At 37.0% G+C, this 125,595-nt stretch overlaps 1 protein-coding gene and 1 non-coding gene across 7 annotated transcripts; both read right to left on the minus strand.

The window, feature by feature from the left end:
• Positions 1-37,535: 37,535 nt before the first annotated feature.
• IQUB (IQ motif and ubiquitin domain containing) lies at positions 37,536-118,934 on the minus strand. 6 transcript variants are annotated; one of them, XM_015134825.3, is made up of 13 exons: positions 118,088-118,119; positions 99,722-100,119; positions 97,652-97,786; positions 90,914-91,075; positions 90,656-90,828; positions 90,309-90,464; positions 84,443-84,653; positions 68,395-68,570; positions 56,352-56,522; positions 51,783-51,959; positions 48,297-48,545; positions 44,297-44,482; positions 37,536-39,863 (listed from the first exon to the last, which is right to left on the minus strand). In XM_015134825.3, exons 2-13 carry the CDS (start codon positions 100,113-100,115, stop codon positions 39,681-39,683), a joined length of 2,373 nt encoding a protein of 790 aa, XP_014990311.2. In that variant the 5' UTR covers positions 100,116-100,119; positions 118,088-118,119; the 3' UTR covers positions 37,536-39,680. The 6 variants fall into 6 exon arrangements, with proteins under 6 accessions (XP_014990311.2, XP_077854221.1, XP_001085476.2 ...); XM_001085476.4 differs by lacking the exon at positions 118,088-118,119 and adding an exon at positions 118,848-118,934 and having other exon boundaries at positions 39,020-39,863; XM_077998095.1 differs by lacking the exons at positions 51,783-51,959; positions 118,088-118,119 and adding an exon at positions 118,848-118,934.
• Positions 44,899-45,005, minus strand: LOC144340211 (U6 spliceosomal RNA). Its single transcript, XR_013415958.1, has one exon. It is a non-coding gene; the product is annotated as a U6 spliceosomal RNA (small nuclear RNA).
• Positions 118,935-125,595: the final 6,661 nt, after the last annotated feature.

Raw genomic sequence — 125,595 nt, forward strand, 5'->3', positions numbered from 1 at the left:
CCACAAAAGTAGATCTGAGTGAACACAAATACACATCAGGTTCTTACCTTAGAATCTTCAACATCACAAATATGTTAATTCTCACTGGGGAAATTTATAAACCTAAAATAATCCTCATAAAATACCATATTTATCTTAAGCGACAAGTTGATTAGTTAGCTAATTCATAAAAATAGATAAAAGGTAAAGCTTTATGAAAGAAAAGCAGTGAGAGGAAGGATGACAAGACCAAATTTTAAAATATGCTATAAAGTCTCTATAAATAAAATAGTGTGGGATTAGTGCATAAACAGACAGACCAATGACCCAATATAGTATATCTGATTATAGATCAAAATATAAATGAAATCTCAGTATACGATAAAGGCATCATCTGAAATGGGTGGGGAAGGCACTTTAATAAAGTATGAGACAACTGAATAACTAAATGGAAAAGATGAAATTGAATCCATTCTTCACACTACACACAAGGATAAATTGCAAAAGGATCAGATATCTAAATCTCAATAACGGTTCTAATGCATGTATATAATATATGTGTATATATTTCCAGATTTCACTGATGACTGCTTTGGTAAGTGAATTGGTCACGCAGATGTACCACTAGAGCAATGAAATTCACCACCTTTCTGTGATGTTTGATTATGTTATAGAGTACATAAAGTGTTACTAATTAACAGTTTTAAACAATGAGCACTCAAGAAATGAGTGGTGAGGTAAGAAGGATGAAACTTGTCATTGTCCTTACTTAACAATGACTAGATATGTGGGATGTGTTCCAAAAGCTGGTCATAGGACACTGTAAATTCATACTTCAATGATGTAATAAATTAGCACTTTACCTAAGAGAACACTTTCAAGCATATTAGATACTATTACTTACATATAAACATAGTTCTGGTACTCTGTACAAATGACAGTCTACACAAACAACTGTAATAAATCGAAGTTGCAAAAAATTGCCAACTATTGATGAAAATTTGAAAGGAGCTCTCTTTTAAATATTTAGAGGCAAATATCATGACATATTGAAAACATATTCTACAATTAAGATTCTACTATTTCAGAATGAACTTCTCCTTTTCTTTTGCTTTTTCGTCTCAGAAAATCAATTCCTGTAACTGGTATTTTATAAATTCTACTAGTGCTGAAAACAAATCACAGGTTTTAATAATCACTTTCCTATAACTTAAACCCTCAAATTAATCCAAAAGTATGTTAGAAGCAGTGATTGGCCACAGTGCTCCAAAGGAGATTTTAGGAGCTTAAAAACATACAAATAGAATCCTGCTATGATCTCAACCAAATAAGACCCATTGAAGTCACTGCACCCAAAGAGGCGAAAAAGGACAAGGCCATTTTTTCCCACAAGTTGTCCAGTAATTCGATCTAGATAAAATGCAGAATGCATTCTTCTGTGTCAACAGAAACACATGGCAAGCAACCATTAGTTTGTTCATTGAGTTTTTTTAATGCACTTCACATAGTTTTATTTATTATTATTTTTTAATTTTTTTATTTCCATAGGTTATTGGGGAACAGGTGGTGTTTGGTTACATGAGTAAGTTCTTCAGTGGTGATTTGTGAAATTCTGGTGCACCCACCACCCAAGCAGTATACACTGCACTCAATTTGCAGTCTTTTCTTTCTCACCCTCTTTCCGTCCTTTCCCCCTGAGTCCTCAAAGTCCATTGTGTTCTTCTTAGGCCTTTGTATCCTCAAAGCTTAGCTCCCACTTATGAATGAGAACATACAATGTTTTTTTCCATTCTTTAGTTGCTTTACTTAGAATAATAGTCTCCAATCTCACCCAGGTTGCTGCAAATGCCATTAATTCATTCCTTTTTATGACTGAGTAGAATTCCATTGTATATTGTTTCTTTATCCACTTGTTGATTGATGGGCATTTGGGTTGGTTCCACATTTTTGCAATTGTGAATTGTGGTGCTATAAACATGTGTGTGCAAGCATCCTTTTTGTATAATGGCTTCTTTTCCTCTGGATAGATACCCAGTAGTGGGACTGCTGGATCAAATGGGAGTTCTACTTTTAGCTCTTTAAGGAATTTCACACTATTTTCCACAGTGGTTGTATTAATTTACATTTCTACCAGCAGTGTAGAAGTGTTCCTTGTTCACCACATCCATGCCAACATCTATTATTTTTTGATTTTTTGATTATGGCTACCCTTGTAGGAATAAGATGGTATCACATGGTGGTTTTGATTTGCATTTCCCTAATCCTTAGTGATGTTGAGCATTTTTTCATATGTTTGTTGGCCATTTGTATATCTTCTTTTGATAATTGTCTATTTACATCTTTAGCCCACTTTTTGATGGGACTCTTTTTTTTTTTTTTTTTCCTTGGTAATTTGAGTTTGTTGTAGATTCTGGATACTAGTCCTTTATCAGATGTATAGATTGTGAAGACTTTCTCCCACTCTGTGGGTTGTCTGTTTACTCTATTGGCTCTTCTTTTTGCTGTGCAAAAGCTCTTTAGTTTAAGTCCCAGCTCTTTCCACACTCATATCAAAAGATTCATGTTTAAATATTTCAATGCTCATCTTGCCATTACTAGTCATGCCTTCATTTTAAAATCAAATTTTTCACTCTCATATAAGCTTGCTTTTGTCACCCTACTTGTAACTGTAATTAACATTAGAATTGCTGGATATTAGAGATTATAGATGATTCACACACTAGAGGAAAATTCTTCAGCATTTCGGCAGACTTTTCTACTTTTTTAAAGTAAATACTCTTCGTTATATCTTTCTGAATTTTATAAAATCTATTGTACTTGCTTTCAGCTTCCTTTTTTCAGGTGGAAAACCTCCTTAAAACTGTGTGCAGTACACTCTTAAGAGTAGATGAAGAAGGGTGAGCTTGAATAAAGCATAGAAAATCATGACTAACCAATCCAATAGCAGATGATTCTATTATTAAATAGAGAATATTTAAAAATGTATTAGAAACTTGTGAAATAGAAGGGCATTTAAGGAACTTAGTCTCAATCTTCCTTCTACATCCTTACAACTCTATAAATTCCAACTTCTTTAACAAACCCAGGCTCTTAGGTTTGAAGGTCGCTAAGCAGTCACTCACCTGCTGAAGCTGAACATTTATATAAATAAAACAGGGAAAATCTGCAAATCATTTTGTTTCCTTCCATAGACAACAGATAAGGCTAAAGTAAGGATAGTCAAAGTTACCTCCATTCTTTCTTAGACCCTCAACTTTCTGTATTGATCAGGAGGACACATTTCAGATTATTCATTCTTATTTTTATTAGCTTTGTGGCTTTTAGTTTCATTTGTATTTTAATCCACTTTCAATTCAACAAGTACATTTTTGGATATGTAACTCTGACTCAGCACCATGCTAGGCTCTGGGGGTAACAGAAGTAAAGATAAGATTTTATATTCTTTTAAGTAAAAAAAAAAAAAAAAAAAAAAAAAAAAAAAAATCTGGACACAGGAGGAATGTTGCTCAGTTTGAAAATGCATCATTTTGAATGACATAGGACAGAAGTATTATACTTAGAAACAAAAGGTAGACAAAGAATGTGACTGCAAGGCTAGGTTTTGGTGAATACTTGTGAATGCAGAAATACAGTCTACTCCTTTTCTTATCAGTCAGTATGCAATGAGGAAAACATAAACCATTCTAGGTATTTCTAACAAAGGGATTTAACATAGGGAATTGGTAAGAAATGTGTTACAAAGGTTGACTGAGCAAAAGAGAGGATATTACCCCAAGATCAGGAAGCCACTACCACTGTTGGGACAGAGCTACGAGACTAGATTCATCACTGACTCTGCTGGGAATTCAGCCATTGCAGCTAAGAAGAAACTGCCCTTGATCCCTTTACTGGAGACCCCTGTGCTAACTCTCTGATATCCTCAGCTCTCACTGAAGATGCTGGAGCCAAGGCTACCACTGAGAAACCTGAAGTTGCCTGCCACTACCAGAGCCAGAAGCAGAAGTGTCTCCCTTCCTCCTGCCTTCTAATTTTGCTTCAGTACCTCCCACGGGTGGCACCTATCTAAAAGCCAACAGTCAAGACATTCTAGGAAAGTGGTTTCAATCTTTCTGGAAACAAAGACAGCATGGAACATGCTGTGTTTGAGTGCTAGCGGACAGTACCTGGCATATGTACAGATTTTAAGGAGAAAACAATGAGGTAAAAGTAATGTCATTAAAACAGGCTTGTATCGTAATAGTTCTGGGTTAATGCAAGTAAAAATACTCATTAGAAGAACTCTACATCATTTCAAGAAAAAAAATTTCTTAAAGAATGATACATAATAAAATAGGCAGTTAACTCCAACTAGCTTTTAAACTCGGTTTACCAGAAAAATTCATGTGGTTTGCAATTGAGCTAATCTTCAGAGTCAAAGGAATTTTCTAATGTGGAACTTTACTTCTTAGTGAAACAAGAAGATGAAATAAATCATTTATTCATCCATTCAGCAGTTTGATGTTTGATAAGGGATAGGCTACATGCATTGTTCTAACTTCTGTGGATAATGCCTAAGGACATCATGGCCTCATCGGCAACTTCAGGCCATATTATAATGTGATCTAACAGATATACTGTATATGCCAAATACCACTGGACATAAAGATGAAGTGAGGGAGAACACTGGAGGGCAGAAGACACAGTATGTGCAAAGCCACAGATGCACAAAAAAAAATATGACAAGTTTGCGAAATACTATTTTCTTTCAGTGTGAAGGGCTCTAGAGTAACTGGTATTTCTCTCTTTCTCTTTTTTTTTTTTACACAATGATCTTTATTTTTTAATGCAAATAGTAGGAAAAGATAATTATTTTCGATCTCATTTCTGTATTTTAATTATATATATTTATGTATTTACGGTATACAATGTGATGTTTTGATATGTGTATACTGTGAAATAATTAAATCAAGCTCTTTAATATATCTATCACCTCACATACTTATCTTTTTTGTGTGTATTGAGAACATGTAAGATCTCTCAGCAATTTTCATATATACATTATTATTAATTATAGTCACCATGCTGTGCAATAGATTCATAGCTCTCCAGAACTTATTGATTCTAACTGAAACTTTGTATCCTATGATAAACATCTCCCCATTTTCTGTCACACACTTTTCCTGCCCCCAGCCTCTGGCAACTATCATTCTACTCTCTGTGGGAAATATTATTGAAAGGTTTTTCACAATATCCATTTCACCTTGTTACTTTCTTGCATCCAAAACCCCTCAATGACTTCCCTTCACACCAAAGGAATCCCAAAGTCCCTACAAGGCCCCTACGTGATCTGGCTCCTGGCTACCACTTGGACCTCATCTCCTCCCATACTGGCTTTCTTGCTGTTCCAACTTTAAGGTTGTGACTCTTGCTGTTTCCTCTGCCCAGAACTCTCCACCCCCAGGTATCTGGCTTGCTTCTCTGCTTCAGCTGGGTTGCTGCTCAAATCTCACCCCGTCAAAAAGATCTTTTCTGATGACTGTAACTAACTGAGCTTCTCTCTTCTTACCTTGATTGCCTTTTCTTAATGGTATTTATCTATTTTTATATACTAATACATTTATATTTTTATATTTTATACTTATATATTACATACCCATCCATTGATACTACACACCTATACATTGTCTCCTATCTTACACATACACATGAAGGGGCAAGCCTGTTGCTTTATTTGCTGCTGTAACTCAGCACCTAGAACAACCTGGTACATGGTATATACTCAATAATTACTTGCAAAATGAACCAATAAATAATTGAATGAACAGATGAATCAATGGGTAGGAGAAAAAGGTAAAGACTCAGGGTTCCGTGGTGGGAAAACAGAATGCAGTATTAGGATATCAGGCTCTGGTATTTAAGGTCAGAGAAGTGCTAGGAGAGTGGGGGAGGAAAGGATACAAAGAGAAGGTAAAGAGGAGCCTTGATCACTTTTCCAGGTTCTGATTTGCCTGGAATTGGCCCTTTGGCAAACCATTTTGGGTTTTAGATCAAATAGGAAATGCTTTTGGTATACTTATGAGATTTTCAAGGAGGAAACTCTACATAGACTCACATCAAACTTGAGCCTAAAATTTTAAAAAAGAAGACATTTGCTTCCAAATACTGTAGCAAGAATAAAATATGCTAAAGATAAAAATATCACAGAACTGTGGTTGAATGACTAACTGTGAAATCCCCTGCCTATCCTCCCTTCCCAATCACTGTCACCCATTATAACTGCAGGGAAGTCTCCTGGAGATACATATAGTGAACAAGTGATCAGTTCCAAAGGAAAAAAGGTGGCGGAGAGGATAAAAATTAGAACGATGACATGGCAAGTAGCATTAACATCAGAAAAAGGAAAGAGCTGGGAATCCAAGTCAGCCTGGCCAGCACAAGCAACAGCATGGCTCAAACAGCTGCTCCCTGGCATGTACTGAGGCTTTTCTTCTGAAATAACTTCTTCTAGATGACCTCACTTCTCATTTCATACTCTCTCTCATTCCCTCCTTCTCCCTCCCTAACCTTGGAGGCTGAGCTTGTTTTCCTTGGTTCCTTGCCAAGAACAAGATATAAATTCCACACAAATGCGAAACACATCCCTGAAGTCCTCCTTGACAATGAACCTTCCTTTAAGAGTTTGGTTTCCTGGCTGCTTAGATAACAGGACTTGCATATGTTTTATAAATTTATTCAAAGTGTAAGACACTTAACAGAGGACATTAGAGAAATAAAATTAAAACACCATTAATGAATTTTACCATGTTCTGTATGGTTTTGTTCTACTACACTTTAAAGCTTTGAGAGTGAAAAGGGAGAGTAAGAAAGTTTATTAAAATATATGCATAATAGGCCAGGCATGGTGGTTTATGCCTATAATCCCAGGTCTTTGGGAGACCAACATGAGAGGATCGCTTGAGGCCAGGAGTTTGAGACCAGCCTGAGCAGCATAGCAAGACCTTGTCTCAAAATCAAGCAAACAAAAAATATGTGCATAATATAAAAAAATTTTCTGGTTCCAATCTAGTGAAAGTTCTCTTCAATTCCCTACCTTTTGCCAAATGAATTGGGACAAAAAAGCCAAAGCATGAGCCTTATGGTAGAGTTGTCAGGTTTGGTAAATAAAAATACAGCAAACAAATATTCAAATTTAACTGGGCATTCTGGTTTGTTTTGTTTGTTTGTTGGCAACTCTGTCTCTTGCTTATAGGACATCCTTAAGAACATGGCTCTAGACACAGCTCTGTAACCTTAGAAAATAATTTAATCTCATTAAGCCTCAGTTTCCTCATCTACAGATGAGTTAATAAAGCCTCATAGGATTGTTTTGAGAATTAAATGATTTAATTTATATAATACTATACAAAGTGGTGTTTCACACATAGAAAGTATTCAATTAGTTATTATTGCTAAAGAGATGGTGAATTTTTTAAATCAATGCATTTGATTATTAGAAGATTATTTGCCAGTAAAATTTAACCAAATGTCCATGGTTTGGGTTTGTTTAGTATTTTTAACTTTAGGAATTGCTCTTGAAAGTGAAAACAGGAGCATATACAATATTACATGAATATTTAAAATATCCACACTTCAGTTCTACGTTGGCTACAGAGGGATGTATGGAAAAGGAAAAGGAATAAGAGAGAAGAATACAAACTTGATGAAAGAAAGAAGAAAAAGACAAGCAAATGTGTTTCATTTGACCCGTACAATTTTTATAAATGTTTTATTTTCCAACACTTAAAACTGGGGGAATTCACATACTTATATAGAATTCTGGCTTCTCTTGAGAAATCAGATCTTTGTTCCCCACCGCAAGCCCCACCCCAAGCCTTGGGTAGCAGTTGCCCTCTTTAGATCTAGTATGTGCGCATTCCAGTTTAGCTCATACTGTCCCCCAGAGACAGAGGCCTAGTGCCACTCGCCATCAACGAATACACTTGCATTGTTGTTATTTTTATATTTGCTCTCAACTTCACTCATTCATTTACCTGCCTAGTACAACAGTTGGGGCCCAGGTGTGGTTTAAGATTGCATTGACCCTTCAAATAATCTCTAACAGCAACCCTAAACCACTCAAATAAACATATAGTCTAACTAAAGACATAATTAGCGCTTTTAGTGAGCTAAAGGCAGTTAAGATAACTCACCTAGGCCAAGACTTCAAATGTTTATACTTAAATACCTCCTAAAAAATTTTGAAAACTTTGTACTTCTTGCACAGTTTTATGTTGAAATCTAAAATTTTGTATCATGTTTAAACAGTTGAAATGATACTATTTTCGGCAAAATGTCACACTCTACCTTCCATCTTGAATTTCCTCCATATCCTGATTAAATTCTCTTTTATTTACATACTGTAAAATTCTCTCTCTGTGGTGTGCAGCTCTGTAGCTTTTTCTATAGTCATGTATCCAGTACAAATTCCCTCATCCTTATAGCAGAACAGTTCCATCATCCCTCGTCTCCCTCAAGATACCCTTTTGTACTAATGCTTTCTAATATTCAATATTCCTTCACAGAGTAGAGATACTTGAAGAGCAGTGTAGTACATAAATTAGACTATAGAATAAAAGAAATTATAGCTTTATGGCAGGCAGTACCAACTGTCTTCCAATAACCATTTGCCCCTTCTTTCATAGTTTAGGACCCCCAATTTTTAGTGGGTCACTTGATCACTGAGATTAAAGGTTATACTTTTCAGGCTCCTTTGCATCTAGCTTTGGCCATTGTGGCTAAGCTCTGGCTAACAAAGCAAAAGTGAAAAATATTTAGCAATATGCACAGACCTTATTTACAAGGTAGCTGCTGACTACCCTTTGCCCCTTTCTTCTTTGTCCCTATCTCCATTGCCCTAGCTGAAACTGGGACATGACGGTTAGCTCTCTAGCTACCATCTTGGGCCATTGAGACAAGAGCCACAGTACAGAGTCCATATTCAAAAGGGTTTTCTGGAGCTGAACCACCGTTTCAATCCTAGACTGCCTATCTGAATTGTTAGATGAAGGAAAAATAAGTATCTATCTCATTTAAGCCACTATGTTTTATTTTGTTATTTATTTGTGTATTAATCGTAACAATCTAATGATAATTATTGTACCAGTTGATGTTTTAAATAGTATTCCTTTGAATCATATGCCATTGTCATCTGATAGGTCCAAAATGGGAAGTTATTGAAAATTCCTTGGAATTCAATTAATACATACTCATGGAAGGTGGATGGGGGAGAATCCAGAATATATAAGGAAATAAATAAAAATTAATTTTTGGTCACATTACTAAAGATAAATGACCTTAACATTTTGCTATATTTATTAACATTTTTCTTTATGCCTAAATGTGTCAAAATTAACTTTTTAGTATTATTGTCATCCTATCTGGAAGATAGTATACAATTAGAGGAAAACCATTAGTTTTGCAGATCATGACCACTGCTTAGAATTTATCTATTTAATATAGTATTCCCAGAGGGTCAATTGAGATTGTCCTGTAACTTCAAGTTTGGCAGCAGATAATTGGCTTCAAGCTTTTGGATTATCATACATGTCTTTCTCCCATGAAAATATAACTTTGGCTCTTTTGAATATTAAGATGTATAAACTTATCTTTAAAAATAAACTGAAATAAAAATAAGCTATCTTTCATTATCCAAGCTTATTATAGGAGTTTGGTGATCCATATGTTGATTCTAAAGATACTTTTCAAAAGCCATATCCATACATAAATTTACACTGGCAACATTTCTTTCTTCCTGTGTAGTGCTTTAAAATTCAAATGCAAAGAGACCATCCCTAAATTATCTTGCCTTGTGAGTGACATCCTCCATTAAGGCCTAAATTTACCTCCAGCCCACATAGATCCAGTGTTCATGGAGTTTGCTGCTATGAATTTTAATAGCTGGAATAAAGAATAGTGAAAAAGAGGTTTAAGAAATTACTTGTGCTGAAAAAAACTCAGCCTCACATTAGTTTAGGTATCCTTTATGAACATCTAGCTTCAAAGAGGGAGATTTACAGAGGAACTGATTTTGACTTGGGCTCGAGGAATACAAGGCATGAGTCGTATACCAATAGCAAGTGGCCTGTGTTTTGTCACCTGAGATCAGGCATGGCATTGGGGAAAACTTTCCTATGGCACCTCCCATATAATAAAGCTGGAGTTAAAGGGACTAAGGTGAAACAAGATTTCTGTGGCATGTTCCTATATAAGGAAATTTCAAAATGTTTTATAATAACATCTGTGGAAATAAGAAATATATGTCTGGTAAAAAAAATTAACTGAAATTTCTACATGTTAAATGAGAGAATATTGTACAAAAAAAATGATAAAGATGGGTCTCCATCTTCATTGAAAACATAACAGAAGGACACAGGCCTGGTCTGTAACATGAGAGAGGTGAGTTATATTTCAGAAATTTCCTACCAGGGAGGAGGCAGTGGACAGGGTTAACAAGTGAAGGTATTGGGGTTCTATTAGTGAAAGCATTTTGGAATCTATATTCACCCATAGCATAGTAGCTTTTGTTTTTGCTATATTTTGTTTTTTAGAGTGAAAAGTAGGAAAATACGCTTGGTTACTAGCCCAGTGGCTATTTGCAATGTTCCTTCCAGGAACCACCTTATTTCCCAATTAAGAGGCAGGTGAGAAGATTCACCTCCAACAACTGTGAGAAAATCAAGCCTCACTGTAGAAGTAGAAAGCTGTGCAGACACAGTGGGTGAATGCTATTAGACAGAAACCTGAAAGGAAAAGGGAAAGGTTGTGAGGTGATAGGCAGTGGACAGAAGACAGAAAGACACTAGAAGTAAGAGCTTGGAGGGAAATGGGAGGGCTGGGCCTGGGTGACCCAGTTCTCCGGGATGAGACTTGGAAGAGTGGAGAGGCAGAATTTGCAGGACTGTCTAGGTCTGGGCATGTTTAGACAAAGTTTTCTGGTAGCTCAGCTCACCTCCAAGTTCCCTCTCTCATTCTGATTGCTACGATTTCAGGCTGCTGTGCACGGCTCCCTGGTCAGCCAGGCCCCAACTCCCCAGCACCCTTGCACACCTATTTAAGTCTGTCTCATCTAAATCCCTCAAAATTCACAAATTATGGGAGGTCTACTTTCATATTGGTCTTTTTTTGGTTGTCTTTCTCAGATATGCTCAAGAAAGTAAGTTCTATCATTGTTTGTTCATTTTTAAACTCCTGACAATTTTTGTATTTCTTCCTTTCTCTGTCATCCTCTTCCGTTGTCACTACATTGTATTCCCATTTCCTGGACCTTGAAGGTATCTAATAAGGGTGCAACAAGGCACACAAAAAACAGGTTGTTCAAGTAACTCTAGATACTCCAGGATTTTACACCCAGAGATTTTAATTCAGTAGACATAAAAAAAATGGCTTGACTCTACATTTTTTAAAGTTCTTTTAGTGATTCTAATGGACTCTTACTTGGGAACAACTAGTTCAACTGATAATTTCAAAGGGAAATTATAACTCATCCTAACATATATATCAAAAATGAAAAACAGGAAGTCTACCCACAGCAATCAGGAAGGAGAAAAAAATAAAGGGAATCCAAATTGAAAAAGAGGAAGTCAAACTATCTCTGTTTGCTGATAATATGATCTTATACTTTTCTTTTTCTTTTTTTCCCTGTCTTTATCTCGTTTCTCCTTTCTTTCTCTCCTGCTTCTCTGAATATATTATGGATTTACAAACTAAAGTGTCTATAAAAGTTAGGCCAATGTTGACTCCAGAACTTTTATACAAGAGGAGCTAAAGGCCAGAAACAGTACAAGGAAAAACAGCAAAGTCAGCAATCTTCAACCTGAAGAATGCATGGCCCTGGGGTACAGTGGGCATGGGAGTACTTTCAAGAAATGCAAGGATACTAATAGTTTTAAAAGAATCAATTTTCCATACTCTCAGCATTCTTTTCTAGCATCAAGTAGATTCTACAATCCATCTCCCTTTTCACAATATCGTTCTCCTAATAAAAGTCATACCTTTAGCCATTAGGAATTTCACTATAGTACATTTCTCCAGGGAGTAACAACTTTCAAGGTAAATAGCTAAGGATAAATTACAAATACTGCTATCGGGAAACCTTTTTTACTGAGTAATAACAGCAATTTAACCCCATTTAATTTGCCTGCCTTCAGTTTTGTATCAATTTTAGGCAAGAATGAAGAATTTGGTTTATTTTGGAGCTTCTTAGGATGGCCAAAAGTCAGATGTATTGTAGACCCATGACCAAAAGAAGTGGTGATTTTACCTTTATAATTTTGAACCCTCAATCCTTAAACTATTAGCAAAGAAGTAATTGCTCAGGAAGGGGTAAGCAAAGCAAGTAGTAATGCAAAAAATATATAAAGACTTAAATGGATTTTTTTTTTACTTAAATGTGAGCATTTTATTTTCCATTATTCTCAGCATTCATCATCAGGAGTAATTATCTAGACTGAAAAGCACCTCCAAACAACCAAAGAACAAGAAGTACCACAACATTCTAACTAGAACAAATAAAACCTGCAGATGCAAATGTAATGTGAAATCATTTACATTTTCTATTATTAAAGTATATAAAAGATAATACAATTAATGTGTTATCCAAAATGTATAATGAAATATATATTTTATATGATGTATATGTAATGAAGGCTTATTCCAACTATATTCATTCTTATTTCATCTTTTTTTTTCTTTGAGATGGAGTTTTACTCTTGTCGCCCAGGTTGGAGTGCAATGGCATGCGATCTCTGCTCACTGCAACCTCTGCCTCCTGGGTTCAAGCGATTCTTCTGTCTCAGCCTCCTGAGTAGCTGGAATTGTGGGCATGAGCCACCACACCCAGCTAATATTTTCTTTTGAGATATAGTCTTGCTCTGTTGCTCAGGCTGGAGTACAGTGGCACGATCTTGGCTCACTGTAAGCTCCGCCTCTTGGGTTTATGCCATTCTCCTGTCTCAGCCTCCCGAGTAGCTGGGACTACAGGCACCTGCCACCATGCCCAGCTAATTTTTTTCATATTTTTAGTAGAGACAGGGTTTCACCATGATGGCCAGGCTGGTCTAGGACTCCTGATCTCAGGTTGTCTGACCACCTCAACCTCCCAAAGCGCTCTTTGTTTTGAACAATTTCTCCCATTTGGAATGAGTATATTTACCCAATACCTGCACCCCATTGTAAGTCTGAAATGATCTCCTTTGACTCTGTGTCTCACGTCCAGGTCACACTGATGCAAGAGGTGGGCTCCCAAGGCCATGAAAAATTCTGTCTCTGCAGCTTTGCAGGGTACAGCCCCACTCCAGCTGTTTCACAGCTGACACTGAGTGCCAGCAACTTTTCCAGGAACATGGTACAAGCTGTCAGTGGATCTATCATTCTGGGGTCTGGAGGATGATTACCCTCTTCTCACAGCTCCATTAGGCAGTGCCTCAGTAGGGACTCTGTGTGAATGCTCTGACCCCACATTTCCTTTCAGCACAGCCTTAGCAGTGGGCCTCCATGAGGGCTCCATCCCTGCAGTAAAATTCTGCCTGGACATCTAAACATTTCCATACATCCTTTTATATCCAAGTGGAGGTTCCCAAACCTCAATTTTTATCTTCTATGCACCAACAGAACCTAAATCACGTGGACGCTGCCAGAGCTTGGGGCTTGTACTCTCTAAAGCAATGACCTAAGCTATATCTTGGCCCCTTTTAGCCATGGCTAGAGCACTGGGATACAGGGCACACAGCAGGGGAGCCCTGGACCCTGCCCTGGCAACCATTTTTCCCTCCCAGGCTTTCAGGCCTGTGATGGGAGGGCCTGCTGCTGAAGGTCTCTGAGATGCCCTGGAGGCATTTTCCCCATTGCCTTGGTGATTAGCATTTGCTAATTAGCTCCATGTTATTTATGCAAATTTCTGCACCCGGTTTGAATTTCTCCCCAGGAAATGGGGTTTTCTTTTCTATTGCATCATCAGCCTGCAAATTTTCCTAATTTTTATGTTCTGTCAACTCTTGAATGCTTTGCTGCTCAGACATTTCTTCTGTCAGATATCCTAAATCAGCTCTCTCAAGTTTAAAGTTTCACAGATCTCTAGGGCAGGGGCAAAATGCCAAGAGTCTCTTTGATAAAGCATAACAAAGTGAACTTTATGCCAGTTTCCAACAAGTTCCTCATCTCCATCTGAGAACACCTCAGCCTGAATTTCATTGTCCATATCACTATCAGCATTTTGGTCGAAGCCATTCAACAAGTCTCTAGGAAGTTGCAAACTTTCCCACATCTTCCTGTCTTCTGAGCCCTCCAAGTCTCTGGGAAGTTCCAAACTTTCTCATGTCTTCCTATCTTCTTCTAAGCCCTCCAAACTGTTCCAACCTCCTCTGCCTGTTACCCAGTTCCAAATTTTTGGGTATACTTATAGCAGCACCCAACTCTACCAGTACCAATTTACCTTATTAGTTTGTTCTTATGCTGCTAATAAAGAAATACCTGAGACTGGGTAATTTATAAAGGAAAGAGGTTTAATTGACTGACAGTTCCACATTACTGGGGAGTCCTCACGAAACTTACAGCCATGGCAGAAGGAACTTTTTTATAGGGCAGCAGGACAGAGAATGAGTCCCGAGCAAAGGGGGGAAGCCCCTTACAAAACCATCAGCTCTCCTGAGAACTTACTATCACAAGAATAGCACAGTGGAAAGGTCCCTGCCATGATTCAATTATCTACACCTGGTCCTGCTCTTAACACGTGGAGATTATTATAATACAATTCAAGGTGAGATTTGGGTCACAGCACAGAGTCAAACCATATCATGGAGTTAGTTCTGACTTTTCTTTTTTTTTTTTTTTTTTTTTTTTTTTTTGAGACGGAGTCTCGCGCTGTCACCCAGGCTGGAGTGCAGTGGCCGGATCTCAGCTCACTGCAAGCTCCGCCTCCCAGGTTCACGCCATTCTCCTGCCTCAGCCTCCCGAGTAGCTGGGACTACAGGCGTCCACCACCTCGCCCGGCTAGTTTTTTTTGTATTTTTTTTTTTTTAGTAGAGACGGGGTTTCACCATGTTAACCAGGATGGTCTCGATCTCCTGACCTCGTGATCCGCCCGTCTCGGCCTCCCAAAGGCTGGGATTACAGGCTTGAGCCACCGCGCCCGGCTAGTTCTGACTTTTCATACACAATTATTTTTTAATCATTCCCAAAATCAGAGCATCACAGTCTAATATAAGCATGGATACTTATTTACTCAAGGAATACAATGACTTTTAGCATGCTCTCTGCCTCATAAATAAATTATAATTTCAGCTGCTCATACATTACTAAAAATTAAGTAATGAATAAGAACATAAATTTATTGTTCTTATAACCTTCCAAAGACACAAATCACAGTTACATCAGTATTAATTCTGTTAGTTCCTACATCATTTTAATCTTGAATTGACTATTTGCAGTAAACTTTTATGAGATATAATAATTTATCTTAGGCATTTTATTACATTTTAAAAAGTTACATTAACAGGTTTATGAAAATTGGAAGAGGAAGTCAGATGTTTCTGATAGAAATGAAGTCTAGTTTGGTGGAGTGTGTTGACTGAGAGAACTGGCTTTGATAATTACATTATATGGTAGAAATTTTGCATAAATTTGTATTAGTTCAGGTCTTCCATGAAGCATGTGCCAAGACATGGTTAGATGCACAAGTGACTAATTTGGGGGGAAAATCCTACAGAGAATAAAAGGGAAGGAGCAAGATATGTCAGCACAGCCTGCAGACCACAATGTAGGTCTGACACGTGAAAAATGAGTGGTAAAGAACTATAGGATAGAAAGAGTCTCAGGCAGCAGTGTAATTCTGTGAAAGTCTTGGCTAGGTCAAAGGAAACCCCTGAGCTAATGTTTCCTCTTAGAGGAATCCCATACCCTCAGGAATGAGCCAGCATTATTATACCCATCACTGGTTGGGAGCAACTCAAGGGAAGTAAAGCCTCCGTGCAAACCCAGTGGTGGATCCAAAGAGTACTAGCTGGGACTATCAGTCTAGTCTGCTTCCGACACCAAGAGATCTGAGAGGCATGTTCCATAGCTGTGGAAAACTGAATGAGTTAAATCTGTAATCTTATAGTTTTATTTTTTTAGAAAACAATGTATTTAAAATATGTGGTAAGATAAAAGCATTCTTAACCAAAATATTGTATTGGCAAAGCCCTTCGTAAATGAATAATATTTTATTTTTACAGACTTTTCTGGGTACATTGGATTAAAAAGGTGTCTCCAAGTGAAAAACTAATAGTTGCAATTAACAGTCATTTGACAAGTCTTATTAATTATCAGGATTAGGAAAATAAATTATTATAATGACTGAATAATGAATCCTGTTGTGAGTTTTCCATTCTTTGCCTTAAAAAAAAAATGAAAGAAGAACCTAATTGAGTCATCAGCTGATGTTTAAATTAAAATAATTTTTGGAAACTAGAACACTATATGATTCTGGGATACGATTCAAGCATTTAAGGAATTAAGTGACATAGCCAAAAACTTGAAATTCCCGTTTATATGAATGTTTTGTTGCAAAGAAATTTGATATGTGATAAATAAAAGACTTTCAAGCATAAATGTATACTATAGTAGTATAAAATTCTGTGAATAAAGTAGAATTGAGAAAGTACATCATGTACACATCATACTACTGAAAAGGTATTTGGTTAAGCTGATGATGAAGAATATTAAATCACTAGTATATCAGTTTTGACTTGGAGATTTAGAGAACTGGAAGGAGCATTTATCTCACTCTTGCAAAAAGAAAAATCTAAAACAAAAATGTGAAATTAACAAATTTCCTTTAACCAGTCAGACAACCAAGGGCACAAGGCAAAGAACTAACCTAAAATCTTGGAATGAGACAGGTGCCTGAAGGGAGAACCGTTTGCTTATCTACAACAGGTGCTATAAGATACCACAGGGGCCGGGCATGGTGGCTCATGCCTGTAATCTCAACACTTTGGGAGGCCGAGGCGGGTGGATCACAGGTCAGGAGATCGAGATCATCCTGGCTAACATGGTGAAACCCCATCTCTACTAAAAATACAAAAAAAATTAGCCAGGCGTGGTGGTGGGCACCTCTAGTCCCCGCTACTCGGGAGGCTGAGGCAGGAAAATGGCGTGAACCCGGAAGGTGGAACTTGCAGTGAGCTTAGATTGTGCCGCTGCACTCCAGCCTGGGTGACAGAGCTAGACTCCATCTAAAAAAAAAAAAAAGAAAAAAAAAATGCCACAGGGCCAGTAAAAGGGTCAGCTAAAAATTTTTAATGAATTACAAAAGGATGAGTGTAGCGTAGTCTAACAACGTGAAGTTCCTGAGGGCCACGGATATATGAGGCTTCCTAATCTCTTGCAGCCTTTTCTCCATGAACCCAAGAGATACAGAAATGATTGACACAAATCCAGAAAAATCTCCCTAGGGGTGCTGTTTGGGTTGCTGTTTGGCCACTGCTGAAATGCCACCCAGACCTATCTCTCTGGTGTCCCCATCATCTATAGGGAAAAGAAAAACAACAATAAAAACAAAAATTTCGCCTTAGAACATGTAGGAAAACCCATTGTAGCTGGAGGAATGGAACATGGAGCAGATAGTTCCACCTTTTTGGTACACACAGGAATACCTGATAGACCCAGCCAGACTGCTGGAGGAGGTGCAGGAATACTTTGGAAAGCCACATTCCTGAAAACAAAAGCCACAGTCATTATCAGAAATTGTTGCTTAATCAGAACACAGCCTTCTCATTTCCCACCACCAGGTTAACAAGTGTTAACCTGCCCTCAGTTTTCTGATTGCTTAAAGGAAACTTGCTCATTTGACCTTATTTATTTATTTTTTTAAAGATTTTTCTTGTTACAGTTGCATACAGCTAGGATAGCTGTAAGAGATATACTGTATCACAGGTGCAAAGAAAAGGGAAAATCCAAAGCCTAGGAGGAGCAGATATTGAGAAAATGGCCTCGAAGCTATTAACCACTAGAGGAACTTGAAGCATATGGTACACTAAAGGTAGCCATAGCAACAGACCCCAAACACAGCCCAATTCCTGATTACATTAACGAAACTCACCAAACAAACGTCTAGCAGAACGAAAGACACCCTTATTTCTGGGTTATTATTATTATTATTATTTTGAGATAGAGTCTCTCTCTGTCACCCAGGCTGGAGTGCAGTGGCACGATCTCGGCTCACTGCAAGCTCCGCCTCCTGGGTTCACGCGATTCTCCTGCCTCAGCCTCCCGAGTAGCTGGGACTACAGGCACTTGCCACCACGCCCAGCTAATTTTTTTGTATTTTTAGTAGAGACGGGGTTTCACTGTGTCAGCCAGGATGGTCTCGATCTCCTGACCTTGTGATCCTCCCACCTCAGCCTCCCAAAGTGCTGGGATTACAGGTGTGAGCGACCACGCCCAGCCAAGACACCCTTATTTCTAAGTGTGATAATATTTACCTCAGTATTTATCCTAAACAAGATGTCCCGCTTCAAACAAAATATTATGAGGCGAATGAAAAGCCAAACAAAACACACCCTCAAAAGAAGGGGTAAGAATTGTAATCAGAATAAGACACAGATGTTGGAACTATCAGACAAGGAATTTAAAATAGCTATGATTCATATACTAAAGGCACTAATTAAAAGGTAGACAATATGCAAGATCAGATATATAATTTCAGAAGGGAAATCAAAACTTTAAGAAATAATCAAATGGAAATGCTAGAAATCAAAAACACAGTAACAGAGATAAAGAATGCCTTCAACCAGGCATGGTGGCTCACACCTATAATCCCAACACTTTGAGAGGCTGAGGCAGATGGATTGCTTGAGCTCAAGAGTGTGAGACCAGCCTAGGCAACATGGCTAATTCTGAGCTCAGACAGCCTATCCCTCCCCTAACCTGGTATTCTTTCTCTACCCATCCTAGTAGTCGAAGACAAAGGACATAATCTCCTGGGAGCTCTCTGGCCCTTCCCACTGCCTGAGAAACCTGAATACTTATCCAAAAGCAACCCTAGGGCAAGCTTGTATCCTTCCTATACAACCATGGCTGATGTGCTCTTGAAGGTGACACCTCCTGGCTGGAGGCCAACCAACACAAAACCAGCACACTAAACAAAAATACAACCAAGGACCCTCACAGATTCCATTTCACTCCCCTGTTACTCTCACCAGATCAGGTACTGGTATCAACAGTTGAGAGACCTGAAGATGGTTCACATCACAGGACTCTTTGCAGACACTCCCCAGTACCAGCTCAGAGACCAGTAGCTCAGCTGGGTGGCTAGATCCAGAAGAGAAATAACAATCACTGCAGTTTGGCTTTTAGGAACCCCCATCCCTAGGGAAAGGTGGAGGATACCACATCAAGGGAGCACCCTATGGAACAAAAGAATCAGAACAGCAGCCCTCAAATCCCAGATCTTCCTTCTGCCATAGTCTACCCAAATGAGAAGGAAGCAGAAAAACAATTCTGATAATATGACAAAACAAGGTTCTTTAACACCTCCAAAAGATCACACTAACTCACCAGCAATGGATCCAAACCAAGACAAAATCTCTGAATTGCCAGAAAAACAATTCAGAAGATTGATTATTAAGCTAATCAAGGAGACACCTGAGAAAGGTGAAATCCAACTCAAATAATTTTTTAAAAAATGATACAGGATATAAATGGAAAAGTCTCTGGTGAACTAGACAGCATAAATAAAAGGCATTCAACAACTCCTGGAAATGAAGGACACAGAGCAATGCAAAAATGCACTGGAAAGTCTCAGCAATAAAATCGAACAAGTAGAAGAAAGAACTTCAGGGCTCTAATACAAGGCTTTCAAATTAAACCAATCCAACAAAGACCAAGAAGAATAAAAAATGAACAAAAGTAATGGCAAGAATTTTCCAAAATGAATGACAGATATCAAACCACAAATCCAAGAATCTCAGAAAATACAGAATTTTAAAACAAAATAAAAAATACTTAAGTGTGTGTGTATATACACACACACTCTCAGTTAAGTATTTGATATATATGTAATATAATGTTATAGTATATTATGCATACATATATGAGCATTCATATGTGTATGTATGTATACACATATATACAGACATACACACACACACATATATACACACACATATATAGTGATAGGGCTACTGTAAAAATATATCTTAGATTAGGTGGCTCAAATAACAGAAATTAATTTTCACACAGCTCACAGTTCTAGAGACTAAGAAGTTTAAGATCAAGATGCCAGCTAATTCAATTCCTGGTGAGGGTTACCTTCCCAGTTTTCAGACAGCCACTTTCTCCCTGTGTTTTTACATGGTGAAGAGAAAAAGCTCTTGTCTCTCTTCCTCCTCTTATAAGGGCATCAGCACTATTATATTAGGGCTCCAGGCTTATGACCTCATTTAATCTTAACTACTTCCTTATAGGCCTTACCTTCAAATATAGTCACTTTAGGGGTTAGGGATTCACATAACAAATTAGTAGGTATGGGTACAAATCAGTCTGCAGCATTCCACCCCTGGTCCCTCAAAATTCGTATCTTTATTACATGCAAAGGACATTCATTCCATTACAACACTCCCAAAGGTCTTAACTCATCCCAGCATCAACTCTAAAGTCTAAGTCTTATCTAAATTAGATATAGGTGAGAAATAACACCCTACTCCTGGTACCAGAAATTGTATTAGTCTGTGTGTGTGTGTGTGTGTGTGTGTGTGTGTGTGTGTTTATAGATAGGTACCTAGAGATATAGATGATAGATGCTGATGATTGATTGATAGATAGATAGATAGATAGATAGATAGATAGATAGATTGCCAGATGAGATGTGGAAGTGGAAGACTGATACTGAAATTCTCAACCCTGTGTAGGCCTAGGCTAATGTGTGTGTGTGTTTCTCAGTTTTTAACTAAAAAAAATTTTTAGTAAAAAATAAAAATATTTAAAATAGAAAAAAACTTATAAAACAAAGACATAAAGAAAATATTTTTGTACAATGTGTTTGTGTTTTAAGCTAAAGGTTATTATGAGTCCAAAGGTTTTAAAAAATAAGTTTATAGGCCGGGCACGGTGGCTCAAGCCTGTAATCTCAGCACTTTGGGAGGCCGAGACGGGTGGATCACGAGGTCAGGAGATCGAGACCATCCTGGCTAACACAGTGAAACCCCGTCTCTACTAAAAAAAAATACAAAAAAACTAGCTGGACGAGGTGGCAGGCGCCTGTAGTCCCAGTTACTCGGGAGGCTGAGGCAGGAGAATGGCATAAGCCCGGGAGGCGGAGCTTGCAGTGAGCCGAGATCCGGCCACTGCACTCCAGCCTGGGCGACACAGCGAGACTCCGTCTCAAAAAAAATAAATAAATAAAAAAATAAGTTTATAAAATAAAAAAGTTACATAAGCTAAGGTTAATTCATTACTGAAGAAATAAATTTTACACAAATTTAGTTTAGCCTAAGTGTACAGTGTCTATAAAGTCTACGGCAGTGTATATATAGTGATACCTTACACCTTCTCATTCACTCACCACTCACTCATCGACTAACCCAGAGCAACTTCCAGTCCTGCAAGCTCCATTCATGGGAAGTGCCCTATACTGGTGTGCCTTTTTAAAATCTTTTATACCACAGTTTTACTGTACCTTTCATATTTTTAGGTATGTTTAGATACACAAATACTTACCATTGTGTTATAATTGCCTACAGTACTCAGTACAGTAACATATTGTACAGGTTTGTAGTCTAGGAACAATACACTATATTGTATAGCCCAGGTATGTAGTAGGCTGAGCCATCTACATTTGTGGAAGTATACTCTATGATGCTTGTACAATGATGAAATCCCCATGGTTAAGCAATGTATCACTGTAAATATGTTACAGATAATGAGAGACAGACATGCATCAGAAAAAGAAGTTACAAATAAGCAAATAAAGAATGGTAAAAGGAACACTGTGATACTGGACTGAAATCTAAAATATCAGTGTAAAGTCAGCTTTACTTTAATATATAGGATGATATATTTAGAAATTTAGAAGTGTGTACGTGGATTCATACATACATATATTTTCTAGCTCTGTTGTATGTGAGGGCCTAGAGGCAGTGACGAACATCAACAAGCATTCCTAGCACTCAGATCTTGGTTTATAAATACCCTTATTCGCAAAAGGAATCAGAGTTTCTTAGAGAATTGGCTGATTCTGAAGCTGAGGTACAGAAAATATGAGTCTGGAGCATTTTAAAGTGTCAAAAAGTAAGAATGTAATGACAGGTAGAGAGAGAAGAGATCATATGCATGTCAAAAGGGGCTCCCACTAGGTAAGCTAGAATAATCTGAGCCAAAAATAATCTGAGCCAACAAATAACAATAAAATGTATTTATGAGTTCATACTTATAAAAATAAATGACCGAATAAACAAGCAAATGGGGGAGAAGAACAAAACTCTCTCCTCCAGAAGAATTTTAATCAAAAAATGTAGAAGGAAAGAAGAAATAGAAAATCATCATTAGAACATCAATAGTAATTGCTACAGGCAAGATCCACCAATGAATGCTAACATTAGTGGGTCAAAGTTTAAGAAGAAACAGAGTATTTGCATAGTTTCCAAGTATCTCCTCTCCACTCAAACTTATTAATTATTGTGGTAGTTTTAACATATTCCATAAATTATCTGATACTTCCCCAGAAGGTGGAGCTTAATTCTCCTCTCCATGTGTGGTGTGGACTTTGTATCTTGCTTCTAATAAATAGTGTATGAGCAATACTCTGCAAAAGTGTAAACAGTCATGAAAGACAAGGAAAGTCTGAGAAATTATTTAAGATTGGAGGAGGCTATGGAAACATGACCACTAAAAGTAATGCGGAAGTCTGGACTGGCTCTTGGAACAGAAAAAAAGACATTAATGGAAAAAGTAACAAAATTGAAATGAAGTCTGTAGTTTAGTTAATAGTATTATATGTAACCATGTTAATTTCTTAGTTTGGATGAGTGTATCATGGTTATTTAAGATGTTAATACTGGACAAGCTGCAGGAAGGGCACATGCAAACTTGGTGTAGATCTTTACAACTCTTTTGCAAGTCTGAAATTAACTTGAAAAAAAAAGTTAAAAATAAACTCCAGGAATCCAGATTAGCTGAGAGGCAGTATAGAATTTGCCTTCCTAGATTCTAATCTCAGCATTGCCATTTTTCTGGCTGCATTATCACTTCCCCTAGAATGCAATCTCCAGGGAAGCAGAGAACTTGTTTTACTAATTATTGTATTGCCCAGTGTGTATCAATGTTTATCAATGCCTAGCATATAAGTTCTCAATAAACATTTGCCTATGAAAACAAAAATAACAAGCACTGGAGTAGGAGACAGAAAATCTGAATTACAGGTCACAACAAATACCTCACGTCACCAAGATGCCATTTAACCTTTTGTTTTCAATCTCCATAAATTGATGGTGCTGGGTAAACTAGCTATACTATAATATTCATTTTATTTTCAGAATTCTTATGATTTTAGAAATATATAGAACAAAATCCATCAGGAGGATCCAATTCAAGCGCTCACTATTTGTAAATCAGGGGACACAAATTATTTTTGTTGTGGGTGTGTAGCTTCCAGTGTATAGCAAACCAATGGCTATGCATAGCTCTCTCAGGAAAGACTCAAGAACTTTAATTTTTTCCAGGATAAAGAGAAATATGTACTATAAGATACATACCTGAATTCATTTATAGATGGCTTTGTTATTTCATTATTACCTAGGTCTATGATTATACTCAGAATTAAATATACAAAATAATTTTAATCTGAAACACTTCTTAAAATTAGAAGAGAAAACCGATCTGTTGAATAATTATTATTACTTTTAACCTGGTATCTAAATACAGATTTTTAACTGACAAATTTTACTATGTAAAGCCCCAGAACAGGGTCATGGCCACCAATGATGGAGGAACAGGGATTACAGTTGCCAAAGGCTGAGAGACCAAAGTCAATTTCTTACAGCTTTTAAAAAGGTAAATGATAGCTGAGAGACTGGCAATCATAGAAACTGTCATGTCCAAGGTAAAGTTTAGTAAAAGAAAGACTTTCCTTTGTTCAAGAAGAAAAAATCATGCACTGACAGCCTATGACATTTTACTTTTGGTATGAATACCAACAAAAATATTAAAACGCAATTCATTGACACTATAAAATTAATGGTATTTATATAATTCTGGAAAACTTGAGAGCAGAAGGTGAAAAGAAACCAATAAAAAATTAAGTTACTCAATATCATTTTAAAGATATATGTAAATCAAAAATATTCTGCTCCCAGAGCCCAGCTGGTACAAGCAGTACTAGGCACATGATCTGTGATCAACTGTGGTTTACTAAATTGAATCAAACTGAAGAGCACTGACAAAATGTTTCTGATGTTATCCTCCTGAACCTATTGAAATTCCTATGTGGTTCATGGTTATTGTAGACCTAAAGTTCTAGTGATGCAAAGCACCATGGAGATTATCTGGGCCGAATGGTTCATTGTACGCATGAAGACATTAGGTTACTTATCCAAAATCACAACGTGAGGATTAAAACTCAAGCCTCCTCAAATGTACCTCAGTATTTTTCAGTAACACCTTCTGATTTTTAGCTTATGATGTGCACATATATTCCTGCCTAAACATGTACGAGAACACTATAAAACCTTGTTTGATTTCCTGTGCCACCTGTGAGGTTAGCCACATTACTCTAGACAATGTATTTGTATATGAGATGAACATATAGTGGGTAATGTATGCTAAAGTCAGAAATGCTAATTGGCATTCCTTCTAGGGCATTCCTTCTAGTTAAATTGTGACTGCATTTGCCTTTCTGAGTAATGCTGGAAAGTGAAAATACGGATCATTGCACAGAGGGTGTTATTTTGTTTCCTGGTTGGAACTACCTTCCCAGGCAGAGTTGATCTTTTCCAACAGGTATAGATTTTTCTGAGACATATTTAGCCTCTCCCACAATGCAGCATCAGAACAATTCAGAGAATGGTGAGGGTAGTGGGGAGAAGACACCAATCTTAGAGTGTTTTAATATTAAAATTTAAAAACATTTATCATCTGGATTTTATAGATGAGCAAACTATTATTAATAAAATAAATTTGCCTTGAGTAAACACTCTCATTTCTTAGATTGAATAGTTTTTAAAATCTAATACATTCATCTGATGTGATGCCTTTATAAATTATTTTAGAGAAAGTCATTTTTATGCCCAAAGTTAAATTTGCATTACATATATAATTACATATAAATAAAAACCTGCCTCAAACTTTCATTCTCAAAAAATGTGCCTTTAGTTTATATGTGAATCTGGGAACATAATATACAGCATCAAATAAATAAAAAATATGAGACTAAGTATTTTTCTTGGAAAATATTGCTTTCACTAAAATAATAGCACTTGACTACTTTGCATTTTTTACAAAATAAAATATATTGAATATACAATATATAGGTTTGTTGAATATAGCTAAATCACTGCTTATAAGAAAATTTATAGCATGAAATGTTTCTATGAGAAAAGAAAAAGATTTCAAATCAATTATGTAAGTTTTGACTTGAAGAAACTAGAAAAAGATAAGCAAATTAACCAAAGAAAGTAGAATCAAGGAATTATTAAAAATAAGAGAATAAATCTATGAGATAGACAACAAATGACAGAAAAAACTCAAATCAGAAGCTTGTTTTTTGTGAAGTAAAATAATAATAATAATAATAGATAAACCCCCAGCAAGATACACTCCTTGCTCAACAAAAGAGGAAAAAACACAAATTACCAATATCAGAAATAAAGGAGGTTGTATCAGTAGCAATTCTGTATATACACAATATCTGCTTAACCCTGGAGAAGGCAAAATTTTCCTAAAGAGGATATAAGATGCATTGACTATGAAAGAAATAATTTATCAACTGGGGTTTAACAAATTGAAAACTGCGACTCCTGAAAAACATGACTAATAAAGTTAAACAGAAAGCCACAGATTGCAAGAGACAGTATCTATAATACATGTACCTGATGAAATACTTGTAACCAGCATATATAAAGGTCGTTTATACCTCAATAAAAAGACAAATGACCCAAATAAAGAATGGGCAAAAGACTTGAAAATAAAACATTCTAACAGAGAATTTGGGATCCTCTTTATGAGTGTCTTGTCATAGGTTGTCAAATTTATGTCTTCAATAAAACAATAACACTTTGCTATTTTATTTTTGCATAGCATTTATGTTAGTGCATTAATGTTGTTAAAACAAAGTATTGCTATGACTTATCAAATACACAAGCCTGCTTTCCCTCACACTCCACACTTCATGGAGAAAGCCTAACCAATATGTGACATTTTTGTTTACAGAATGAAGTCTACTTCTAAGAATTATTCCAAAGGAGTGTGGAAAAGATGGTTTAAAAGGCAGCTCAAGATGTGGTAGGTCAAATAATAATGTAATTTAAAAGCAGAGGAAAAACAGCAGACATCAAATTTGTTCTAAAAAATAATCTCTGGAATTTTTTCCAAAAAAAAACAATTATAAAAATGTACTTTGTAATATAAATACAAAACAACTGGAGTTTCGTTTGGCAGGTGATAATTTCTTATTCTTTATTCTAAAGCAACTTTTTAAAATGTACTTGTTCAACTCAAGAGTCCCATTCCTGGCTACTTGCTGTGCATAATAGAAATTAAATACTAGTTTCTTACTTACAATGGGAAATCAACTCCAGTTGATTCTATTCATATCAGGTTAAAAACAGGTAAAGACAATAGACCTATCACAATATGTAATGTTTATTTATTATAATAACTGATTTTTTTAACTTTCACATTGTTATAGAGTATTTGTAAAACAATTAAGCCTGAAAAGTTTAAGATCACATTACGGTTCTTTGTTTCCAAGCCAATCAGTCTCCTGAAGTTTGAGAGAATTACTGGCTTTACAAATTAGAAAAGAGAGAATTACTGAATTGTTGTCTCCCTAAAATTGCCCAGCTGCCTCTAATTTGGGAAAGATAAATGCAGGTTAGAAAGATCACTGGAAGCTGCCAAACAGAAGCCAAGCTGAGGGGGAGGAGAGAAACTGCACAATCCATTTACAGATAAAGCTCTTGTGAAGGTGGGGAGGTTTTTCTGAGGAAGTGCCACAGAAAGTTTGTAATAAACTCTTGCAATTCATAGCTGCAGAGTATCAGCAGTAGCTGTTCCCACTTTATACACTGGAACCTTCACCTTTATAAAGCAGAGGTCTGTCTCTTTTCAACAATTTTCATATATATCAAAAGGAAACAGTAAGGATAAGGGATGACACTAAGCTGGAATTAGGCTACAAGGGCTGTTGGGCAAATTTCCACAGTGTCATGTCACTGTTCTAGGGTTTATAACTACATATGCCACTAAGAGAAATGACCAATAATTAGAAGGCAAACCTAATTCTGCCTGTTTTCATCCCACATATATATACTGCATATAAAATAAAAGAAACAAAAAAAAAAAGTTGTCTTACAAGACAATGTAAATGAGCAAATGTTATTCATTTAAGAGACATTACACATTCCCTGTGTCCCGTATGTTTTCAGAAATACACTCTAATTCTTAACAATCCTGCTGCTGAAGTATTGCCAACCTCACTTTATAGACAGAGGAACAGAAACTGTCAGCCTGTCTACATGGGTTCCTTAAGGGTATGGATAATATCTTACTTGACATTGTAGCTCCAAGGCATAACAACCAGCCCATATTAAACTCAATAAATATGTTTTGGAAGAAATAAGGAAATGAATGAATGAGGTACAATTGGGCTGATCTTGAAAAATGCATAAGATTGGAAAAAGCAGAAGCAGGGAAATGAAAGTAGAAAAAAATACCAGGGGAGTGGGGTGGGAGGGGAACCCAGCACGTGGAAATGCATATTACCAAAGAGAGAAGCTTATAAGTATAGATGATAACAATCATTTGAAAAGCTATTAGGAAGAAATAATCCAATCTCCTTCTTTCATTACTTGTGCCTGCACCTAACTCGATTCACAAATCCAATACTGACATGAAAACCCCAACTCCAGTAAATTACTTTGTCAGAGTCAGAAAAATATAAACTTCTGACGGATGCAAAAACTTTTATACTCTGTTCAAGATCTATTTGTTTCTGCATCCCTCATAATCATCTTCACACTAAGTGACTTGAGTCAGCAATAATTAGACATTTCTGAATTCAGTTTTGATATGTTCTTAATTTGTTTTGACATGATATAAAAATGTCAGCTCTCTAGAATCTGAGAACAATCACTTACAGCATGCATATGTTGGAATTTATTCTGCATTGTATGTCCAAGTGAAGAAATTAAAATTCCGTTTATGTTTCACAAGCATAACCACTGTTGACAAGTTGCTATGAAAAGCAGACATTGATTCTGTCATTATTACAAATTATTCATATTTGAAAGGTTCATAGTTTAGTATGTATTTTCCTTTCCTGATTATACAAATGCATAATATTAATAGGAATATTTCCTTCTGAATTATCAAGAGCAAAAATTTAGTATAGGTATGTTTTAAAATTTAAATTCATTAATAATTTTTTGATCTGTCTTGTATGTGTATTAGAGGTATGTAATATAAGAATTGGGGTTTTTTTATCTACCATGCATTAAATTTAATTTGGTAAAAGGATTATCAGAACTCTCTCCCAGCCAAGAGCCTCTAACATACTATTTTCTTGATTCAATTATTTTTTACGTCTCCCTCTGAAACAGTCTCACTTTGAAATATATATTACTTTTCTACAAAATATAGTGTGTGTTAGTTTTTGGAATCCAAAATGATGTTTTATGATGCTCATTATGTAATGATATATTATTATCCCCATAGGCAGCTCTTGGATCCAGTAAAGCAATATGGTGTATCACATCTAATAGGGCACCATGGTACATTCCTGGAATATCACTTGGAGTTGCCAGGGACTATAACTTAGAAAATTGATGAGCATAGAATAATCTTATAACAAAAAAATATGAAAATGCTGTTTTCAACCAGCTGTTGGTTGACATTGTAGCTTTCAACCTATGGAAAGTAGAAATTCTAGCCTGTTCATTTAGGAAGACACACTATTTGGAATCTCTGAAGAATTGCTCCGTGAGTCTCAAATTCTGATTTGGTGGAAATATTACTGTGTTCCCAGGAGAAATTCCTCCCTTGGACATTAAGACCTCCAAGTTTATTGAGTCCAAGACTGAGGGATAGGAAATGATAATTCTTTATGTAGGTTATATAGTACAATAGTGAAAGAGGTCACTCTCTGCTTTATGCTTTTGTCCCCAGTTCCATGCGTTCTGAAAATAGGAGAGACAGCAGTATTTATTAGCCAGCTCTACCCATGATCTCCCAACCTGTGAATTCTGGCTGTGAAGGAGACAGCACCGCATATAGCCAATTATTTTAGGCATACACTGCATCCTGTCAGAAAGCACTCTAACCTCGTAGGGTGTTGTCACCCAGACAGTGCCATAACTCACCATTTAGTAGGCTATTTCATTTCATTTCATCAAGGCATATATACGTACATGACAGAGACATGGTAAAACCAGTGAATTCTGTGAGCATGAATCCATTGTCTCACTTCCTTTCTGTAAAATGAGTTCCTTCATTAAAGGCAATGTAATATGTGATACGATAGTGATGAGTAAGGCTTTCTGTACATACGTAAAGGATTGTGTGGACAGAAATATTGTAAACATAGAAAAAAATCCATATGTTGGCCGGACACAGGGGCTCACACCTGTAATCCCAGCACTTTGGGAGGCCGAGGCAGGCGGATCACGAGGTCAGGAGATCAAAACCATTCTGGCTAGCACAGTGAAACCCTGCCTCTACTAAAAATACAAAAAATTAGCCGGGTGTGGTGGCAGGCGCCTGTAGTCCCAGCTACTTGGGAGGCTGAGGCGGGAGAATGGCGTGAACCCGGGAGGCGGAGCTTGCAGTGAGCTGAGATGGCGCCACTGCACTCCAGCCTGGGCCACAGAGGGAGACTCCGTCTCAAAAAAAAAGAAAAGAAAATCCATATGCCTATTAAATATCTATATTCATGAGAAAAAAACAAGTCTGCCCACTCCGTAACAGAAAGGATCCAGCATAATCAACCAGTCACCAGATGGCCAGATAGATTTCCTGGGGAATAACATTGTTTTGTGGCTTTTTATTGGCCTGTGCTGTTGGTAGGTTGGACACCCAGCAGTGGTGGTAGCCAAAGCAGCCTTTGTGGAAAAAAAAAAAAAAAAAATCTCTGTGGTTAAGCCCATGAATAAGCTCCATCTATACTGTCACAGTCACTTTGTAAATGGACCCATTGAGTAAGCACCAGAAAGGATAACAAAAGCAGCTGACTGACATCCACAGGAGGACTCATCTTGCCCATTTGGATACTGACAGCTTCCTCTGCAGTGAATGCCACCTGGAACACACTTACCTAGGCCATGCCTATCCACATGCAGTTTCCCCAGAATTCCTTATCACCAATTTTCTAGTTATTCTTCTTCCCAAGTCTCTTTTATGTTCTTCCCAAGTCTCTTTTTGGTTGCTTCCTATGGATCTTTGTAGATCTATACTAGCATCCATTTCTCATCCCACAAACATGTACCACCTGAAATTTTTCCTTCTGATCGAATTATCTGTATCACTGTCTCCCATGACCATCTCAAGTGGAGTTGTAATACAGTGTCCAGCATGAGGGCACGCCTATCTCTCAACCAGATCATATTCTGACACCATAGTGTATGGATCCTTCTATAAACTGGTTCATTTTTTCTTTCATTTAAGTGGTAATAGGGAACTCTTCGTGAATCCATAGTTGTTTGTTGTTGTTGTTATTGTTTTGAGACAGAGTCTGTCTCTGTCGCCCAGGCTGGAGTGCAGTGGTGTGATCTCCATTCACTGCAACCTCTGCCTCCGGGGTTCAAGTGATTCTCCTGCCTCAGCCACTCAAGTAGCTGGCACAGGCACCCGCCACCACGCCCTGCTAATTTTTGTATTTTTAGTAGAGACAAGGTTTCACTATGTTGGCCAGGCTGGTCTCGAACTCCTGACCTCAAGTGATGCACCCGCCTCGGCCTCCCAAAGTGCTGGGATTACAGGCATGAGCCACCACACCCAGCTAGAATCCACAGTTGTTAGTTGAGGGGTTAATAGAAAAGCAGAAGGAGAACATATCATGGGAGTTTGAACTATCTACCTCATGAAGTTTACTTGTAACTTCCAGACCTTAAAATATATTCTCATATAATCTCTACTTTATAGGAATGATGTATTGTGTGGATCTGATAACTCACAGTTTATTATGGGCATTTTGAGTAATACAGTCATTTAGTGAATCATGACTGGGTAATTCAGTTTCCACTATGACCCAAAAGAAGATCAGAACACTTGGCAGAAAAGGGCATATTTCTTATACTATAGGTATAGGGTTTGCTAAGTCACATGGCCCAAGCAGAGGTGCCTTTATTTCACTTAAAACTGCTGTTTTAAGGTTTATTCAATAAATAGTTAAAAGTCCCATATCCAAATGTGGCTTATGTTGCCCCCAGAATCTAAGAAGCCTACTAAGTATTATGCCTCTTTTTAACAGTGGGTAATACAAAGTACAGCAAATGGTTTCTTACATTAGAGAGGAAATCTGAACATTCTCTCCTGTATCTGTCAAGGTCCAGTCAAGAGATTAAAAGCAACACTGTAATTTGAAGTGGGAAATTTTAATATAAAGAATTATTGGCTAGTAACAAGTGATTAACTACTACTCAGAGACCTCTTAAGAATATAGGAACAGCAGATGCAGGGATCTGTCCACCTTTAAGGTAGAGGCAGATCACCTAAGGAAGAAGCAAGTTTGCAAGCACGCCCTAACCAAAGCTGAGAACCAGACCTTGATGGAGAAGGTGTAGATGTGGCAGAGAAGTGTGTTGTAATGCCACAAGCCAGGGTTGATAAGCAGGAAACGGCTCATCAGATTGCTGGCAAGATTCACTGGGGAACTAATCACTGGGGTGTTGACAAAACTCATGGGAGAGTGAACACCACCACTGGGTATTTCAGCCACATGCAGAAGTGCTGGCACAATTCACTGGAGGGTGGGTGCACTGGGTGTTCTGCCCACTGCTTCCCACCACATGGAATAAGGATTCAAAAAAGCACATGGGAACCAAGAAAATAAGCCCCTCACTAAATTATCCTTACATTTCCCTCCAGTAGCAATACTTAACATGGTCCAACTGGCAAAGGAGAAACATTTACAGGATTCAGCTTCAGTATTGCAAGCAGGGCAAAGAAGTACATCACTGGAGCTGACAGGCAATACAAATAAGAACTGGCACAGCTGACTCTTCTAGCTTCTTGGCTCCTATATACAACCTTCTACCCCCATTTGAACTTCCTATGCCTCCACCTAGCAAGATAAGCTATCCTTCAAAGAAAAGATGACTTTCTTACCCTTTCTTCCAAATTAGGAGACTCAGTCCCAACTGTTATTCTATCACGAGTTTTATTATTTCTTTCTAAAATTCAGTTACAATCTGACTGAATCCTGTCATCTAAAGGATAAATTTTAAATGTAACCTGAAATAACTTATATATAAAATTGTAATGGGAAAAAGGAAACTAACTGGCATATGCAGATAAAAACCTACATATAATAAATAAAGAAACAATACACAAAGCTACTACAGCCCTCATTTCTATAACTGGTCAAAAGGCCTTAGTGGCTATCTATGATTTCCTTTTTCCACTGCCTATTCTATATTACCTGTGCCCTCAGACAACACCAGCTGGTCAGGATTCTTTATGGGGATGAAACCAAAATCTTTATCACTGAAGTGTCTGAGTTCACAGTCATGTATTATTTGGTTGCTGTAGTTCTCCATTGACTTTTTCTATTAAGAAAACAAGTATTAAAAGACCCCCAGAGAATCCTCTGGATTCCAAACATAGTTCTCCTTGGCCCCCATTGTATAGCATCACCATGATTTCTCCTTAGTAATTGGGATTAATCACACCAGCTAGTAGTGGCAGATTCCTAAACTTTCACAGGGTTCGTCTCCCACCCTCTGGCATGCAGAGGTGTTATTAAGGCACAAAGGATGCTTGCTACTTCAGGCTTGCCAGGTCCAATTTGGAAATATCAACCATGTAATGGAGAAGCATGATATTCTGTGGGATATCAAGATAGTCAAGACCCTGCTGCATTATGAGGGAGACTAGAAATGTTGACAGAGACTTGAGGTAAGACAGTGAAGACTTACTGCTGTCCCTGACTCATTAAGACTAAATACATATTATATATTTTCCTAGTGGGAGTTGAAAACATTGAATAGGTCAATAGGTATATGCAAAGAGGTGGAGATACACGGACTTTCTCCAAAAAGACAAGACATCTGTAACCACAGCTACAATTGCTATCATCCTCTGATTAACTTTATGATAATCCACAGCAGCTTTACAACTTGAATAAAATTTGCACCAGCCTAAAGGGTAATTAAATGGAAACATGGTAAGAATCATTATCTTTCCAGTATTTGATGACATCAGTTCTCTTATGGATACAGTATTGTTGTTATTCTTTCTGGGGAAGGAAAGGATTGGAGTACAGTTTCAGGGGCTTTCATTCGACTTTTCCTACTATAATAATCCTCACTGCATAGATCAGAAAACCTATGTAGGAATACTGCCAGTTACTAAGTATATAGATATCCCTCTTTATATACTGGGATTGGACAAATGAACATAATGAGTCTATTGCAATGCACTCATTACTGGATAAATTTAGGTCAGGAATCAAATACCTAGTCATCAAAGACTCCCACTTTGATCAGTGGGCTCCAGTGATGTTTTGAATCTCTGGACCTGAGTCATTAGAGAGTCAGTATCTAAGAACCCTTGGAAGGTCTGGGTGTTTGCTTCTCCCCAGGTTACTGTCCCCTGATAAATGGCCCAGGTCCCACTATAGATGGCTTAGAGAAATATTCATGGTAACCATTTGTAAGCGTGTAGAGGGAGGTCATTCCTTAAGGCAGCCAGCCGCTTCTTCCATCAAGAGGCTCTAGGTCTGTGAAATGGCTCAAGTCTGAGAACTCTATAAAACACACACACACACACACACACACACACACACACACACACACACACTCTATAAAATATTCCCCATTACAGCACCTTGAGTAAAATTTTTTCTGTCCTCCAGAGTTGAAATTTCTCTGCTCACATACGTCACACAGAACCATAGTAGGCTGCTGTAGTAGGTTGAATGGTGGCCTCTTTTTAGATACGTCCATGTCCCAATACCTGGCACCTGTGAATGTAACCTTACTTTGGACAAAGGGTATTTGCAGTTATAAAGAAATTGAGGGTCTTAAATCATCCTGTATTATTAGCCAGTGGCCCTAAGTCCAATGCCAAGTGTTCTTATGAGAGACAGAAGACACAGACACATGACAAGAAGGCAATGTGACCACAGAAGCAGATATTAGAGTGATATGGTCAAGGAAGCCAATAAATGCTGGAAGCCACCAGAAGCTGAAAGAGACAAAGAAGTATTTTCCCATAAAGATTCCAGAGAAAGTGCAGCTCTGCTGACACCTTGATTTCAGACTTCTTGCCTCCAATACTGTAAGACAATACATTTCTGGGATTTTTTTGTTTGTTTGTTTGTTTTGAGACAGTCTTGCTCTTTCACTCAGGCTAGAGTGCAGTGGTGCCATCTCAGTCTCCAACCTCTGCATCTCACTGCAGCCTCTGCCTCCCGAGTTCAAGCAATTCTCATGCCTCAGTCTCCCAAGTAGCTGGGGTGACAGGCACCTGCCACCACGCCTGGCCAATTTTTGTATTTTTAGTAGAGATGGGTTTTCACCATGTTGGCCAGGCTGGTCTCGAACTCCTGAGCTCAAGTGGCACACCTGCCTCGGGCTCCCAGAGTGCTGGGATTACAGGCATAAGCCACTGTGCCTGGCCACATTTCTGTTGTTTTAAGACACCCAGTTCGTGGCAATTTTATGACGGTTCTACTAAGCTACTACAACTGCCCATTTCATTCCTGTGGATATGATGATCAATTAATAGCTGCTACAAATCCCTGCAGGGTCAAACCACTCTATCCATAGTGACTTGTTTCTTTTAAAATATTATTGTGGTAAGAGCATTTAGCTTGAGATCTACGCTTTTAACATATTTTTAAGTGTAAAATACAACATTGTTATCTATAAGCACAATATTGCACAGTAGAGCTCTAGAATGTATTCATCATGCATAACTGAAATATTACATCCATTGATAACAGCAACTCCTATTTCGCCCTACCCTGCTCCCAGCCCTGGACAATCACAATTTCATTCTTTGCTTCCATGAGTTTAACTATTTTAGATACTTTATATGAACGGAATCACACAGTGTTTGTTCTTTCTGACAGGCTGCTATCACTTAGTATAACATCTTTCAGGTTCATGTATACTGTCAAATATTACAGGATTTCCTTTTTGCTTAAGGCTGAATAATATTCCACTGCAAGTACTCCATTGCATGTATATTGCATATATCATTTGTTTTATCCATCCACTGGTGAACATTCAGGTTTTTCCCCCACATTTTGGCAATTGTGAATAGTGCTGCAATAAGCATGGCAGTGCTGGTACCTCTTTGTGATCTTTATTTCAATTCTTTTGGATAAATACCCAGAAACAGAATTGCTGGATCATATGGTAATTCTACCTTGTAATTTTTGAGGAACCTCCATACAATTTTTTTTCTTTTTTTTTTGAGATGGAGTCTCGCTCTGTCACCAGGCTGGAGTGCAGTGGTGCGATCTCGGCTCACTGCAACCTCCACCTCCCAGAGTCAAGCGATCCTCCTGCCTCAGCCTCCCGAGTTGCTGGGACTACAGGTGTGTGCCAGCACACCCAGGATTTTTTTTTTTTTTTTTTTAGTAGAGACGGGGTTTCATCATGTTGGCCAGGATGGTCTCGATCTCTTGACCTCGTGATCCGCCCGCCTTGGCCTCCCAAAGTTCTGGGATCACAGGCATGAGCCACCACACCCGGCCATACAACTGTTTTCTACAGTAGCTGCACCATTTTGCATTTTCACCAACAGTGTTCAAGTGTTCCAATTTCTCCACAATCCCACCATCGTTTGTTGTGATTTGTTATTTTGTCCCTAGGGCTTCTAGGGATTTTTCTCTCCTATGGGGAGTAGGTATTTGTAGGAGGTGTCTGAGAAGGTGGCATATAATAAGTAGATCTATTCCAACAACCCATCACCCTGAGTAATGTTTTCCAGGGAAGTGCTGGCATTTCAAACTGATTGGTATAGGCCACTTTTGAGTCCAGGCATCAGTTAACACATCTAGCAATTCTCAACACTTTAAAGCAACACATTAAATCCTGAATTTTAGGCAGAAACACAAATTTGCGTTGATATAATCTTTATCCTTTTAAATCACCTAATACCCTTACACGATGCTCTTACGCATGCTCCCCTGGCTCTTTATAAAATAATGCAAGATCCTGCAGGTCTTCCAGTGTTCAAGCTAACTCATACCAGAACACACTTTTTTCTTCCTCACTAGTATCCTTAACTTAGCAAAAGATCTAATAAGAGTTGACATTTAATTGACAGTACAGCTCTACAAAGTTTAATTAGGCTCCAGACTTAATCCTCACTCACATGTGCCCTTTAAACATATTTTTAAGTATAAAATACAGCATTGTTAACTATAGGCACAATATTGTACAGTATATACAGGAGATAAGTAATTTTGTCACAAAGACTTTCTGAATATCTATCTGGGCCTTGAGTTGGACATTCGAGACTTTCAATTTATCCCTTTCTCTATGGACCCTCTCTAGTGTAAAATACAACTATCTTATCCCACAATTTTTGTCATCAAAGGGATAAATTGCCTCAGCCACTGGATCTCCATATGCTTTACCCCCCATCTGCACCCCATTCTATTCTATGCCACCATTGGTGATAATGTGAGTAATCATGATGCTACCACTTGCTGCAGATTGCCATTATTCCATTCACCTGGCAAGGTTATCCATATGCTGTTCAAATGTGGGAGTAACCCAACCCTAGAATTCCTTTTTTTTTTTCTCTTTAGACGGAGTCTCGCTCTGTCGCCCAGGCTGGAGAGCAGTGGCGCGATCTCGGCTCACTGCAAGCTCCACCTCACGGTTCACGCCATTCTCCTGCCTCAGCCTCCCGAGTAGCTGGGACTGCAGGCGCCCGCCACCAAGCCCGGCTAATTTTTTGTATTTTTAGTAGAGACGGGGTTTCACCATGTTAGCCAGGATGGTCTCGATCTCCTGACCTCGTGATCCGCTCCTCTTGGCCTCCCAAAGTGCTGGGATTACAGGCGTGAGCCACCGTGACCGGCTAGGATTCCATTTTAAGCTCAGTTTCCTGAGATCATTTCTGGTACCAATTACTGCTTGGGCCAAGGTCCAGCAGAAATCTGTTGGCTCACTCGAACTGTTTAAGAAGTATTTAATAAAAGAATTTTTTACAATGGAGAGGACCCTAACAAAATCAATACAAAAAATAAAGCATCTTAACCTAGCTACACAAAAGGAAGCCATTTTCATGCTTAAGCTAAAAGAGGAAAAGGAAAGATGACTCTCAAAATTCAGAAAGAGTCATGGTGCAAGAGGGATTACCACCCAACCAGAGCTGTGGTTTGATGTAGAGAATTGCAGCCACTGACAACAGACCAAAAAAGCAGATAGGAGAAACCAAGGGAATACATACCCTCACCTCTTTCTTTCAGACTTCAAATTTCCTATCCTCTCTCCATTTTTCTCCGTAAGTCTTCCATTCCAGTTGTTTCACCCCTGGGTCAACAGGGGAATTCTAAAGTCCTTTATTTCTTCCTCTCTGGCTATTTTCTTCTCACTGCCTGCCTCCCCAACCCTTTCTTCTCTGAGCTACGGGATTCTCCTAAAGTGTCTTACAAAACATCTAACCATTTACATTCCAGTGTAAACCTGCATTTGTCTGTATTAAATTGCTGCCAGTTTATCAGTAATCAGAATGGTCCCCAATCTAGTCCCATCTGTAATTTATTGTTTAGAGAGTTCCCTGAATTGTCTATGAGACCTTGAAAATGACTACATTATGGCAATTTCCTCCTTGATATACTTTCTTAACAACTGCCATGTGCTGTAAAAAATTTTAGATATCCTACAAAATGTGTGGCTGAAATGTTGTCAAATATTTACATAGAACAAATATTTAACTTCTTGATCATTAAACTTGAGAGAAAAGTCTCATTAATTGCTGACTGAAATTAGGAGAAAAATCATGTCTTATGTATATATAACTATGTTGTGTGTGATAGTGAGTAAAATACTGCTATTTGATTATAGATTTTCACTTTTAATTCTTTCTCCATTTGGATACTTTCTATTTAGCCCTTCAGATCTACTCTTCCCCTTACATACTCTGCTCTTTGCCTTGAAGCCCTAAAAATTATAAACTGACTCCTACCCCTTCTGCTTTCCTTTTGGGTTTGGCCAGTGGGAAACCCAAGCAGGAGACTGGAGGAAGGAAGAAGTATGAAATTGTATATTTCTCTAGTTCATGAGATTCCCTTATGCCTGGCTGTTCCCTTCACAACTGGTCATGTTATCATGATCAAGATAACTTGATCCTCTCAGTTATCTTCTTTACACTCTTCCTGGGTTCTCAGACTTTCTCCCCAAATTCATTTGAGACTAGAGGGAGAGACAGCCTGTCTGATACTGGCCCTGTGTTCCTTTACTATTCTTTTAGTTTCCCTACCCACTACCCACACCTTACAATAAGGCCTTTTGTAAATAAACTCTCCTTGGCTTAAGCTATTTCGAGTGTGCCATCCATTTCCTGTTAAGACTGACTGGCAAACCATTACTCATCACCGCAGGTCCCTAATGTATATGTGGTCAAGGTCACTTCTTTGGTTTATTGGAGAAGGGGGTTATGGTTTATTTAACCAAGTTTATTCTTCTTACAATTTCACCATGGTCCACGGGGAGTTTTTCTTGCGTATGCTAATAGCTCCATTGTTTACCCAGAATTAAGGTTTTTTATTTATTTATAGTGTCAATTGTTTTATTGGGATTATGAGAAGGATGGAAGGTGAAAGCAGACAATAAACTGCAAAGATTCAAATGCCTATACTAAAATATGAATTTTTTTATCCTGCTTACAGAAATTTTCAAGAAAGAGCATTTTATAATGTTTCCTCCCCTCCACATACTGATTAGCTTCCTATAACTACATTTTATCTAAAACAAATAACTTGAAAGTTGTCTAGTTTTTATTTGGTTGTTAGATTTTAACTCTAATATACTTGAAATTTTTTTAAAAATTTAATGTGAAAACACATTTTAAAATGTTTTCTTTACTCCAAAATATTAATTTCAGTAACAAAACTGCATTTCAATTTAGCACTAACTTCCTAACAACAATATACTTATATAGAAATGTTTTCTCTTGATATAACTCAAAATACTTATGAAAAACAAAAAATAAAATCAATAAACAGATTAAATTGCATTTCCATACTCTGTGACCTCTGTATTACCCTATAAGCAGTGAACAAAATGCCGATCATCAAACAAATATTCCTGGATCACCTAAGGAGGAGGTCTCTGGGATTCTATAATCTTAGGTGTTGTGTCTGAGTGATGTTTCCATCTGATCTCATCAATTTCAGGATCATCAAGTATAAATGAAGCCAGCACTGGAATCTGAGAAAAATAGTTCTTAGCCAGGATATGCTTGTGTTTGATCTTGTGAATAAACGAGCGTTCATATCCCTGCAAAGAAAAAAATCAAATCCTAGTAAATATTGCAGATATATTTTGCCAGATAAAAATACTGTCATGCCTCGGTGCCTTTGCTTGTCAATTCTTTCATCCCAGATTACATTTATTTTTCTCACATTGTCTATCATCATTCACGACTCAGTTCCTATGATACTTTAACCTGGAAGTCTTCCCCAACTCTCCCTCTGACTTCTCTAAGTTTAAATCGCTGCTAGTTACCAACTCAGTATTCATTCTCTCTTCCATTTGAGCCAGAGGCCTGATTTTGTACAGGGTGTGATATGTCTAGCTTTCTTAGTCTTTATTCTAACTGGGGGTGTCTAGTTAGAATATATATATATATATATATATATATATAAAATTATATTATTAATGTTATAGATATTGAGGTCAGAAAAAACAAAAATAAAAAAAACAAAACAAGGAAAGTCTGAGAAACTGTCACCACCAAGAAGCATCTAAGGAGACATGACAACTAAATGTCTTCCAAGATTATTTAATTATACACTATATATAATCTTATATAATTATTTATATATATAACTGAATAAAGACTTTTAAAGGGACTTTTAAGAGTGGGAAGACTCGCCTATTAAGCACCTCTAGCCTTTTGCCATTACTGAGAGGTACATGTAATGAAGTAGATGAACTAGCTCTCCTATCACTAAGAGTCCATCAAGCGTGAGAGAGAAAGCTGAAGATTAAATATGGCTGAGGAAAAAGTGAGATAGCCTGAATTTCTGAGAACGAGGTGAGCCACCATAATAGCCCCAAACCGCCAACATTTGAACTTTCTTGTTACATAAGAAAAGTAAACTCACATTTGATTAAATCATTATAAATTGATTTTTTCTTCTTGTAGCTGAACCCAAATGCAGCTGAGACAACAAAAAGTTATATTCATTAAATTTTCTTGTTTCTCTGTAATTACTTAGTACAGTATTTGGCACATTCAAAAGTAAATTCTGGTTAAATTAATAAATATAATCTATTACCTATTAATCTTAATTGGCTCTCTTTTCAGTCAAATCACAAATACTACCTACACTTCTTCCTAAAATTTATTTTCTGAAAATAAGACATTCCCTTTATTAAAAAGGTCAAATCAAAGATAAAAGAAAGTCCTGGGTGAAAGGACCAAAGGAGAAGAAAGCATTATATAGGAGTATCCTGGGCTTATTAAAATTTCTTCTTAACAGAAAAATTTACTAGGTTAGAATATTCATCTTTTGAGCTAATCTAACTCTGTTTCTACTACTTCATAGCCCATATTTCATTCAAGAAAAACACACTTTATTATGCTATATTAACTTACACATGTACAGAACTTTACAGGTTTTTAAAGTGCCTTTACAGAACTATAAATTAGTAAAGATGAGATAAATTATGATATATGTGTTCAAGGCACTAATAAGTAACTCTTAAATAATTGAATATATTTCCATATTATATTATTTATATTGTTAAGCAAAGACACTCTGAGTCATTTAATATGAAATTCCTGCTACAGTAAAAGTGTATATACTTACATACACATAGAAAATTTCCAGAAGGATTTCAATACATTATTATATATATAAGAAATAGTAGTTATCATTGTAACATGGAGATAGGGATGCGTGGACATCAAGAGACCTTTTTTTCCCATTGAAATAAGGTCCATTCTCTTGAAATAGCCATGTGATGGTTTTAAACTATGTCCACAAATTCTTTGGGTGTACAAATAGTTCTAAGAATATTACAGAAAAGTCCCATATACCCCACACCCACATTTTCCTGAATGTTTCTCAATCTGGGTTTGTCCTATGTTTTCTTCATTATTAGACTGAAGGGATGGGTTTGGGGAGGAAGGCCACAGGGGTGAAGTGCCCTTCTCCTCACATCATATCAAGGGTACATACCGTCAACATGACACCACTCCTGCTGTTAATCTTGATTACCTGGCTGAGGTAGTGCTTGTCAGGTTTCTCTACTATGAAGTTCCTCCTCTTCCATCCATAATATACTCTTTGGAAAGGAGTTATGCACAGCCCACACTTAAAGGGTGGAGAGTTATTCTCCAACTCCTTAAGAGTGGAGAGTATATACATAAATTATTTGGAATTCTACATGGGAGATTTGTTTATTTGCCTTCCTTTATTTATTCATTCAATTATTTTTAAAATGTTTAAATTGATAATAATTGTACATATTTATGGGGTACATCGTGATGGGATGATACACATATCCTGATCAGAGTAATTAGCATATTCATCTCAAATATTTATTATTTCTTTGTGCTGGGAACTTTTGATATGCTGCTTCTAGCTATTTGGAACTATATATTGTAATTAACTATAGACAACCTACAGCGGCACAGAACAGTACTAGAACTCACTCCTCCTATCTAGCTATAATTTGTGTTATCCTTAACAAATATCTTCCTATTCCCTCAACCTCTGAGACTTTTACTTTCTACATTACATTTTTTACTATGTTCAGATTCTAAGCCAATAATATATTGCTTTTATGAAAATTAAAAATGCATCAAAAATTTTTAAAGCGCTTTCATAGTTACTACGTAAGTTTATTCATGCCAAAAAAAACTATGTGGAAAGCTTTAAATAATGGTCTACTCAAAGCTTCCCTATGATGAGATACCATTATCTCTTTTTTATAGACAAGAAACTGGGTCATTGAGACATTCACAAATTTGTCCAATTTCTCCCAACTCATGAATGGTAAAGCTAGAATTCAGAGCCAGGGCTGCTTTTATCCTCTTTACTGATTCCACTTATTTAGCTAATCTTTCTAAAAATCTATGAAGCAAAGAGGGCAGGTTTTAATGTAAAGTTGTCAGTGACAGAGATTTGAGTAAATGGGTCAGGATTACTGATTTTAAGTCCACGATTGTTCCTACTTTGGCCAATGTGCACACAAGGAGAGATCAATCTGCTCCACTTAAAGTTCACATTAACGAAAAGTGTTTTTCCACATTTCCTATACCTGTTTCATATTAACTTTAAAGCATTTTTTAACTTCTTAAGAAAGCAAATATCTCTGAACATTAAGAAAATTCTGAAAATGTTCCATCTTTCTGCAAGACACAAACTACTCTTTAACTGGGCTGAAAGTTAATAGTTAAGACTGTATCAGCCCAAAATCATAAAAAAGGCAAATGTTCTTCCAGTTTGTCTGGTTGCAAATCTTGGTGCCCTTTATAGAAATTCGATAAGACTAGCATTCTGAAATTAGAAATGCATGTGAATAGAACATTTAATTCGATACTGCAGTAATTTGATTAAATGCACAAAGGGAGTTGTGTGGATTAATTGAAGAAGCACTGGAATATCAGCTTTGGGAATGAACCTCAATCTCATCATGGGTCCTAGATGAAATGATATTGCTAGTATTTACTATGCTTCCTGTGGTTAAATATTTATGAGGCAGCTTAGTTTACTAAATATAACATTTAAGACAGCTTCAACTTATTGCTACCTTTTCTTTCAATCCCAGAGTGAAATTTTCCTTAGCCTTGCTTCCTAAAACTAAAAAAATATTTAAAAACTAAAACCTTAGCTAGTTTCTTATCTTTATATTAATCACCCCTTGTTCCATGAAAAAAACAAACAGGGAATCACACTATTTTAAATGACTATTGTATTTTGTAATTTCTTTACTTTACTTAGCTGACATTTTTTATAGAATTAAAGAATGCAGAGAATCAGTATTAATTATTGGGATCCTGAACTTAGTGTAACTGGAACTCTCTAGGAACTCTTCAGGAGCCCCTCAATTTACCCATCAAAATGTTTTACAGATTGCATCATGTAAGTTACTAAAATTACAGTAAATGGCATTTAATGTTTATAGTGCTTGCTCCGCTCCTGGCAAGTTGGAAGCAAATGAAAAATGGAGCATCAGAACTACACTCCATCAGTATGATTGCCATTTAGAGCACAAAATTATGAAAAAAATTTGAGAGTTGGGTGTTTTTAAGCAGACTCAAGATAATTAATCAAAGAAGGACAGATTCTGGGTTCCATAATACCTATCTGGTGGTAATGCACATTTATTCATTCAACAAATACTTAGAAACTCCACTCTGCAACAGTCAGCATTGTAGGTATCAGAGAAATAGATGTAAATAAGCTGAACAAAATCGCTGCCTTCATGGAATTTACTGTGGAATATGCTTAAACTTGTTATTAGGAGAGACTGGTATGATGTTTAGGACTTGTAATATGTTCAAATCTCTTATATATACCTTTTATTTAATCTGTGCCATATATGCCATTCATATATTTTTTTGCTGTTAATCCATAAGTTCTGTTTCTTAATCTGATGGAAGTATTTAAGCATGGAATATATTAGAAGGCAGTCCAGTTAGCTCTAATAATTCCAATGATTAAATTAACTTCACAAATAAAATTCATCTTTCTTACCTCTTCAATACTTGTTAGGTTGAGATGAGCAGCCGCTTCATCTTTGGTAAGAAGAATACAGTTCCAGGGGGACCACTCCAGGGATTTATTCCATCTGACCATGACCAGATCACTGAGATCGTCCCAGGCACTGAGGACGGACTGGGACGCCCAGATGTTCTCTGTCAGGTACTGAATGTCTTGTAGCTGCATGTCAAAGCAAGTTTTAAAAACAATGTAGTTTAAATTCGTTTAAGATTATTATATTACTTGAACAAATAATCAAGTTATAGAGTATTTTTAAGTGGAATATTATTCACTAGGTTTCAATGACACATAGCCCCTTATTTTTCACTAAACTTCTGTTCATTTTGCCTAAACTACATTATCAGTCTCACAGTTGTGTCCCCATCTCTAAACCAGAGTAAGCAGTATAAATTTATTTCAGTATGCTAATTTTATCTTAATATAATCTTAATAATACTGTAATGTTACCATAATAAACATATGGTATTCAATGATTTTTAAAAACTCATTAGTAAGTACCATCTTAATTTCAGGACCATTGTCGAGACCTTTTAAAACCTTTTACTGCCATTTTACAAATGAGGAAGTTGAGTTTTTTTTATATGGAACACTTCACAAGTTTGCATGTCATCCTTGTCCAAGGGCCATGCTAATCTTCACTGTATGGTTTCAGTTTCAGTATATGGGCTACTGAAGCGAACACAGGAAGTTGAGATTTAATAAAGATAAGTAATTCACTTAGTGTTAATAAAAAGACTTGGTTGTTTCAATAAAAAAGAGGGGTAATGAAATTGTTGTTTAAAACTTTTTTAAAAATGTAAACTTTATTAGCTAAAACTCTTGGAATGACTTTTTATCATGGGGTCTGCATTATAAATTAAGAATTGCCAGAGAGGGACAAACTCAACAAAGTATAAGCATGTAAAAAGAACATTTTTTTAAAAGCTTCTGTGAAAAACTGTGAGAGCAGAAATATTTTCTGTAAAATGAGTAGACAAAACCTAACAATTTGCCAAAGTAAAAAACAAAAAGAACCTGTAATCATCAGCTATGACAGTATTTCATAAATTGATAATTCAATATATTAAGCTCAACTAATGCATTCTAGCTTTTACTTAATGCTAAAAAAGACAATACTCTGTACATAGCTGCTATGAAAAATAAATTTATAGACTTTTAAAATTCAATGTTTTATATATTTTACTTACATTCAAAATGCATCTTGTTTACATTTTTGTTTTTAATTTACTTGCTCAACTGTACTAATAATTTTGAAATTGTATCATACAGAATAACATGTTTATTTGCATGTAAATGTCAAATATGCACATGATAAGTGTGATTGGCAGTCTCTAAGAGCTTTCTACCTTTCAAGTAGTCATTGTACTTGAAATTTTTGCAGTAATACAGCAATACTATTGCCTATTAGGCAGTATTTGTATGCATTACAGATAAATGAGGTGACTAGTACAACACTCAAATCTCTTGTCTAAGCAGAATGTTTACTTTTTGTATATATTAGCTTTCACCTTTTCATTTTATATGACATCATGTTCACATTTAATATATGCTAATCTTTGCTGTTGTTCACCAGATTTACTGTTTATGAGAATGTTCAAATATTCAAATTATGCCTCAAATACTATTACTGAAATAAATATTAATCAAAATTACACCAATTACAAGGGGGGAAGTTACTGGACACTCATATTTGTCTGCTAATCCTAGACATTGGAAAAGTAATATAAGAGACCAAAACCCTACACAGATACAGTATTGAAATTAAATCACATCTAATGGAGATTATCCTTATCTGAAAGGTTACAATGCTCCACTAGAATTTTTTCATTCAATATGTGTAATGGTTGATTTTACATCAACTTGATGAGGCCACAGGATACCCAGATATTTGGTCATATGGTATTCTGGTGTTTATGTGAGGGTAGTTTTGGATGAGATTAACATTTAAGTCAATAAACTGAGTAAAGCAGATTGTCTTCCATAATGTGAGTGGGCTTTATCCAATCAGTTGAAGGCCTGAATAGAACAAAAAGTTGACCCTGCCCCCAAGTAAGGAAGACTGTTCTTGCCTAATGGCCATTGAATTGAGACATTGGCTCCTCCTGGTTCTATAGCAGCCTGCTGGTCGTCAGACTTGAACTGGGCCATCACCTGTTTAGGTTTTAGATTTACCAGCCTCCATAATTATGTGAGAAAATTCCTTGTAACAAATCTCCTTATATGTATATATATATATAGCATATATGTATAAAATTTCCTGTTGGTTCTGTTTCTCAGGAGAAATCTGACTAATACAACATGGAATATTGAGGCAGCACTTGTTGGTGACTTATATTAAAGCCCTAGTACATATAAGATTCTCTACAAGGAAATATACATCTGTCATGTCAACAATTCCTGAATAAAAGTAGCAAATAAGAATTTAAGCTGATATAAACATCAAATTTATTAATAAAATATTCATTCTATTGGACAAAATATGTAATCATTTTAATTTGTGTTTTTCAAACTGTGGGTTGCTACCTCTTGGGTGATACCAAAGTTTTCCAAATGGAAATTAGAATAAGTAGACTGAGACTGAATAGAAAACATCAGAGTGCATCCATAGGGGTAAAGATAAACATTATTTTGGAAACTCTTATTTCTGAGGCAGAACAGCATGTGTTTACATGTATGGATTCTGGGACTCAAACTGCCTAGTTTTCAATCTTGGTGCTGGTACTTAGTAGCGTAAACTTGGACAAGTTTGTTAACTGCTCAGTGCTTCACTTTCCTCATCTGCAGAATAGAAATAAGGCTATTTTGATGGGAATTTTGTGTTGATTAACTCAATAAAGTATGTAAAGCCATATAGGTACTGAGTATTGAGAATTATCATGCATGCCTATATCAGGTTGTCATAAAAATACATTTTTACTGTAGATTGAGATTTAAGAGTTTGAAAGCTACTGATTTAGAAGAATTTTTTAACAAAGCACATCACATTTGGTACCTGTTTTTAAATCTCTATAAAGTTTTCTATTCATAGTAGTGTCTATTTTCCTATTTGGTATTAAACACAGTTTAGTTCATTTTAATTAATAACTTTAATTTACAGAAAATTTGCCCTTATTTGACAGTCTGTGAACACAAATATCATTAATGAGGTGAATAGTGCACTATAACATACTTTTATTAATAAGTGGCTCATGTTGGGTAGTCATATCAACAACAAGTAAGTCCTTCTCTTTTCTCACTCCCTTACGTAAGTCCAAACAGTGTCAGGAATTTGTTTTTATTTTGTAGAGACACAGACTATCCTCTGGCCTAAACAACCCAATAGAAGTCATGGAATAACCAAAGAGACCAAAGTAGTGGTTAAGTTAGGAATTCAGGTCAGAGTTCTTGATCTCACAGGCTCCACCCTCTCACAGAGCTAGGAGAAGTTCTTAAGAGAAGTAGATTGCGGATAGGGTCAATGATCCAATGCAATGATTCATCCAAAAGAACTCTGGCCAGAAATTTTCCAGTTGTGTGGTATCATACCAACACTTTACATAGACAAGTATCAAAGTCTTTCCCTAAGGTTTTTTTTTTTTTTTTTTTTTTTTTTTTTTTTTTTTAAACTTTCTATAAGCCTTAGCTTTCACTTTTGGTGTTATTTACCATTATGGTCACATTCGGTTTACACTAATTAGTACTGTTATTCATAAACACTAGTATGTGTATATGTAACATCAGTTTCTGTAAAAGTCATTCATTCATTCAACAAATATTGAGGGCCTTAAATAAAAACTTGGTACTGTATTAGGTTATAGAGGTATAATGGTGAGCAGGAGGAATAAAAAGCATACTCCTGCCCTTACAGAGCTTACAGTCTAGTGGAATAGAGAGTCATTAAACAATCACACACACACACACAAACACGCATAAGATTGCAAGACAGCCTCCTTGACAGGCTTCAGCTATAATTGGCACCCCTTATTGACCATACCTGCATCAAGAAAGCAATTTTAGAATCATCTTCATAATCAGCTTCTGTAAAGTAGAGCTGTTGAAGTAAACATCTGTACTTCAAAAATGATTCTCGTTTTTGAGCCTCATTCTCAAGGCTAATGCAGTTACGACACCGGTATATGCGGCGTGAGGTGGATGATATAGAAAACTCAGTAGAAGGCAAATAAAGCTGGCAACTGTGGCAAAAGTAAATCTTTTTATAAAATTTCAATGGGTCTTGAGGGACCTAAATAGTAAAAAAATAAATAAATAAATAAGCCAGGCCAGGCCAAATATGATCCTAACCAATAGAAGCATCAAGGGCTAACTTATCTTAGAATGAGATTAAAAAAAAAAAACAGTTGGCTAATTTCCAAAATTATATTTTCCCTTAACTTCTTATTCTATAGAAAATCTAAATTTCAAGCAGTATTTATTCATCCTGCCAAAATACTGAAAATCTGTTATTCATCAATTCTTAGATATTCGTTGTAAAATCACTTAGAAAATTAATTGACTGAAAAAAATAGTAGGAGGAGGCTTTTTATTGTTAAGAAAAGTTTAGATTTTTTTCAGTTCTACATTAGTTATTCCTATAGGCAATAGCTAGATTCACATATAAGTAAAAACCCACTAAACCAATTGTTCTTCTCGTTTAATTTATCTTCAAAATAAATTTGGATTAGTTCAAATGATTAATTTTCAAAGTTTGAAATTCTATGTCTAAAACAATAGACAGAGAGTAATTCTATCAACAAAATAATCAATCCAATCATTCACTATGGGCTAAAAATTCACTATTCACTATGGGCATGAATGAATGAGTGAACTGTGAACATCTCAACACAAACTGAATCAAGGTGTATATAAGCCAGTCTTTCCTAATTTATGGTACATCAGTACCTCTGGCTTCCATGAAAGTAAAGATCAAGCAGCAACAGAGTTTGCATGTGATATATAAGACTTTCAAAAAATATTTTTATAAAGAAGGAAATAGACATCAATGTTCTATAAATCTATACATTTTTTCTCTTACTCAATATAGATTTAAAATATTTACCATTATAATCCCTTCCAATGTTTTACTTTGTTCTGAACATCTGTTACCTTTCTGCACCTTCCCTTCTACTCTGCCTTACTTTTCCTAAACGCTCCATCTTCCTGAAGGGTAATATTCTTTAAAAACTTCATTGTCCCTTGTCTTGTAATTTTGGGAGATAAGACAATATGTAAATTTAAAAGGTAGTCAATTCTTCGAGAGAAAAGAAGAGTGATCTGGGGTATATGGATCAAAGATCCAGAAGACAACTTATCTGGTTTATTTTCTTATTCTGAGATTTACACATTTTGTTTATCTTAAATGATTATTTTATCTTCATGCCTCCTATGCATTAAATTAGCAAATACATCAGTCAACCTCATGAAAACACGTTAGCACACCTCTCCATTATAGATGGAGCATTTATTATAATGCCATGGAAAGATATTCTCTACCCATCTGAAACTGTGCAAGAAAAAAAAAAACTCATTCTCATTATTATTATGATGACAGAGGGCTCCATTTAAGCTGCAGAATTTAACACTATGCATTCTCCAGAGTACACTGGGTACTTCATGCTGGCCTACTCCCAAAAAGTGGTTGTGGGGGTAGTGGTGTTCCTTCAAATTCTTCTCCCACTATGCAAACTAAAAATGTGCAAATGAGCCATTCCTTTTTAAAGCCAGTAACGTTTAAATCCAGCCAGTAGTTTAAGATATTAAAGAGTATATTCCCCCCAAAAAAGAAGTACAAGATAATCCATAGGTGTGTCCTAGATTCAAGAACAAACTTTAAACCCTTTATCTTAATTAATATATTTATCACATACCGCAGGCAGAAACGCAACATGGTGCAGTCAGTTTGGAAAAAAAATGTTTAGTAGTCTCTTTTTAAAGTAAACATGCATTTACCATGTGATTCAATATGCCACTTTCTAGGAATTTACCCCAAAACAATCAATTTACCCAAAAACTCGTATATAGTACTTATAATGGCTTTATTCATAAAAGACCAAAACTCTAAACAATCCAAATGTCCTACAACTGTGAATGGATTTTTAAAGACTTCTTGTATATCCAGATACTAGAATATTTTTCGGCTATAAAAACAAACCACTGACACACTCAAAAACATGGGTGAATCTCAAATGCAATATGCTAAGTGAAAGAAGTCAGTCTCAAAAGACTACATATAGTATGATTCCATTTATATGACCTTCTGAAATAGATAAAACTATAAAAATAAAATACATATCAGTGTTTGCCAAGGATCGGGAAGTTAGGGAAAGGGCTGACTACAAAGTGGCAGCATGAGAGAATTCTGGGGGATGATAGGACCATTTCTTATTTTGACTGTGCTACTGGTTATATGACTCTATACATTTTTCAGAACTTACCAAAAAGAGTACATTTTACCAAAGGTAAAATTTAAAAATAAATAAAATGATATAACATTATGTAAAGTTGTAGAAACTCTATCAATTGTATTACTCCAAATATAAACCGAATAAATCTACAGAGAAAGAAGGTGGCTCAGACAAATGAAATATTGGTTTGAATAAGAAATAATATAATGGGAACTTTTTCTCTTGGACTTTTGTTATATTTTAATATTTTTGCAATACAATCAGGTTTTAAAAAATCAATTTGAAAAATATAAAAATTAAACAGTATTCTTCTAGAAGTCTTGACTAAATATAAGATTTTGTTTTTTCAAAAAAGCTAAAGATGTTTAGTCAGCTTTTTAAGTAAATTTTAACTGAATATAATCATTGAAATAAAACTATAATTCTCTGACAACATTCTCCACCCCAAGAGTTTTACTAATAGTGTTTTAAATAGCTCTGCACAGTAAGAAGGCAATGAAAATTCCCACAGAAGCCTAACGACGTTGCAGTTGGAGAAGATAGTGTAATTCAAATACATTACATTTGAAGTTCTCTCAGAAGATCCATATGGATCTGTTCAGTAATAACTATAACTATGTGATAAGTGTTTTAAGGAACACAGACAAGGTATAACATAGAATCTCAGAAAAAAACAATTTAACTCCCTGTGATGCCTCATGAAGGAGAAGAGATGAGAGTTGAGTCTTAGAAAATGAAGAGGAATTGGCTGGGTAAATAGTGAATGGTTCCAGGGGAAACCAACAGTATGTACAAAGCCATGGAGGTGTGAGAAATCATAATACATTCAACATAATGCAATATTCAGTTGGAAAGTTGGTGAAGATATTAGGAAATAATTGAAAGTTGGAAATACTCAGAAGTCAAGTGAGTAAGTGTAGTTTACCAACATACAAAATAATCATTCAAAGGAGATACCACCAATAAGATGGTATTCCACATGGACTCCAAGGAAAGTGTTAAAGCAAAACTTGAATATACTTCAATTTACTATACCACATCTTAGGATTTTGAAAAAGGAATATAAAGAAGTAGAATACCTTAAGGTATTTTGCAACTTCAGGATTAAACAGAGGTGTTTTGATATAATGAAAAAAGAGTGTCGCAATTCTTTTTCTGAGTCCTTCAAGGTTATGATGTTTGACTCCTCTCATCATAAGGTCAACCTCTCTGTCAATCAATTCTAGAATTTCCTGAGTTAGTTTACATTCATGTTCCTACACAAAACACAAAAATATATGGTATAAAATTTTACAGATCACTAAGTTCATTTTCAAATTGCCACCAAAACAAACCAAAATCTACATTCCAAAAGAAATGAAACATTGCCAATAGGAATATAAATTGGCAAAACTAATTTGGAAAAAAATCGGTATATCCGACACACTAGAGTTAAATATATGCAAAATCTATGACCCAGGAATTCTACTCTTAGGTGCTTTAAAGAAATGTGCATGTAGAGCTCTACTGTTCATATTAACTGAAAATTAGAAACAGCCAATAGTCCATAAATAGATTACATTAATAAATTACAGCTTATTTACACAATAAATTATCTAATATATGGAAATAAATGAACTATAGCTATAGTTCATTTTTTGTTGTATATATAGCTATATACAACAAAAACTTAAATCTTACAAATTAATTTTAAGCAAAATACTGAAAGTACAAAATAACAGATATAGTACAATTCTGTCAAATAAAATTCAAGAATAAGCAACACTAAATCATATTATTTACATATTTATACAGAGGTGGTAAAACTATGAAGAAAAATCAAGAAAATGACTACCATGAAAGTCAGTATGATAGTTACTTCTAGGAGATGACAGGAGGAATTGGAAAAGAGGACACCAGAAACATTGACAACATCCTGTTTAATATTTGTTAAACTGTATGTATATATTTTATTCACTTTTCTGCCTATTTATTATAGGTCACAATATTTTTTATAAAGTAATATAAATGAGTGTGGTTGGATGAAAAAGCCACAAGTAATAAAGTGATTAATGTAGAAGTATTTATTAGGTCCTCCAATTGCCCAAGGGAAAACTGGAAGATACACAGCTTGAATGAAGGAGTCAGAAGATAAAGTCATTAATTGTAAAATAACGCTCTTCTGTACTTTGTACTACATGGTTGGTAAGGCTAATATGAGAGTCTGTATCAGTGGTCCTTTACCCTGGAGGCACTTTAGAAGGACCTCAGGGAGATTTTTAAAAATTTTAATATTGTCCTCATACCTGAGGAGCTAATTTAACTGCTCTAAAGTTGGGCCTAGATTTATACTCATTTATGCTCATATTCATTCATGCTGTCCCTCTTGCAGGCTCTCCAGGTGATTCTAATATGCACTGAGGTTTAAAATTCACTGGTCTGTATTAGTAACTACTATCAAAATAACACCTATTATTTATTGAGGCCCCCCTCTTTGTAAGGCACTATATTAAGTTTTTATATTTATATATGTGTGTGTGTATATATATACATACATGTAGATACACACATACATATTCTCAAAGTAACTAATTTTACAAATGACAAAACTGATTTTCATAAGAAATATTAACTTATTTTAAGGTTGTGCAGCCATAAATGAAGAGTCAGAATTTGAGTTGTGCTTAAAGACTTTAACCCTCCATCAAAATATTTTCAAGTAAATGTATACATGAATATTTCATACTAAACATAGTAAGATATGCATGATTTGCCTTTTATGAGTCCATCCTTTGGCCTTTTTATTACTGGTCCTAATTATGTCAGGATTTATATTATATTCCCTATGCACTCTCTTTTTGCCAATCTGGTCTTTTTACTGCCCTCTGTAAGTATCATGTTTATTTCCTACCTCTGGACCTATTGCTTCTCCCTCCCTACCTATCTCTTATCTTTCAAGGTTGGTCACTATGCAAACATCTTTGAAAAGGTAGTCCAGAAAAAAGGCAGTCAATGCCTCTGCTGGTAAGAAATGCAAGATATCTATGGAGATCTCCCAGGAAGAACCATTTACCCAATTATTTAATGTGTTTTAAGAGTTTTGTGTGCCTTGGAGGACAGACACATAAACTCATCAACAGAAAGAGTGTTCTTTACAGTTAGGAGTACAGAAACCTACACAGAATATCAAAATGTTATGCTTATGAAATTCTCAGGTTTGTAATCATGTAGCTCACTTAGATGGACCTAAATATGGCTGACAGTTTTCAGTTGTTACATATAGTGAACCACTGATTTTCACTACAATATCTATGCCTGTATGTTCTGGCAATCTGGGCCATATTGATGACCAAAACAGACTGACCATGCAGTTATCTAATCCATTGCTTATGTATAAACTTTAGTTAATACAGATGATCACTCAGAAACAACCTATATTTCTATGCTATACTGAACAAGCATCTGCCAAGTGTTTTATTAACTTGAGAACTCAAAAGCACAATTCAGAACCCAAATACTTTTTACCTGTATTGCCCACTTATTACATAAGCTTACATTAAATATTGAGCTTACATTATGGTCAGGATAAATTAAATAAAATAATGTAAATTATTTAATTTGGGCTATAAAATGCAAGAGCTATACCAATGGTCCTAATAACAGTAGAGTTTCCCCCTTTAATTAGAAATATAGAAAACATATTCATTGTAATGAAAGTTCGAGTGTGTTGCCCAGATCAGCCCTACTTCAGCACTGAAGGAGACTCTCAACGGCAAGTTGTGGTAGCTGACAGCCCTCCACTGAGCCTCTCTCTGAGAATTCCCTGTGCTGAAGAGAGCCATCTGGCCTAAAGATAGACAGTTACCATCAGCTGAAAACAAACTGCCTCATCTAAGGTCATATTTCTTCTCAGGGACATCGTGAATCAAATGACTAATTGCTGTGGCAGTATAGAGACCCATGATCCTGTGAGAGTCTGGGGTATGTGAAAACAAAAACTAAATCAAGTCTTCGCCCAGGTCCAGCTCATAATGGATCTACTGGGTTCAAAGGGCCACCCAGTATTCATTTCCCTAGTCCTTGAATATATAACTGGAATAGAATACTTGATAGTTGGCACAGCCTCACTACCCTTGATTTCTTGACCTGTGGAGTAAGAGCTATCATGATGAGGAAAACCAAGTGGAAGCCCCTGAAACTGCCCTAGCCTGGGAACAGAGGAGGTGAAAGTAAAAATGGCCCCACTTACTACTTGGGAAATTTTTGCTTCCTGCTGTAACTCAGGACTATTTAAGTTTACAGGTCCTAATTCCGGGAGGAAAAATTCTTCTAATGTAAGACATAGTGCAAGTCCTATTAAACTCCGAGCTACAACTAATGCCTAAGCTCTGCAGGCCAAGAGACCTGTGGGCAAGGCAAGTGTTTCCTTAGTTATAGAGGTAACTGACTCTGATCTTCAAAAGCAATGGTGCAGTTATTACCCAATAGGGACAGAGAAGAATATGTTTGGCACCCAGGTAGTGGGCATTTCTTGGTATATCTTTGCCTGATTTTGACAGTAAATGGAAGTCTGGTAGCCTCAGCCTGAGAAAAGCAGAGTGACCTGTGGTTCAGACCTCTCAAGTTGCAAGTCACTCCAAAAAGTAGACCAACTGGACCTGTCAAGGTGCTAGTTCAGGGAGAAGGAAATCTAAAATAGATAGTAGAGGAAGGAAACAGTGAGCATCTCCTGTGGCCTTAAAGCCAATGACTACACTAGGGGCTGCAGTTTTTCTTATTAACCTTGCTTTGGAGCCTAGCTAAATCCGGAGGAGCTAATCCTAAAACCTACAACATGAAGTGGATCCAGGCAACAGTATGTGTATTCTCCCCATCCTGGTAGATTGTTGGCTGACAACTCTCAAGTGAGGCTCTTTCTGAGAATTGCTCTCTAATAAAGAAAGTTATCTCATCCAAAGTCATGCCCTTCTGGCGGCAGCCCATCCAATAAATGGTCAAAGTGGGAGTAAACTGTCCTGCCTCAATTCAGGACAACTCTGGATGGCCTTTAAAGTTTCAGAATTCCCCGTGACACTGGCTGAAGTCATTGTTGAGAATCCACCACAATTTAATTTCTCTATCCTGCCAATTCTGATTTCTCTACTGCCTCACAGGAATTATCCCTGATAGCACTCTCCAACAAACTTCCTAAATATAAAACCCATCTCTGAGTTTGTTTCTTGTTTCTTGGGAAAATTTGATCTGTGACATCCACTAACCTTGTTTTCATTAAAAGTAGGATTAAGAACACAGAAAATCAATAACTGACGAGAAAAAAGATAAAAATACAATGGAGCTGCTTTAAAACTGCTAAAAATCAATTTTTCACTGAAAAATGTCAAAATATGTAAATAATTGCTGTTTATGTAATTATTAATCTCATGCCATACTGCATATATTTTCATTCATTGCATAAAGATATATTTATATTCATTACACTATATTTACATTTATTATGTATTATAACATATTTCGAGAACTTTTAGGTAAATATTAATGAATAAACCACAACCTTCCCAAATTATACCAAAACAATTCTTAATGTAAAACACTTTACTTGTTTTAGTATTTTATTAATTTTTTTTATTGATAGTGAACTCTACCCCCAAACTAAAAGAAAGTTAACATACCTTTACAGTGTGTTTAAGAGTTAAGAGCACATCCAGCCTCTCATCTTGAGAGATATTTTTCAGCATGATGCACTTATAGATATTTTGCAGCTCTCTGGCTCTGATGGTGAACTGCGTATCCATCTCAATTGTTTTGCCATTAGGGGTTCTCCATATCTTTGGAGCTGAACACTTAAAAATAATATTATGTTTATAACTATCAGTTAATTAGAAACTACAAATAACAATTTTGCTCCTTCTACTAAAAGTCTATCTTAATATCATGTGCTTTATAACTAGAGTATCGCTAAAGCTTAAAGAAAATTAATTTAAGAATTTATAGATCAGGCAAAAGTAAAATATTTTAGAAAAAAAACAAATATGAAAGAGTTATTCAGTCTGTAGAAGTTCATACACTTCTACAATATTCAGGATTTGCTACTAGTCTTTATGTTGAATTGTTTGAGAGATGTATGGAATTACTCCTTAACCACCTGAGGACAATTATCTGCTTGGTTCAATTATATTGAGTGTATATAAATATGTCTTGATCCTGCCTTGCCAACTGAAGATAACTTTTGTAGAGTAATTATGACAATCCTCAATATATTTAGACCTAAAGATATACCAAAAAGGGACTCTGTGAGTTATGGTTTAATGTCCTATAAAAATACTTCTATAACAAGTTCAAAATTCTTCTCAAAGCAGATGTCCATAGTGAAAGAGCTATATTGCTATCTTAGCAGTGCTGGGCTGTGGTTCCTGCCTCCCTGATGCTGGCTAAGATTCTCACTTCCTATTTCCAAATCTGGCTTAGTGTCTCCCAACCTAGGCCACCTCCTAAATGAAGGGCCAAAAATGAAGTTCACTTGCCCTGAAGCTCATCTGAGGACTCCCAGGCTAAGAATTCAGAGATTAGAGACAGGAGGTGAAATTAGTCCTCTATCGACTCAGGAAACACAGGATAATCTTTAATGATGGTACCTCTGTGTTTGCCACTGCTTCTGTTCCCTCTGACAGGGACATTCAGAGGAGATGCATTCACCCAGAAATTTCACAGTGAAAACTTACTCTCTATTAGCTCCTCTACTTTAGGGTACAAAGCTGCTCAGTTTCTTTCCCTAATGATAAATTTTCAGAAACAAGACTATGTTGATCATGACAACTCTTCAAATGTTGGATGTTTTTGTAAGTTAACTGTAGTTGCTCTGGTGTCCTTGTAGCCCAATTTATGCCGTACTTGCAACCATTTAAATCTTAGATGTGATCTAACATAAGGTTTAAATGGAAGCTCTATGTATTGGAACAGATCATCAGGAATGTGGACTAACCAAATAGAGACATCATATAAAACTGTATTAAAAGGACAGCATCAGGAGGAAATTTTAGTTGTAACATCAATTTACATCTAATTTTTTACATTCACATTAGCTAAATCACATTGAGAACTGCAAAGCTACCTGGTAAAAACAACTATATTTGATATATTCTCAAAGCAATGGCATCATATGCAGAGCAAAGCCAAAATGAATGTTATTCAGAGGTAGGAATCTTCATTAGAAACTTTAGATTCTCAGCTCTAGTTTTAATCCAGTAAATGAGAAGTTGCAGCTCTATAATTAATTTATATTGTTACAGCATAAATTTAATATTAAATAATGTATTATTATCAGACTGATATAATTAAGATTGATTAAAAGCTTATAAGGAAAATAGCTCAATAATAAAATATTTTATCATTCAGTTATTATCACTTAGAAATAAAATAATTTTTAAATGCATTTAGCCTTATTTTGGGTAGGCCTCAGAGTGTTATTGAAGTTTGATGCTTATTTAAAGCTCTTTTTAAAAAGTTTTTAAAGGCTAGGTCTAAGTTTCATGTTGTAATATTCGAAAGTCTAACCAATGTCTTAATCTTTGCATATAATTTTCCTCAGGTTTGCCCTACTAAATGCAATTCCTTTTCTTCCAGTAATTTGGACAACACTTTTTGATCTGCAAGGTGGTAAATTATTTCATTTGTAATAATTCAAATATAATGACCTTTCTATGAAACGCCTACTTTACCTATCACATTGTATTTTTCAGTTGATAGACGGATTTAACTCTATCTTCCCCCCAGGTTTGTAGCCCTAACAAATATAGCATAATGTGGTTAGATCTTGGTTTCCAAATATATTCCTCATCTAAGTCCTTTCCACTTTTCAATTTTGCACTTAAACCCTACCTCTTCCGTAAAGATTCCTCTAACTACTATGGTTTGAAACAATTATATCACTTGTACATGAAATCCTATTGTACATGTAAAAACACACAAACAGAAGTATACATTGTCTCTATTTTAGTGACTAGAGGCAGTGAAATTTGGATCCAAATTGCTTTATAATTGTTTTATGTTTGCTAATTCCATTTCTCCCAAAAAAGTATGAGAAATAAATTTCCCAGCCGGGCACGGTGGCTCACACATGTAATTTCAACACTTTGGGAGGCCAAAGTGGGTAGATTACTTGAGGTCAGGAGTTCGGGACCAGCCTGGCCAACATGGTGATAACCCATCTCTACTAAAAACACAAAATTTAGCAGAGTGCAGTGGCACTCACCTGTAATCCCAGCTACTTGTGAGGCTGAGGCAGGAGAATTGCTTCAACCCAGAAGGTGGAAGTTGGAGTGAGCCAAGATTGTGCCACTGCACTCCAGCCTGGGCAACAGTGCAAGACCCAGAAAGAATGAAGGAAAGGAAAGGGCAAGGGCAAGGGCAAGGGCAAGAGCAAGGGCAAAGGCAAAGGCAAAGGCAAAGGCAAAGGCAAAGGCAAAGGCAAGGAAAGGAAAGGAAGGAAAGACAGAAAGGAAAGAAAGAAAGGAAAGAAGAAAGAAGGAAGGAAGGAAGGAAGGAAGGAAGGAAGGAAGGAAGGAGAGAGAGGGAGGGAGGGAGGAAAGAAATTTCTCATGTAGTTCTATATATCTCACAGTGTCTACAGTACTCTTTCATTCATTCAACAAATACTTACTGTGTTTACTATACATTAATCAATGTATTAGGCACTGAGTAGATAAAATACTATCCTGGTTTCAAGAATTCTCAAATCTCATGGGATGGAAGGGTAAAAAATAAGTAATTAGAAAAAAAAGATGAGTATGCTTGATGACTGTAGATAAATAGGTATCTGTGGGTTGCTATGAAGCACTTAACTGGTAAAAAGAAAGTATCTAAGATGGAATCTGAAGAATAACTAGGAGTTAGCCAGATTAAGGGGAACTGAGTGATACAATCAAAGAATCCTAGATTTGAAGTTCAAGTTCCCTAGAGTAGGCACTGAAAAGATATTTAAAAATCTGTTCAGCAAAGCTGTTTTTATACTTAGATGTATTTCTGCCAACACAGATAACTTGATCTTCAAGCCTAGGCTTTTTTGACTTCAGGGTTTAAGGTGTTTTCTACTCTGACACAGGAAAAATGTCAACTCTGCTTATTTCTCTTCCCTATTTCCTTTTTTCTTTGAAAGCTTTGGCTGTGATAAGAGATATACAATAATCATGTGCTTAAATTGCTTCAGAAAATAGGAGTATAATAAATTCCATTTAGCTGCCAACAAATGAGACAGCACAGAGCCTGGAAGAGAGGAACAGAAGAACAGCAGGAAGACACATTTCAGGGAAAGGAAGGTGGAGAAATAACAAGAACCTTGAGAGCAGCAGGCTTCCACAGAAAAGAAGAAATGACTGCACTAGGAGAGTAGGTATTTTCTTCCTCCTAAATTGATTCTCAAGCCCCTAAGGACACAAATTAAGAATAGCCCTAACTCCCCACAGAAGCTACTGTATAGTGATCAACTTTTCTTTTACACAGCACAGGGGTTTTGCTCAGCTATAGCAGTGCCCTTACTTCATGCAGTGTTCAGAAAGAGGCAGTAGCATTTTCCTGCCCCACTAACTGTTAGCTACCTGGGTATGGAGAAAAACCATTGAAAAGATACAGCTAATGTGGATTGCAGTTTTTTAAGCCTGTGATTGTGAATAGTGTACAAATCAACGGGCATCAAATAAATAAATGGCCTTGACTCAAGGAAAAATATCTTACAGAAATTCAAATGGTCTCTTTACACAGTTTGGGTAAATAACACTCAAAGATATATTAGAAACCAGCTGATGATTTTTGATTCAAACTTCTTAACCTGAATTTCTTCACCTCTGTCAAGCTCTCTGAGTTTTTTTGTTTTTTTCGTTTTTTGCTTTTCTGACGGAGTCTCACTCTGTTGCCCAGGCTGGAGTGCAATGGTGCAATCTCGGCTCACTGCAGCTTCCACCTCCCAGGTTCAAGTGATTCTCCTGCCTCAGCCTCCCAAGTAGCTGGGATTACAGGCACCCACCACAACGCCTGGGTAATTTTTTTTTTTTTTTGGTAGTTTTAGTAGAGACGTGGTTTCACCATGTTGGTTGGGCTGGTCTCAAACTCCTGACCTTGTGATCCACTTGCCTCGGCCTCCCAAAGTTTTGGGATTACAGGCGCGAGCCACCATGCCCAGTCAAGTTTTTAATATTTGATACCCTGTGGAAGTCAATGCTTGGTGGGTTAAAATTACAAATTATATAATGCTTTTAAAAATCTTTAGAGTTAGCCTTTTATTATGAATGAGGACTTAGTATACAGTCTATTATAATCTATTAGTTCAATGCTTTGACTGGACAAATTTAAGACTGTGTCACTCATTATTCAGAGACATTCTATGTTCAGGACAAAAGAATTAAAGATAAAATATTGGTTCAATAAACCACACAGTATTTGGACTCAAAAAAGTGAAACTGAAAGTAAAATATAAAATTGTATTCTCCAAAGTTATTTCCAAATTAAAGGAAAGTAAATGTTTCTCTGGATGTATCTGCATATTGTGGTGTTAAATGTAGATCTTTAAATTCACATATGGAACTTGTTGTTTGTTAATTTTGACATGCGAAAAAACTCTGACCTTGTCTACTTTCAGGGATTAATTATCAGCTATCTTTTCTTAAAAATCAAAAACTTTGGCCATACTGCCCAAGGTAATTTATAGATTCAATGCCATCCCCATCAAGCTACCAATGAGTTTCTTCAAAGAATTGGAAAAAAACTGCTTTAAAGTTCATATGGAACCAAAAAAGAGCCCGCATCTCCAAGACAATCATAAGTCAAAAGAACAAAGCTAGAGGCATCACACTACCTGACTTCAAACTATACTACAAGGCTACAGTAACCAAAACAGCATGGTACTGGTACCAAAACAGAGATATAGACCAATGGAACAGAACAGAGTCCTCAGAAATAATACCACACATCTACAGCCATCTGATCTTTGATAAACCTGACAAAAACAAGAAATGGGGAAAGGATTCCCTATTTAATAAATGGTGCTGGGAAAATTGGCTAGCCATAAGCAGAAAGCTGAAACTGGATCCTTTCCTTACTGCTTATACGAAAATTAATTCAAGATGGATTAGAGACTTAAATGTTAGACCTAATACCATAAAAACCCTAGAAGAAAACCTAGGTAATACCATTCAGGACATAGGCATGGGCAAGGACTTCATGTCTAAAACACCAAAAGCAACGGCAACAAAAGCCAAAATCGACAAATGGGATCTAATTAAACTAAAGAGCTTCTGCACAGCAAAAGAAACTACCATCAGAGTGAACAGGCAACCTACAGAATGGGAGAAAATTTTTGCAATCTACTCACCTGACAAAGGGCTAATATCCAGAACCTACAAAGAACTCAAACAAATTTACAAGAAAAAAACAACCCCATCAAAAAGTGGACAAAGGATATGAACAGACATTTCTCAAAAGAGGACATTCATACAGCCAACAGACACATGAAAAAATGCTCATCATCACTCGCCATCAGAGAAATGCAAATCAAAACCACAATGAGATACCCATCTCACACCAGTTAGAATGGCAATCATTAAAAAGTCAGGAAACAACAGGTGCTGGAGAGGATGTGGAGAAATAGGAACACTTTTACACTGTTGGTGGGACTGTAAACTAGTTCAACCATCATGGAAAACAGTATGGCGATTCCTCAAGGATCTAGAACTAGAAGTACCATTTGACCCAGCCATCCCATTACTGGGGATATACCCAAAGGATTATAAACCATGCTGCTATAAAGACACATGCACACGTATGTTTATTGTGGCACTATTCACAATAGCAAAGACTTGGAATCAACCCAAATGTCCATCAGTGACAGACTAGATTAAGAAAATGTGGCACATATACACCATGGAATACTATGCAGCCATAAAAAAGGATGAGTTTGTGTCCTTTGTAGGGACATGGATACAGCTGGAAACCATCATTCTCAGCAAACTATTGCAAGAACAGAAAACCAAACACCGCATGTTCTCACTCATAGGTGGGAACTGAACAATGAGATCACTTGGACTCGGGAAGGGGAACATCACACACCGGGGCCTATCATGGGGGGGGGGGAGGGGGGAGGGATTGCATTGGGAGTTATACCTGATGTAAATGACGAGTTGATGGGTGCTGACGAGTTGATGGGTGCAGCACACCAACATGGCACAAGTATACATATGTAACAAACCTGCACGTTATGCACATGTACCCTAGAACTTAAAGTATTAAAAAAAAAAAATCAAAAACTTCAGAATAATAAGTTACTTCATTCAAGTTTTATGAAATCAACACTGACTCCTCCTGAATATTAGAGATAATACTAGGCTTAGAGTGGGGGAGGTTGACAAGCATAGAGAAAAACAGACATTTTATAATTATTCACATCAGAAGAATAAAATTTATCTTGTCTTCTTAGTATAGCATCATATACAAAAAGGTGATTTAAATGATTCTGAATTAGAGTAGCAGTGAGTTTTTGATTTACTATAGCAGGCTAAAAGCAGGTCAGAAGTCACTGTTAGTCAATATTTTTAAACACTGGACTAATTAGGCTATGTGAACTGACTGGGAGTTGTCATCAAGTGTAACTGATCCATATTGTGGTGTGTTTTCCTGTTCTAATACAAGTCTTTAGTCAAAACTGAAAGAAAATCCCATTGTATCAACTAAAATGTCAGTTTCCTTCAAATTTAGCCTGGAGATTGATGAGATTAACTGGTTTATCAGCTGGGGTAACTGTGGGTTTAGAACTCCAATTCTAAACCATGTCACCTACAAAACGCCTTTGCCTTGATTTCTACAAATTCTTGTGGCTAACTTCATCCTTCCCTCAATTCTCTGCCTTTCACCTTTGTGTGTTACCCTGTATCCATCTGGACACAGAGCCCAGCTCATTTATCTGGTTTCCTCTCCCTTTCCAAAAATAAAATTATGTTGCATTTAATATTTCCTTTATTTAGTCATATAACTAAAGAAGTCACAAAAAGTCACACTGTACACCCACTGCCTTCCAACTGCCTCCTCACTTTACCTTATCTATTTCCCTCTAGGACAACTCTTGAAAACCTCCATTTTCCTGGAATAGAACAATTCTTCCTGTACTCAGGATCCTTCAGGGTCTCAAATTCCACCCCAATAGCTTATCAAAGTATTTACAAAAAAACAAAGGCAAAAAATAGGTCTTCCTTCCTCCTAGGAATTCTGGTAAACAGAATTTTAAAATTTCTCCATTTCACTTTTTTTTTTTTTTCTTTTTGGTGAGGTTTACATGAAAACCTTCTTAGAGTGCCACACCTCATGAGAAAGGGTAGTGGTCATCTACTGACTCTGGAATCACTTTCCTATGTTGGGTCTTGATCCATTTATGGATACTCCATAATTTCAAAAAGCTTAGTTAAATGTTTACAGACAATGCTAGACATGGGGCCTGGGGTAGGGAATGTTCTGGGCATAAAGAAGAATAGACATTGGGTAAGTATATACAACAATAGAATTTTAAATAGTTTGCAGGAAATACAAAACAGTATGATGGCACTAGTGGGAAAATTCTGCAGAAGGCTCAGCATCAAGTAAAGAAAGGTGACACCCATCTTCCTTGTCCACGGACACTCAGAGGCTTCCATCTCCTTCGAACATTCGTGTTGCCCTGGGCTCATACTCTCTTCTCTGGTGAGGTTAACAATTAGGTATCCCAGTGATAAAGCAGGATGCAGATAAAGCAACTTGCTAAATAAATAAGTTTTTTTCGAAAGATGACTCTGGAGAAGTATGAATATTATAGCTTTCCTAAAATAAATTCATCTTTCCTAGAATTAAGATATTTAAGCATTTTAAATGACAGTATCTACATTACATAATTTCTTGATGATAGTTGGAATACAAAATTATACAACCACTATTTGTGTCCCTTATTCTTCCTCCCTACCTTCTTCCACAAACATTTATTGACACTGTAGTAAGAACTGTGCTAAGATATGAGGATACAGAGATAAATGACAACTCTTTCCTTTAAAGGTTCAAAATCTAGAAAGGATTCAGGCATGTAGATACAATAAAGACTGCACACTATGTACAAAGACAGAGATGAGACAGTCTCATGAGAGCATATACTACAGGCTAAAGTAGGTGGACCAGCATTTGCTTTCTGAAAGAAGAGGCATCTGAGCTTGTTTTACAGGGTCAATAGCTAGCTACTAAGGAAGGAAGGAAAGGATATTCCATGTAAAGGCACCCAATGCAAAAGGGTCGAGAGCACCTGGTCTTTCTGGGGATATGCAAGTAATTGAGCATGGCTGAAGCAGTATGGGTACAGTATGCAGGGAGAAATGGCAGTGATGCAACAGTGAGATAAGTGAGGTTTGCAAACACAAAAATCCTTGTTCCCTAAGGGCAGTGAGGAAGGACAGGGTCAGAGTTGTGTTTAGTGAGGCCACGTTGGCAGTGATGTAGATAATGGAGGAGAGAACTGAGAAGTGAAACTGAAGGCGGCAGCTCAATTTGGAAACATAAAGGAATCCAGATGAGAAGAAAATCCACATTCAGTTAAGTCAGGGTCGAGCTCATGCACACAAGATAAGGCAAGACCTGTCTCATGACATCCTCCCAGGGGAGATAGGAAGGCCTATTTGATATATGCAGGGTCATCAGGACACCAGGGCAGAGCCTTTTCCCTACAGGCAATGGTAGTGGGTTTGGAAAGGAAGAAGTAAAGAATTAAAGAGATATTAGGAATCCAACTTACAAGGGATGTAAAGGACCTCTTCAAGGAGAACTACAAACCACTGCTCAATGAAATAAAAGAGGACACAAACAAATAGAAGAACATGCCATGCTCATGGATAGGAAGAATCAATATCGTGAAAATGGCCATACTACCCAAGGTAATTTATAGATTCAATGCTATCCCCATCAAGTTACCAATAACTTTCTTCACAGAATTGGAAAAAACTGCTTTAAAGTTCATATGTAACCAAAAAATAGCCTGAATTACCAAGACAATCCTAAGCAAAGAGAATAAAGCTGGAAGCATCATGCTACCTGACTTCAAACTATACTACAAAGCTACAGTAACCAAAACAGCATGCTACTGGTACCAAAACAGATATATAGACCAATGGAACAGAACAGAGGCCTCAGAAAAAACACCATAAATCTAAAACCATCTGATCTTTGACAAACCTGACAAAAACAAGAAATGGGAAAAGGATTCCCTATTTAATAAGTGGTGCTGGGAAAACTGGCTAGCCATATGTAGAAAGCTGAATCTGAATCCCTTCCTTACACACTTTATGGAAAAATTAATTCAAGATGGATTAAAGACTTAAATGTTAGACCTAAAACCATAAAAACCCTAAAAGAAAACCTAGGCAATACCATTCAGGACATAGGCATGGGCAAGGACTTCATGACTAAAACACCAAAAGCAATGGCAATAAAAGTCAAAATAGGCAAATGGGATCTAATTAAACTAAAGAGCTTCTGCACAGCAAAAGAAACTACCATCAGAGTGAACAGGCAACCTACAGTATGGAAGAAAATTTTTGCAATGTCCCCTTTTGACAAAGGGTTAATATCCAGAATCTACAAAGAACTTAAACAAATTTACAAGAAAAAAACAACCCCATCAAAAAGTGGGTGAAGGACGTGAACAGACACTTCTCAAAAGAAGACATTCATGCAGTTAACAGACACATGAAACAATGCTCATCATCACTGGTGATCAGAGAAATGCAAATCACAACCACAATGAGATACCATCTCACACCAGTTAAAATGGCGATCATTAAAAAGTCAGGAAACAACAGATGCTGGAGAGGATATGGAGAAATAGGAACGCTTTTACACTGTTGGTGGGAGTGTAAACAAGTTCAACCATCACGGAAGACAGTGTGGCGATTCCTCAAGGATCTAGAACTAGAAATACCATTTGACTTAGCGATCCCATCACTGGGTATATACCCAAAGGATTATAAATCATGCTACTATAAAGACACATGCACACGTATGTTTATTGCGGCACTCTTCACAATAGCAAAAACTTGGAACCAACCCATTATGTCCATCAATGATAGACTGGATTAAGAAAATGTGGCATATATACACCATGGAATACTATGCAGCCATAAAAAAAGGATGAGTTCATGTCCTTTGCAGGGATGAAGCTGGAAACCATTATTCTGAGCAAACTATCACAAGGACAGAAAACCAAACACTGCAAGTTCTCACTTACAGGTGAGAACTGAACAAGGAGAACACTTGGACAGAGGGTGGGGAACATCACACACAGGGGCCTGCCATGAGGTGGGAAGCAGGGGGAGGGATAGCATTAGGAGAAATACCTAATGTAAATGACGAGTTAATGGGTGCAGCAAACCAACCTGGCACATGTATACCTATGTATCAAACCTGCACGTTGTGCACATGTACCCTAGAACTTAAAGTATAATAAAAAAAAGGAACAATGTATGCTAAAGCAGAGTACTTAGTAAGTGCTCAAAATCACTGTTAAATAATTGACCAAGGATTAAAAAAAGAATTAAGGAGGTATTAAACAATAGAATAAACAGGTTGGTGGCTAGATGGAGAAGTCAAAAATAATACCCAGGTTTCTGTCTGGAGCAACTGAGTAGATGATGAAATTTCATACAGATAGGTTATATGATGCAGAACAAGATTAATTTACAGGCGAGGGGGCAAGGGATAGTAAGGTGATATGACTTAGGGTTCATCATGTCTCCTTGAAGTGTAATCTTGGGATATCCAAAGAGCAGTGACAGTAGGCCATTGGATATATGATGTGGAAGCTCCTTAAAGAGATCTGGCATGGACCTATAGGGAGTTCTGGGATGCAGGTAGTAGTTAAAGGCACAGATAAACTGAGATCAAACAAAGGAGTGAATAAGATGAGAAGAGGGCATTTAGAATATCAAAGCTATGGTTTTTAAGAACAAATGTCCTCAAATAATAAGAACCATAGAAATAGAAGCACTACAGGCTAACATCTTAGAGAAATATACCCCTTTTCTTCTGTAGCTGAATTGGCTTTAAATTGTTTGGAAAGACCAGGTTTATAAAAGAAAATTGGTCACTATGGAAACAGGCTATTCAATATCAAACAGGCAGTTTGACCACAAAAGTGGTAATTACTTTAGTTTTTTCCTTAATTATATGTTTTCGTGGTTTTCAATAATCGTATATTCTTTCTGTCAGAAATTTGAAGTCAGTTAATGATGTGAGCCAAAGCAAAAATACTAGTCTATAGCTATTTCTCCCAGGTTGCTTACCATCAGAGCACCCCAGACCTAGATGTTTTGTGACTTTAATACTCTGCATTTTATCATGGTATACAATTTATCTAATTTATATAGCCAATCTAAATCTAAATGAACAGAGTCACAAGAAATGTCTCTCCATCTTTTGCTTCATGGCCAATCTCCTTAATTAAGAATGTATGGATGTCATATTACCTATCAATTTTTACCCTAGGATGCTATTAAAATCTAAAGCTATACCAGAAAAAAATATATATCACATTTTAAGAAATATGTCATCAAAATCCTAAACAAAATTCATGTAAATTCTTGTAATCTAAGTCTTTCGTCTGGTACATTATTCTACATTTTTAAATTCAGAATACATTCATATTTAAACAGTAGTTACTTCACTAACCTTATCCAAAAAAGCTTGTATTGCTGCTTCCTGATTCGCCGTATAAGCAATGTATCTATGTCTCCCAATAGAAGCAATTATCTGAGTCTCTTTTTCCAGAAGTTCACACAGAGCAGCTTTCCTTTCAGCTCCAGTGAAAGATTGGTTAATACGTTTAAGTTCTTCTTGCCGCCAGACTAGAGGAATAACACAATAGACTCTTGAGTTTTTAAAATCCCACTTTTTTATGATCACATCCTGACGAGGAGTATTTTATTTTTACATCAATTTAAACAAAAGTATACTCGAATAGAATCATTTATATTGTATACCTGATGTGCAAAAAAAAGTGACAAAATGGAAGCTGAGAGACTTAATAAAAGTAGAATCAAACAAACAGAAGCCAAAGGGAAACAGTACAGATGATGTCAAATTATGTCTCCAAGTGAGCATTCATACTGCTTAGCATTGACAAAAATATGACTTGGATTTTGTGGCAGCCATGAGCGTGCACTGTTCACATCTCCCTTCAAGAGAGTACCTGTCACAAAGGGTAAAGGTAATTGACAGTTCCAACTACAGCATTTCAGATCTGCTGCCTTGTTGAAGCTGAGGTCACATTCTGCCTACAAAATTCTCATCAATGACCAGGCACCATGTGGGAGTCAGAACCAGGCTGTATCTGCCCAACAATGGACTTTTCTGTGGTCAATCATATATGAGCCAATTGTTGGGCTGGCTAAGCCTTCCTTAGAGTTAAGACTCTCCATACCCCATCTTCTTTCCTTCCCTCTCTCAATTGATGAGGTGTCAAATCTCATCTCAAACTGAAGATTTCCTTTTCCTTCCTCTGCTCCCTTTCCTCTTTGTCTTTCACTTCCAATTACATCCTGGTGTCTGCTTCCCCAAGGACCCAAGCTAATATAGTTTTATGTAGAACTGTTGATATCAGTCATTTCCTTCATTCACTTAGGCACCATTTTCCATTTATTTACAAAACTCTAAATTATAGTCACAAATATTATAAAGTAATTGCATTTACTGTTTACTCAAACTAATGCATTATTTTATCATAATATTTATGATATTTTAAAGCCCTGGTTACTATCAATAGGCCGAGACGGGCGGATCACGAGGTTAGGAGATCGAGACCATCCTGGCTAACACAGTGAAACCCCGTCTCTACTAAAAAATACAAAAAAATAGCCGGGCGAGGTGGCGGGCGCCTGTAGTCCCAGCTACTCGGGAGGCTGAGGCAGGAGAATGGCATAAACCTGGGAGGCGGAGCTTGCTGTGAGCTGAGATCCGGCCACTGCACTCCAGCCTGGGCGACAGAGCGAGACTCCGTCTCAAAAAAAAAAAAAAAAAAAAAAAAAACAATATGCTGCCCAAACTTAAATAAATCAAAATTTCCGAGCTCAGATGCATGCATTTTACCAAGTTTTCATTTAATTTTTACATATACTAAATTTGGAAAAGAAAACTCTTTTGTATCCCACAATTCAAAAATGTCAACCTTATTTATATTAACAAAAGAATAGGGTTGGAAAGAACTTGAGAAATTAAATTGTTCAACCCCATGTTTAAGAAAGGATCCTTCTCGGAACAGCTTGAACAGGTTTAATTGGCCCACCCTGGTTCTAATACTAGCTTGTGAGGCAACACTGCGTCAGGTTGTTTCTTGGGCCACATGGTACTCCTTTAGGTATCTGAAGAGAGCAATCATCCCTCATTTATGTTTTATCTTCTCTAGACATAAATATTTCTATTTCTTCAATTGTGCATCATTTGACTCATTTTCTGTCCATGTAAGTCAAGCTCCTCTGATTTATCATAGTACCTCTTAAAATATGGCATACCAAATTTCTGACAAGATAGAAGCTTCTACACAAACTTCTACCTCCCTTCTCCTATGTCACTGCTAAAATGATAAAAGAAATACGAAAGACAGGAGAAATGAGAGAGACCTGAATCAGTACTAAAAATCTGAAAGGAATTTATCCCTATGTAAGAAACCCTGGGGAATTTTGAAAAGATATAGTGCAGATACTACCAAATAAATGAAAGACTGTCAAAAAAGCACATAAATGTTGTTATCCAAACTTCTGCTTTCTCATTTCAGAAAGTGAACATCGTAGCAGAAGATGGGAAACCCCAACTTAAGCAACTCGGAACTAGAGAAAAGAGCAGCTTATCAAGCTATTTGACAGTTTACCATGCTTTAAGAAAGTCTTTGAGAAACTTTCAGAAGAATGCCTAACATTTCAAGTCACTGCAGAAGATAATAACAACTATGAGCTTATGCAAAAAAAAGAAAAATATTTTAAATAGTACAGAAAGCAAGAAAAGAAAAGCAAAAAAAAAAAAAAAGCATAATAGTTATGTTAAAATATGAAATGATTATACAGATATTTTTCTGTTGAAAATAAGATAATTTTGCAAAATTCTAGGGACATGATGTTTCCAGAGGGGACACTTGAAAAAAACTGACACCAAAGGTGAAATTTAAAAGGTTAGCAGAGGGGGCACGCCCAAGATGGCCAAATAGGAACAGCTCCAGCCTCCAGCTCCCAGCGTGAGCGACACAGAAGACAGGTGATTTCTGCATTTTCAACTGAGGTACCGGGTTCATCTAACTGGGGCATGTCGGACAGTTTGCGCTGGTCCCCGGGTGCAGCCCGACCAGCGAGAGCTGAAGCAGGGCGAGGCATCGCCTTACCTGGGGAGCGCAAGGGCGAAGGGAATTCCTTTTCCTAGCCAAAGGAAAGTGAGACACACAACACCTGGAAAATTGGGTAACTCCCACCCTAATACTGCGCTTTACCAAGGGTCTTAGCAAATAGCACACCAGATTATATCCCACACCTGGCCTGGAGGGTCCCACGCCCATGGAGCCTCCCTCATTGCTAGCACAGCAGTCTGAGATCTAACTGCAAAGTGGCAGCGAGCCTGGGGGAGGGGCGCCTGCCATTGCTGAGGCTTAAGTAGGTAAACAAAGCTGCTGAGAAGTTCGAATTGTGGGGAGCCCACCACAGCTCAAGGAGGCCTGCCTGCCTCTACAGACTCCACCTCTGGGGACAGGGCATAGCTAAACAAAAAGCAGCAGAAACCTCAGAAGAGGTAAATGTCCCTGTCTGACAGCTTTGAAAAGACCAGCGGATCCCCCAGCATGAAGGTTGAGATCTGAGAACGGACAGACTGCCTGCTCAAGTGAGTCCCTGACCCCTGAATGGCCTAACTGGGAGACATCCCCCACTAGGTGCAGACTAATACCTCACACCTCACACAGCTGGGTACACCCCTGAGATGAAGCTTCCAGAGCAAGAATCAGACAGCAACACTTGCTGTTCAGCAATATTCTATCTTCTGCAGCCTCTGCTGCTGATACCCAGGCAAACAGGGTCTGGAGTGGACCTCAAGCAAACTCCAACAGACCTGCAGCTGAGGGTCCTGACTGTTAGAAGGAAAACTAACAAACAGAAAGGACACCCACACCAAAACCCCATCAGTACGTCACCATCATCAAAGACTAAAGGCAGATAAAATCACAAAGATGGGGGGAAAAGCAGGGCAGAAAAGCTGGAAATTCAAAAAATCAGAGTGCATCTCCCCCTCCAAAGCAACGCAACTCATCGCCAGCAACAGAACAAAGCTGGACGGAGGATGACTTTGACCAGTTGAGAGAAGAAGGCTTCAGTTGATCAAACTTCTCAGAGCTAAAGGAGGAACTACGTAACCAGTACAAAGAAACTAAAAACCTCGAAAAAAGAATGGATGAATGGATAACTAGAATAACCAATGTAGAGAAGACCTTAAAAGAACTGATAGACATGAAAACCATAACATGAGAACTACGTGACAAATGCACAAGCTTCAGTAACCAACTCGATCAACTGGAAAAAAGAGTATCAGCGATTGAAGATCAAATGAATGAAATGAAGCAAGAAGAGAAGTGTAGAGGAAAAAGAGTAAAAAGAAATGAACAAAGACTCCAAGAAACATGGGATTATGTGAAAAGACCAAATCTACGTCTGATTGGTGTGCCTGAAAGTGACGGGGAAAATGGAACCAAGTTGGAAAACACTCCGCAGGATATCATCCAGGAGAACTTTCCCAACCTAGTAAGGCAGGCCAACATTCAAATTCAGGAAATACAGAGAATGCCACAAAGATACTCCTCGAGAAGAGCAACTCTAAGACACATAATTGTCAGATTCACCAAAGTTGAAATGAAGGAAAAAATGTTAAGGGCAGCCAGAGAGAAAGGTCGGGTTACACACAAAGAAAAGGCCACCAGACTAACAGCAGATCTCTCGGCAGAAACTCTCCAAGCCAGAAGAGAGTGGAGGCCAATATTCAACATTCTTAAAGAAAAGAATTTTCAACCCAGAATTTCATATCCAGCCAAACTAAGTTTCACAAGTGAAGGAGAAATAAAATCCTTTACAGACAAGCAAATGCTTAGAGATTTTGTCACCACCAGGCCTGCCCTACAAGAGATCCTGAAGCAAGCACTAAAGTTGTAAAGGAACAACAGGTACCAGCCATTGCAAAAACATGCCAAAATGTAAAGTCCATCGATGCTAGGAAGAAACTGCGTCAACTAGCGAGTAAAATAACCAGCTAATATCATAATGACAGGATCAAGTTCACACATAACAATATTAACCTTAAATGTAAATGGACTAAATGGTCCAACTAAAAGACACAAACTGGCAAACTGGATAAAGAGTCAAGACCCATCAGTTTGTTGTATTCAGGAGACCCATCTCACATGCAGAGACACATACAGGCTCAAAATAAACGGATGGAGGAAGATCTACCAAGCAAATGGAAAACAAAAAAAAGCAGGGGTTGCAATCCTAGTCTCTGATAAAACAGACTTTAAACCATCAAAGATCAAATGAGACAAAGAAGGCCATTACATAATGGTAAAGGGATCAATTCAGCAGGAAGAGCTAACGATCCTAAATATATATGCACACTATACAGGAGCATCCAGATTCATAAATCAGTCCTTAGAGACTTATAAAGAGACTTAGACTCCCATACAATAATAATGGGAGACTTTAACACCCCACTGTCAACATTAGACACATCAACATGACAGAAAGTTAACAAGGATATCCAGGAATTGAACTCAACTCTGCACCAAGTGGACCTTATAGACATCTACAGAACTCCCCACCCCAAATCAAGAGAATATACATTCTTCTCAGCACCACATTGCACTTATTCCAAAATTGACCACATAGTTGCAAGTAAAGCATTCCTCAGCAAATGTGAAAGAACAGAAATTATAACAAACTGTCTCTCAGACTACAGTGCAGTCAAACTAGAACTCAGGACTAAGAAACTCAATCAAAACCGCTCAACTACATGGAAATTGAACAACCTGCTCCTGAATGACTACTGGGTACATAACGATATGAAGGCAGAAATAAAGATGTTCTTTGAAACCAGTGAGAACAAAGATACAACATACCAGAATCTCTGGGACACATTTAAAGCAGTGTGTGGAGGGAAATTTATAGCACCAAATGCCCACAAGAGAAAGTAGGAAAGATCTAAAACTGACACCCTAACATCACAATTAAAAGAACTAGAGAAGCAAGAGCAAACACATTCAAAAGGTAGCAGAAAGCAAGAAATAACTAAGATCAGAGCAGAACTGAAGGAGATAGAGATACAAAAAAACCCTCAAAAAAATCAATAAATCAAGGGGCTGGTTTTTGAAAAGATCAACAAAATTGATAGACTGCTAGCAAGACTAATAAAGAAGAAAAGAGAGAAGAATCAAATAGATGCAATAAAAAGTGATAAAGGGGATATCACCATCAACCCCACAGAAATACAAACTACCATCAGAGAATACTATAAACGCCTCTATGCAAATAAACTAGAAAACCTAGAAGAAATGGATAATTTCCTGGACACTTACGCTCTCCCAAGATTAAACCAGGAAGAAGTTGAATCCCTGAACAGACCAACAGCAGGCTCTGAAATTGAGGCCATAATTAATAGCCTACCAACCAAAAAAAGTCCAGGACCAGACGGATTCACAGCCGAATTCTACCAGAGGTACAAGGAGAAGTTGGTACCATTCCTTCTGAAACTATTCCAATCAACAGAAAAAGAGGGAATCCTCCCTAACTCATTTTATGAGGCCAACATCATCCTGATACCAAAGCCTGGCAGAGACACAACAAAAAAAGAGAATTTTAGACCAATAACCCTGATGAACATCAATGCAAAAATCCTCAATAAAATACTGGCAAACCGAATCCAGCAGCACATCAAAAAGCTTATCCACCATGATCAAGTGGGCGTCATCCCTGGGATGCAAGGCTGGTTCAACATATGCAAATCAATAAACGTAATCCAGCATATAAACAGAACCAAAGACAAAAACCACATGATCATCTCAATAGATGCAGAAAATGCCTTTGACAAAATTCAACAGCCCTTCATGCTAAAATCTCGCAATAAATTCGGTATTGATGGAAAGCAAATCAAAATAATAAGAGTTATTTATGACAAACCCACAGACAATATCATACTGAATGGGCAAAAACTGGAAGCATTCCCTTTGAAAACTGGCACAAGACAGGGATGCCCTCTCTCACCACTCCTATTCAACACAGTGTTGGAAGTTCTGGCTACGGTAATCAGGCAAGAGAAAGAAATCAAGGGTATTCAGTTAGGAAAAGAAGTCAAATTGTCCCTGTTTGCAGATGACATGATTGTATATTTAGAAAACCCCATTATCTCAGCCCAAAATCTCCTTAAACTGATAAGCAACTTCAGCAAAGTATCAGGATACAAAATCAATGTGCAAAAATCACAAGCATTCTTATATACCAGTAGCAGACAAACAGAGAGTCAAATCATGAATGAACTCCCATTCACAATAGCTTCAAAGAGAATAAAATACCTAGGAATCCAACTTACAAGGGATGTAAAGGACCTCTTCAAGGAGAACTACAAACCACTGCTCAGTGAAATAAAAGAGGACACAAACAAATGGAAGAACATACCGTGCTCATGGATAGGAAGAATCGATATTGTGAAAATGGCCATACTGCCCAAGGTAATTTATAGATTCAATGCCATCCCCATTAAGCTACCAATGACTTTCTTCACAGAATTGGAAAAAACTGCTTTAAAGTTCATATGGAACCAAAAAAGACCCCACATTGCCAAGACAATCCTAAGCCAAAAGAACAAAGCTGGAGGCATCATGCTACCTGACTTCAAACTATACTACAAGGCTACAGTAACCAAAACAGCATGGTACTGGTACCAAAACAGAGATATAGACCAATGGAACAGAACAGAGCACTCAGAAATAATAACACATCTACAGCCATCTGATCTTTGACAAACCTGATAAAAACAAGAAATGGGGAAAGGATTTCCTATTTAATAAATGGTGCTGGGAAAATTGGCTAGCCATAAGTAGAAAGCTGAAACTGGATCCTTTCCTTACTCCTTATATGAAAATTAATTCAAGATGGATTAGAGACTTAAATGTTAGACCAAAACCCATAAAATCCTTAGAAGAAAACCTAGGTAATACCATTCAGGACATAGGCATGGGCAAGGACTTCATGTCTAAAACACCAAAAGCAATGGCAACAAAAGCCAAAATTGACAAATGGGATCTAATTAAACTAAAGAGCTTCAAAAGAAACTACCATCAGAGTGAACAGACAACCGACAGAATGGGAGAAAATTTTTGCAATCTACTCATCAGACAAAGGGCTAATATCCAGAACCTACAAAGAACTCAAACAAATTTACAAGAAAAAAACAAACAACCCCATCAAAAAGTGGGCAAAGGATATGAACAGATACTTCTCAAAAGAAGACATTCATACAGCCAACAGACACATGAAAAAATGCTCATCATCACTCGCCATCAGAGAAATGCAAATCAAAACCACAATGAGATACCCATCTCACACCAGTTAGAATGGCAATCATTAAAAAGTCAGGAAACAACAGGTGCTGGAGAGGATGTGGAGAAATAGGAACACTTTTACACTGTTGGTGGGACTGTAAACTAGTTCAACCATTGTGGAAAACAGTGTGGCGATTCCTGAAGGATCTAGAACTAGAAATACCGTATGACCCAGCCATCCCATTACTGGGTATATACCAAAGGATTATAAGTCATGCTGCTATAAAGACACATGCACACGTATGTTTATTTTGGCACTATTCACAATAGCAAAGACTTGGAATCAACCCAAACGTCCATCAGTGACAGACTGGATTAAGAAAATGTGGCACATATACACCATGGAATACTATGCAGCCATAAAAAAGGATGAGTTCGTGTCCTTTGTAGGGATATGGATGCAGCTGAGAAACCATCATTCTGAGCAAACTATCGCAAGAACAGAAAACCAAATACCACATGTTCTCACTCATAGGTAGGAACTGAACAATGAGATCACTTGGACACAGGAAGGGGAACATCACATACCAGGTCCTATTGTGGGGAGGGGGGAGGAGGGAGGGATAGCATTAGGAGATATACCTAATGTAAATGACTAGTTAATGGGTGCAGCACACCAACATGGCACATGTACACATATGTAACAAACCTGCACGTTGTGCACATGTACCCTAGAACTTAAAGTATAAAAAAAGAAAAAAAGGTTAGCAGATATGAACAAAAAAGAAAGCAGAAGTAGCAATATTAAAACATAAAACTGGGGGGAGAACCTCAAAATTCAGGTCTTTTAGGTAGAAGGTGATTTTATGATGAAACATCTGACTGTCATGAATGTTTATACAGGAAATCATATACCATCAAGTATGTTTTAAAAAATTCTATCAATTATCAATACAATGTTGGGGAGTATATTTTTTATAATTAAAAAATAGATAAAATACAAATGCATTAATCTATGACAGAGCCAAGTAAAAAAATTAAAAGCATGAGATATGTGAACAACGATTTTTAAAAATTAAATTGTCATACATCAAGCTCTGAACACCAAAAGCTGAAAATGTAACCTCATTTTCCAAGTTCAATAAACCATTTATATAGATATATCACATTGTTGTAGAAATCAGAAATGTTACAAACTACATTTTTGCCACAGAACAATTAAACTAGAATAACAAAAGTTTAAATAGAAATATTCCAATTGCTTGTTAATTGAAGAAATATCATCAAAAATAACAATTTAATCAAAGAAAAGTAAAAAGCATAACAATATTAATAAAAAAACGCTACATGTCAAAATGCATAGGATGCAACAAAAATTTCAGCAAGATAAACTTGGGGAAATTTGGTATAAATAATCCTCAAATGTCAGTCATGTACCTGTCAAAAGGAGGAGGGATTTATAAAAAGCTGTAATGTTTGTAATAATCAACCATAAGTCTTCTCTGATAGATCATGTCTTCTGGGCACTTCGCCCATTCTTCATGACTAAAGTTTACTGAGAACAGTTTTGATCATTACTCTGCTACCTTGGAATATACATCTGGACTGGGAACCCAAACTCACTTAAGCCATGTTTGTGCTATGCTCTGCATAGACGTGAAAGCAAAACAGGTTGAAACTGCAGCCCACTGCTCATTATTCTGAACAAATATTCCCAAAGTCACTTTAGTCATTGGCATGTATCATAAGTTTCAGTTCATTCCACGTTTTTTTGGATTTTCTGAACTCTTCCTAAAAATACTTATGTGCCACATTTATAGTTCTCCTTGTTTACTGCACCTCTCACATGCAGCAACCATGGTTTTGAATTTGCAGAATAAATTCTGTCCTTGCACTTCCACGAGCAGGATGCTCATGGATTCCTCCCCATACACAGTAGGCTTCTTTTCCATCCATAGAGGTTTACATAGCTTTAGCTTCAATAAATAAATGGGAAATTTGTAAAAATATAGAAAATCTAAACAACATTATCAACCAACTTGATCTAATTGCCATTTATTGATTACTACACCCAAACACAATAGAAAGTCAATTCTTCCTACATGCACACAGAATATTCTCCAATGTCATTTGTATTCCAGTTGTTAAAATAAGTCTCAATAAATTTAAAAGAACTCAAATTGGTGAGGCACGGTGGCGCACGCTTGTAATCCCAGCACTTTGGAAGGCAGAAGTGGGCAGATCACCTGAGATCGGGAGTTTACGACCAGCCTTACCAACATGGAGAAACCCCATCTCTACTAAAAATACAAAATTAGCCCAGTGTAATGGCGCATGCCTGTAATCCCAGCTACTCAGGGGGCTGAGGCAGGAGAATCACTGAACCTGGGAGTCAGAGGTTGTGGTGAGCCAAGATCATGCCATTGCACTCCAGCCTGGGCAACAAGAGCAAAACACCGTCTCAGAAGGAAAAAAAAACAAAAAACAAAACTCAAATTATACAAAATTACATTCTCCCATTACAATAAAATTAGAAATCAGTAACAGAAAGATATCTGAAAAATCCCCAAGTATTTAGCAATTAAATAACCCACTTCTAAATATTCCATGGGTCAAGAAATAATCAAAAGGATAATTACAAAGTATTTTGAACTGAAAGAAAATGTCAACTCAACGTATCAAAATGTGAGGATGCAGCTGAAGCAATACTTAAGGGAAAATTTACAGCACCAAACACCTATAATTAGGAAAGAAGAAAGTTCTCAAATCAAATGACCTCAGCTTCCACCACAGGACTGGAAGAGGAGTAAACTGAACCAAAGGTAAGCATAATGAAGGAAATAAATAACAATAGAAATTAACAATTAAAATTAATAGAAATTAAATGGAACAGAGAAAAAGAACTGGGAAAAATCAGGGGAAGAGTAATAAAACTGATAAATCCCTAGGCAGACTGATCAGGAAAAAAAGGAGGAGACACAAAATTACCAGGTATTGAGGTAACATCACTATAGATCCGATAGGTATTAAAAGGATAACATGGAACATTATTAATATTTTTATGCCAATAAATTCAACAACTCAGATAAAATTACCAATTTCTTTAAAGACAGTAACTATCAAAGCTTACTCAATGATAAATAAGTCGCATGAATACCCCTATACTTATTAAAGAAATTGAATTTATAGTTTAAACCTTCCCACAAAGAAAACTCCAGACCTAGTTGGTATCACTGTTGAATTCCTAACATTTTATGAAGAAATCCTACTAATTTTACACAAACTGTTTTAGAAAATTGAAGAGCACAGAGGAAATTCGCATTATGCAAATACTAAAACCAGAGAGTAACATAACAAGGAAAAAAAGTCACAGACCAATATCCCTTAGGAATGTAGATGCAAAAATTCTAAAACAAAATTTTGGCAAATCAAGTTTGACAGTATATAAAGATAAGGCAATAACAGGATGTGGGGCCTTTGGGGATGTGATCAGATAATGACGGTGGAACCCTCATGAATGGGATTATTGCCCTTATTAAATAGACCCAAGAAAGCTCTTCATCCCTTCCGCTATGTGAGATCACAGTGAGAAGGCACTATCTACGAACCAGGAAACAAACCATCCCCAGACACAGAGTCGGCTGGTGCCCTGACCTTGGAGTTTCCGAACTTGAGAACTCTAAAGAATAAATTTCTGTTATTTATGTCTATGGCATTTTGTTATAGTAGCCCGAATAGACTACGATCTTAAAGATGCAAAGGCAATACAATGGAGAAATGACAGTGTTTTCGACAAATGCTAAAGGAAAACTGGATGTTCAAAAGCAAAAAATTTAAAAATTCATCTCAACACATATCTCACATTTCATGCAAAGTTTATTTCAAACTGGATAACATACCTAAATTCAAAATATAATATAAAACTTCCAGAACACATAGGAGAAAAGCTGTGGGACCTTAAGTTTGGTGATGAGTTTTTAGATATAACACCAAAAGCATGATTCACATGAGAAGAAACTAATAGGACTTATTGAAATTAAAACCTTTTGCTCTAAGAAATACACTGTTGAAAGAATGAAAAGACATGCCAAAGACTGAAAGAATGGAAACCTGCCTGAAGACTGTGGGAAAAGAGTAGATCCTCTGAACACACCCTCACCTCTCACTTCCTTTCCTCACCACTAGCTGCTGTTTCTCCCCTGTACTCCTTTGGGAGATGAGTGAATGGGAAGGGGCAGTTCTTACTTGGCTGGATAAACCCCCACTCTCCAGGCCTGTCAGATGATTCAAACTCACCATCCTGAGGCTCTTGAGCTGAACCGCAACTCCCCTGGCCCAAGACAGATGTATTTGCACTCCAGGTAGCCACTTAGGGATAAACTAGCTGTTCACTTCAAGCTTCTTTCTGACAAGATCCCTTCATTTCTATAGCTGGCCCTATTAAATAGGACCAAGAGCACCTCAAATTACACTATTGCATGCTCACTCTCTCTTGTTTTCTCTACTGTATAGTCCCCTTTTGATAGAAAACAAAGATACATCTCTGTTTTAAAAATCCTGGGAGTGCTATAAATAATGCAGCTGTACTCTCCAATATCAAAGAAGTCTGAAAGCCCTCCTCTAGTTCTCTGGGTTTCCTTGTTTAGAGTCAGACACCAGTCTACCATCCTGGTCAAGGTTCAGGCAACAATCCTCGTTGTTCCCCAAACACAGGGAATATTTCAAAGCTCACCAAGAGTACTCCCTTGAAGCTCCTCTCACTAGCAATGGCTCTCCCCAAATGGAGAGCAATGGCTCTCTCCAAAAAAACCTACCTTACTAACCTCTTCAAATATCTCCTAGCCCTTCTTATACCTTTTATTTTGTTAAGTGACCCATGAACCAATAAATAGGTCCTATTTTACTTCCTTTGTAAATTCTTTATGAGGGAGAGAGAGATTGACTCTCATTGACTCTGGTATCTTGATATCTCACCTATTGGAGCCTCAGTCAAAAATAAGGCAGCTTGATAGCACCCTCCAGAAAGGCTACAATGAAAAAGACAGAAGCGTCCAATGTTGGAGTGGATGACAGGGCAATTAAAACTCTCATACTCTTCCATAGGAGTTTAAAATGATACAACCTCTAAAAAACTATCTGGTGAGATTCGCTAAAGCTGAATTATGTCTATCCTATGATCCGGCAATTCCACTGCTAGGTTAACACCCTGAGAGAAATGTGTGTGTGTGTGCATGTGTGTATGTGTACATATACACAAGTAGTACTACTACAAACATCTGTTGGTGAATATATATATATATATATATTCACCAAAGTGTACTACTTATATTTGCCAAAAACTAGTTGTGGGGGGCGGGGTGGGAAGGACCAAATCCACAGTAAAATGGATACATAATGTATGGCTCATCCATGCAATGGCACACTATCCAGAAACGAGAATAAACAAAGGGCAACTACTCACAATAAAAGGATCAGTCTCATGACACAACACTGAATTTTGAAAAACAAACGCAAAAAATTCTATTCTGCATAATTGTACCTATATAAAATTTTTAAATAGACAAAACAACCCCAATTATTCTATTTAGAATATGGGATACTTAGCACCTTTTTTTCCAAGTAATGGCCCTAGTGACAATTCAGAACGATAAAAGAGATCACCTTCAACATATTGCTATAAAAAGACATAAAAATCAAATATTATTGCCTGGAGATAGCTTCATCTTTGACATATTACCTTATACAGCTAAGTTTATTTTCTTAAATTGATATCATTTTGCTTTTATTACTGAAAAACAGGTTACCTTGAGAAAAAGTTAAGTTTCATATTATGAATTATAGCTCAAAGTATACAATTATCATTATGAGCCACAAGAGGGCAGCAGTTCCAAGGAATGGAGTTATGACTATGAAATGAAATTACAGAAGAGCAACATAAATTATTGAGTTTGTGAACCACAGATTTTTTAACAGAACTTAAAAATTATTATTCCAAGGCTTTTAATTTAGAATTTTAGGACTAGAAAAACCCGAAAGACGTCTCTTTTATATAAGAAACTTCACGTATTTCATTTTCCTCCATATATAAATCATATGTGGACTTATATAAAATATATCTGTTTTACTTTAGTATGAAAATTCTGTATAAAATCATTTGCCATAGAACAATAGCTCACATATGTATAGGTCCTTAAACTTTTTAAAATACTTTCATAAATGTAATATTTTATCCTTTTTACTCTATTAAGCCCTCTGAAGTAGACATGCCAAAAATTATTAATTCCCTTTTATAGATGAAGAAATTGAGGTTCGGGAGAAGTGACTAACTTGTCCTAATTAACACCACTAATAATTAGAAAAGGCAGAAGCTCATTCAACATATTTCCTATTATTTTGCACAGTTGTCTGTTAACCACACAAGTATCCTTTAGTCACATATGAATTTAGAATATTATTTTAATAGAGCTCTGCTCTAATAGAATGTTAGTTTTAAACTTGTCAATAAGACCTTTCATAGATACCTGGCTAATGATGTTCTCTATTGAACTACTGACACTTAATAATCTGTTATTTTCTGATAGAAAAAATGGAAGTAGAAGTGAAGTTTAAAGTAAAATAAGCAGTATTTTCAGAGGATGATGATTAGGATAAAAGGGAAAACAGACACACAATTCTAGGGAACAGGCTTAACAGTTACCTCAAAAACTACCATAGTAGTTGTAAATGTTTACCATAAGCTGTAAATATTCCTAAAGCCACTCAATTTTTATGTTACCAGGAAAATGAATTTATTAATATTGTTTATTAGCCCTAATGTTTAATTATATTATTTTTGGTAAATACAATATTATAGCTATAAAAACAGACTCAATATCTGATGCTTAAAAATGTATCCAATTAGAAAGGAAACTGCAACTTCAGGAACAGAACATATAACATCTACAAAAAAAAAATAGTATGCAATGAAACAAACGAATGGAAGAAAATTTGCTTAGTGTTATAAATAATCAGAGAGAAGTCAAAAACTTATTTCCTTGGACTAAAATATCCCATTAAACTACAAAGGTCAATTGAGGCTACTTCTAGGTTTTAAATTTTTCCATGTCTTCATAAGGGTCTAATTTCTCCACTCTCAGATATCTGGTGTATTACATAACTCTTCTGCTTCAGTTATTTCCACCTTACCAGGTACCGCTGGCAAAGCAGAAGCTAGAGATAGTTGCATTAGTACAACCCTGGGTTTCTTCCTTTTATTCATTCATTCATTCATTTTACAAACATTTGTTGGGCATACAAGCTAAGCACAGTAAAAGACAGCTCATCAAAAAATAAATGAATTATTCCCTCATGGCATAAATAAATGTTAAACAAAAGATGTATTATTACTAAAGAAATAACTAAGACTGAAAAAAAGACGTAGTATTACCAACTGTGGTGATATAAATGAAAAGTTTCAGGTGCAATGAAGACCATAAAATGACAAAACGATATCCAACTTATGTTGTCAATCACAAAAACCTTTAAGGAGGTGACATTTAACCTGAGATCCAAAGGTGGGCAATGGAGAAACACTTCCAAGAAGGGGAATGGTGTATCTACTGCCTGAGTAAAGAGTGCCTGGCTTATTCAAATAATTGAAACTTTTAATTTATCCATGACTAGCACATACACTGTAGAAGAAATAAGGTATAAAAGTCAAGGTGTAGAGAATATACATTTATATAGTATTATTAATAAGAGGGAATTTTTAAAATATTGCCAAGCCCCTTCTCTAAAGAGCAAAATCAGACAGGATACTGGATTGAGGGATTAAAGAACAACTCAACTTTGAGTTCACAAATTCCCAAACCACAAGAAAACCAGATTACACAGTACTTTCTCTCTTTATCTCACATGAATGAGGACCAAATGAAATAATATACTAAAACTGCATAATTCACAAAGCAGTATGTACATTTTAATTGTTAATATAAAAGCATTTCTAATTTCATTTCAGCCTTAATTCTTATTCCAAATATAAAGTGGTATTCATCTTTCAAAATTCTCTAGTGCAAATCTCCAAGACATCTCCCTAAAATAATAACCTTCCTTTTGTCTGCAGTAAATCTATTTTTCCTATTAATGAAAAATTTAAAAATATTTTTTGCAAAGCCTTGTCAAACTTACATTCTAATGCATTATAAAGAAATTCAAAATCTTCACTTGTTTTAGGATTATGCCTCCGGTGATAGTCCAATTTTACCCATTCTTCTTTTTCTCTTATCTTCCTTAGTTCTTGCTGTGTTTCCCATTCCAACCTTAAGCTTTTCTGTCTTCTTAAATCCTCTACGAAGATTTTAGCATGCCATTGCCTGTAGTAAGTCTGTATCACTATCACCTATAGTTAAAAGGAAATAGAAAGTGTCTATCATCAACTTTTTGATCAGATATTAAAGGCAATGATGATTATTTAAATTCCAATTCCATGAGAAAATACTGAGTCTAGTTTTAGCCCTAGACTAAATAGATATTTTCACAAACACTAACATAAAAAGCATGTATAATGCATGTCACTGGTATTTGACTTTGAATTCTCCCAAATACACTTTCACAGAAAGATGTTTGTACAATCCTTAACAGAATAGACTCTGGAGTAAAACTTAGTTTGAATCTTCCTTCTGCTACTCACTAGTTGTTTGATTTTGGATAAGTTACTTGCCATCTCTATGCTTTAGTACCCTCATGTGTAAAACAGTGATAATAAGAGTATACATACAGAGTGCTTAACCCAAGCCTGATACATCATGAGTCCTCAATACTATTATTGTTATAAATATTAATTATCTCCATCTTATCTTAAATGCCACTAGCTTAGGCTCATGGTTATAACAAAACTGTATTTCCTAAATGCACATCAGGTAGGTATGTGTTGAAACCATCAAAGGCAGGTCAGATAAAATGGAGACTGAAGCAAACAAATATTTATTAAATTGTATTAAACATGAATATGTTTGGAAGTACACCATAGTACTAAACCCTCAAAAAGTCTATGATATAGCTGAGAGAGTTTATCACTTTTTTCTGAGAGTTTATAATTTTATTAAACTCATAAATAAAAATAAAATGTGAAGAGGTCAGATGATAGAGCTTATGCTGATGCATCCCTTACTCTCATCCTAATGCCTAATAATTATAGAAAAACTATGTAAAGCAGGTATCAACAAAGATACTGGATCAAACTGAAGGGGTCCCCCAAAAGAAGAGAAACTTTGAAGAATCCCTTCAACAAAAGAGGCTGGTAGAATTAATTGAGGAAAGAGTCTGTAACCTAATCATGCACTGGAGAAGCAAGTCAGAAAATACAGAAGGGGCTCTAGGACTGCTCTAAGCCCAAAACTGATGGATGGTCTGAGCAGAATGGCCACTAACCAGGTGACTGTTTAAAAAATGCAAAAAGGATAAGTTCCTGTAAAATAGTTAGGCAAGGAGCAACAGAGATATTCGTCCCTAGGCAAGAGTGGTGAGTGTCCCAGCTGATACCCAGAATGAAAAAAAAAAAAAGCCCCCATCTGGAAAACTAGCTTTCTCCCATAATCAAGCTTTACATGTCCCCTAAAATCATGGGGTCAGACTGGTTGAACCAATATGCTATTGGCACATTGGACATTAAGAATCTCAAACACATCAGCAGCATCTAGAAAAGTATTAGAAATGCAAATTTTCAGGCCCCACCCCAGAGCTATTGATCAGAAACTCCTGGGGCAGCACAGGATTCTATATATTCATGAGCCCTCCAGATGATGCTTATAATAAAGTTTTAGAACTACTAGAGTAAATCAAAACAAAACAAAATACAAGAGCAGACTAAATATAGTTAATATTTTCACAGAGAAAGGAAAGGCTATCAGTATAAAATAATATAATGAGCCAAGAAAAAAGACTGGCAAAATTTTTATTTTTGAAATTTAAAAAATTAATAGAATACGGATTAGCCTGAGTGCTACTAAACTTGTTAAACTTATCTAAAACACCAAAACACATTTGTTTAAACACGGAAGTTTTTTCCCTTTCAAGTGACAATCCACGGATCAGCACAGCAGTTTGGGGCTGGTAGGAAAGCTCTGGCATATTTAACAATTGGTTTCCTACTTATATGTCCCAGATGGCTGGTCCACTTACCAGCTTCCAACCAGTAAACAGAGGGAAAAGGAGCAAAGAGCATTTTAAGAATGATAACTGTAAGTGGCTCACATTGTCCCTCACATCTCACTGTCCAGGTCTTAGTTATATGGCCTCACTGATACACAAGGGAGGTGATGAAATGTGGTCATCAGTGGAGCAGCCACATGCTCAGATAAAGCTCTACTACAATAGGAGAAGGGAAAAATGGGTATTGACAGAGAACTAGTAGTTTCTTCTAAGCTGATCTGCAGAATGTGCAGAACATAAGAAGTAATAAGTAGGCAAGAAAATTAGGTGAGAAAATCTTTTAGCATGCAGGACAAAGGTTCATAAAAATTTAAATGAATGAATGAAAAATAAGAGACATGAAAGATAAATCCCAGCATTCCAAAATGTTTCTTTTTTTTTTTTAATTTTTTTTTTTCTTTTTAGGCAAAGTCTCACTCTCACCCAGGCTGGAGTACAGTGGCGTGATCTCAGCTCACTGCAGCCTCCGTCTCCTGGGTTCAAGTGATTCTCATGCTTCCCTTCCTGAGCAGTTGGGACCACAGGCACGTGCCACTATGCCTGGCTAATTCTTCTATTTTTAGTAGAGACAGGGTTTCACCATGTTGCCGAGCTTGGTCTCCAACTTCTGGCCTCAAGTGATCTGCCTACCTCAGCCTCCCAAAGTACTGGGATTACAAGCCTGAGTCTTGGCATCTGGCCTCATTCAAAAATATTTCTGAGATAAGTTCCAGACAAAATGAGGAAAGTTGATTACAGAAATTCATAAAAACATAATAGAGGAATATTTCCCACAGCAAGACATGGACTCTCAGACAGGGTCCATCATCAAGTCTCAAGCATATTACAATAAGTTTGCCAAATACCCAGGATAAAGTGAAAATCCTGACAGCTTCTAGAAAGAGGAAACAATGAAAGGAGGGGGCAGGAAATGAAGAAAAGCCTAATAAGGTTCTTGACTTATTCATGGAAATAATATATAGCCTGATTAGATATGCACTTGATATAAAAAATTTAGTTATGTTAAAAAATATGTATGAGTAACTGTCAGAGGCGTGTGAACCAGAGCAACTCCATCTTGAATAGGAGCTGGGTAAAATGAGGCTGAAACTTACTGGGCTGCATTCCAGACTGCTAGGCATTGTAAGCCACAGGATGAGATAAGAGGTCAGTACAAGATACAGGTCATAAAGACCTTGCTAATAAAATAGGTTGCAGTAAAGAAGCTAGCTAAATCCCACCAAAACCAACATGGCGACGAGAGTGACCTCCTGTCATCCTCACTACTACACTCCCACCAGCGCCAAGATGGTTTACAAATGCCATGGCAACATCAGGAAGTTACCCTATATGGTCTAAAAACGGGAGGCATGAATAATTCACTCCTTGTTTAGCATATCATGAAGAAATAACCATAAAAATGGGCAACCGGCACCGGGCAACCCTCAGGTCTGCTCTGTCTGTGGAGTAGCCATTCTTTTGTTCCTTTACTTTCTTAATAAACTTGCTTTTACTTTATTCTACAGACTTGCCCTGAATTAGTTCTTGTGGGAGATCCAAGAACCCTATCTTGGGATCTGGATCGGGACCCCTTTTTTGTAACATAACCACTAGAAAAAATAAAATACTTATTTCTGAACTACAAAAGAACAAAAAAAGAAACATTTAATCAAACCAACAAAAAGAAAAGGCTAAAAAAGCATAAATAAGAATAATTAGTAAACAAAACAAAATGAAATAGCAAGAATGAGCCCAAAAATATCAGTAGTCACACATAACATCTTTCTTGAAACAAGAAAGATTTAAAATAGTAAATAGTGAACTCAAAACCTGTTAAAAAAATAAACATGACCCAAGTAGAAAGGAATCAAAGTTAAAATAACTTATTTAATGGAAATGTACTCCCTATATCAGCTTTTAACAAATCCCTCTGTTTACAGGTCACACCTCACTTCCACCTCCCACAGAACCTCCAATTCACCTTGCAAGACTCTATGGGGCAAATCTATTTGGTTCTTGATGCCATCCTCGTTGGCAGGCATTTAGATTTTCACTCCCTCTGTTCTGGTAAGTCAAGTTAACACTTCTCCATCTGCTTTAAAACTTAAAAAAAAAAACCACAACTGACATTTACTCTTCTTATGTATTCTTTGTCCTTGTATATTTATACTTTTATTCTTTCAATATCATTTTTTGGAGTATGGAAAATGACAGCAATTTCCATTTCCTTACCTAATATCCATTCTCCTCTACTTTCTCTTACTAAGAAGATCTCAATCTCATTGAGGAGCAATGATATGCTACTTTAAAAATTCATTTATCACACACTTTTGCAGTAAGGATAGTCACATGACATAATTCAAGTCACTGGGATGCAAGTAGAAGTCACTGGGTGGGGCTTTCCGGGGAAATCCTTGAAGGTGGCATTCATGGAACATGCTGCCTTGACTTTTCCCTTCTTCTCACATAGAATGCAGGCATGATGAAAATTAGTCAACCATTTTATCTTCATACAGTAACAAGCTCATGATGAGCTTAATGGAGTAGAAAGATGAAAGCAGTTTATGATTCTGATGACATCATAGTCACCACCCATGCCCAGTATAGTAAGAAAGTAAAAATTAATTTAGACTGAGAAAGTAAAAAATTGTCAGGCTGGAATAACAGGCACTAATAAGGTCAGCTACAAAATTAACAAAAACAATATTTCTCCCAAGGACACTCTACAACTATAAAATATTTTAACAATCCCCTTCTTTGAGTGACTGCTATTTTCTTACTCACTGAGAAACTTTGTTCTCTAAATTCATAAACTATCAGAAACTTCCTGTTTGAAATTAGACCAGTAAGAAAGAAACATTCCACTCTTGCCTAAAGGTTGTACATCACTTTGACAGAGAGAAGCAGCCTCAATTTGCAACCAAGGTGCTGAACTTCAGAGAACTTCAAAGAAACATTTCTCATCTCCTTTAACTTTGTTTCCAAAGGAAGGTGACCTTGGTCTACTTCACAGTCCAGACCTAATGTTGGCCCATTTATACACACCCTTGTTTTGCATTGAGACTATCAGGATACTGCTTCCCTTAAATCCCACTCAAACTTCACTTTTCCCCACATGATATAATAACTTCACATATTCCTTTATTTGGTGAAAATTAGTTTGGACTGAAAAAGTAAAAAATTATCAGGCTGGAATAACTGGCACTGACAAACCCTGCTGTAAAGTTAGCCCCATGGTTCCCCTGGTACACTGTTTCCTTCAGGGCAATTAAGTCAACAGATTTAACTTTTTTTCACTACAAGTTTGTCTCTAAAGATATCGGGCTGAATAGCCTAGCCCCAGATTTCTTGTCATTTGAAAATCAAAATCTCTTAAAGTCACTGCTTTCTGGTCATTTTTACTCACAGTAAATTGATGGTAGGAGGTAGGTCAAATAGGTTGAAAGTAAAAGAATGAAAAATGATAGACCATGCAAAAAAATAAAACAGAGTTGGAGTGACTACGTTAATATTAGAGAAAATCGACTACTGTGCTATTTGGTTTCAATTAGTCTGGAAAGTTTCCTTGGTGATTCCACTGTGACAAGCGTTCAGGCCAAGGGACAGCAGTGTTAAGAAAGCTAATAATGGCCAAAGGCAATACACAAAGAAGCTGGGTTTCCCTAAGAGGAAAGGAAGGATTAGGAGCATTTAGGATTCCGGTTCTTTACATGGAGATAAAGACTGCTTTGTTAGCAGTGAAACATGACCCATACTCATGAGCATTCTTTCTCAAGCAAATGTGGCTTGGAGAAACAGACACACTCAGAACAACGGGCTTATGTATCCAATTTTTAGTATTCATCCACAATAAAAGTTATCTCACCGCCTTTAGTCTTTGAGCATGGTATTCTGCTGCTGAAAAATACTTTCCTGGTGTTACCAGTTTATCAGTCATATTTGATACATATACACCAATGTTAGTCATCTGTGTGGATGTTGTATTTGTAGTTTGTTGGAGATTTTTTTTCTGAAAAACTGTCTAAAAGAAAAACATTAAAAATTTAAATAAATATCCCCATATACACACATAAGTAAGTTTTTCTACATATGTAAGTTAATTTTCTTTTATTAATTGCTATATAATTACTTAAGAGAAATTTGAGAGAGTCATACAGTGCAATTATTGAGTCTATATCTTCAAAAACCTAAAGGGAAAAATGAAAACATTACCTGTGTATCCCTACAAAATACACTGAGTCTTTCGGGAATCTTTTTAGGTACAGTTTGTGTTCCAGCATGGTGATACTCTACTCCTGTTACTTTATGTCTGAATCCACCAAGAAATGGTTTGTGAAAGTCAGATTTGACAATCTCAACAGCTACCTGCTGGTACCGATCAAGGCCTGAGAGATAAAACCAAGATTCAATGAAAGTTCAACCAAGAAGGGATTCAAAAATACTTTCTCTAAAAGACATCAAATAACAAACCAGTTTGGACAGTGACAGTTATGATTTGAGAGACATCAGTTAATCCATCTATTCTTTTGACTGGATACAGATCTGGATTTGTAGAAAAGATTTCCACTTGTATAATCTCCTGTGGCTTAACTCCATGTTGTACTAGAGTCTCATTATTTCTAAGAATTTTTCCTAAAAATTGAAATAAAATTTTTAAAGTTTTATGACAAAGAAATGGCTATTCATTGATTTTATTTTTTGTTTTTTAATTGACAAATTAAAAATTGTATATATCGTGTACAACATGTTTTGAACTATGTATACATTGTGAAGTAGTTTAATACAGCTATTAACATGTCCATTACCTCATATACTTATCATTTTGTGGTAAGAACACTTAATATCTATTCTCTCAGAAATTTTCAAATATGTAATATATTATTATTAACTATAGTCACCATTTCTAGAAATGGCTAATTGCACATTCTCATTTTAAGGAGATGGAAAATATCAAAGGTGAACTTTGAAACTTTGAACACATATTTAATTATTAAATATAGTATTAATATATTTACTCATAGGAACACATATTATTTAATTATTAAATATAGTATTAATCATTTCTATTAATAGTTTCTACTTCTTGCTCTGATGTTAGTACAGACAACTCCATAATAGTAAGTTTTAGTGGCATTTTTGAGCAGGAATTTGGCATTATAAATAACACTGTATTACTCTCAGTTTATCAGGAATATATGATAACCATGAAACTCCACAAACATTTAAAAAATAAAGACATTCTATGGTATGAGCAAAATAATATACTAAACGTTCATTCTACTAAAAAAAAAACAACAAAAACGCAATGCGTTAAACGTAAGTACAGGACATACCCACATCAAGAGGAAGGATAATTATTTTAATACCCATCCTACCCCTCATATTAGTTCTTTCTCACATTGCTATAAAAAACTACCCGAGATTGAATAATTTATAAATAAATGACATTTAGGCCACACATGGTAGTTGACGCCTATAATACCAGCACTTTGGGAGGCTGAGGTGGGCAGATCACTATGGCCAGGAGTTCATGACCGGCCTGTCCAACATGGGAAAACCCAGTCTCTACTAAAAATACAAAACTGAGCCAGGCTGTGGTGGCACACTCCTGTAATCCCAGCTACTCGGGAGGCTGAGGCAAGAAAATTACTTAAACCTGGGAGGAAGAGGTTGCAGTGAGCCAAGATCACGCCACTGAACTCAAGCTTGAGCAAGACAGCAAAACTATGTATTGAAAAAAATAATAAAATAGGTTTAACTGGCTCAATATTCCACAGGCTGTACAGGATCATGGCTGGGGAGGCCTCAGGAAAATGTGGCAGAAGGTAAAGGGGAAGGAGGCATATCTTACGTGGCCGGAGGAGGAGAAACAGAGTGAAGGAGGAGGTGCTACACATCTTTAAACAATCAGATCTCATGAGAACTCACTCACTATCAAGAAGAAAGCAAGGGGGAAATCCGCCCCCATGATCCATTCGCCTCCCATCAGACCCCTCCTCCAACACTGAGGATTACAATTTGACAAGAGATTTGGGGGAGGACACAAAGCCAAACCATATATTCTGCCCTTGGCCCCTCACAAATCCTCAAATCTCATGTCTTCCCATTGCAAAATACAATCATCCCTTCTCAACAGTCCCCCAAGTCTTAACTCATTTCAGCATTAACTCAAAAGTCCACAGATCAAAGCCTCATCTGAGACAAGGCAAGTCCCTTCCACCTACGAGCCTATGAAATAAAAAACAAGTTAGTTACTTCCAAGATACAATGGAGATATAGGCATTGGGTAAATATACCCATTCCAAAATGGAGAAATCAGCCAAAACAAAGGGGCTACAGGTCCCATGCAAATTCAAAACCCAGCAGGGCAGTTATTGAATCTTAAAATTTAAATAATCTCCTTTGATTCCACGTTTCACATACAGGCCACACTGATGCAAGGGGTGGGCTCCCAAGGCTTTGGGAAGCTCTGCCCCTGTGGCTCTGCAGGGCTCAGATCACATGGCTGCTCTCAAGAGCTGGCACTAAGCGCCTGTGGCTTTGCCAGGTGCACAGTACAAGCTGCTAATGGATCTACCATTCTGGAGTCTGGAAGACTGTGGCCCTCTTCTCACGGCTCCTCTAGGCAGTGCCACACGGGGACTCTGTGGCGTCTCCAATCACATATTTCCCCTCTGCACCACCCTAGTAGAGGTTCTCCATGAGGGCTCTGCTCCTGCAGCCAACTTCTGCCTGGACATCCAGACATTTCCATACATCCTCTGAAATCTAGGCAGAGGCTCCCGAGGCTCAATTCTTGCCCTCTGTGCACCCATAGGCTTAATACCACATGGAAGCCACTAAGGCTTATGGTTTCCACCCTCTGGAGCAATGGCCTGAGACATATCTGGAGCTCTTTTAGCCAAAGCAGGAGCTGGAGCAGCTGGGACACAGGCAGAAGTGTCCTGAATGGTCCTGCACCTAGCCCACAAAACCATTTTTTCCTCCTAGGCCTCCAGGCCTGTGACAAGAGGAGCTGCCGTGAAGGTCTCTGAAATGACTTTGAGGCATTTTCCCCATTGTCTTGGCCATTAACATTTGGCTCCTTTTTATTATACAAATTTTGCAGCTGCTTTAATTCCTCCCTTGAAATAGGGTTTTTCTTTTCTACCAAATGGTCAGGCTACAAATTTTCTAAACTTTTATGCTCTGCTTCCTTTTTAAATGTAAGCTCCAGTTTCAGATCATCTCCTTGCTCACACATGACCATATACTGTTAGAACCAGCTAGGCCACATCTTGAATGCTTTGCTGCTTAGAAACTTCTTCTACCAGATACCCTAAATCATCACTTTCAAGTTCAAAGTTCCACAGATCCCTAGAGCAAGAACACAGTGCTGCCAGTGTCTTTGCTAAAACATAGCACACGTGACCTTTATTCCAGTTCCCAATGAGTTCCTCATTTCCATCTGAGACTACCTCAGCCTGGTCTCCATTGTCCATATCACTATCAGCATTTTGGTCACAACAATTTAACAACTCTCTAGGAAGTTCCAAACTTTTCCCCATCTTCCTGTCTTCTCCAAAGGCCTCCAAACTGTTCCAACCTCTGCCCATTACCCAGTTCCAAAGCTGCTTCCATATTTTCAGATATCTTTACAGTAATGCCCAACTTCTTGGTACAAACTTTCTGTATTAGTTCTTTCTCACATTGCTATAAAGAACTACTTAAGATTGGGTAATTTATAAAGAAAAGAGTTTTAATTGGCTCACAGTTCCATGGGCTGTATAGGAAGCATGGTTGGGGAGCCCTCAGGAAACTTACAATCATGGCAAAAGGTGAAGAAGAAGGAGGCATGTTTTACATGGCTGGAGTAGGGGGAAGAGAGAAAAGGGAGAGGTGCTGAACACTTTTAAACAACCAGATATCATAATAACTCACTATCACAAGAACAACAAGAGGGAAATCTGCCCCCATGATCCAATCACCTCCCACAGGGTCCCTTCTCCAACACTGGGGAATACAATTCAACATAAGATTTAGGTGGGGACACAAATCTAAACCATATCACCCCCAGTACAGAGAAGCATATATGCAGAATCCCTTACTTTCTCTCTTTTCATAATCAGAAACTCATATAAATTAATTCATGCCATGGTAGAGGTAAGCCTCAGTTTTGTGCTAGAAAAAGTATACATTGCTTAATTTTTATGATGTTATTGTTTTAATTTCTACTCACTCCTCCCGCATCTAACCAGCCACTGGTGTATTCAGCAAATTGACTAATTTTCTTTCTCTATTTTAAGGCATACAAAAGTGTAATTATGTGACTGGCTGCTGTTTTGTGTCATGGAAACTTCATTGATGGAGTCTATATTAATCTTCAAAATTTATGGTCCTTCTAAATTGCAGTTAGAAATGTGAACACTGCAAAAGGTTTACTTATGCTTAGAAATCCATCAGACACCACTACATAATCCAACTTACAATGATAATGGTTCAACTTACAATTTTCTGACTTTATGATGATGCAAAAGCCATACACATTTAGTAGAAACCATACTTTGACTACCCACACAATCACTGTTTTTCACTTTCAGTGCAGTATGCAATAAATTACATGAGATATTCAACAATTATAAAAGAGTCCTTGTATTAAATGATTTTGCCCACCTGTAGGCTAATGTAACTATTCTGAGCACATTTAAGGAAGGCTAGGCTAAGCTGAGATTTGGTAGGGTAGGCTTACTAAATGCATTTTTGACATACGATGTTTTCAATTTATGGTAAGTTTACTGGGACATAACCCAATCATAAGTTGATGAGCATCTGTAGTCTATTTTGGCTATGTTCAAGAAAGCACATTCTAAGATCTTTGAGTTTCTACTTCACACCCTAAATTCTTCAGTTAAAAAATTAATATGAGGGCTGGGTGTGGTGGCTCACACCTGTAATCCTAGCAATTTGCGAGGCGGGTGGATCACGAGGTCAGGAGTTCAAGACCAGCCTGGCCAATATGGTGAAACCCGTCTCTACTAAAAATGTAAAAATTAGCTGGTATGGTGACGTGTGCCTGTGGTCCCAGCTACTTGGGAGGCTGAGGCAGGAGAATCACTTGAACCCAGGAGGTGGAGGTTGCAGTGAGCAAGATCATGCCACTGACTCCAGCCTGGACAACAGAGTGAGACTCCATTTCAAAAAAAAAATAAAATTAACATGAATGTCATATGGACTTTATGATAGGTTGAATAACTGCCCCAAGTATGTCTACATTCTAATCTCCCAGACCTATGAATATTACCTTATACGGCAAAAGTGGCTTTGCAGATTTTATTGAGAATTTTGAGTTGGAAAGATTTTCCTGGATTATCTGGTTGGGCTATAAATGTAATCACGAGTCCCCTTATTAGAGGAAGAGGAAGATTTGATGACAGAGGAGAAGGCCATATGACAGAAGCAGAGAGAGATTTGAAGATGCTACAGTTCTGGCTTTTAAAAAGGAGGAAGGGGCTAATAAGCCAAGAAATACAAGGAATGCAACTCTAGAAGCTGGAAGGGCAAGGAATTAGATTCTCTTCTGGAGCCTCCAGGGGGACAGCAGCCCTGTAGACACCTTGACTTAATCTCAATGAAATTAATTTTGGATTTTTTGCCTCCAGAACTATAAGCGAAATATATGTGCTGCTTTAAGCCACTAAATTTGTGACTGTTAGAACAGCCATAGGAAACTAATACAGGGTCCCCAGAGACCCCTTTATTTCTCTACTTATTTCTGTAATGGGTTTAATCCCACCAAACTGAAGCTCAAGTTCTAGTACTAGCAGAAAGCACTTCAGAGGATGGCTGGCATAGAATCAAGCTCTTTTGTAATTGCTGCTGGCATAAGCCTGTTACCCAGTGGTGATGCCTGGTACTTAAAGAAGAAAGGTCATGAAGTACAAAGAACAGAGAAATCCTTAAGTACCACTAGCTGGTTACTACAATCTCAAAGTGCTCTCTCATCCAATTTTGAACTTCATCTTATAATTAATGCACAGTAGTTTCAAATTCCCTCTGAAGTCATACCTACATTTAAGTTCAGACTCTGCCACTTACAAGTTTTATGACTTTGCATAAGTTTCCTGAGTTTCAGTTTCCTTCTGCTGAAAAAAGAGTTACTAGTAATTCCTACATCAAAAGGCTGCTGTGTTGACTAAATTATAAGGTAGGCAAAACATCTTTTGGAAGCGCTAGCACACAGCATATGGTCAATAAATTAGTCACCAACACCAACAACATGGTCATAATCATTATTACTAATAATTATTTAAATTTTAGCTTTCGTATACCAAATCAAGTTTTAACAATCACTTATCTGAACACATGAACATCTTACTTTTGGAGTACATTTACCATAATACATTTTTTAAAATAATTTGGAAATTAAATAGTTTTTCTCTGGAACCTTTTTATGGCATCATTATAAGTGAATATCAAAACTATTTAAAATATTAGGATCTGTTCAGACATATTCTATAAAAACATATATTTAGGTAGGTTAGTCTGATAAACTGTAACAGTTAATAAACACTATGTCTTCTCATGACACAAGATTATATAACTTCAGTGGGCTGTTCAATATCATCCACAAAATATAAATATACCTATCATCATGGAAATGTGAATTGACCTTAATGTACAGAACACTCGTAAATCATTTTCAGTCCTCTTCCTGTTCTACACATTCTCTTTTATCATCCATTTTTTCAATCTCATCTCCTCCCACTACCCATATATAATCTACTTCCAGCCACTGAACACTTCTTAACACTTCCCGAAACTTCCACATTTTCTCACCTCCTTGTGACTTGGCACAATTATTATCACTTTTATTAAATGAAACTTTCTAGAATCGACCAAGTTCCTTCCCCTGTTCCCACAGCTTTTTGTGCATATTTCCATGAAAGCGTTTACACATTACATGGTAGCTACTGCATGCATCTTCTTCCTTACTAGTCTGTAAACAATTTTAGAACAGGAATCTTATTTCGCATTTCTCTGTATCTTCATTTCTTAGCAAAGTATCTAGAACAAAGTATGTCCTTACTAAATATGTGTTGAAAGAGTGAATGCATAACCCACAATGTTCAATTAGTATCAAGGTATTTACTTTTTAAAATCAAAGATCTTGATTGTTTACATCTTAAAACTAGAAAAGTCCTGATATGTTTTATTAGCCTCCAAACTTACCTGAGTATCTTATCTGCAGTACAGAAAGTGGGATACCTAATAAGTGTGAAAAATAGTCCTTGAGATATTTAAGAACGGTATCAACCTTAAAAGATATTACAATTTCCTGGCCCACTGGAATAAGTACAACTTTTACTGTAAATTAAAAGAGAAAAGAATTATAGTTAAATACAGCAAAGGTCAGCAAACTACAGTCCACAAACAGATACAGAATTATGTGTTAATTTTTAATTATATAAAATGCAAGTTGTTCTTGCTGGTGTTTCCCTGCTGCGCCCCAATGATAACAGTTACTTTTAATTTTCTATAAGGAGAAGTGGCCAACATTTAGTTGCTTTGAAAATCAATCCATAATCTCAAAAATTAGCTCTAATGTTCAATACCTGGTATGTATTGTTCAGATATAAGCATAGGAAACATCCCAGGAAATTAGGCATTTTGGCATAGTGAATTTAGGAAAGAGAGACCTGAGACAGACAATGTCCCAGAAGTTAGAAATGCACTATAACTACTTTTCACAAAAAGGGACATTATATGGCTCAATCCCCTCTAGAAAAAAGAGAATCAAGATTCTTACATATTAAAATTTTTTTAAATATTATTATAAAATGATTATCTGTTCACAAATACAGGAGGGAAATACGGTATGTAAAAAGTAATTAATATGGGTAAACTGTTTTACATCTACAGACTTCAAATTTTAATACAGAAGATGTAAAAAGATGGAGTATAGAATAAAGACTGTGGGTCAAAAAAGTTTTGTACATTCCTTTCCTGAAATTACAGTTTTCATAAAGCTAAAAATAAGACATTTATCAATAACGTGACAAAATTTAAGTAGGCACTGGTAATGCTAAGGTTCTTTGAGCTTGTTAAAACTTGTTTTCACAGTTCTCTATCAACAAAGAGAATACTTTCTCAGATGGCAAACCATGAGAAGGTTATTTTAATTGTCTTCTCAGTGCAAAAAACTATAATCAATTTTAAAGCTTTCACAATAGTGACTTCTTAAGCTTTGGGAAGGGGAAATGTGTCAAGGGATTTGTGAAGCTCACGAGGTACAGGACCAAGACAACTTTTTTTAAAAAAAATCACCATGTGTTTCCTGTAAGTTATATCAGGGAATGACAGAAATACCCAAAAATGAAACCCAAATTTACATTAAATACTAAAATTGAGAGACACCTGCTTCAGTCAGGTATAATCAGGCTTCAGTAGTTTTCTCTCCTTCTTTTCATTCTTTACGTATATGGACACATCACACAAGGGTAAACTACCCCACTAGATTCAAAAGCTACATTTTACCAGCCAAACTAAGCTGCTGTTATTATTGTTGTTAAATCATGGTTCATGTTCTCCACTCTGTAGGCAGAAACTCTCTCACAACTCATTCACAAGATGGAAAAGGAGCAGTCAGTTAACCGTGCAAGTAGAATGGTTCTCTGTGTAACCACCTTATTGCTGCTGCCACTCTGTTGTTATTAAGAATGTAATAATAACTATTATATGATATCAACATTATTTTATGTCTTTAAAATTAACTTACAATGAAAAACAATGATTTTTCTGAAGGAAAATATAAGCTAACACTAAGCAGACTACAGAAATACGGAAAAGCAACATAATATGTAGAATAAGCGAGCACTGGATATGAAACTAGAAAATCTATTGTCAAGTTCCCATCCACCTATCCACCTCTTGCTATTTAGATACAACAATTAATTCCAAATTGGCATGTAAAATAATTCCCATTTTAGTCAACAATTTCTCCATCATTTTTAAAGGTCATAAACATTTTTAAAACCTACTTTCTTTGAAAAAATATATAAATATCAATTTTTAAATTTAATGAAGATCATTCATTGATGAAAAATAGATAATGCAGAATACAGAAGCTTTCACAAATAGTTAAGAGATTCAAGCAAAGTAACTCTGGAAGTTTGGTGGATGAGGGAAAGGGAAAGGAATATCAAATATAAAACAAATCTTTAAGCGAAAATAAGCCAACAAGAAAACACAATCATTCTTCAAAATGAGAAAATGAAATAGCCTATCTTCCTTAGGTAGCACCTGTTGCTAGAGAATCTTCCATTGATTCTTGCAAAGACTCCTTTATAGCCTTTATTTTATCCAGAAATGCCAAACTATCATCATTTGGACTCTGCATTGCATATTGCTTTTCATGATGTTGTGGAGTATATGAAACTTGTCTTGGTGATATAACCTCTTTCATGAGTTGTTCACTGTCTGGTTCCAGGCTTGAAAAGCTTCGGTCACTCTGCTCCTCAACATGTATTGCATGGCTCTCACTGAATTGTTCTATCCCAGATTCATGCTCTTCAGTTTGATCTGACTCTTGAGGCTCTTCTGAGGGAACTGGAATAGTAACAATGTCAAAAGCATCACTTTCTTCTGTTGAATTGGCTATATTCTGAGTTTCATACTTCTTGGGCTGATTAGACATTTTCCTGAATTAAGAAAAATAAACACATTTACTACACAAAGTTTCTACACCAAAAATCAAATTCATTGCTAGTACAGAGTAACATTCATAATATTCAACTAAAGTGTTGCTCATTTAAAAAAATGTTTATCTTACTAATGGCATCAAGTTAAAAAAAAAGAACCTCAAAACAATAAATTTGACAATACTCTGCAAAGAATATATGGAAAAATATTTTTAAATATCTTGTCATTTCTTCCTTATTTGGTCCTTATTTTAGTCTCATATTTTTGAGACTTCCTTATTTAATGAAGAATGCCTCATGAAAAGACTTTCTGAATTTCTTTTTTCTGAATACAAAACTGATATATGGATGCCTCTAGCATTACAAATGATTAGAAGCTCCAAGGAACCAGCCATCTCTATAGCAAGTGTACCCTGAACAGAATACACTTTTTGTAGTAGCTCTGCTCTTACAAATTGTAGCAGAGGTCTGCAATGACCTCTGCTCCCCCAAATAAACCTATTAACAACAAATATTGGTTGAGCTTGATGCTGACTAGACCCACAGCTATAGCAGCCAAGAGCTTGGGTTTGGAAGACAAGACGACAATATCTGAAAGATTGGACTGGGATAGTCCAGGGCATCCCAGAGCCGGGCTGCAGATGCAGGAGCTAAATTGGAGAAATGAATGTCCAATATAGCAGGGAGCTCACCTATGGAAGTCAGGAAGGGAAAATAGGGAACGTAGCCCCAAGACCAGATTTCTATGGCAAAGACAAGGGTAATATGAAACCTTGGAACAGTAGTGAGGTGGAAAAGCTCTCTCTGGGGCTTCTGCTTTGAGTACAAATCTTTATGGAGAAAATAAATTCACCCACAGCCAGTGGAATTCTCTGGATACTGGATTATAAATTTTAAAAAATGGAAACATCTGCAATAAAAATATATAATTGTTGATCTCAGTGAATAAGCTATACAAGATTAGAGACAGTTGAAGAGAGAATTAGTAAACTGGAAGATAAATAAAATGATTTTATATAGAATGATGCAAAAAGATAAGATACAAAAAATATGAGACTAAAAGCGATGGAAAAGAAAGTCTAGCATGTTTTTGCTAAGCATATATTTTGTTGTGAGCTAAGAATGATTTTGTACTGTGAAACCAAAAAACAACAAAGAAGATGCATTGGAGACTACATGTAGTCTCTGCAGTCTAAAAAAGACCTGTGAAGTCCTTTTCATAAAATGTTTGCCAGCTTCTGAACTAACATATGTCAAAATGGAGTCCCAGAAGGAAAAATAGAAAGATAGAAGAGAAAAAATATTTTTATGTGTTATTTATTCTTTTTGAGATAAAAATCTTTCTCTGTCACCCAGGCTAGAGTACAGTGGTCCAATTCCAGCTCACTGCAACCTCCGCCTCCCAGTTTCAAGTGATTCTCCTGCCTTAGCCTCCTGAGTAACTGGAACTACAGGCATGTGCTACTACACCTAGCTTATTTTTGTATTTTTAGTAGATGGGGTTTTGCCATGTTGGCCAGGCTGGTCTAAAACTCCTGGCCTCAAGTGATAAATCTGCCTCAGCCTCTCAAAGCTCTGGGATTACAGGCATGAGCCATGATGCCTGGCCAGGAAAAATATTTCAAAAGGTAATAGCCGAGAACTTTTCAAAATTGATAAAAGAATATGGATCCTCAGATCCAGGAAGCATAACATAAATATATACCAAACAGGTTAAATAAAAATAATGAATAGCCATATACATTGTAATGAAATTACAGAATATCAAAGACAAACAGAAGGTCCTGAAAGTACAATGATAAAGAACATAACAGCTACTGTTTTGAATCATATTAATTTGCTGCCATTAATACAAAGAAAAGGAAAATCACTGCAGACTTATCAGAAAAATAGTAGCCAATGCAACAATAGGCTAACTGACAGAAGATAACTATCAACCTAGAATTGTGCACCCAGCAAAATTACCTCGCAAGAAAGAAAACAGAAGTATTTACAAGTTAGTTACTAAGTTACAACCAAGATATTTGCTCTAAAGGAACTTCTAAGGAATATACTCAAAGGAGGAAAATGATTTCAAGGGATGTCTGAAGTGCAACTCGGAAAGGTAAATGTGAAAAATCATAAACATATGGATAAATCCAAATAAATACTGTTAATACAAAATAATAGTAAATTGAAATATTAGACAATAATACAAAATTGGGAAGGGAAAAACAAGACCAAACTCTGAAATCCTTATACTATTTATAATTTTTTTTATTTGTATAGATTTAGGGAGTACAAGTACAGCACAGTTTGAAGTCTGGGCTTTTATTGTGACCATCACCCAAATAGTATACATACTACCCACTGAGTAAGTTCTCATCCCTCACACCTTTCCCATGCTCCCTTTCTTTCAAGTCTCCAATGTCTATTATTCCACTCGGTGTTCATGTGTAGATGTTATTTCACTCCCACTTACAAGTGAGAATATGCAGTATTTGACTTTCTGTTTCTGAGTTATTTCACTTAAAATTATGCCTCCCATTCCAAGGGGGACATATTCTTAACCCTAGACTGCGTTACTTAAATATGCATAGTTAAATCTCACTACAAGCAATAAAAAACAGAAAATTAGTTTTTAAATTTCAAAACAATCAAGAGGGAAAGAAGTGGAATGAGAAAAACCTGAACAAAGCTCAATTTTAAAAAAGGTCAAGAAACCTTTTCAGTCTCTCACCCACAAAAAAACAAAAAATAAACACACACACACAAAAAAACACCATTTTGATTATTTTCTCCTGTAACACAGCTTAATGGCCCAATTAGAAAGAGGATATCATAACAAAGCCCTAACTCCTAGCAACATATTCATCTGCCCTCTTTGAAGAATCTGAGGTAATGCTTTTGCTTCTATCTGAGGGGTCATCCTGGCCAAACTGGCCAAGATGGTATCTTCTAAAAACTGCAATAGCAACAAAATCCAAACTGGCCAAGATGGTATCTTCTAAAAACAGCAATAGCAACAAAATCAAGAACTTCTGCTCTTCAGAAAACACAACTGGGAGAAAAAAAAGACAAATCATAGACTGGAAGATAATTTTCACAAAATGCATATCTGATAAAGGACTTATATCCAGACTATATAGAGAATAATATGAAAAAATAATATTTAAAAAGGGTAAAAGATTTCAACAGACACTTCACCACAGAATACATATAGAAGGCAATTAAGCAGGGGCAGGCCTAGGTTGAGGCAAGTGAAGCACCTGCACTACTCTACACTTGTACTCGTGTCTGAAAATGAATGACTCCTAAAATGTTGGGCCTAGGTGCATCATTTGGGTCATCCCAGTCTCAACCCTGAGAACAAACACATAAAATAAAGCTCAATATCATTACTCATTGTAAAAATGGAACTTCAAATCACAATGAGATAGCACTACATACCTATTAGAATAACTAAAATAATATTTTTAAAGCTCTCTAATAGCAAGTGCTAGTGAGTGCATATAAAGACAACTGGTACACACAACAACATGGATGAAACTCAAACAAATTATGCTCAGTGAAGAAGCCAGCTCTACTAAGGCTGTGTAGTATTGACTCAATTTATATGACAAATCCTAGAGTTAGAAAATATACCAAAGCCTAAGGGTAAAGGTAAGAGTTGATTACAGAAGGATGTGGGGATTTTTTATGTGATGGAAACACTCAAAATCTCAATTCTGGTAGTGGTTATGTAAACTATATGTGTTTATTAAAACGTATAGCACTCCAGACTAAAGAGGGTAAATTTTATTGTGTCTAGATTATCCCTTACTAGAAAGATATAACAGAAAGTAAAAGCAACGAATGCTCCTTTCAGGAGGAAGAAAAAAAAAAGTGTGCTATTAAGACTAAGACAAAAGGAATTTCAATAACAATAAGAATTTTTGAAAATCGACGTGGCAGGGAAAAACAACTGATTCCAGATGTAAGGTCAGTGGTATAGGAAATGATAAATAGCAAAGAAAGTGAAAATATATGGGTAAATATAAATGCACTTTGGCTGTATAAAAATAATGTTGGGGCGCGCCCAAGATGGCCGAATAGGAACAGCTCCAGCCTCCAGCTCCCAGCATGAGCGACACAGAAGACAGGTGATTTCTGCATTTTCAACTGAGGTACTGGGTTCATCTCACTGGGGCATGTCAGACAGGGACAGTTGGCGCTGGTCCCCGGGTGCAGCCTGACCAGTGAGAGCGGAAGCAGGGCTAGGCATCACCTCACCTGTGAAGCGGAAGGGGGAAGGGAATTCCTTTTCCTAGTCAAAGGAAAGTGAGACACACAACACCTGGAAAATCGGGTAACTCCCACCCTAATACTACACTTTACCAAGGGTCTTGGCAAATGGCACACCAGGAGATTATATCCCACACCTGGCCCGGAGGGTCCCACGCTCACGGAGCTTCCCTCATTGATAGCACAGCAGTCTGAGATCTAACTGCAAGGCGGCAGCAAGGCGGTGGGAGGGGCGCCCGCCATTGCTGAGGCTTAAGTAGGTAAACAAAGTCACTGGGAAGCTCAAATTGGGTGGAGCCCACCACAGCTCAAGGAGGCCTGCCTGCCTCTATAGACTCCACCTCTGGGGACAGGGCATAGCTAAACAAAAGCAGCAGAAACCTGGGCAGAGGTAAATGCCCCCGTCTGACAGCTTTGAAGAGAGCAGTGGATCTCCCAGCAAGGAGGTTGAGATCTGAGAACAGACAGATTGCCTGCTCAAGTGGGTCCCTGACCACTGAGTAGCCTAACTGGGAGACATCCCTCACTAGGTGCAGACCGACACGTCACACCTCACACGGCCGGTACGCCCCTGAGACGAAGCTTCCAGAGCAAGAATCAGACAGCAACACTCGTTGTTCAGCAATATTCTATCTTCTGCAGCCTCCTCTGTTGATACCCAGGCAAACAGGGTCTGGAGTGGACCTCAAGCAAACTCCAACAGACCTGCAGCTGAGGGTCCTGACTGTTGGAAAATTAACAAAAAGAAAGGACACCCACACCAAAACCCCATCAGTACGTCACCATCATCAAAGACCGAAGGCAGATAAAACCACAGACAGGGAAAAAGCAGGGCAGAAAAGCTGGAAATTCAAAAAATCAAAGCGCATCTCCCCCTCCAAAGCAACGCAACTCATCGCCAGCAACAGAACAAAGCTGGACGGAGAATGACTTTGACCAGTTGAGAGAAGGAGGCTTCATTTGATCAAACTTCTCAGAGCTAAAGGAGGAACTATGTAACCAGCACAAAGAAACTAAAAACCTTGAAAAAAGAATGGATGAATGGATAACTAGAATAGCCAATGTAGAGAAGACCTTAAAAGAATTGATAGACATGAAAACCATAACATGAGAACTACGTGACAAATGCACAAGCTTCAGTAACCAACTCGATCAACTGGAAAAAAGAGTATCAGCGATTGAAGATCAAATGAATGAAATGAAGCGAGAAGTGAAGTGTAGAGAAAAAGGAGTAAAAAGAAATGAACAAAGACTCCAAGAAACATGGGATTATGTGAAAAGACCAAATCTACGTCTGATTGGTGTGCCTGAAAGTGACGGGGAAAATGGAACCAAGTTGGAAAACACTCCGCAGGATATCATCCAGGAGAACTTTCCCAACCTAGTAAGGCAGGCCAACATTCAAATTCAGGAAATACAGAGAATGCCACAAAGATACTCCTCGAGAAGAGCAACTCTAAGACACATAATTGTCAGATTCACCAAAGTTGAAATGAAGGAAAAAATGTTAAGGGCAGCCAGAGAGAAAGGTCGGGTTACACACAAAGAAAAGGCCACCAGACTAACAGCAGATCTCTCGGCAGAAACTCTCCAAGCCAGAAGAGAGTGGAGGCCAATATTCAACATTCTTAAAGAAAAGAATTTTCAACCCAGAATTTCATATCCAGCCAAACTAAGTTTCACAAGTGAAGGAGAAATAAAATCCTTTACAGACAAGCAAATGCTTAGAGATTTTGTCACCACCAGGCCTGCCCTACAAGAGATCCTGAAGCAAGCACTAAAGTTGTAAAGGAACAACAGGTACCAGCCATTGCAAAAACATGCCAAAATGTAAAGTCCATCGATGCTAGGAAGAAACTGCGTCAACTAGCGAGTAAAATAACCAGCTAATATCATAATGACAGGATCAAGTTCACACATAACAATATTAACCTTAAATGTAAATGGACTAAATGGTCCAACTAAAAGACACAAACTGGCAAACTGGATAAAGAGTCAAGACCCATCAGTTTGTTGTATTCAGGAGACCCATCTCACATGCAGAGACACATACAGGCTCAAAATAAACGGATGGAGGAAGATCTACCAAGCAAATGGAAAACAAAAAAAAGCAGGGGTTGCAATCCTAGTCTCTGATAAAACAGACTTTAAACCATCAAAGATCAAATGAGACAAAGAAGGCCATTACATAATGGTAAAGGGATCAATTCAGCAGGAAGAGCTAACGATCCTAAATATATATGCACACTATACAGGAGCATCCAGATTCATAAATCAGTCCTTAGAGACTTATAAAGAGACTTAGACTCCCATACAATAATAATGGGAGACTTTAACACCCCACTGTCAACATTAGACACATCAACGAGACAGAAAGTTAACAAGGATATCGAGGAATTGAACTCATCTCTGCAGCAAGCAGACCTAATAGACATCTACAGAACTGTCCACCCCAAATCAACAGAATATACATTCTTCTCAGCACCACATCGCATTTATTCCAAAATTGACCACATAGTTGCAAGTAAAGCATTCCTCAGCAAATGTGAAAGAACAAAAATTATAACAAACTGTCTCTCAGACTATAGTGCAATCAAACTAGAACTCAGGACTAAGAAACTCAATCAAAACCATTCAACTACATGGAAATTGAACAACCTGCTCCTGAATGACTACTGGGTACAAAACGATATGAAGGCAGAAATAAAGATGTTCTTTGAAACCAATGAGAACAAAGATACAACATACCACTATCTCTGGGACACATTTAAAGCAGTGTGTAGAGGGAAATTTATAGCACTAAATGCCCACAAGAGAAAGTAGGAAAGATCTAAAACTGACACCCTAACATCACAATTAAAAGAACTAGAAAGCAAGAGAAAACACATTCAAAAGCTAGCAGAAGGTAAGAAATAACTAAGATCAGAGCAGAACTGAAGGAGATACAGACACAAAATACCCTCCAAAAAAAATCAATGAATCCAGGAGCTGGTTTTTTGAAAAGATCAACAAAATTGATAGACCACTAGCAAGACTAATAAAGAAGAAAAGAAAGAAGAATCAAATAGATGCAATAAAAAGTGATAAAGGGGATATCACCATCAACCCCACAGAAATACAAACTACCATCAGAGAATACTATAAACACCTCTATGCAAATAAACTAGAAAACCTAGAAAAAATGGATAATTTCCTGGACACTTACACTCTCCCAAGATTAAACCAGGAAGAAGTTGAATCGCTGAATAGACCAATAGCAGGCTCTGAAATTGCAGCAATAATTAATAGCCTACCAACCAAAAAAAGTCCAGGACCAGACGGATTCATAGCCGAATTCTACCAGAGGTACAAGGAGGAGTTGGTACCATTCCTTCTGAAACTATTCCAATCAATAGAAAAAGAGGGAATCCTCCCTAACTCATTCTACATGGCCAACATCATCCTGATACCAAAGCCTGGCAGAGACACAACAAAAAAAGAGTATTTCAGACCAATATCCCTGATGAACATCGATGCAAAAATCCTCAATAAAATACTGGCAAAACAATTCCAGCAGCACATCAAAAAGTTTATCCACCATGATCAAGTGGGCGTCATCCCTGGGATGCAAGGCTTGTTCAACATATGCAAATCAATAAACGTAATCCAGCATATAAACAGAACCAAAGACAAAAACCACATGATTATCTCAATAGATGCAGAAAATTCCTTTGACAAAATTCAACAGCCCTTCATGCTGAAATCTCACAATAAATTCGGTATTGATGGAACATATCTCAAAAAAATAAGAGCTATTTATAACAAACCCACAGACAATATCATACTGAATGGGCAAAATGGAAGCATTCCCTTTGAAAACTGGCACAAGACAGGGATGCCGTCTCTCACCACTCCTATTCAACATAGTGGTGGAAGTTCTGGCTAGGGCAATCAGGCAAAAGAAAGAGATAAAGGGTATTCAGTCAGGAAAAGAAGAAGTCAAATTGTCCCTGTTTGCAGATGACAAGATTGTATATTTAGAAAACCCCACTGTCTCAACCCAAAATCTCCTTAAGCTGATAAGCAACTTCAGCAAAGTCTCAGGATACAAAATCAATGTGCAAAAATCACAAGCATTCTTTTTTTTTTTTTTTTTTTTTTGAGACGGAGTCTCAGGCTGGAGTGTAGTGGCCGGATCTCAGCTCACTGCAAGCTCCGCCTCCCAGGTTCACGCCATTCTCCTGCCTCAGCCTCCTGAGTAGCTGGGACTCCAGGCGCCCGCCACCTCGCCCGGCTAGTTTTTTGTATTTTTTAGTAGAGACGGAGTTTCACCGTGTTAGCCAACAAGCATTCTTATACACCAGTAACAGACAAACAGAGAGTCAAATCATGAATGAACTCCCATTCACAATAGCTTCAAAGAGAATAAAATACCTAGGAATCCAACTTACAAGGGATGTAAAGGACCTCTTCAAGGAGAACTACAAACCACTGCTCAGTGAAATAAAAGAGGACACAAACAAATGGAAGAACATACCATGCTCATGATAGGAAGAATTGATATTGTGAAAATGGCCATACTGTCCAAGGTAATTTATAGATTCAATGCCATCCCCATTAAGCTACCAATGACTTTCTTCACAGAATTGGAAAAAACTGCTTTGAAGTTCATATGGAACCAAGAAAGACCCCGCATTGCCAAGACAATCCTAAGCCAAAAGAACAAAGCTGGAGGCATCATGCTACCTGACTTCAAAGTATACTACAAGGCTACAGTAGCCAAAACAGCATGGTACTGGTACCAAAACAGAGATATTGACCAATGGAACAGAACACAGCAGTCAGAAATAATATCACACATCTACAGCCATCTGATCTTTGACAAACCTGACAAAAACAAGAGATGGGGAAAGGATTCCCTATTTAATAAATGGTGCTGGGAAAATTGGCTAGCCATAAGTAGAAAGCTGAAACTGGATCCTTTCCTTACTCCTTATACAAAGATTAATTCAAGATGAATTAGAGACTTAAATGTTAGACCTAAAACCATAAAATCCCTAGAAGAAAACCTAGGTAATACCATTCACGACATAGGCATGGGCAAGGACTTCATGTCTAAAATACCAAAAGCAACGGCAACAAAAGTCAAAATCGACAAATGGGATCTAATTAAACTAAAGAGCTTCTGCACAGCAAAAGAAACTACCTTCAGAGTGAACAGGCAACCTACAGAATGGGAGAAAATTTTTGCAATCTACTCATCTGACAAAGGGCTAATATCCAGAATCTACGAAGAACTCAATCAAATTTACAAGAAAAAAAAAAACCCCATCAAAAAGTGGGCAAAGGATATGAACAGATACTTCTCAAAAGAAGACATTCATACAGCCAACAGACACATGAAAAAATGCTCATCATCACTCACCATCAGAGAAATGCAAATCAAAACCACAATGAGATACCATCTCACACCAGTTAGAATGACAATCATTAAAAATTCAGGAAACAACAGGTGCTGGAGAGGATGTGGAGAAATAGGAACACTTTTACACTGTTGGTGGGACTGTAAACTAGTTCAACCATTGTGGAAAACAGTGTGGTGATTCCTCAAGGATCTAGAACTAGAAATACCATTTGACCCAGCCATCTCATTACTGGGGATATACCCAAAGGATTATAAGTCATGCTGCTATAAAGACACATGTACACATATGTTTATTGCAGCACTATTCACAATAGCAAAGACTTGGAATCAACCCAAATGTCCATCAGTGACAGACTGGATTAAGAAAATGTGGCACATATACACCATGGAATACTATGCAGCCATAAAAAAGGATGAGTTCTTGTCCTTTGTAGGGACATGGATGCAGCTGGAAACCATCATTCTGAGCAAACTATCACAAGAACAGAAAACCAAACACCACATATTCTCACTCATAGGTGGGAACTGAACTATGAGATCACTTGGACACTGGAAGGGGATCATCACACACTGGGTCCCATTGTGGGGAGGGGGGAGAGGGGAGGGATAGCATTAGGAGATATACCTAATGTAAATGACGAGTTAATGGATGCAGCACACCAACATGGCACATGTATACATATGTAACAAACCTGCATGATGTGCACATGTACCCTAGAACTTAAAGTATAATAAAAAATAATAATAATATCATAAAGTCATACACACATAGAAATACAAAACAATCATATGGCATATCTGTTGTGGGGGTGAAAATGATAAAAATGGCATTTACCTTATCATAATTCATTAATCTGTATATGTGTTTTATATAGCTTTCTGATTTCGTGCTATACTTAATAAAGAAGCTAAATAAAAAAGAAGAGGAAGAAGAGGATGAAGTACTCTATATGTTGACAAAAGTCACACTCCAAGATATACCGAGTGAGAAAAAGAAAGAAGGTGAAATAAGAATATATATTTGTGTTTGTTTCTACCTGGACAAAGAAACACTCAGAAAAGTATGAAAGAAACTAAGAAAACTAGTTATCTGATGGGGGGCAAAGTGAGTAGGAAGTAGCCAGAACAAGGGTGGGCTCCACAATTCTCAATGTATTACTTTTAATATTTTTATTTTTAAACAATGTAAATGTATTACCTGTTTAAAATATTAGATAAGACATCATAGGTTTAGTAAAGCAGGGAAAACACAAGGTGGCTGGGAGAGTATGTGATCAAGTGTGCTAAAGCCTCTTTAGGAATAGGAACTAAGAATTGTGACAGGTCTGAGATTTTATCCTACCTACAACCTAACAATTTAGCCTGCCATAGTTTCATGAATGCTATCAGAATAAATAATACTCCTGGGTTGGAAACAAAGGACTTTATTACTCATGGCACAGCAGATAGCATGAGCTTTATATTCACACAGGATCCCTGTGCCCCCAAATCCCAGAGGAACAATGTGGAATGCCCAATTAGATGCTATAGACACAGAAGGTTTGCATCACAGCTAAGAAACCCCAAGCTTAGAAACTCCAATCCTTTATAATGGACTGCAAGCAAATATGCCCAACCTCTGCCTTGGAGGAAGATATCATTGTTATTATACTAGACAGATAAATCTGACCTCTGCTTTAGAAAGAGACCCTATATCTTTTAAGACTGTTCACTATACAAATATCCTTGAAAAGAAAATTCAAAACAAAGCTGTCAGTGTCTCTTAAGCAGAAATTCTAGAGAACCATGGGGAACCGTCTTCCATGAGGAATAAGAACCATCCATGGACAACATCAAAAAAGCCTCTGAGAGTCAGCATCTAGTGATTATTCTCACAGCTGTCTAGTAAGAATGATCATTTCACAACAGCAATTATATTGTCTTTCCTACAGCCAGCAAGAACAATGCTTGCTCACCTATGCTCTGAAACTTGGTTAGGTTCCATCTGACACTACCCAGTGTGAATAAGGCCCCATTTAATAGACACAACATTTAAAAGTACTCCCAAGGTATAACACCTAAAGGGCAAGCCATGCCTATATCTGTCTAATAAGGTAGAAAAGGATTAAACCAGCTTGAATGCCCATATGAAAGTTGATCCAATAGGCCTAAGATAATAAATTTCATAACTGTAACAGGAATAAATTATATCTAACAGTACAATAAAACAATAATATAACACAACCAAGGAAGGTCTACTTTTAGAGTAATCCTTTATTTTTTTTCTTTTGCTCACCTATTATCCAGCCACTCAAAAAGCACTGTCAATACTGACCTGAAAATTTAGTCTCAGTCTACTTTTGTCTGTCATCCTGTAATATTTTGAAAGTACTACTGCAACAGTCTCAGCTGGTTACCTTAATTTCATTCTTGAAACTCCCACCCCACCAATCCCTGCCAAAAAATTCTATTATTCTCACAGCAGCCAGAAAAATATTTTTTAAAGAAAATCACACCATGCCCCTCTCATATTTACTAAAACATCTCTAAAATAAAATGCTTTCCAGAATAAAATCCAAACTACTCACCATGGCCTTCAAGGTCCTAAATGATCTAGCCCCTGCCTCTCTGACCTCATCTTCTAACCCACCCCACCTTTTATCATATCTAGGGCTAATCTCCCTCTTGGGGCTTGTGCATTTTAAGTTTCCTCTGTCAAAAATGTGTTACTACAAACTTTTTTTTTGAGATAGAGTCTGGCTGTGTCACCCAGGCTACAGTACAGTGATGCGATCTCAGCGCACTGCAACCTTCCCCTCCCAGTTCAAGCAATTCTCCTGCCTCAGCCTCCCAAATAGCTGGGATTACAGGCACCCACCACCACGCTTGGCTAATTTTTGTATTTTTAGTAGAGATACGGTTTCACTATGTTGGCCAGGCTGGTCTCATACTCCTGACCTCTCGAACTCCTGACCTCGTGATCTGCCCACCTCAGCCTCCCAAAGTGCTGGGATTACAGGCGTGAGCCACTGCACCTGGCCTGTTACTACAAATCTTTACGACTAATTCCTCATCTTCCATGTCTCAGTTTCCAGAGAGGCCTCCCTAATCATACCTCAACTACCCACTAATTTTTTTTTTCATCAATATAATCACTGTACATTTCTCGAAAGAAGACGTAAAAATAGCCAACAAGTATATGAAAAAATACTCAACATCAATAATAATCAGAGAAATGCAAATCAAAACCACAATAAGACATCATCTCACCCCAGTTAAAATGACTATTGTCAAAAAGAAAATAACAGATGCTGGCAAGGATGCAAAGAAAGGGGAATGGTAGTACACTGTTAGTGGGAAATGTAAATTACTACAGCCATTGTAGAAAACAGCAGGAAGGTTCCTCAAAAAACTAAAAATAGTTCTACCACATAATCCAGCAATTCCACTGCTGGATATATATCCAAAAGAAAGGAAATCAGCATATTGAAGAGATATCTGCACTCCCATGTTTACTGCAGTACTATCCACAATGGCCAATCAACCTAAGTGTCTACCACCAAATGAAGAAAGAAAATGTGGCATATATACACAAAATGAAATACTATTAAGCCATAAAAAACAATGAAATTCTGTCATTTGCAACAACATGGGTGAAACTAGGGGACATTATGTTAAGTAAAATAAGCAAGGCATAGAAAGACAAATATCACATGTTCTCATTCATAAGTAGGAGCTTAAAAAGTTGATTTCACAAAGGTAGAGAGCAGAATGATGGTTACCAGAAGCTGAGAAGGGCAGGGGGGAGCAGGGATGAAGTAAGGTTGGTTAAGGGGTTTAAAAATACATTTACATAGAAGGAGTAAGTTCTGTGTGTGATAGCACTGTAGGGTGACTATAGTTAACAATATTTTATATTTCAAAACAGAAGAAAAGTTTTGGAATATTCCTAGAACAAAAAAATGATAAGGTAATGGATATCCTAATTACCTTGATTATTACAAATTGTATGCATGTATCAAATATCATAGTTGCCCAATAAATATGTACAATAATTATGTATAAACAAAAATTTTTTAATTTTTGAAAAGCATTGGCCATGGCTGAATTCATTCATGCTTTCAACTAATTTTTACTGGGTACCTACTCATAACCAGTCCTCCTTTTAGCTGTGTGTAGAGACACTTCTATGTCTCTACACACAGCCATCGACGAGGCTTTTCAAAAATGTTTAAATTTTTGTTGATACATAATTATTGTACATATTTATTGGACACGTGTGATATTTGGTACGTATCTTTATCTGACCCAGTATATATTTTACTAATTTAGTTGTTACTTGCCCATTTTCCTCACTAGAATATACGCTTTTTTTACTGCAGGGATTTTGATCTGGTTGGTAGTTTGCAGTTTTTACAGCAGAGATTTTGATCTGCAGTTAAAAAAAAAAAAAAAAAAAAAAAAAAAAAAGCTGATATTATATATATATATATATATGAGAGAGAGATATATATATATATATTTTTTTTTTTTTTGAGATGGAGTCTCGCTCTGTCTCCCAGGCTGGAGTGCAGTGGCCAGATCTCAGCTCACTGCAAGCTCCGCCTCCTGAGTTCAGGCCATTCTCCTGCCTCAGCCTCCCCAGTAGCTGGGACTACAGGCGCCCGCCACCTCACCTGGCTAGTTTTTTGTATTTTTTTTAGTAGAGACGAGGTTTCAACATGTTAGCCAGGATGGTCTCGATCTCCTGACCTTGTGATCCACCCGTCTCAGCCTCCCAAAGTGCTGAGATTACAGGCGTTAAAATAGAGCTGAAAGGATTTAGCGATGCATTAGATGTGAGCTATGAGATAAAGAGAGGAATCAAGGATACTGCTAACATTTTTAGCCCGAGTAACCAGAAGGATAAAGCTACATTTACAGAAATAAGGAAAACTTCAAATAAAGGAGACCTGAGTATGGATGTAAGTTAGATCAGTCTGATTTGGGCCATATGAGTTTGAGATGCCCATTGGACACGGGGTTAGCAGTTTGAAGTTCTGAGAAGATGCTGGCCTGGAAATTGGAAAGTCACAAGTCTATGGTATTTAAAGCCATGAGACATGTGCAATCAATGCAGTCAGAAACAGAAGCCACATACTATAAAGTTCCTTTGACAGGTACTGGATAAATTCATACCCCTCCACCTTCCTCCTCAATGTGTCTGTCTCCATTTCCTAGTTGCTATGGTTCCTAATGCTTACATTCATTTCACCCTAATTTTAGTACATTAGGTGTCCTAGATTGTTCCCCTCGAAGCAATCTATCTCCTATAAACAAGATGAGGGCTGGGCACAGTAACTCACACCTGTAATCCCAGCACTTTGGGAGGCCGAGGTGGTCAGATCCCTTGAGCCTAGAAATTCAATACCAGCCTGGGCAACATAGTGAGACCCTGTCTCTACAAAAAATACAAAGCTTAACTGGGCATTGTATTGTGGCATGCACGTGTAATTCTAATTATTCGGGAGGCTGAGGTGGGAGGATCGCTTCAGCCAGGGAGGTGGAGATTATAGTGAGCCAAGATGTCACCACTGCCCTCCAGCCAGAGACATGGAGTAAGACCCTGTCTAAATAAACACACACAAACACACACACACACACACACACACACACAGATCATAGTTCTGTTACCTGTAGATTGTATGTATAGTAGTGCCTAAGGTTCACAGAAGGTCCTTAATTAATGATATGAATAAATGACCCAAATAATTACATGTTTTCAAGATGTTAGTTGTTGATAAAGAGGGTGATTAGCAACTGTGTTTATGATGGTTAGCAGTGACAAGCATTTACTCAACCTAAAAACAAGAAGTGTCAAGGTTTCTAAGTCATGACTTCATTGCCATGCAGTACAGTGATTCTCAGCTTTGATTTCCTAAAGTGGAATTTCAGGAGGGCTGACTGTGGAGCCAGCCCACCTGAGTTTGAATCCAGACTTAACAGCTTCCTGTAGAAAGAAGCAATCGGCCATGGGTCTTCAGTGTCCCTACATGTTCTTGTGGAGTGTGACAAAAATGCAAGGCCATGACCACTGTTTACCCAGACCATTTCTCAGGGTTGTGTTTGCACTGAGAAACTGCAAAGGTTGAGATAAACTCTTCCCCCTGAAACAAAGAGCAGGCTTTCTTTGGTTTACTATAAAAGCAGTAAATTCCCCATGTGCAGGCATCCATGTAGACTCACTTGTGTTTCCCCTGTTGGACTTGGGGGGCTTGGGAAATTGGCACAAACTTGAAGCACTGGCTACTTCTTTTGCTATGTGCCCTTTGACCCAGCATCCAAGAAACAGTGACTAACTTATTAGTTTGTATGTAGGGTAAAACACCAGACCCCTCAGAGTTCCTGATACTTACTAGCTTTATGACTTTGAGATACAGATGTGTCTTAACCTAAGTCTTGTTTTCCTCACTTGTGAAATGGTATATTAGTAGTTTCAACATCAAAGGTTCTTCCAAGAATTAAATAAAATTGTGTATATACAGTACTTAGTAAACAGTGCCTGGCACACAATAAGTACATAATAAATGTTGGCTAATTAGTAATGAACTATTTCTAAAATTTCCAAATGGCTAGTGATAATTATACCTTAATAATGTCTCCTACATAATTACTCATTTTATAAAGTAGGAGAAAAAATACTTTAAAAATAAAGCATATTAGCAAATACTTACACTAAATTAATTCTCACAGATGATATTATTACGCCCATTTTACACATAAAGAAATTAGCACAGAGAGGTTAAGTAATATTTTCAAGAACACAGAGCTAGTAAGCGGTATATCTGGGATCCAAATCCAGGCAGTCTGGATCCAGAACCCATGCCTTTAACCACTAAACTGTGCTGTATCTCAGTATAGGAGTCCATGGGGGGTTGGGGAGAGAACAGAAAAGGGGTCTTGGTGATTAAGAAAAAGTCTAGAAATTGATCTCCCTGCAGATGAAAAAGCTAAGGCCCAGGAATGCCTCATGGTAGGTTAGTGGTGGTCAGATCCAGAATTTAACTAACGATTTTGTCATCAGATACATTATCAGAGAATGTCTTTTATTCTTAAGTAAGAAACATGACTATTATTTAAAATAGAGTAGAAAATATTCAGCAGATTTTTTTTCACCCATCTAGAACAAGGAGCTAATTTTATTGGTTCCTAATACCCCTTCATATGTATATATTAATATGCTCTACTTGCATACATAAATATGTGTAAACTCTCACTGCAGCAAATATTAAACGTAAATAACAAAACACACATATTAAGGTGTGAAATGTAAAATGTGAAATTTCAACCCAGTTTGGAAAGCTACAGTTGGACAAGACTTTTCAAAATTGTTTTTTCATTATTGTTATTGTTCATTTGGCTGTTTTTAAGAGAGTAATATGTGCTTACTAGAAAAAAAATCTAACAGAACAGAAGGGGATAAAATAAGAAGTAAAAGTATTCCAGACATGCTAATTTTATTTCTCATTGTTAGGCAGTTTATCTTTCCAGGAATTGTCTATAAAGCTACAATTATATAATATATATACACTTAAATTTGTTTATGATCATATCTATGTCTTTTATAAACTATATTTCTGTTTATTTTTAAACTTTAACACTGTTTTACGACTTATAATATATGCTTAACATTTATTTTTACGTAAAATATGATTCTGCCACATTCTTTTCAACAACTTCACAGTAATTTGTTTGCAAGGCTAAGTCACATTGTAGTCAACTGTTGCTCACTGATGCACATTTAAGCTGTCTCTAGTTTTTTACTATTAAAAATTGCGCTGCAACAAACATCTTATACATCTATCTCTGTATATATGTGTAAGTTTGAAAATGAGTTCCTAGAATTAGAAGGGACAAGTCAAAGGGCATACAGATCTTAATTTTGTTAAATTCCATCACTGTTTTCTTTTACAGCCCCGAGAAGTTCCCCTTGACTGTTTCCTTACATCCTCAGATTGTTTTGAGTCCTAATAATTAAATATCCCTTTGTTGTGTGTTGCACTTATATTTCCCATTGTATGTTTGATGTTGTTTGTTTTCTCTTACTATACAAATGTTTTAGATTGTTAGGTAGTGACATTTATCAATCTTTTTGCTTATGAGAGTTTCCAAATTTCCTGATATGCTTCGAAACACCTTCTCACAATGAAACATAAATACATAAATTCATCCATAAATACATGAGACAGATCTGTAAATACTGATAGAAAACATCTGGACACACAGTCTTAAGTGTAAAAGCCAATCACAGAATAGTATGCACAATGTTACAGGTGTACCTACCTATTTGCATATGTGTAAAGCACCTCTGGAAGGTGGCCTGGAGATGGAAAGAAATGGGTAGATGGTGGATTTTCACTCTTCATTCTTTTTACTATTCGTACTGTTTTTTATGTATTATCTATTCGAATGTAAATGTTTTAATCTTATTGTTTAAAAGAGCAACCTCTATCATGTTTGCATACAAAAAAAGTCTCCCTTTTCACCTACATTTCATTCCCTATCATTTAAAGCTTAATACATTTAGAATGTAGTATAATTAGTAAGGCAAGGATCCAGTATTGCTTTCTACCAAATAGGTCTGTTGAATTTTTAAGTTTGTTAAGAGGCAAAGACCACGGGTGGAGAGGAAGGAGTGAGAGTGCCAGGTGAGGAAAGTCTAAAATCCCTCGACTTAATAAGAGAATGGTTAACACGGAAGGCTGAGTTTCTAGTGCCAGGTTTGGGTTATACACACTTCTTCTATGCAACTACCGTGAAAAGCACTCGGGGTGTGAGGTGAGGTGTACCTCCTAGCTTGATGCTGCTGATTCAAGTCCCAAACCAGAGGGAAGGAGCCAGAAAAGGAGCCCAGAAAGATGGAATACTTCTCACGGTTTTTTAAGTAAAGGCGGAACATTCCCTACCGACCAGGCAGCCCCAGGAGCTCAGGCGGGAATCACTGCCCCGCACACAGAACTCAGAGTTCAGCGCGGCTGTTACCGGCTCTAGGCTGGGTCTAAGCGTCGGGCCAGGAAGCCGCAGTCAAAACTTGTCCTCCTACCTGTGTACGAAACGCAACTAGTCTCGTCGAAGTGCTTTCCCAGGCTCCTAAGAAGCAGCTTCAATACTCGCCGCATTCTCAGTTACTGGTCGTATCCTAGCAACGACCCTGGCACCACCTCTTCCTGCCCGGGCCGGACAGGGGGGAAGGGGAGGAGCAAGAGGCGGGATGGGGTAGGAGCCAGAGGCGGGCAGGGGGCGGAGCCGGGAAGGAGGAGCGCGGCAGGACTGGGGGAGGAGCCAAAGGCGGGGGGCGGGGTCGGAAAGGAGGAGCGCCGCAGGAGAGAAGGGGAGGAGCCAGAGGCCGGAAGGCGGGGTCGTGAAGGAGAAGTGCAGCAGGAAAGAACGGGAGGAGCTAGAGGCGGAGGGGCGGTGTCGAGAAGGTGGAGCGCGGCAGGAAAGACGGGAAGGAGCCAGAGGTGGGCTGGGGTCCGGGGTCCGGAAGGAGGATCGCGGTAGGGAAGAAGAGGAGGAGCCAGAGGAGAGGGTGGGGGGCTGCACAGGAGGTACGCGACAGGGAAAAAGGGGAGGAGCCAGAGGCGAGGGGGCGGGGAGGAGGGAAGCGGCAGGGAGAAGGGGCGGGGCCAGAGGCGAGGGGGAGGGAAGGAGGGACACGGCAGGGGGAAGGGGAGGAGCCAGAGGCGGAGGCTGTTACCAAGTGGTTACCTAGATCCAAAAGTGAATCAGGACAGTAACCTCTCTCCAAGATCTTTTACACTTGTGAAAGGGCACAGCTCTCTGAACCAAACACTAACAGCAATTTAATCTTACAGATATAAAAAATCAGAGTCAGAGAAATCATCAGTTTGAAGTCAGAGGCGGGAAACTGTCAGATGCCTACTTGGTTTTCTTAAATTAACAACTTGCCTCTCAGCTTCCTGGCAGCCAAAGAGAAATGGGAGACAGTAGCTATCAAATAATTCTCCTTATAAGAGAAGCAGAACTTTTGTTAATCACTAAATTAGTTAATAAACTAAATTTTGTCTATCAATGAATTCTTTTTCTTCCCCTTTTTTTAAGTGTATGCAGAGTCTTGCTCTGTCGCCCAGGCTGAAGTGCAGTGGTTCGATCTCGGCTCACTGCAACCTCCGCCTCCCGGGCTCCCGCGATTCTCCTGCCTCAGCCTCCTGAGTAGCTGAGATTACAGGCGCCCGCCACCAAGCCTGACTAATTTTGGTATTTTTAGTAGAGATGGGGTTTCACCATGTTGGCCTGGCTGATGTGGAACTCCTAGCCTCAAGCAATGTGAGCCACGGTGCCCAGCCTATCAATAAATACGAAAACTTTTAAAGAAGCACAGGATGGTATTGGAGGTCAGGTCAAGTATGTTCTTCTTAGAAATTTAGTAACAAACTATATATTACTATCTCGTAATAGCAGCTAACATTTATGAAGTATTGTCATGAGGCATCGTACATAGATTTCTAATTTAATCCTTACGATTTTATTAGGGAGAAACTGCTATTAGATCTATTTTGTAAATGAGAAAACTAAGGCACACAAAGTTTAATGAGAAACTAGGATTAAACCCAAGCAATCTAACTCCAGGTCCCAGATTTTTAATCACTATTACGGTAGTTTAATTTGATTTGATATTTTAAAAGGATTAATAAAATTAGTACGGGTTCATTCCCTTATTCATAAATGTTCATTGTCTTCATTTATTTCTTTATACTGTTCTGCTGAAATAGCACTCTCATCTCCCCAATAACTTTGTAATGTCCAATGCCATTTTTTTAGTCATCTCATTTTAAAATATATTTTACTAGAATAGTGAAATATATATTCTCAGATAAAATTGGCTTTAATAATGATCAGTAAAAGGAAATGCATTTTAATCATTTCCACACATTCATGAAAAGTAAAGGGGAAAAATGGGCATAGAGGTAACCACTAGAATTAGGCTTTCTTGGATGGGTAGACCAGGTGTGGAGGTGCGCAGATAAGATTTTACAAACACTCATACACTCCCATCTCCAAAATCATAATTCATCTTACATTCTGCTACTAATAAAAATTCCACTGGCTTTAAACATTCACTTTTCTGGGTCTCCTCTTTAAAATTTATCATTCACTGTTCTCAATGTTAGAGACAGTATGCAAACAGTAGGTTTAGGAATAGAGTCAGGAGATGGGGGAAGAAAAGCTGGTAGGAGAGAACTTAAGGGTCTCGCAGTGTTAAATGTGACTTGATATCCACTATTCATATTTTTTGTAATTTGCTGTGAGGATGACTTTATACAATTTAATCTTAAATAGGAACCTAACTTAATAGTTAGGCTTCCTTGGGTAGTCTGTGGAGCACGGAAAGGTTATTAGCATGTCAAAATCCTGTCTATGCACACAAACACACACATACACACAAATGTAGTTTGGTTACATAATAAATGTATATTCAAACTGAATGAAAACAACCAATAGAAAAAAGCTTCTCAATTCCCAAAGTGAAACAGTAATTTTACAATACCATTTTCCATTTTCCTTTTCATGATAAATCTATGCATGTTCTCAGGATTTATTCCACCAAATGACTTTGTATTTCTCATGTCACATCTACCTTTATTCATCTCAGCATTTATTTATGTGATAAACATTTCTTTTGATGTGCTTTTACTTTACAAAGATGCCACCTAGTGGTATGATAAAATCAAGCATTTCAAAGTATTTCCCGTTGTTACTCAAGGTTAAAATGAATAATGAATATTTTAAATATTAAAATAATTTAGAAAACTAAGGACCTGAAAATTTTTGTTTTGGAAATTATGTATATTAAATTTGGATCATAATATCACTTTCTGAACTTAAGAGAATGGAAATACAGGTCCATAGTCCCTTTTCTGAAACCTTTTGGGACAGATGTGTTTGATACTCAGAATTTCTCCGATTTTTGAAAGGAAATATGGGCATATACTTTACATTATGTAAAACATTCAGAGGGTCTGAGGAAGCAGTTTATAATCAAATATATTGATATATCTATGGCAAAATATATTCATATTCACATTAAAGTCGGATAAATACCACAAATAGCCTCATATAATTCAGGTGGAGTTTGTTGCCAAATTGAGTTATGAAAAAACTTTGTTTTCAGAAATTTTTGAAACTAGGAATTTAGATAAGGGATTGTGGATCTGTTTTACTCTTTTGAAAAAGAATTCACCCTCCAGTTATAGAGAGATTAAAATGCCAATATTTTGTAAAAAATAAATAAATAAATAAATAATAGCAATAGTTATCTTTAGAAAAGCTAATAGATTCACCTAAAAAAAAAAAAAACTTGATCATGAGAAATACCAAAATAAAAATATTTGTAATGCTTTTCATTTAATTATATACAGAAGCCAATCATAAATTACATTTAAGTGTACCACAAAAAATTAGCTGCTAATATAAACCTAAAGGTCAATTTGAAAATTATTAGTGATGCATGGCAAGTTCAATTCATACATTTTGTGGCGCAGTCAAAAAAAAATTTAACCTTGGTTGTTTTTTTTGTTGTTGTTCCTATGTGTAATATACCATGTTGCAATTCCCCAGCAACACTATGTTCATGGAAATATGGGTTGATGGTGCCACGCTCAGCCTGGATTCCTTGTATGTCTATGAGCATTCCTTGCGAACCCTCCATAGACATGCAGTATGAATAAAAAATACACTTATGTTAAGACACTGGGATTTAAGGATAACCCATGCTAAATCACTACATTACTATTTTACTTCACTATCTAGAATACTGGCTCAACTCTAGTCTCTCAAATGAATTATTCCTGTCCCCATCAATCATTCAAACCCCTTATCACAGTCCCACTGTGATTTCCTGTGAATTTTGTCTAAAATAAAACGTCAACCTCCTCTAAACCCAACTGGTAGCCTTTCATTTACTTTTCTCTAAAATAATTGGCATTACTATTGTTGTTGCATAGGCTGCAATCTCACTGAACACTTAGTTTTTGTTTTTTTGTTTTTGTTTTTAGTAGAGATGGGGTTTTGCCATATTGGCCAGGCTGGTCTCGAACTTTTTACCTCAAGTGATCCGCCCACCTCGGCCTCCCAAAGTGCTGGGATTACAGGCTTGAGCCACCTCGCTTCCCCGCTAAACACTTAGTTTTAATGGGAAGGCAGCACTCAGCAAATCCAAAATACTCGTGATATGTTCAGCAATTTGGTACTTAATCCTATACCCCACAACACACTTGCGTAGGGTGTTAACTTCTGTTTGTTTACACAATCATAAGAGGATGGGAGGAAAAAGAAAAAGCTGCTATTAGCCTACATGTGGGAATTTTCCTATATATTGTTATCTTCCTTTTAAAAAAGATACATTCATAAACATTGTTACTGGCTTAATTAGCTTCGCTCCTCTGACTGGGATTGGAAAATTGACAATAAAATATAAGCTCCCTTTTTTTCCATCCCCCAAGTCTGAGGGAAAGGCATGGGGAGAGGAGAATGAGAAAGAGTGAAAGGACACAATAAAACCTGAGGCCTGATTGCACATGATGACTGCTACTGCTGGCATCAATTCATTCTATTCCAATGACAGACTACTTGATCCTACTGGTGTGGGAAAGATGGCAACCTTGAGACCTGAGCCTTACTCCAGTAGAGTGTGCCCCCTATATACTGTTTGCCCAGGACAGTCATGGTGTACAGCTGTTATCCTTATGTAGTTATTTTCACTCAAAATCATTCCAGGTGTAAGATTATCCTATAGTTATCCTAAATATAAGCCATTTTCATCCCAAAGGAAAGCATGCCAAGAAACTGGAATTGTCTGCACTAAGTCCCAGTGTGGGAGAAAGAGGGCATCAACTTTGTTGCCATTTCTTCTTTCTTAGCAAAGCTCAGATTGATTAGTTTCTCTTTCTTTTGAAGTATCTGGAGTATGGTGATTAACTAGAATGCAACCCATAGGAGAACTGAAATAGGCCATTCTGAAAATTATTCAAATTAGTTTGGCCACTCAAAACACTGAAGATCTTTGAATAAAAGAATCATTTGCAAAGTGAGCAGGAGACTTAACCTGGATGTTTATAGGAAGCAACTGGGAAAAGACTGAAGGAGTAAAAATGATCAGGTGTAAAGTTGTGTGAGCAACTGAGACAGGAGAAAGAATTAAGAACCAAATTGCAATACCTTTTAGATACCTATCCCATTAACATAATCTTCCTATAACCAATATGCAGCTCTTTGCAGAAAATGAAATCCAGTTTACTACTTCTGCTCATATTTGTTCTTTACAGATATTTTGACAGAAAAAGTCAAGCAGCAGGATCTAGGTTCACTTGGTACAGCCCATACAGCACAGGAAGGAGTCACAACATCCCAAGCATATTCATAAATAATAATATAACAGGAGCATCAGTTCTAGAACCAGACTGCCTGGGTTCAAACTTTAGCTTCCCATCTTACTAGCTATGTGACCTTGAATTTGTTATTAATCATCTCTTGGTTTCAGTGTTCCCAGGGCCCCAAGTTGCATAATTGCAGGGGAAAACTACTCATGTAGGGTTCTGGTTTCTTATCTGGAAAATGAAGATAATTTGCAATATCACTCTTAGGGTTGCAGTGCAGGTTAATGAGTGAAATTAGTCAGGTACTTATAATAGTGTCTGACATTCTTATTAAAGTCTCAATAAACATTAGCTATTATTGTTATAATATTATTTTTACAATGACTATTATTCTACAATTAGCATTTCTAATGCAAACACCAGGAAGGTCCCCTTTTAGCAAAAAAGTTCAGTAACACTGTTGGTGACATAAAAGATGCCCAAGAATCATGGCAGAAATAGGACTGAAAGTATGACAAAAACACAACAAGCCATCTTTGTTCCAAAGGACCTGAAAAAAAAAATGGTTGGCTAGAAAATTACCTTGAAAGTACCCAGGCAAACACATTTTTAGGATCATGTTTTAATAAATATATTATATATTCAAGAAATGTTTAGAACTGAAAATGTTGTTATAAATCATATTCTACTTCTTTTACAGCATTAGAAATAGGCCATTCTAAGAACAGGCCAAACTTGCCTCAATGTACTCATTAACAATACTAGAATCATGAGAATGAGAAAACTTCTAACTCCCCCTCTAACACTTCCCCACAAGAAGGAGACTTCTTGCACTCTAACCTCTAAGAATCCATCTTATTTAATATTTATTTAGTATTCATGTTACAGCTCTATGAGGGGAGAAATATACTGGAAAGAAGGAAAAATACCATTTTTTTCTCATTCTGAGCAAATGTGCACGTGTGTGCGCGCGCACACACACGTATACACAAAACCCCACAAGAGTATAATATTATCTATGAAGGAAAGAGATACCAAGTTAAATTTAACCAAGTATTTAGAAATGACAGGGAGCTAGGAAGAAAAGGCGAAAACACATGTAATTTTATTTTTAACCTTAAGCTTGCCAACTTCTTTCCCTGAACAGCATTTGTCTTGTTTTGATACCCACCTACAGTTATATTAGAAACGTACTGCAAACTATTTAGTGATTCCACTTTGAATTTAGTCACATGACTAAGATGTTTTGAATATAAGCCTATCCGTATGCCAGATACAAATTTCAGGAACTCTTAATGTCTCTTCTTTTACAGAAACTCTACCTCTATCCTGATGTAATTAGGTTGATTAAGAAAATTAAAGGCCACGGGCCAGAAAACTAACTTCCACAAATGCAACAAAAGGAAAAGTTTCTCCAATAACCTCTATGAAATGGGAAATCTTTCTTTTAAGTAC

Source organism: Macaca mulatta, chromosome 3 (genome assembly GCF_049350105.2).
Source record: "Macaca mulatta isolate MMU2019108-1 chromosome 3, T2T-MMU8v2.0, whole genome shotgun sequence".
Classification (NCBI taxonomy): Eukaryota; Metazoa; Chordata; class Mammalia; order Primates; family Cercopithecidae; genus Macaca; species Macaca mulatta.

Excerpts from the sequence above, each read along its gene's own strand:
- IQUB (XM_015134825.3), bottom strand. The coding sequence starts at position 100,115 with ATGTCTAATCAGCCCAAGAAGTATGAAACTCAGAATATAGCCAATTCA. Across the intron at positions 90,829-90,913 it reads AACTGTCACTGTCCAAACTG|GCCTTGATCGGTACCAGCAG; the intron begins GTTTGTTATTTG and ends TTTATCTCTCAG. Across the intron at positions 56,523-68,394 it reads TACAAGCTTTTTTGGATAAG|TGTTCAGCTCCAAAGATATG; the intron begins GTTAGTGAAGTA and ends ATTATTTTTAAG.